We start from the raw sequence: 128,864 nt of genomic DNA on the forward strand, positions 1-128,864 counted from the left end.
GGGGAGGAGGAAGGGGGGGCCATGAGGAGCCTCTTTCTGCCCCCCTCCAAGCCCATGGCTGAGATTCCCATCCCCTGTCAACGCCCCTCGCTGTCCTGCATTTGCAGATGTTCATGGGGCTGCAAAACCTGCCCGGAGCAGCACCCAGAGCTCACCCAGCACCAGATGTGCCCCACTGACAGGGCTAGCAGGGGTCCAGGTCCCAGTTACACACCCCTGCCCCACTCCAGTTACCTGCACAGCACCTGCATCCCCCTCCCCGCAGACACCAGGACTCAGTCACGCTAATAAAGCCGGCGTTGCCTTCCCTGGGTGCTGCTTGATGGGTGCACGGCTGCTCCCAGAGCTGGTTCTCAGCTGAAGGCATTTCCTCGGACGCCTGGACTGCTCTGCAATGCTGGGAGGAGGGCTGGCTCTGGGGATGCCACAGTGGTGATGGGACACAGTATGGCACCAGCTCAGGCCACTGGGCATGTTTGATCCCAGGCTGGGACCTGTGTCCTCTCCCAGCATCCATCACCCCCACCAGGCTCATGATGCTCTGAGACCTTCTCCTGGGCTGATTCCAGTGTCCTCTCCCAGCATCCATCACCCCCACCCAGCTCATGATGCTCCCAGACCTTCTCCTGGGCTGATTCCAGTGTCCTCTCCCAGCATCCATCACCCCCACCCGGCTCATGATGCTCCCAGACCTTCTTCTGGGCTCCCACTGGTTCCAGGAGCCCCGTGGCACTGCGGGTCAAGGTCTCACCTCTCCAGCCACTCTGATCACCACAGTGATGCCAGAATCAGCCTTCCAGCATGTCAGAGCCATCTGGTTTCCACGCACGGTGCCGGCACATGGGCACACCTCTGCTGAACCACGGCCCCTCCTCGCCTCAGGGGGAGACTAAGCAGAACTTTAATTTTAATGTTCATTGAGCATGTAAAGGGGGAAAAAAAAAATCAATTTAATAACCTCTCTTCACAAACAGTGCCTGGAGGCTGCTCGGCAAATGTGGCTTTCAGAACTTCAGAAAGTCTTTTGTGCTGTTATTTATCGCGGGGGATTAAATGGAGACGTAAGCGGGAGCAGCAGCAGCACCGCGGTCACCGTGGCTGAGCTGGGTGTCCTCCAACCCTGTGCCACCAGCGCGGGGCACTGGAGCCAAAGCCGAGCCAGGGGCACGGAGAGGGGTGAGGGCAAACATGTACAGCCAAGAGAAAGTCCTGGCATGGCTTTCCCCACGAGGATACTGCTCCTCCACCACCCGCTCCTTGAGAGCATCTTCATAGAATGAAACGTGGAATGGTTCGGGTGGAAGGGACCTCACAGCCCATCCAGTCCCACCCCTGCCATGGGCAGGGACACCTCCTGCTGGATCAGGGGCTCCAAGCCCCATCCAACCTGCCCTTGAACCCCTCCAGGGATGGGGCAGCCACCCCTGCTCTGGGCAACCTGCACCAGAGCCTCCTCACCCTCACAGCAAAACATTTCTGCATAAGATCTCATCTCAATTTCCTCTCTTGCAGCTCAAAACCATTCCCCCCCATCCTATCCCTGCCCTCCCTGATCCAGAGCCCCTCCCCAGCTTTCCTGGAGCCCCTTTCAGCACTGGAAGCTGCTCTGAGGTCTCCCTGCAGCCTTCTCTTCTCCAGGCTGAACAACCCCAACTCTCTCAGCCCAGCCTCATACAGGAGATGCTCCAGCCCTCGGATCATCCCCGTGGGGCGTGGTGGGGCCCTATCCCAGGTGGTGTCCATAGGGATGGCGACTCTTCACCGTGTGGCTCTGCTGAGCAGGATAAGTGTGGCCAGGGCAGCCGGCGGGCGACCGACATGGCATCGAGCCCCCCTCCCCAGACCTGCCGAGCGCTAGAGCAACCAATTCCTCTGGATGTGATTTGGGATGATAATGATTTTGCATTTAAATAATTCCCCTCTCTCAGCGCTGGCTCTGCTGAGTCGGGTGAAAACGTTGCATCTTATTCCTGACTGGGGTTGCTGCCTCCCCTCTCTGCTCGTTAACGCTGTTCTCGGCGTGCCCGTCACCAGCATCCTCCTCGCCGCACACCTGCCCCCGGCGCGCGGCAACAACTGTTTGCCATCAGCTTTTGATTACATTCCTTTTTATCTTTACATTTCAATATCGTTACAAATCCGAGCGTTATTCAAGTGACATCAATTATTCAATCTCTGCCGCTGGGAGGGCGAAGGGGAGGCGATGCGCTGCTGAGCAGCACCCACCCAGCCCCCTCGGAGGGATCCGCAATTCCCATGGGATCCATTTGAGCCCCGTTAACCTCTGCTTTTGGCTCCCGGGAAAGTAATGAGTTGTTCCAGACCTGCTTTCCAGCTCGTTTCTGGAGACAATTTGCACTGGGAATGATTTGAATAAACTTTCTGTTTATTTGACACCAATTTTTCCAGCCCAATGCCTGGCAACCCTCTCATTTTTCTGCTCCGGCTGTGGGACCGAGCAATTCCCAGAGCCCTGTCCCCTCCTGGGACAGGATCTGGCCTCTGCATGGGGTGATGCTGGGTGAGCTTCCACCTCAAGAGCTTCCTGATGACTTCCAGGGAGAAACCCCAGCTCCCACCTCCATCATCCCAAGACCCTCGACCCCGCAGTATCACCAGCAAAGGGGCTGCCAGGGCTGCCGCCCCCAGCCCTCCCTCCCACCCCGCTGGTTCAGCGTGGGTGACACGCAGATGGATGGTCCCTGTCATCGCCCCGTCCTGCCCCGAGGAGGTGTCACCGTGATTTATGGCACTATCTGTGGCGGGCGCCGTGCACGCCGGGGATGGCAGCCGCGCTGAGCCAGCGAGCGTCGGGGGATGTCGCCAGCCCGGGGATCCCACCGGGCACCGCTTGTCCCCAGGGTCAGCATGGGGATGCTGCAGGGACTGGGGATGCTGCAAGGACCAGGGATGCTGCAGGGACCAGGGATGCTGCAGGGACCAGGGATGCTGCAAGGACCAGGGATGCTGCAGGGACCAGGGATGCTGCGGGGACCGGGGATGCTGCAGGGCCCGCAGGTGCTGCCAGCTCTCCTGATGGGGTGGTGGGTGCTGGGGCCAAGATCCTGCTGGGGGTGGTAAATAAATCACCTTTCTAGGGGAGCTAAGCAAGGGGGATTAGCCTTCCTCACTGTTATGCCTCAGAGACCAGGCAGTGGGTTCTCCAGTGGCTGCTGTAGGGCTGAGCTCTTCTCTCTGGACCTGAGCGAATGGCAGGAAGATGCACCAGAGGAGGGTTAGGCTGGACATTAGGAGCAGGTTCTTCCCTTAGAGGTTGGTGGAGCACTGGAACGGCTCCCAAGGAAGCAGTCACAGCCCCAAGCCTGACAGTATTGCACAAGCATTTGGCCAATGCCCTCAGCCCCACGGTGTGGACACTGGGGTTGTGCTGTTCAGGGACAGGAGTTGGACTCGATGATCCTTGGAGTCCCTTCCAACTCAGCACATTCTATGATTCTACACTGCTCCACACTCCTCCCACTTTATTCTCTTTTCCTGGCTGCAGCCAGGGGCACTTTTTGCCCGAGATTTCCAATATTGGTTCTTTCCCACTGGGAGAACATCTTGTATAAGATTCAAGAGCAGCGGCTGCAGCCGGCATCCCCAGCGCAGACCCAGGGCTACCGAGAAATCGCCTCGCTTAAATGAAATTGAAACAAAATCAGAGATGTGTTTGACACACAAAAGATGAGCAGCAGCACAGGGGTCCCTGCCAGCCCTTTCCTCACGGCTCTGTCCCCATCCTGCTGCAATAACAGGGTTTGGGGTCCCCAACCCTGCTCCCCGCACCTCTCAGCAGCCACCGCCTCCGCCTCAAAGTGGGGGCCCTGGATTTCTTTGCTTTCAGAGATTTTTGCCAGGCACGAGTATGATTAACACATCAAAAGGCTGTTTTGCTTTGCTTAACAATATTATATGCTTAACCGCTTCATTAATTGAATCATGGCAGTGTTTGTTTGTTCAGGTTGGGTTCATTGTAACGAGTCTATTTTATTTTGACTACTTCGGTGCTTTATTAGTATTTTTTTAATCCTGGATCTGCCTTGCAGCCTGTCAGCGGCGCTGGGCAGGGAAAGCAGTCGCTGATGGACATGAAGAAGGCTCAGCTTTTTAGCTGGGAAATCCCTGGGATGGTTGAGCACCCATGGGTGGGACTGGCCCACGCCTGCATCGGGCTCTGCATGCGGAGCCATCCCTTCTGTCCTACTGTCACCACGTGAGTGCTCCAGCCCCAGGAGCCCCGGGTATCCCTGAGCATCCCACTGACCTCAGTGTTCCCAAGCATCCCATTGCCCTGGACATCCCTGAGCATCCCGCTGACCTGGATTTTCCCAAGCATCCCGTTGCTCTGGGTATCCCTGAGCATCCCACTGATCTTGATTTTCCCAAGCATCCTGTTGCTCTGGGTATCCCTGAGCCTCCCTCTGACCTCAACATCCCCGAGCATCCCATTTCTCCGGGTACCCCCAGTCCCACTCCCCAGGGAGCTGGTGGCACCCTGGGGCAGGGAGATCCAGGGACTCATTTCAGCCCCTGTACTGGGTGACTACGTTCTCCCATTCACAAGTGACAGATCCCTCTCCAGGGCTGGGAGCAGGGCCAGGTGTGTGGTCACCCCGCGGGGGTACACAAGTCGGGGTCCCTCAGCAGGACTCAGATGGGCTTTGGGGGCTTCAGGGATGGCTCAGGGAGTACAGGCACCTAGAAAGCCCATTCGCTTCCCAGAGTCCCAGTCCTCTTGCAGCTCCTCCACCCAGGATGGAAACCAGGGAACTCAACCAGATTGGGAAAATGGCTCTGAGGGTCCTTCTTAAAGCACCCATCGATGTTTTCCCACGACAGGCACTTCAGCGGGGACTCTGAGATCCCCTGAACACCTCTGATTCGCTCACTCCCTCTTCTCCCAAGGATCCCCTCGGCAGGGCGGTGTTCCCACCCTAAGCCGCATGAAATCAGATTAAAGGCAGGAGACAAAGCTCCGAGCAGGAATAAACACAGTGGGAGTGGGTCAAGGCTGCTGGGAAGTGGGAAGAACGCTGGGAGTGGGGTGGTCACAGTGGGACCGACGGTGGCTCAGCCCCACGTGCCACCACAGGGTCCCCATCCTGTGCTGGGCAGCACGAGGGCACAAGAATAAATGCGTGGAAGATGAAGGAAGATGAAGACAGCATCTCTGTGAGTGGCTAAGCCGCTTCTGGGCTCTCCTGCCAGTGGGAGAAGATGAAGCGATGGATACGGCGACACAGCCCTTCGTGCGAGCATGGCCTGGCTGAGCCCCGGGGAGGGCAGATGGGGACAGTGTGAGGACAGTGACCCCAGGACAGGACACAGTGAGAGGGATCACGTCCTCACGGACCATAGGAAAGCGCTGTGGACTCGGCTGAAATGCTCCCAACTGGATGCTTTATTGTTCTCTTTGCAACTGGTGCCATTATGCCCCTGCTCTGATTCTCCACCTGCCACTGGTGTTTCAGCCAGGCTGTGGCTGGGGACAGACTGGGGCCAGGTGCCTGGCCATGCTGGGAAGCAGAGGGAGGAGACTGGGTTGCTGGAGAGCCCAGACAGCAAATAATCTGGCTATGAAAAGAGTTGCTGATGCCTCATTAGCAACTTTGAAAGGCATCTGGTATAAAAATCCCTGTGCCCTTGTATTTGGTGTTTTCTGCTCTTTCCTCCACTTGTCCTTGATTAATAAGGACATTTGCATGTAAATTGGCTCCTCCAGAGCAGTGGCTCTGGTCTGTCCGCACCTGAAGCTCCCCTGGGTCTGCACCCACTGCCCTGAAAGGCTTGGGTTCCACCTGGCACGGCACATGGAGCTGGGACCTGCATCTCCCCTCTGCAGTGACCACCTTGAGCCACCAATGCCCGCAGGGCTCGGACACGGGACGGGAACGTGGGACAGGGATATAGAATCACGGTATAGTCATTAAGGTTGGAATAGACTTCTAAGCTCATCCAGTTCAACCCCACCGTCACAATTAAACATTTTCCAAAGCGCCCCATTGACATGGTTTTTGAACCCCACCAGGGACAGTGACCCCACCAGTGCCCTGGGCAGCCCCTGCCAGGGCTTCACCACTCTGTCAGGAAAGAAATTTTCCGTAACATCCAATCTAAACCTCCCCTGGCACAACTTGAAGCCATTCCCTCTCATCCTATCGCTCGTTACTTGGAGACCGGCACCCACCTTGCTCCAACCTCCTTTCAGGGAGCTGCGGAGCGCAATGAGGTCTCCCCTCAGCCTCCTCTTCTCCAGGATGAACAACCCCAGGTCCCTCCTGGGGCAGAGACATGGGCCAAGGGCACAGGGTGGGACACGGGGCAGCTGGGGCGCAGGGTTGGGGCGCAGGACAAGGGCGCAGAGCTGGGACATGGGGCAGGACCACAGGGACACAGAGCTGGGACACACTGAGGAAGCCAGGGAAGCCACCAGCCCCATGGCACCCGGAATCCTGCTGCTGCGTGCTGCCCGTCAGCTCTGCGAGGCTCCCCTGTCAGCGTGAGGGGCTCTGGGACGCCGGCTCCGCTGTTTATCGTACAAAGGCATTTACAATTGTTTGAACAAGTTCCCCGCTCCGCGCCTGCGCTCCCCGGGGACTTCATTTTCAAAAACAAATGCATTTGCTGAATGCATATGGAAAAGTGCCTCTCAGTCGGGCAATCCGTCTGGCTGTTTGATGTCTCGTTCCCACATCGTGTCATTTTAAAAGGTAACATTTTGTTAATGGAAAACACTTCGGGGCTCTTCCAGCTTCTCTTTCCCAGCCCCAACGGACGCGGGACGGGACGGGGGACCCACGATGTGCCACCAGGGCTGCCCGTGTGCCCCCACCGCTGCTGTCGTCGCAAGTGCTGGGGGCTCTCACGGTGCCACCGGGCTGTCCCAGGTGCTTGTGCCAGGCGGTGAGGGGGTATTTGGGGCAGCACTGCTGTCCCCGGGACCCCTGCTCCATGCCACGTGCAGAACGCTGGCTCTCCTCTTACCCTACCTGGCAGCAAATCAATGGGAGCCATAAGCGGTGTTTTTTTTTAACGTGTAACGCAGTGAACAGGAGCATAAATTTCCAACGAGGAGGAGGAGGAGGGGGAAGCAGAGCCCTGACCATGGGCGCTGCAGGGAGCCGTGCCCGTCCCCCAGCCACAGCGGGGAAGGGGGGCAGTGGGGGCTCCTGGGGGACAGGATTGTCACCTGCACCCATCCAGCGTGTAAGTGCAAGACCCTGGGGTACAACCAGGGCACCCCGGGGCGGGAGGATGCTCCCCAGGGTCCCGCAGAGCGGGGGGTCCTGCACAGGTTGTCCCCTCCTGGGCACAGATAGGACAGAACAGGATGAGGGGGACGGTTTTCAGCTGAAATAGAGGAGGTTGAGATGAGATCTTAGGGAGAAATGTTTTGCTGTGAGGGCGGGGAGGTCCTGGCCCAGGTCACCCAGAGCAGGGGTGGCTGCCCCATCCCTGGAGGGGTTCAAGGCCAGGTTGGATGGGGCTTGGAGCCCCTGATCCAGTGGGATGTGCCGCTTGGACCAGGGCTGCGGCAGCACCTGGCACTGGCATCATGTCCTCCAAAACCCAGCAGCGTGGAGGGGCCTTTTGTCTCACCCATGCCAAGTCACTATCTCCCCTTCTCCTCCTCTCTATTTTATTCCCTGCATTCCTCATTAAAGAAGACTACAGATTTCCCAGCCTGTCTCCTGGTTTTATATTGAAAAGGCTAAATGATATGCTGACACCTTAATTATACCCCATTGTCACAATGTAGCATGGAAGTGGTGTGAGTGATATGAGAAGAAAGGGCTGCAGCGTGCGTGGCAGCTCCTTTGATTCGCGGTGGCAGGTTGGGAACGACACAAACGGGGGCTCGCGCCAGCATCACCAGCGTCAGCAACACCCGCAGCCCGACTGTCCCGCACCACCGGCTCCCTGGCACCCCACGTGCCCGAGGACAGGTCGGTTTGGGAGGCAGGTGGTGACACCAGCGTGGGGACCCTTCCAAAGCTAAGTGATGTGACCAAATCCAGGTGGCATCGGGGGCTCCAGCCGCCCTGCTTGTCCCCCTCTGCCAGCTGTGGGCGCAGGAGGTTTCATAGAATCATAGAATCACCAGGTTGGAAGAGACCCACCGGCTCGTCGAGTCCAAACATTCCTATCAAACACTAAACCGTGTCCCTCAGCGCCTCGTCCACCTCGTTTTGAGCCACCACCGCCCGGAGTGGTGAGGCTCCCTCTCTGGCAGAGATGCCAGCCAGGCAGGAATGTGCCAATTAAGCAATCGTTCCTGATTAGCAGGGCCTGGTGGAATTCCTAGTGCCAAGAGAGCATTGCCTTTTGCTACACGCTGTGTTTTTAAAGCCAACATCAGCAGCACCGGCACCAGCCGCCCTTGCAGCCAGCAGCCCCGCGCCTGGTGCTGCTCCCACGCTCACCGAGGGGCTGGCACGCGATCGCAGCAGTGGCACCCTAAAAATAACCCAGCTTCACCCCCTCCTCCTGCAAGCCTGGAGATGTTCTAACACTTCCAGTGCCTATTGGCACCACTGCCACGGGGCCAGTGGTTCTCCTGCTCCTCATGGGCTTGGCTTTGTCTTCTCGGCAGCTGGGTAGATTGCCTGGGGAATATTGGGGTCCTTGAGGCCGGGTTGGGGTGCAGGGTCAGGGACACCTCCCACTGGATCAGGGGCTCCAAGCCCCATCCAACCTGGCCTTGAACCCCTCCAGGGATGGGGCAGCCACCCCTGCTCTGGGCGACCTCACAGGGTAAGGTTGTTGTGCTGAGAGCAGGGTTCCCGGTTCCCTCACTCCACCCCGCAGGCACGGAGCCGCGCCGGGGCACCGCTGCAGCTCAGAGGGCAGCGAGCAGTTCAATGCCATCAATAATCCCTTGATGGCTACAGAAAACACTTTCCAGAGGAATAATTTTTTTACTGCATCAAAAAGAAGCTACAAATCAACGTGTGAGTCTCCCGCTCCTAACGATGGGAACTCACCTCGCTACAGCTGGGCATGAGGGGGGACACGGGGCCGTGCTCCTGCAGCCGTGAGCATCATTCCCCGTAAGCCAGGGACTAAAATTAACGATAGAATCATAGAGTCATCAGGGTTGGAAGGGACCTCTAAGATCATCCAGTCGAATGATGAGGTGAAACAAGAGTGGGATGAGTTTCCCTGGCCAGCGCGGTGGCCACGCTCACCCCTGCTGCTGTGCCAGCCCTCGGAACCACGTGCCGGAGGACACGGCTGCAAACGCATCATCTTGCTGCTACCGGAGTGGAGACGGTTGGGGCATTTTTATTTTACTTTTCCTTTTCTAATGATTCCTCTCAACTTTTCTAAAGAGCGCATCCCAGCCCAGGTGGCTGGGACCCTCCAGCAGGACCGCGATGCTGTGACGGTGGCTCCCACGCAGCCTCCCACCTCCGACCCCCCCTTTGTCTGCGCCGCCTCTGGCTTCCAGGACAGTTTGGGTGAGATGGATGTGCGGCCCCACCGAGGCAGACGTGTTCCAGGCGAGATCCCAGGAAGAGGTTTCCTTAGCAACAATAATGAAGTGCAAGCGAGAGAAAAGCTCTCCTGGCTCCGCTCCCTCCTCCGGGACTCCTGAGCGGGTTTGAGTACCTCCGATAGCAAAGTGCATCGACAAGGGCCTGAGCGGAGCTGCCACCACGGGATGGGGCAGCGGGATTTGTCCTGGTGGGATCTGAGCTTTGCTCCCCGGTGCCGCACGGGCTGCCCAGCCAAACCACATGCATCCCTTTGGCCATGGAGCAGCTTTCACCTCCCAGAACCACAGAATCATGGAATGGTTTGGGTTGGAACCTCACAGTCCATCCAGTTCCATTCCCCTGCCATGGGCAGGGACACCTCCCACTGGATCAGGGGCTCCAAGCCCCATCCAACCTGGCCTTGAGCCCCTCCAGGTATGGGGCAGCTGCCACTGCTCTGGGCAACCTGGGACAAGGGCCTCCCCACCCTCAGATCTCATCTCAATCTCCCTTTTTCCAAATTCAAACCATTCCCCTCATCCTCTCCCTGCACTCCCTGATCCAGAGTCCCTCCCCAGCTTTCCTGGAGCACCTTTCAGTGCTGGAAGCTGCTCTAAGGTCTCCCCGCAGCCTTTTCTTCTCCAGGTTCAACAACTCCAACTCTCCCAGCCTGTCCTCGTACAGGAGGTTCTCCAGCCCTCAGATCATCTCCATGGCCTCCTCTGACCTCGCTCCAACAGCTCCATCTCCTTCCTTTCTGAGGATTCCAGAGCTGTCTCTGATGGAGATGTGCTGTGCACGGGGCCAGGGAGGAGCTGCATGCCACGAGAGCAGCTCCTGCAGCCCGGCTCCAGCGTTAAACCCCAAGATGTGGGGGTGACCCTGTCCCCAGGCAATGCACGGTGGCATCGCCTGCCTGGCAGCTCCTGGTGGGATGCTCATGGCAGAGGCGTGTGTGGGACCATCCCTCTGGCCTCGGAGGCTCCGAGCAGTCCCTGCTGAGGCTGCGATAGTGGGTGCCAAGGTGGTTCCCAGCCAGGATCGCAGCGGGCACGATGCAGGTAGGGGTGGTGGGATGGGCGCTCCCCTCCGCAGCCCCAGCGGCGCCTCCTGTAATTGCTAATCCGCGTTTTTAATTATCTCGTTTGAATTGTAGTTCTCCCCTTTCACCTCTTCCTTAATGAAATCACAGGTGAGCTGCTCTCCTGTGGGATGCATCCTCAGCGGTGGGGGGCTGGGGGGCTGCAGCTCCATGCAACTCCCCCCATCAGCCTGGGGGGGTTCAATGGGGCTCAGCCAGCAGCGCCTGCACCCCAATCTTTAGTTCACCACCCCTCCTTGCAGCATCTCCCCCAGCTTTTGGAGGAAAACCCAACCCATTTGGCCTCTGGTGCCTCTGGTTGAGTTTGGCATCACAATATAATCACTGTGGTCTGGGAACCCTCTGCTGGAGCGAGGGACAGGGGCTGGCTCTGCAGGGACAGCCGTGCAGACACCCTCAGACACCCCCAGATCCCACTGGGAGCCTTCCAGGCAGTTTTCCAGGCTCTCTGTGGAGCGGTGGCGATGCCCCTTCCTCCCGTGCCCCACCGCCTCGCCGGGCGATGGCACGGTGCCTCGAATCACAATTACAGTAAATAAATCCTATTAGAAGGACTTTTACTACCGCATGCGCCTCATTACAACGTGCCCAAACCCCCGGCTCCTGGGATCACCATTGTAATGAGGCCAGGATGGATGGATGCTGGAAAATTAATGCTTATACAAGTTAATTTGTTTTTATTAGCACGCGTCGCCTGGCAGAGGGGATGGCGGGGAGGAGGGGTGCGGGTGCTGCCTCCCCCTGAAGCAGGGGAGGGATGGGGATCTCGCTGTGGCCACCCCTGTGAGCGCAGCCCCGGGGCAGCGAGCCGGACCGCTGCGTGGCATCATCCCCTTCTGCCACCACCCAAAAACCCTTGGCCTTGGGGACACGCTTGTCCCACACCGGGGGAAGGAGCAGCATCTTCCTAGCAGATGGTGGCGAGGAACCGGCACGCCGGACGAGGTCACATCTCATTAATAAAGGCTAATTAAGAGGAAATCATCAAAAAAAAAGAGGAGATGGAGTCGTGCTAAATAAGCCACGCCGGTGATTAACTCATTAGGGCTGCTCCAACGCGAGGGGTCACCGGGAGCATCCCTGTCCCCTGCCCAGTGAGCATCCCCTCGCCCAGCCCCGAGGCACCCGCCGGGACAGCTGAGCCTTCCTCCGCTTGGAAAATATAGATCGCACCGTTAATAATACATACATTTATTAAAATGAAACCACCAGCAGATATTACATCCAGCGGCACTAAATTATGGATAGACCTCATCCCCAACCTTTGTTTTTAATTAAAAAGCCCCTTTCAGTAATTCCATTAAAGCAGCAGCTTATGTTTTCTTTCTCTTCCCCCCCTTTCAAGCGCGCGATCCGGCAGCATTCGGGTTGCGCTGATGAAACGTCTTTGAAGTTTCATGAATTGCTGATGTAATTGAATAAAAATAATATTAAGGAGAGAGAGAGAAAGACGGAGACTTTTCTCTAAACCCAAATCCTAATGAAATCACCTTACTGCGCCGAGCAGAGTGACAGCGAGACGCTGGATTTGTGCATATTCCCATAATCCTAAACCCATTAGCCAGGAGGCTCCGTGAGAACCACATGTTGCAGATTACGGCTGGGAAAAATAAAAAAAGGCTCTGATAAAACCCTGAACCTCCCTTAATTCCTGCGGGGAGGTGCAAAGATGCAGTGACACCCCAAGGGCTGGACGGGCACCGAGCACCCCAGGGCTCAGCCCCTCCGCTTCCCACCTCAGCCTCTCCCCAGCTCTTGGTTTGCACTTTCCTCAGGGACCAGGTGGCCCCCAATTAAGCTGGAGGGCTTTCCAATTATGTTGCCGCGCGTCGTTATTAATGGAAATATTAATTTTGCATAAGTGCAGCTTTCTACTCCTTAAAAAAATAAGATGATTTTAAAAGAGAACGAGCATTACGAGAGGTGGAGGAGGGAGCTGGGGCTGTTTAGTCCCGAGAAAAGGAGGCTGAGGGGAGACCTCATCGCTGTTCACAGCTCCCTGAAAGGAGGCTGGAGTGAGGCAGGTGCTGGTCTCTTCTCCCAAGGAACAAGTGATGGGATGAGAGGGAATGGCCTCAGGTTGTGCCAGGGGAGGTTCAGATTGGCTATTAGGAAAAATGTCTTGACTGAAAGGGTTCTCAGGGTCTGGCAGAGGCTGCCAGGGAAGAGGTTGAGTCGCCATCCCTAGAGAGATTTAAGAGCTGTGCAGCTGAGGCGCCCAGGGATCTGGTTTAGTTGTGGACAGGTACGGCTGGACTCGATCTCAAAGGTCTTTTCCAATCAAGCGACTCTCTGATTCTATGAAAAGCAGCTGGCAGGCAGCAGCGGGAAGCTGCACGGGGAGCACGATGGTGCTCCCAGTTACACCAGTACCAGCTCCCCTCCTGCCCCAGCATCCCTTGGCAGTGCCAGGATGACTTCCCTCACCTGCTGATTAAAAGCCAATGGCTCCTGGGGCTGGCCATGCCCTGAGGGTGCTGGTGCTTAGTGGGAATGTCTCAGGAGGGGTTGGCTCAGTTCCCCCATCAGGTGTAACTGCAGCTTCCACCTCATGAGTCGACAGCCCAGCGCCTTCCCAGCCTCCTGCTCTTTAATTGTAATCACCCTTAATGTATCGTACCAGCCACCATTAAACGACCGATAATTGCAACATCGATCTTGCAAGAAATCACTGCAGGAAACCCAAGTGGCTGCATCTCAGTGTGGAAGCGAAGGGCAGCTTAGCCCCATGCTGGTAAAGCCGTGATGCTGGCAGAGCTGTGATGCCACCAGGACCCCAGCGATGCCCCAGGGTGGGCTGTGCCCCCCCAGCTACCCGGAGCAGGGATGCTCAGGTGGAGGTGATGCTCTGGTGGGAGCAGAACACAGAGCCTGGGTACCACGGCTCATCGGGTACCACAACACATCAGGTACCACAGCACATCCCCTGTGTCTCCACACCAGGAAGGGGACCACGTTCGCCAGGACTGGGAGGACAAACTCATCTTCCCTTTCTTCTCTCTCTCCTAATTTCTTTCTTCCCAATTTAAACTCCTCTCCAGGATAATGCAATAAAGACATGAAGCACCTAATTTTCATTGGGGGACAACAGACGCAATGGTATATTTACCCAGTCATACCATTATGAAATCCTACAATTAAGGCTTCAATCAGATAAATGCAATTACATAATACGATCTTATACGATATAATTAAAAACATCTGCAATCAAACTGAAGCCGATGGTACAGTAATCCTTAATCAGAAATTACCCACCAGCAGCTCCAGTGGAGAGGCTCCATCCTGGAATCCGGCAGGACACAACGTCAGCATCGCGGTCCCCTTTGCGCAGGAGGATGAAGGTGGCTGTGGGTGTCCACAGGGAGCTTACAGGAGCCTTTGGGTCAGGCTATCCCATCCCCACCTCACCATGCCCCAAAAGCCATGCCCAGCTCCCATTTAATCCCATGAGTCCAGAGCCGTAAAGGCTTGATATTCTGCACAGTAGGTGATGGGGTTCACCAGCAGGTCCCCCCCAGCCCCGCCAGAGTCTCAGGCTGGCAGCCCCACACCTGAAAGCATCCGGGGGTGCTCCTTGGGATGCGCCCATGGGAATGGGCTGGGTTTGGATTGCTCCAGCCACACCAGCAGCCCAGTGTCAGCACTGGGATGGGCTGAGCCCTGCTGGGAGCACTGTGGGGTAGGTGGGCTGCGTGCCCGGCCCTGGCTGCATCCCTGTGTGCCGCTGGCTGGCACCAAATGAAGATAAATGGGCTGGGTGACACATTAGCATCCATTAATGGCAGCGCTGCGCGGGGTAGCGCTGGAGACATGTGCCGGCTCTGGCAGGAGCAGCAGCAGCTCCTGGGTGAGCGTGCAGAGCACCACAGCCCTGCGCCTCGCAGCCCCTCGGCAGCACCAAGGGTGCTGGGGAGCCCCACGGGGCCGGCACAGACCTGGGGTTCGTGGCACCACCTCAGCATAAGCATCCTGTGAAGTTTTGCTTTTGGAGGCTGAAGTGAGTGCCAGCTCCTGATCATCGGTTTGGGGCACAGCACACCTTCCCCTGACCAGGGAGCTGTGGGACTCCAACATCAGCTGCTCCTCAAAAGGCCTGTTCTCCAGCCCCCTCCCCAGCTTCTTTGCTCTTCTCTGGACTCGCTCCAGAGCCTCAACATCCTTCTTGTGGGGAGGGGCCCAGAACTGACCCCAGGATTCGAGGAGCGGCCTCACCAGTGCCGAGTTCAGAGGGAGAACAACCTCCCTGGCCCTGCTGGCCACGCCGTGTCTGATCCAAGCCAAGATGCCATTGGCCTTCTTGGCCACCTGGGCCACTGCTGGCTCATGTTCAGCCGCTGTCAACCGACACCGACAGCCAGGGTCTGTATGGCCCCACAACCTCAGCAGCACAGCCTTGCCATGGGTTCCCCCCTTCACTGCGAGCTCCTTGGCCTCTGCACCTGTTAGTCCTGCTAATGAAGAAGAGAAACGGAGAGAAGGCGTTCCAGCTGCTCCTGCCTAACTGCAGCATCGGGGACAGAGCACTTTCCACCTCCTCCCAGCACTCGCCAAGCTCCCACCTCCAGCTGCAGCCCAACCTCTGTTTTCTCAGGGCGCAGACGTGACACCGCTCTGTGCACGCCAAGCCCTTTCTCCAGGGGCTCAGGGATCCTGCAGACAGCACATGGAGCTTCACCGTGTGCCGATGTGGTGCCTGAGCCGCAGCTGCCCAGAGCGTTCGGGGGGAGCTGTGGGGTGAAGGAGCTCCGACCCTGCCAACCTTTTCCACCCCCTGACCTTTCGCGAGCCCCTCTCGGAAATGCCATGGAGCTCCTCGCCCGGCCGGATTAAATGTCAGGGAAGGTGCACTGAATATTTGCTGCTGCGGCAGGTGCTCAGGGCTGCGTTTCCCCAGCTTGGGGCATCTCCAGTGGGCGACCCAGCTTCTCACACCCCTGTCCCCATCCTCATCTCCACGCCACCCACCACAGGACTGCACCGGCTGTCCCGATCCGCGCTCGGCTGGCTGGGAGCGTTTAAACAGAATTGAGTGTGTGTTCAGGCACTTTCAAACACAAGTAATCTTCATCTGGGAGACGGAAAGTGAAATATGTTATTGCCGGCCGCAGTAAATTACCCGTGCCAGCCCTCGCTTATAAAACATCGCAGACGCTGGCCAGCGCACTCACTCACCCGCGCTGTGCTGTCTGCCGCCCCCCCATAAATTACAAAATAAATGGTTGGTGGTCAGCCCTGATGTGGCGATGGGGCTTGCACGGCCACCGAGGCACCAGCACCCACCCCAGGACCCGCTGGGGCAGGCTGGGGGACAGGACGAGAGGGAATGGCCTCAAGCTCCACCAGGGGAGGTTCAGGCTGGACATTAGGAGAAAATTTTTCACAGAAAGAGTCATTGGTCCCTGGCAGAGGCTGCCCAGGGAGGGGGTTGAGTCACCTTCCCTGGAGGGGTTTAAGGGACAGGTGGACCAAGTGCTGAGGGACATGGGTTAGTGTTTGATAGGAATGGTTGGACTCAATGATCCGATGGGTCTTTTCCAACCTGGTGATTCTATGATTCTATGAAACCCGCAGTGCCAGCACCGAGCAGCAGCACCGCGCGCCAACTGTTCATCCCCTGCTCCCCCCGAGCAGCCCCCCAGCAGCTCCCCGCGCCGGGGTGCCCTCGGCATCGCCACGAAGGTGCACGTGTGCCTTCTCCGTCCAGGCTAACGAGCTGCGGTGGCAGAGGCAGTGGAAGCGCCTGAGGAAGGCGGGAGGTGAGCACACAGCTCCTGCTGATTTTTTTTCCCCAGGGAGCGCCTTTGGAAAGCCAAACCAAACCCATAAAATAAATAAAATAAAATAAATTCATGCAACTTTAACAATCATTGTGTTGGATTTGGGAGATGTTATTCCTCGTGACAGACAAGGGCAATTATCTGCTATCCGCTAGCAGTTTTAGCCTAATTTCATTACTGCTGTGCAATTCTTCCCGAGCCGCTAGTCTATCACTGTCTCACAGAAAGGATTAGCCGGCACTTTCTTCATCTTCAAATGAATTTTAGCTGTCATGTCCTTGATGAATAGAAGAGGGAGGACTGCTCACCCACGCGAGCGAGCGTGGCAGCCCGTCTGCGCCACGAGGAGCATCAGCCGTGCCGGGCACACCGGAGCCACGGGACGAGGCAGACGGGGCTGCTGCCCATGGCCAGCACGACTTTCTCCCCACTCGGAGGCCTCGGTCACGGGCTGTTCTCCAGAGACCACACCTGGGAAGCGATCAGGGCTCGAAGCCGCTGCCTGGGTGCAGCCTCGAGCCCGGCATCCAGGAGGGATCAAGTCGACAGCTTCTGTAATAAAAGGAAATAACGAACGCGCCATCTTTTCTCCCTCTCCAGAAGATGCTTATCTGTCAGCGCAGGCCACCGAGGAATACAGAAAAGCAATTTCAACTTCAGAGCTGAAACCGCAGAGGATGCTGCAGGGACATGTGTCCAGGTGACCGTGTCCCGCACGGATCCACTGCAGCCCCGGAGCCGAGGGGTGAATTGATGCTTGGCTCTCTTGGCCAAGCTGGTAAGAGGCTCCATGTCCTCACCAGCCCAGCGGGAGGCCACCCGCACTGGGGACACCCCAGGAGCTCTCATCCCCACCGCAAAAAACAACGGAGCAAACCCCAGACGTGCCCAGGATGCGCAGGGCAGGACGGCAGCACAGGGTTCCCAAGGCCATTGCTGTCACTTCGTGTCCACGAGACGCTCCAGAGCCAATCGCTGGTGCCAAGATTTCTGTAAATGATAATTCCCAACCGGCGCGCATCGTCCTAGCGGAATATTTTAGCACCTTTAATGCAATTTCCTACTCTCTCTGAAACACCGTTTGGGTAGAACCCAACCGCCCCGCGTACCTGGCTCCCTAATAAACCTCTGCGACTTTAATGAACTAAATAGCAAATTACTTTTTTATTCAAGAATGAAATTTCATCATATTCATAATTCATATTTTATTTCAGACATCTGCTGCTGATTACATTACATTTAACTAAAATTAGATGATGCTCAGAATGTAATTAAGCCCCTGCCAAATTCTCTGGCCCACCAATACCAGCCTCGCTCAGCGGGGGCCGCTTGGAACCTAATATGTAATTAGGAGCTATTTTCTAGCTGTTTTTAAAGTCTGAAAATTAGCTGCCTTTATTAATCACACAGACAAATATAAAGCGGAGCCAACGCTTGCTGAAATTTCTAAAAAGGATTTTTTTTTAATTATACACCACATAGCGCCGCGACTCATTTTGAATGTTGATTTGTTGTGCACTGACATTTTGACAACTAGTTCTCAATTTGTCTGTCGTAGTTAGGCAACAACAAAGCAGACGGTAATACTTAACTTTCAAAACCTTCAGCGTGCCGGGAGGGGAGAGGGAAGGGAGAGACGGGGGGAGGATGGGCTCCCCCGCGGGCTCTCGCCGCAGCTGGGCACCCCGTGGGCTCGGGGCTGAACCCCGAAACCCCTGGCACAGGGAGCCCTTTGGAGGCAGACGATACGAGACCAGCAAATCGCTCCCGAATCGTAGAATCGTTTGGTTGGAAAAGACCTTTGAGATCATCAAGTCCAACTGGACCTGTCCGCCACTAAAGCAGATCCCTGAGCACCTCATCTGACGGTGTTTTAAAGCTCTCCAGGGATGGGGACTCCACCACCTCCCCGGGCAGCCTCTGCCAGTGCCTAGGAACCCTCACGGCGAAGAAATTTTTCCTGATGTTTAATCTAAACCTCCCCTGGCACAACTTGAGGCCATTCCTTCTCATCCTGTCACCTGGGAGAACAGCACCCACCTGGCTCCAATCTCCTTTCAGGGAGCTGCAGAGAGCAATGAGGTCCCCCCTCAGCCTCCTCTTCTCCAGGTTAAACAATCCCAGGTCCCTCATAACCCTTGTTCTTGAAATGTCAGCAGGGGGATCTCAGCTTGCCCAGCAGCCCCTGGCCCTCCCTGGGGGCACAGAGGGAGCCCCGAGCCCCACAGACTCTCTGTTCAGAGCCAAGCACACACCACCAAGCACTGAGTCCTGCAGCCGAATCCCCTGGCCCCAATCCCCCCCCTGCCCCCGGGAAGGAGCAACAAGGAGCTCAAGTCGCCCCCCAGCCCCTCCGTAGCTGCGTGCTGACATTTCCTTGCTCTCACTGACCCTTTTTTCCATTCTCTCCGTTACCTCAAATAATGTCACTGCCTCTTCAGCATCTACTCACCGGAGCAGAAAGAAGCCACTGCTGACATGGGTTTAAAAGAAAATAACACCATCTGTGCCTGGCAGGGGCCAGGCAGCACCCACCGGGCCCCCAGGCAGCGAGCGGCGCGGTCCCAGGGCAGGGGGAGACCTGTGGGGAGGGGGACAGGACCCCTCGGGGCGGTGGGAGACACCCCAGGGGCGGCAGCGATGCTGCCCTGGGCGATGGCAAGAAAGGAAAAGAAAGAGGGTGAAAGGGTTCTTTATACAAAGTGTTTTCCTTTTTTTGCTGGCAAGAAATGCACGTCACCAGGTCCCACAGCAGAGGAAAGCCCCCCACTCACCCATTCCAGGGCCACCGCACGCTCCCCAGTGCCTCGATGCTTCACTTGAACACAGCTTCCCTTCCCCAGCCCCGTGCTGGCTGTTAGAGGATCGTTAGTCTTTCTGCAAAGCTCATCATGTGAAAAATGAAGCTCAAGAAAAATTAGCCAAATTACCAGGCTAATCCTTCAGCAGCAATCGCTGCTCCGCTGCACATCCGTAAAATGAGACTGGAGAGAGCAGACGGAAAAGAACTCGTGTGTTTGTGGTGTGGCTGGGGGAGAGAAGGGGATGAGTCCATGGGGAGAAGATGCTTGCTGGGCTTAATTTGTGCTTCAGGTTTGCTCCCAAAGAAGGAAACTACAGGGAGAGGCCAGGCTGTGTCTCCTACACCCCTCGTGCCCCCAGAGGGCCTGGGAGGAGCAGGGATGGGGTCCCAGCTTCCACACAGCAAATCATGCATGTGAACCTCAGGGAATTCGAGTTGATGCAATCAAAGAGGCAATTCCTGAGCAAAAGTTGGGATTGGGTACGTGCCAACCACCCCTGGTTATCAGGGTGCTTGCAGGGAGGCCGCTGCAAAGGCTTGGATTGAGCCAGGGAGGGAGGAACACAGAAAGGAGGAAACGGGAACACAGATGGAGGTGAAATCTGTGCTTCCTTCTAACAACCTGGGACTGGCTCCAGTTGCTGACTTGGGCAGTTCTGGTCCCCAGTGCCAGGGTAGCAGCATCCCCACATCACCCTGTGCCAGGGACGCGACTGCAGGGTCACCCTCCTGCCTACCAATGCCAGGACGCCGCCACCAACCCTTGCTCAGCACAAGAACTTCACCCAGGCTGGAGGAAACCTCAAGAGTTGGCTGAACCCTCCTTGAAAGGGGATCCTGCACCCACCAAGCGTTCTGCACTGCCCCACACTCCAGATCACCCACATATCGCAGCTGTTGCGTTCAATCGCCACCTTTTCCCGTGCCAGGTGGTCTGTTTCAATCATCAATTTTAATTATGATTTAAACCAGCAAATCAACATTTTCATTCTGTTCTTTCCCTCCGCACTCGGCATCGTGACAGCAAGGAAAGCAGCTAATGAGGATCAGTCCCCGACACATCATTTTGAAGCGAAGTTTCTCTGCGCCGGGTTTGGCATTTCTTTGTGCTAACCAGGAGAAACTACAGACACATTTAAGCGGTGATAGAGTCAACACGCTTCCAGATCCTCACATTGATTACACTGTATTAGAAAATGGTAAATTATTTATCAGGCTTTCTGACTTGCGATTAGTGTAAAGCCGCTCTTGGATGCAAATTGGAATTGTAATTAGACATGTAGAAACCCAGCGTCTGAAACCTGTTTTTATTGAAGCAGTGTAAGGTACTTTTTCCCTTTTGTATCCAGCATAATTATCAAAGAACGCTTTGCACATAAAAACCCATCAATTTATTAAAACCAGAGACAGTTTTACGTCTGATCAGTGAACTAAAGCTGGTCATCACGACGCCAGGATTTTCAAACTAGTACATCTCAGCTTCTCATGCTTGATTCTTTATTCCTGCACTGGGAGCAGGCAAGCTCCCCCACCTCTGCCAGTTCATTATTCAGCTTTCAATGAAGCACTTCTTGAACAGAGCTACACAAAAAGACACCCCCAAAACTCCCAGACAACAAAATCAGGATAAAACCTCTTTGGCAGGTACAGAGAGACCACAGCCACCACAAGTCAGCACGTTACTTCGAGATACTCCAACCCTTACCAGCCAATTCCCTGCAGTCCTGCGGTACAACTCATGAAAACTGCAGAAGCCAAAACCCCATTTACGTTTGCGTAAAAAGTTTAAATGCATTTACGGTTTATCGTTTGCCAATCGCAAGTTAGGGGCAGCTTCTGAGGAAGTGGATGTTGGGCTTTTTTTTTGTACTTAAAAGCAACTACTTCAAGCTAAACCAAACGTGTGTGCTCTGTTGCTGTCCCCCTCCAGCCCCATCTCCCCTGCCCTGGAGGGATGTTTTATGCACCCCACACGACAGGCAGCGCCAAGGACATGCTCCTTTAAGACTGAAGCATGAGAAACCCCAGAGCAGCCACTGGAAGGAGAAATCTTAAGACTTTCCTTGCCTTCAGCCACCCTCCTTGCAGGTGACAGTTCCTGTTTGAACCAGACTTTGAGCACATGAACAGAAAACAGAGCCCGGTTATGGGACTCTGTTTAGCAGCCCTGGCAGAGATTACAGTAAAGAGTGAAAACAGTGATAGCTTCATTAGAAATGGGCTGTTTCTTTAATTTTAATTATCCAACTTTGAATTAGTAGCAGGTAAGAGGTGGATTTGAAGGTTTCCTCTCCACCATGAACTGCAGTCCAGGAGAAATACAGACCTGAGTGTCAAGCCCTGAGCTGCCAAGATGCTTCTCACCCAAAAATGTCAAAGCGCTCCGCATATCCACCTCACCAGCCTCGCTGCCTGCCTCACAGGACACCAGGGGAGAAGGGAAGAGACACCACATGCATCTGAAGCAGCAGAACCAAGCGAAGTGTCATTATCCGCACTGGAATCCAGCCAAGACCCTCTCCTCTTTGCCCCTTGGGATTAGCACAGCAGTTGAGTAAGTAAATTCAAAACAGGATTTTGAGATCCTGGGTCAAACTCCCACTGAGCCCAAGTGCAAGCAGTTGCTCCTGGGTCCTTGTCACAGCCCCAACTCCCAGTGCCACCAGGCCCCAAACTGGCTCCGCACCCACATCCAGAGGCCCTCGGCCACACAGAGTCAGAGAGAAGTTTCCAGGCTTCAGGGCACGCACAGCTATCGCTCTGAAGATGTGGTGCCAAGAGCTTGGTCTTGCCAGAGGCAGAAGCTTAACTCTCGGAGAGCGCGTGCAGCACTTCAGCATTTAAAGATGAGGAGTGGTGCAGGGTCACTCCGGGGGCCCCGATATTGGTCTCCCAGCATTCAAATCCACAGGCACATAAGTCTCGCTTGGCTGCTTCCACGGCCAGCGGGGAGGTATCTGCCAAGAGGAAGGCAAAAGCAGCCAGTTAGTCAGCTAGGTCACTGCAGGGAGATCAAAATGGGCCATCACACGTTTAAACATGTATCCCCTGGAGCCGGGCCAATGCCCAGGAGACCTGACACAGAAACGCACGCACTGAATCGCCCCTGCACGAAACACTGCAAACCACACTGCCAGGCAGCTCTGTCAGACACCATCCCACGCTCATGGCACAGCTTCACATCCCACCACAGCTATACGAGGGCTAGCATCGTACCCCTCCACCTGCAAACCTGTCTAAGCTGGCTGGGCTGCGTGGAATTGGGGAAGGATGCCCAGGGTGAGCAGAGGGTTACTGACCTGGTCTCAGCAGGGTGATGCCACAGCCGCCCCCGCCAGCCCCAGTCAGCTTGCTATGCAGGCCGTGGGATGCCGTCACCCGGCACAGCCTGTCCAGGGAGGGATGGCCAACTCCGATCACGTTTAAGTGGTGTTGGTTTATATCAAAGAGTTCCTAAAAGCAACCGCACATACGTAAGATAAGCATGCATGGTGACAAAGACTCTTCACAGCCGCGGCTCCCTTCCCGATGAGGTGTGGGAAAGCTGCTCTGCTTTCCCAGCCGTCTCATTCCTGCAGGGAGGGCAGATCCCAGCACCTCTCGGGACCCAGAAGCACCTGGCAGCAAGTTGAGGGCAGGGTCTGAGCTATGAGCTGCCCACGTCCCCGTGTCCCCCTCACGACCCGTGCTGGTGCTGCCCAATGACAGCGGTGTGACAGCTTCTGGCCCTCATTGCTCAGGGAGGACACAGAAAATCTCGGATACCACAAGCTGCCAGCAGGCATTTCAGGTGCTAAATCAGACCTCCCCAATGCTTCACCTCTCCCCTGTCACCAAATGTTGAGCAGGAGGCTGTGCAAGCCCCCTCGCTGGCCATGGCAAGGGCACTAAGCCAGCATCTCTCATTCCTAGCTGTCACCCTGCCCTGCTCTGCAATCCACCCAGCGTAACGAAATCCAGGGGACTTCTGACACAACCGAGTCCAAAACGGCATTGCTGGAGAGGCGACATGGAGTTACCTCCCCTCGTTTGCACCGTGCAGCACTTCTCCCTCCTCGCAGGCAGGGCCTGGGCCGCGAGCCAAGGGGCCTCTCACCAGCACCATGCTGGGAATGTGGCAACCGGCTCAAGTGGGGTCGAGAGGGTCACCCCTTCAGGGGAGAGCAGCGCAAGCCGCTCTCCAAGCAAGGCTGCTCTCCAAGCAGAGCTTCAAGCGCATCTCTGCTACGCTCCCCCAGCCAGCCACAAACCCTGCTGCTCCTGCAGAAAGCTGCCACAGCAGAGGCCAAATGGCCCAAGCGACAGACAACCTAGAGAGGTGGGAGTTACAGCTCTTCTCCTCCCAGTACTAGAGGTGAGGAATTAAGGAACAGAGGAAAGGGCTTAGCCTGCACTCAGAGCAAGCCTGGAGCAGGGCCAGGAACTGACACCAGGCCCCCAAGCACTGTGGTGCCCCCCCAGCACTGTCAGTGGAAGCAGCTCATCCTCAGCAATGCTGGTCCAACACCGTAACTCGATCATCTCCCTGGTGTGTGGCAGCTGTTCCCCTCATTGTCCCAGAGAGGAGCCAGCTGAGACTGAACCAGTCATAGAGCAGCTTCCTAACAGGATCCCTGTGCTCCCCTCTCCAAACGGTGCCACCAAGCAGCTCCCTGCCCGCAGCTCTCGGTGGGCTGGGACAGGTGCCTGCACTGGGAGCAGCAGGAGCCACGCTGCAGCGTGGCAGGTGTCAGTCACACCACCCTCCCTCAGCTCTGCACGGGTCTCCTGCCAACAGACACAGGAGGGGACGATGCAGAAATAATCCCTCTGCCCCTCCTCCAGACGATTTCTGTATCACACTTAAACAAATGCAGGGAGATGAATTAGCCAGGCGCATGCAGAGTGCATACATCACGAGTTCTGTGCTGGGGTGGACAGGCGTCCATCTAGGGGCCTCTTTATATGCCTGAGTGAGGGCAGAGCACTGTCTATGATGATCCAAGACACCTGTCATCTCCTGATCCAAAATCTGCCAGGAATCGGATGACAGCTTATGACACAGTAGACTAGTTCAGTGGTTCAACTACAATGCTGCCCAGAACTGCACATTTCAGAAACGGCCAAATATATATATAAATGCTGCATACAATCAATTGTGCCTCTGTGGGCTCTGCGAGCACAAGACAAACCAAGAGATTCAAGACAGAAGCCTGCTCAGTGCAGTGCTGCTTCCCAGGCACTGTGTACAGGGCTGCCTTGGCATCTTGCATGCAGGGATCTCAAAGCACGCTTCCAATTAGCCCTCCTCTTCCCTGACCCCTAACACTTCCGACAGCCTGAGCCGTGTGGCAGTGAGGTGGAAAGGGGGTGTCCGAAGCCACGTTGCAAACAGACTCTAGATCTCCCTCAGCCCTCATTAGGCTCAGCCCACCCCGATGGGTGCAGAAACCCATCACCCTTCTTGGTGGGAAGGGAGCAGAGTCCCGCGGGAGACCTCGCTGCATCCCTGCAGCAGCTCACCCACACGCAGCTGCTTCAGGCGACGGTGAGGTTGCTTCAGGCAACAAAGCCCCAAGCAAAGAGGAGAAGGCTGTTAACAGAGTGACCTGACAGTGCTGCCGCAGAGCTGGGACAGCAGCCCTGTCCCACCCAACAACCTGCTCCTGCGGCTCAAGAGGGAATACACACGGCTGTGGAGGGGACAACGGAGCAGCAAGAGCAAGGACAAGCACAGGCCCTCACAGAGAGCCAAAGGGAGGGATCCAGATGCCAACAAGGAACTGCACTGCAGGTACTAAATGGTTCTCAACCATCCAAGTCACTTGGCACCCAGGGCCAGGACAGGTTTGTCTCAGCTGGGACACTGCACATCCTTACCCCACAGCTGCACGGGTCGGTATTAACGGTACTCAGCACCACAAAAAACTTCTTCCACTTGGAAGCATGTTTCCCCCCATCACAGCAGCCTCTCCTACTTCGAACAAAGCCAAGACAAACATAGATCTTTGTATGCACCTCATGCATCAATGTCAGGTCAGCTCTGGGCACAGCTCTGTCTGATATTCTCCAGAGCCAGGATGAGCGCAGAGCAATGGGAGCTGGCTCGTAACCAGTCCATCACGAACCAGTGGCTGCTGGGCTCTCCACTCCTCGCTCCAGCCTTGGCAATGACAAAGCAGTTGCTCCACAGGCAGCCGCTGCCAGAATGAGCGTGGCTGGCCCGCGGTGCAGGGAGGCAGCGCCTCAGCCTGAACTCACTCCACGTTTCTTAGCAAAGGGAAACGAACCCTCCAGAGCTACAGGTCCAGAAAACACCAGGCCCACTCCTTCCTTCCCTCCCTCCCTCCACACAACTGTAGAGACACCAGCGTCATTTTCTGCCTCTTGGCTCCAGGAAGGGCATTAAAAGCAGCGCACACAGACCATTGTTTCACTCGGAACTGAACATTTCCTGCTATCAAATTTTTTCTTAGACCTAATGTTCTTTAAATGACATTTTGATGTTCAACAGTAACAGCATCTAAAAATACTGGCGAACGAGCCCCTTACCTCCAGCACAGGGTAATACTCCGGTGATGGATTTGCAGGCATCGCTTCCAGAACACTTTGGCACTCCTGAGAAATTGCATTGATGGAGTCCAGCACTGGGTTCATTATAGCAGGGAACTGCGAGGGGGGAGGGCAAGATGTGAGAAGGCTGCTTTCAAGTCTTCTAACACCACTGTGATAAAACCAGCACCAATCTCTTGGAGCTGGACAATACCTCACCCCACCCAGGGGGACTCATTCATGGACATCCCACTCTGCAGAGCAGGGCAATGGTAAGTAGCTCCCACCTGCAGAAACTGGAGAAGAGAGGGGAAACTGGCCAGAGGATGGGACTGGTGATTTTTGTGGCAAGCCCTGCTAGTCCTGGAGAATCACAGAATCGCTTTCTTGGAAAATGCCTTTGAGATAAGAGTCCAATCAAGCCTGTCCACTACTAAACCAGATCCCTGAGCACCTTGTCTACATGTTTTTAAAAGACCTCCAGGGATGTGGACCCCACCACCTCCCTGGGCAGCCTCTGCCAGTGCCCAGGAACCCTTTCTGGAAAGAAATTTTTCCCAAAAATCCAATCTAAACCTCCCCCGGTGCAACCTGAGGCCATTTCCTCTCATTCTATCCCTTGTTACATCACCTCGCTCCAACCTCCTTTCAGGGAATTGTAGACAGTGATAAGGCCTCCCCTCAGCCTTCTTCTCTCCAGGCTAAAGAACCCCAGGTCCCTCAGCCACCTCTAATAACATCTGTTCTTCAGCTCCCTCACCAGCTTTGTTGCTCTCCTCTGGACGCGCTCCAGGCCCTCAATGCCCTTGTAGTGAGGTTTATGTCCCTACTCCACCCCAGCACACATCTCCATCCCCACAACCACACAGCTTCCGCACCTTCAGGATCTTCTCTTTGACACCAGCCACCAGGACCTTGGTGCTTCGAGGGACTTTTGTGTTGGTCAGCAAGATCCGCAGTGCCGGCACCCTGGAAACAGCAAGAGACATCACCTCACCTCTTTCCTTCATGTTCCCCAGCAGCTCCCAAGGCCCAAGCAGCTACAGTTCCTTCAGCCTCCAAAGGACTATTTGAGCAAGACACCCAAGATGAAGAGTCCCACTAGCTTTAAAAAGTTAAGCAGATGCTTAACTGCTGGCTGGGTTGAGGCTCATTCCTCCTACATACAAAGAAAAACTGTACTAGCACTATAAACAGGCCTGTAATGTATTTACTGAAATCCATGCTTTTCAAGCAAATCCTTTACTTCGAAATACTGCGAGACTATCCAGCAGTAGCCATTAACTGCTAATAGAGCAATTTCATGCACTATGAAAGATTTTAATGGAGGCAGATTATACTTCCTTGGCAGAGGCAGAGGGAACACGCAGGACCTGGATTTCTCTCTGTAGCTTGGTTTTCAAACAGTCCTACCACCAGGTAAGCAAAAAAGTTCCTCCTCCCTGCAATTTCATTTGCTACCAGGAGCAGATCTGTTCCTGCTGCCCATAATGCCATGAAATTAATATTGATCCTTTGCATCGTGTTCATCTAATGTCAGATAATGACCAAACATTTCATTGTTCCCATCCACCCCAAACCAAGACAGCACTCAAGGCACCCACACTCATGCAAAACCTGGCTACAAAGCTCCTCCACCACACTGTGAGCCGTCTCTCATCAATCTCCCACCCTATGAGATCCACCCAGTGACATATTCCACCCACCATACGCAAGTGTTATTTTTAAACTCCAATATTACCTCTTTAAGGGTGTGATTTCTCCTGATTGGTATCTCAGGGCTCCACCTAAAGTAAAATACATGCATTGTCTCAGTACACTGTGAGCCGAGATAACAGTGTTGTAAGAGACAGAAGGCCTTTCATCTTCAGAACCTCACCCACTGCATATGACAGTAATTGCAAGGAACACCAGCTAAATGAACCATTTTCTCAGACAGCATGAATCTGCCTCACCCTGCTGACTTAATGAGAGCGTCTGGCTGGACACAGTTAACCCAATGACTTTCCCTTTACCCTCTTCTACTCTGCAATCACGTTAAATACTTTTTAAGGGCAAAGAGTTTGGCCAGCATTAAGTCTTTAGTGAAAAAAAAAAAAAAAAGAATCAAGCAGTGATTCTCTAGGGTAGCGCCAAGCGCGTGGTTTTCAAATTGGACTGAACGTGTGCACTCATGTCAGCAGTCATCCTTCAGCCTGGAATTTCATTGTCCAGAAGGAATGTCTCACTCTGTTCCTACTTTTACAGAGGCATTGCGATTAGGTCTCATTAGAAAGATTATTAAAAGTCTCCAAGGACACTTCCAAAACACTTGGAAGTCTCTGCTAATTGAAACTAAATGACAGCTGTCCAACCGCATTTTCTACCGCATTATCCTTGCGATGGGATTAGGTTCCTTTGTTCACGCCAGAATGTTTAAATATCAGTTATTTGCCACAGGGTCTCTGCCCCACGGCGCTTATCCCTGGTGTTACTGCAGCGAGTCCCCAGCAGCCCCGCTGGCTCTGGTCCCAGCCTAAAGACGGGGCAAAACAAGAAGGGAAAGGATTCCCTCTGCTCAGGTCAAAAGGAGGACCTGAATTTGTGAGTTCCTCATCCCTTTGCTGTACCTCAGTGCAGAAATACAACCTGTAGCTTCCGCTCACTACTTTCCCACCACTGACAGACACGGCAGCAGAGAAGAGAAGCGTGGCTGCTGGCTCTGCCACCCCGTCAGCCCCTCCCAACACCCCCACTCAGTGCCAGGGAGCCACAAACACGGACGTACCCCAAGTTCCAACAGCATTATCCACACCAGAGGGGTTGCCGTGGATCACCCGCTCTCCCTGGAAGGCCCAGCTGTTAATGAGAGTCAGCTCTTCTTCTGTCCACCTGAAAGGCAAGACAATTACTCCAATCACAACCAAAATCTGCACACGCTGATGTCAGAGAGAAGGAGCACAGCAGGCAGTGGGAACGATACAGGGCACCCAGTTGCTGTGGGAAGCCCCAGCACCACAAATTCTCTCTGGGCACTGCTGTTTCCAGCACCCAGCTGGCACTTAGCACTTTTCTGCGTGGTAGCAAGTAGAATACAACCAGCCCCATGAGGGGAACTGGTGCTGCTCCACAGAGACCCCACAAAGGGTGCAACCGCTATCCCGTGCTCCTGCTGCAGGCCAGCAGCAAGGGAGGAAGCCAATTCAGGGAGAAGATCGTAGCCCTGGCTGAGCAAAGATCAAATTTAACTGACTGCAAGTCCAGACCAATCCCCACCTCCCTGACGCTGCGTGTTACTGCACATCTTGGCCTGAGATCCTGCTCACCAACAGGCAGGACAGTGCTGTTTGCAGACACAGGAGGCACAACGTGAGAAGAGAATAGTAAAAGTTGCATTTCACACGTGCAACTGCCAGCTGCTCAGCTTCAGAAGCCTCACAAACTGGGTCAAAAGGTGTAGATGGAACTGATTTACTGCCTCCAGCAAAGACTTTGATTTTTAAGGATTGGCTCCTAACACTTCAAGCCACGCTGGGTGCTGGCACTTGAAGCACAGAAGGGAACCAAATGCAGATCCAGAAGGTGTTATGCTAAAAACACAGAAGCGGGTCTTCCTGTTATCTTAAAAGCAGTCGCATAAGTTGGCAAGAGCTTTGAGAGTTCAAATGCTGGCACGAAGGGTTTGGTGCTGGGTCACACTCAGCAAGGATCAAGGCTCCTGCTGAAAATATTAATTGACATGCTGTAGCGACACAAAAACCAAACACACGGCTACCAGCTACAAAGCAACTGCTGCCTGCAACTTCACCACAAATCCACCACGGTGATTACTCCCCAGCACCTCTCAAAACCTCACTGCCCTGGGCCTGCATCCACACAATCACCCTCAGAACTCACCAGCCTGTTTCAAACCCGTTCCCTGCCCCCATACTGAAGGGCTCTCTCAAACCCTGGCACCCCAAGGGAAGTTTAACACCCACTGGGAGTCCACTAGCCATCCTGCACCCCACTGTAACCTACTTGGACTCAAAAGAGCCTGCAAATACACATCTCTAACCCTCTCCTAGAACACAGTCTGCAATCTTGAGACACAGCACACATCCCAAGCCACCACTCAAATGGCCTAAGAGACAATGATATCAGATATGCCAGCATCAGTGATGTTCTGCAGAGATCAGAGCTGGTGTTAGGCACAGCAAGAACATTCATTCGACAGGTTTTCAGAACATGGGGCCCCAAATAAGGGGTACGCAGAGGCACAAACAAGGCTTTTCAACAAGCATCACGCAGTCTTACATGAAATAACGAGTCACTGACCACTGCTAAGGCAAAGCAGAAATTCTGAGAGCCACCTGCTATGTGGAAGCTGCTTCCTTTAGCTCCCTGCTTCCCCAGGCCTCAGCTGAATGTCTTTATCCATCTCCACACACCTTTCATTTCACTTGCCAATGTTTAATTTGTGAAGCATTCATGGAAACAGCTCACACCACCGCTACTCAAAATAGAAGCGCAGTTTGCTGTAAACCACTTGTTTTTAATCCTCTTTGAGAGGCTGTGATTCTTCTCTACACAGGAGTCATTATATCATGCTGTTCTTTTCTTGCAACGTTAAGCAAAATCCTTCTGAAGTCTGACACCCCCATCTCTCACTTACCCCTCTGCATGCCAGCTGGAAGAAAAAAAATCACGCTCTATTCAAGCTGCGGCTAAGACGTGCGAGCAGGGAATGAAGACATCCTCGCTGCCTGGTTTGGAACCGGCCTTTCATTTCTCACGCTGCGTGACTCTTTGGAAGATTTGCCTGAGTGCAGCACACAAACCGCTCCACTTTAGCAACGTGTTTCTGGGTCAGGCTGCAAGCTCTGGTTTTGAAGAGGAGCCTAGTCACCCCCTCTCGCTGTCTCACTGTCAGTCCCACACAAAATCCAACCATGAAAGGTTTGCACCTGGCACGGAGCACACAATAGAGGGCTCTGCCGCTCCAGCTGCAACAGGCATCTTGAAACAGAGCCTCCTCAGACACACAGCGGAGCAGACCAGTTTTTCAAGATTGAACAAGGGAAAGCAACCCCAGGGTAGAAAGAAACTCCCTTTCACTAGCTACAGATAAGGAGGAAACTCAGAGGAAACGTACCACAGGCAGAAAATAAATTCATGTGAAAACGCAGAAAAAACAGAAAGGATCCTCAACTCCTTGAGGACTCAAAACAAAACCTGGAAGATGCTCGGGGACAAAGAGGAAATAGAGGTTAAAAAACCCATCGGATTAAAGAGAGCATTTTATTTTCTTGGCAAAATAACGCTTTTTTTTTTTAGCATGTATATCTTACACCAGATAAAGGAAATGTGCAAGTTTTACCAAGTCTCTGCATCCAGTTGCTTTCATGAGGAGCAGCAAATTGCTCCCTGCCCAGGGAGGGGGTTGAGTCACCTTCCCTGGAGGTGTTTAAGGCAGAGGTGTACAAGGCGCTGAGGGACATGGTTTAGTGTTTGATAGAAATGGTTGGACTCGATGATCCAGTGGGTCTCTTCCAACCTGGTGATTCTATGAAACATACAGTTAAAAAGTCAAAGCCCTGCGTTGGGGCACACTTCTACTGCTAGGAACACAGGGTGGCAGGAGAAGAGGAAGGGAAAGGAGCTGGGCTCAGGCTGCTGCAGGCACAGCCCCGGCCCAGGAGTTGGCCTGAGAGACCGAGAGATGCCAGCGCCAGAATCTGTGCAGGTACAAGGAAAGACAGAGGCGGAGAGGAGCAGAGCTGCCCTGGGCTGTGCATCCAAAGCCCCTGCATTACCTGGCTGTGGAGTCTCCCTCCTTCAGCGGGCAGGAGATGGCTCCGCACGCCATCAGCAGGGCTGCTGCCAAGCAGACAGCATAGGCAGCACTTGAACCCAGCCCAGCTCCTGTGGGCAGCTCGGACCACACCACGATGTCCACGCTGGGAACGTCTCTGAAACACAAGCACGCAGGGTCTAAGGCAACGACCTTGAATTCTGTCTCAAGACAACATTTCAAAGGCAAAAGATTCCAATTAGGACTGGTCATGGGAAAAGCTTGTTGAAAACTGGCTACATCAGCACACGCACTCGCATCCGACACGTGGGGGCTTCAGGAGGGCTCAGTTGGTGCAGCTGAGTAGCCTGGCAAAGCCATTGTACCAGAACAAAGCCTCGCTGAATTGGATCTGTGATTAGCACAGCTTGTCAAGCTGCTAGCAGGGGTACTTAGTAACTAAACACTTGAGTAGCACCATCAAGAAATCCTGCAAAGATTGCTGTAGACAATTTTAAACATATTTAAAAATAAAGCATAAATATGCAAGTCCATAACTGCAGTTGCATCCTACTGGAGCAATAAGATGATGAAATACGCACATATCTGTGCCCAGTGCTCCTTTTCTCCGCTGAACACACTCTGTTTGTGTTACAGACCCAAATGTTAAACCCAGAAGCTCTTCCCTGGCTGGTGAGTGACATGAACTCTGAACTGACGGCTTCAAAGAAACCTGATGACAGCCCCAGAACTATTGCCAAGCAACTCAGAGGCTGCAAAGCAAACCACAACCCAGCTACACATCATAATTCTTTAACCTTTGATTCCTTTGCTACGAATATTGAAGTCAGGTTCTGATTTGGTTTAAGTTCAGAAACTGGAACAGCCCCAAGCTGTAGTTACCCCACATTTCTCATATTTTCAGGGAGATTCAGCCCACAAGAGGGATCAGACATAGCTCAGACAATGAATCTGCAGCTCATTTCTGTACCATTTTCCTAACCTAAGCCAGGATGAAACAAAGCCTGACAGAGAGAGGGATGTCTGTCCCTGCTTCTGGGTGGCATGAACTGCTCTGACCTCAGCACCTCAAAGACAGATGCCTAAATGAGAGCAGAGGATTCCCAGCTCCCCCACCCAAAAGCTCAGCTCCAAAGAGTCTCCTGTGGAGCTGAGGGCCTAAATGAAGCAAGAAGCCTTTTCATTTCCTATTTTACCTCAAAGATTTAGTTTCTTCCCGTGACCTTGTATAGAAGCAATTAATGGTGAACACAACTCAAGACAGCGTGTTTATTTTGGGGCAGGAAGATCACCTTACCCATACTTAGCTGAAATAGCCAGGCACATATACAGAAAGGCAAGAGTAGCAAGGCTCTCAGGAGCTGAGGCTCCGGCAGCGATTCCAGCAAACTCTCTCAGTATATCCAGCTGTTCTGCGCTGGGGGACTTAGAACCATCAGAGTCAGCTATGAAAGCAAGCAGGGGAGAATTTAAACACTTCAAAACCAGGGAACTGTTAATCTTGAAAGCAGTATTTACAAGAAAATCTACTGTTATAATAGGCAGAAACAGACTGAGCCAATTTCAGGTTTCACCTACAAACTTCCCATCTGAAGATCCATGATAAAATAAAAGCAAGATCTTCACCAGCCACTCCGAAACCCCAGTGTTTCCACATTCACCTCTGTGCTGCATTACAGCCATCTCCTTGCCTACATTTTCCAGTGTGCTCATCCATCACTATGTAGAGCCTGGCAAGTCACAAACTGTTTATTAAAGAATGTGGATTTTCTGACGTGCTTCACATGAGTCTGAACTCTAAATATCAGTGTTGAAGAACTTTTGGTCAGTGCTGAGAGAAGTTACCAATACTCTGACTCGGCAGACCTTGCTCCACTTTCTGCTAAGCAAACACCGCTCACAAGGGTGACAGGAGTTAACACCAGGTACTCCAGAGGGAAACAGCACGACCACCAGTGGGGCTGCAGCCAGTACTGGGCGCTGCAGGAGTGCCAGTGAGGGCTGGCATGGGGCAGAGAGGCAGGATCACAGGTCCCTGCCTTCCCCCAGGGCTCTCAACTCAGATGAGCTTGAGGGAGACTCTCTTTTGGTTCCCATCAACAACACACCTGGACATGGTCCCTGGCTGGCTTCTGTCTGTACTGCACCACTGGCTGAGCTGCAGCAGCACTAGAACAAGCCCCCTGGCAACCCAAAACAGGAGGACACAGCTATTGCAAGGGCCCCTGGCTGATACCAAACCATCAGGCAGGTCACCAAGAGACACACAGAGGGAGTGGGGGTGCCTGAGTGTGAAGGGACACATTAAACACACTGAGCGTGGTCAGAGGCAACGGGGCCCAGCAACATTCTGTAAGGGGAAGAGATAACCCTGTGGGGTCCCAGCACAGGAGCAAAGGGTGGAATGCACTGGGCAGGACTGAGAGCCCCACAAGACATAGAAGCAGCAGCCTCCTCCTCCCGGTGCTTGCCTGCAAACCCCCTCCGCAGGGCCTGGAGGCTGGGGGTATCCCAGCTCCTCTTGACGCCGACACCAGGCAGGTGGATGCACACTCTGTCATCCTCGCAGGGCCGCAGCTGGAGGAAGGTCCTCAGGTTCAGGGCCACGGCCAAGGCCACCTGCAGGAGGGAAAAAGGGCACAATGTAAGGCGAGAGATGGGGGATGAGGGGTGGGGGGTGAGGGCGAGAAGCGCGGTGAGAGGGCTGGGAGGCAAGAGTGAGGTGAGGAAGAGAAGCGGGATGAGGGAAGAAGGGGGCGAGGGGAGGAGAAGCAGCAGGGTGAGGGGGAGAAGGAATTGAGGGTGAGGAGGAGAGGCAAAGTGTGGGGAAAAAGGGAGTGAGGGGGAGAAGCAGAGTGAGGAAAACGGGAGTGAGGGGGAGAAGCAGAGTGAGGAAAACGGCAGTGAGGGGGAGAAAGGAATGAGGAGGAGGAAGGGGTGAGGGCAAGAAGGAGGCAAGGGGGAATGGGGTGAGAATGAGAATGAGAAGCAGCGTGACAGGAGAAGGGAATGAGGGCAAGAAGAGGAGTGAGGGCAAAAGGGAGCGAGGGCAGCGAGAAGTGGGACGAGGGAAAGGGATGAAAGGGGTAAGGGGGTAAAGGGAGAGGATGAAATAGGTGAAGGGAGGAGGAGAAGCAGCGTGATGGAGGTGGGGAGGGGAGACGGGGGCGAGCAGGTGAGAGGGAAGAAGGAGAAAGGGAGGAAGAAGGAGAAGAAGGGGGCGCAGAAGCGGCGTGGATGGCGGCGTGGGCGAGAGCGACCCGGAGCGTCCCGGAGCCCGCGGGGGCGCCAGGCCCCGTACCTTGCCGTGCACCACGGCGTGCTCCCCGTGCAGGATCACCTTGCCCGGCGCCGACACCACCAGGCCGCGCTCCCGCACCTCCCGCATCCCAGCTCCGAGCGCAGCCACAGGCCACCCCCGGCCCCAGGCCCCGCCCCTTATAGGCCCGGGGCCCATAAGCCACGCCCACTCACCGACCCAACCAATCACAGAGCGTCTCTGAGGGGGCGGGGCTTCTCGCGGACCAATCGGAAGGCGGCGGCTCCGAGTGGCGCGGCGCTAGGGTGACAAGCGCGCGGGGCGGGGCCGGCGGCTACGGTGGCCGAGAGGGGCCGCGGAGCGCGCTGCGGCTACGGCGGCCGGCAGGGACCATGTTGCGGCGGGCGGCGGGCTGGGGCCTGCGGGGGCCGCTGTGGGCGGTGGGGCGGCGGCCGAGCGGGACGGGCAGGTACCTGGGCCTGGGCCAGGTGGGCCTGGGCCTCGGGGGGGGGGCCAGGTGGGCCTGGGCCTCGGGGGGGGCTGGCACCGGGCCGGGTCTGGGACAGGGGGGGACGGGACAGGGCCCCATGTCCTGTCCCCGACCTCCACCCCTCGCTTATTAAGGCCCCTCATCCCCCCCCCTTTCTTATTAAGTCCCTATGTTCTCCCCTCACCTTTCTCACAGCCCCATGTCCCCCCACTTCCTCCTTTCTCAAGGCCCCATGCCCGTTCACCCTCCTTATTAAGGCCCTATGTCCCCTCACCCCCTTCCTCAAGGCCCCGCGCCCCCCCCTCCTTGCTTATTAAGTCCCTGTGTTCTCCCCCCACCTTTCTCACAGCCCCATGTCCCCCCACTCCCTCCTTTCTCAAGGCCTTGTGCCCGTTCCCCCTCCTTATTCAGGCCCTATGTCTGTCTCCCCCTTTCCTCAAGGCCCCGCGTCACCCTCCACCTTGCTTATTAAGTCCCTGTGTTCTCCCCCCACCTTTCTCACAGCCCCATGTTCCCCCCCTCCATCCTTTCTCAAGGCCCTGTGCCTGTTCCCCCTCCTTATTAAGGTCCCGCGTCTCTCTCCCCTCTTCCTCACGGCCCCATGTCCCCCCACCCCCTTCCTCAAGGCCCCATGTCCCCCCACCTCACCTTTCTCACAGCCCCGTGTCCCTCCATCCCCCCCCTCTCTCAAGGCCCCGTGTCCCCCCTCTCATGGCCTGGTGTCCCCACAGCCCTGATAGCGATGGCCCCGATGGCGACGGCTCCGACCGCAGCCCTCGCCGCGTTCCCCGCAGCGGCCGGTTCCCGAGGATCTACACGAGGACTGGAGATAAAGGTATCGCCCAGGGCAGAGCGAGGGGGATGCGGGGCAAGGCCAAACTGACCCCCGTGGGGCTGGGCCCGGCCTCTGAGTGACTCCCCTGCACTTTTCTCAAAGGCTTCTCCAGCACCTACACCGGGGAGCGGAGGCCGAAGGGTGACCAGATCTTTAACGCCCTGGGAACCACCGATGAACTGAGCTCGGCCATTGGGTAACCCCCACCCCAGGACCCTCTCTCGTGACTGTGGGGGCCTGGCTGCTCCTGCCTGGTGGCCGTGCACTCTGGGGAGCCCTGGCGTTGGCTGAACCCAAGCCTTCTGCACCCTCGAGCCTGGAGACACCATTGTAGCCCCCTTCCATGACGGTCTTCTGGGTGTCCTCTTCTATTAGGAACTGCTCTCCCTGTCCTGCTGCCTGGCAGGAGGGAAAGGGATGTGCTGTCAGCCAAAATTCTCTTGAAGCTCGCACTGACAACCAACCAGGAGTGTCTGAATTCTGTGTATTCACTTCATAGAATGATTTGGGTCAGAAGGGACCTCAAAGCACATCCATCCATCCATCACCTCCCACTGGATCAGGGGCTCCAAACCCCATCTAACCTGGCCTTGAACCCCTCCAGGGATGGGGCAGCCACGAGTTCTCTGGGCAACCTGGGCCAGGGCCTCCCCACCCACGCAGGAAGAAATCTGGGAAAAGCCATATATATATCTATGTTTTCCCATATATAAGGAAAAATATTTACACACAATCTTTTCAAAGCTTTTTCATTTCTATCTGACTCTGCTTTTTTGTTTTTCACCTAAGGCTTGCTAGTGAATTTGGCAGTGAAAAGGGCCACACCTATGTCGAGCAACTTCACAAAGTGAGTATTAATGGAAATCCTTGCCCAGTGCAACCACTTCACCTGTGCTGCGTATTCATAAATTCTTTAGACACAGTGCTCTCACTGCCACATGGGGATTTAATACATTTAATATTAAAATAAATAAATATTTAAAACATTTGCCTTTGATTATTCTCTAAGAAATTAATTTCTTTAACCAAGAAGGAAACAGGTTGCTCAAGTAATTTCTTATGGGCAAACATGTCTCTAGATTGATTCAGACCCGTTACTGTACGTGGCCATGGACACAAGTCTTGCTGTGTAGCCTGAGAATTGGAATTGAGGCAAAGTAACCACATGGGCACAGTGGTGGGAGACAGCTCCCACCGTGGCTGCCTGTGGGGTTTGTTAATTAGTGCTGCTGTGCACAAGAACTCAGAAGGAGCTAATCAGAGACTTGAAAAAGCTTTACCAGTCTGCTTCAAGTATCCTGGGCTGTGGAGTGATGCCCCTCTTGGAAGCAGACGTGACATCAAGCCAGCACTGTCTGCAGCTGTTTGTCACTGCCTTTCTTCCAGGGGTTACTGGTTTGGTGTCCCACTGGCACAGGGATTATATGAGCATTCCCCACTCTGCTTTCTGCAAAGTCAGCTAGGGTGGTTTAATGTGCCAGTGAAAACAAGTACATGCACTAATCTGGCTTCTCATAAAGCAATTAGGAAGCACTTATCTGATCCCCCCTGCCAGCAGGTTGGGGATGATGAACAACAAGGGTAGGATCTTCTTTAATCAGCACAACCAGCTGTCGCCTCCCAGAGCTTTGCTGCAGTTGTACCGGTGCATCAAAGGCTGGTTAATGAAAGCAATTCTTATTTTTGTCCTGATTGCCACATCTAGGTCCAGTGTATGCTGCAGGATGTGGGCTCCAACATCGCGACGCCGCTCTCCTCAGCCAGGGAGGCTCACATAAGTAAGCCCCACAGTCCCTTTCCTGGGATAACAGTTCTTGAATCACAGCTGTCCCTCCAGACTGGCTCTGAGGAGGCTGTTTTTGGTGTGTGGTAGTCAGAGCTGCCCCAGGGCTGCGCTGCAGTGCGTGTCTGGTGCTGACTGGAGTCGCTCCTGGTCCCACAGGCTGCTGCTGCCGCCTGTGTGTGACTCAAGTGATGTCAGCTGGCCTGAGGTGCTGCCCCAGCACTGACACAGCCACAGCAGCTGGACAGGGAGCCAACCCTGCTCTAGCAGGAGGACTCTTTGGGGATGCTTTCTTAGGACTTACTGATCCAAGAAGCTTGAAAGTAGAGTTCTGTCTGTAGACTGAATCACGTCTGCATTTCTTTTAGTTGATTCTTTTTCTCCCTCTGTAGAACGAACATCTTTCAGCGAGAAGCCAGTTCTGGAGCTGGAGCAGTGGATTGACAGTTACACAGAGCAGCTTCCTCCGCTCAGATCTTTCATCTTGCCAGTAGGTAACTGCTTATGCCTCTCACTGACTGGAAAAGGCTCACTCTGTTAGGGGAATCCAGTCTGTCCTTTTCTGTGGGAAAACAGGTTGTGATGGCATCATTTGCATGGCCAACTACCAAAAGAAAAACTGAGAGAAGGACCTGGTTGAGTTAAATTTCCACATCCTACTGCATTCAGATATCTCTTCCCAGCGGCCTGGCCATAACACAGGGTTCAGTAGTGTGCGTGCTCAAGATGTGATAAGCTTTGTCGCGGCCGTACAAGGAGGTGGGTGGCTCTATCTGTTAGCAGACATCGATGTGCTGTTTCATTGTTGTTTCAGTCGGGCGGTAAAAGCAGCGCTGTTCTCCATTTGTCCCGAGCTGTCTGCCGCCGAGCTGAGAGGTGGTGAGTGTTGGCTGTAGCAGAACAGAATAAAATGGATAAAAGGCGATCAGAATGCTATAACGATAGCAAATTATTGCAGTTGGAGCAATCAACCATAGCTTTATTGCACTTGGCTAGAGCTTGAGTCAAACTTCATATGTTTGTATTAGTCAAATTCCCGGAGTGCAGTCAGCAGAAAGCAAGTGTCTCTTCCCTCCCCTGGACTGGATCATCCGAGCCGAGATCTTCAGAAAGAACAGAGGGGTTTATGTTGAGATGCATCTGCCTGTTCGGCTCTTATCTGGTTTGCTAAGGGTGTTCTGTAGGCGAGCACAAGCTGGGGCTCTGGCAGGTTTGAGATCCAGGGAAGCTTTTAACGGCTTAAGATGTTACTGCCCACACCTACCTTTCCTTCCTGCCAGGGGAGATGAAAACTCCCCATGTCAAGTCTGTAAGAGGAGACTCCCTCCTGACAGTGTAAATCACTTCCATGCAGTCTCTTGTGTTAGCCTGACCCCTGATGTGCAGGAAGAAGTTTCTATGGATGTGCTCTGCTAGAGGATTGCTCCTCTGACAGGATACACTGGAGCAGCACGATCCTCAGACAGCTAACATCACAGTCGGGGGTGTCTTGTCTAAGGAAAGCTGCAATAATGAGGACTGTACAGCAGTCTGGAGGCCAGAGGTGGCTGTTCCTCAACAAAAGAAGGGTCCCTGTTTACCTGCAGAAAAGGATAATGATCCTGCAGGGTATTAATCACCTGTGAACTGTTCAGTGGTACCCACTGATGAGCGTCCTTTAGAGGCTGGAGCTGCGGTCCTCCACACAGTTACAAATATTCATGACATTCTGTAGCCACTATAGATCCCTCTGGGGCAGTAAGTGCTAAGGGGAGTTAAATTGGGTCTCCAGGGGAGGCTGAGATGGGAAGGCTGATGCTCCAGGAAATCACCCTCATTCTGAGCTAGAAACTTGAATACACTAGCAGTGTCCTTTTCTTGTTCCAGCGTGGTTCCGTTAGTACAAGCAGGGGAAGCTGATCCGAACGTGGCCAAATACTTGAACAGGTAAAAAAAAATGAAATCCCACCCCTTACTCCGTGCTTCTGGAGTGTGCCTTCGTTTTGGGATAAGCCAGTGGGGTTTTAATTCTCAAAAAGCTTCCTTTCAAAGCAAGATCTTTGAAGTTTCAACAAGCAGCTTGTCAAACAGTGCTCTTGCAAGACCTGCATCTTCACAGGTGCTGAGGGAGCCATTGCTTCCTTACTGAAGGCCATTTTGGAAGTCGCTTCTCATGTGGTTTCTCTTTGCCTTCCTTTACCTGCTGTTCCTGTGCTGTAATCCCCTGTGCTTTGCTGTGTAATTGTTTGTTGCTGGATACAAACGCACCTGATGTGAGAAGTGGTTTCACTGCTTTTGTCTTGGTTTTCAGACTGAGCGACTATCTCTTTGTTTTGGCACGTTACGCTGCGATGAAGGAAGGGAAGGAAGAGAAAATATATATAAGGCCTGACCCTTAACAAGGAGCTGGAATGCTTGTTTCCTTGATCGTGGGAAGCAGACTGCTTTCCCCCTGTCAAGGAAGGGAAAGAGAACAAGCCTGGGTTGGAAATGTGAGTTGCCAAGAGCTTAAATAACTAGGACCTTGTTCCTAAATACTGTGAGGAACACAGCTGTTCTGTTCACTGGGCCTTGTCCAAGTGTCCCTTGTGTAACACGGCGCTGGTGCCATCAGAGTTGCTGTTTTCTGGGGTTGGAGCTGAGGGAGGAGGGTTTCAAGAGCTAATTTCTAGAGACTTCCCTGAGCAGCAGCAGGTGCTGTGGAAAGGCTTTGGCCTCTGAGGAATGAAGAAGAGAAAACAAATCGGCTTCTCTTTGTAAGTTGTAACACTCATACAGAACAGCAACTGTGTAGAGATCCAGGAACTCTGTCCGCAAGCTTCGAAATAATAAATGTGATTTACTTGTACCACAGGGCCCTTAAATGTCATACTTTAATACTGAGCCCAGCGTGCTTTGCTTTTTTGAGTTGCTTTCAATCCATCAGCGCTGGCTGAGGCTGAGCTGTGTACATTTACAGGAATGCACTAAGAATTCTTTGGCTCTGGCTGCCAAGAATGGCTCTGCGCTGACAATCCAGCGCATCCTCTGCCAGGAACAGGGCTCACGCAGGACAGGGGGATTAAAAGAGAGATGGTTCTGTGATTCTAATCTCTGTTGAGGCAGCTGGGGTTCGCTCCATGGGAGCTGCTTGGAGTTAGCTCACAGCATCCCCCTCTGGCTGCAAGTACAGCTGAAGGAATAAAGCCCATGTTTTAGTTTCAGAATCCTCTGGGGACCACTCGAGTAGTGAAGTTTGCAGATAAAGGTGTTGTGATGAGTAGCCCAGGGTTGGTGCCTCCTCAGTTGTAGCTGGAAGAGAGACTTATACCCTGAGAATCCATCTCACACATGTTAACGTCCCCATTGACCGGGAGTGTCACTGTCATGGAGCTCTCAGGAGAGTTGAGCTTGGAGAATGTGGCCGCAGACATCCCAACAGCAGAATGAGGCACTCAACGGGGCAAACCTTCTCTGTTTCAGCTTCCTGGTGGACTCAAAACTGCCAAAACCCACACTTGGGTCTGTGAACAAGAGCATCAGAGCCAACGAGGAGTTAACACCTTGCTACCTGTGTTGTGCAGAGAACACAATCAGTTTTTTAAGTCCAAGCCATTACAGCTTGGAAGTATAATTGGGAAGAGGAACAGCTGAGGGACCTGGGGCTGTTTAGCCTGGAGGAGGCTGAGGGGAGACCTCATCGTTCTCTGCTGCTCACTGAAAGGAGGTTGGAGCAAAGTGGGTGCTGGTCTCTTCTCCCAGAAGTGACAGAACAGGAGGAAGTGGCCTCAAGTTGCACCAGGGGATGTTTAGATTGGATAATAGGAAGCATTTCTTTAGCAAAAGAGTGGTGAAGCATTGAAAGAGGCTGGAGTCTCCATCCCTAGAGGGGTTCAAAAACCGTGCACATGTGGCACTTCAGGACATGGTTTAGTAGGCACGGTGGGGCTGGGGTGACGGCTGCACTGGATGAGCTTAGAGGTCTTTTCCAACCTTAATAATTCCATGATCCTATGAGTTAAGCACTCATGTTGAACGTGGCAGTTATAGTCTTCCCTTCCTGCTGGAGGAGCTTCACGGAAACCTATGAGCCGTGAGGTGGTTATGCACATCAGGAGCACTTGTCCTGCACTAAGGGTGCCACTTCTGGTGGTTGGAGCTTTCCAGTCGCTTGTGCGGATTCCTCAGTATAATTAATTATGTAGAAACAACCTTAAACTTGCTTCCCGAGAGCACCCGTGGCTTCTGTGTGAACTTTTTAATCGGAGTGGGGTCAGAGTGAAGAATGCCCGGTGCTAATAGACACTGCTGTCTCATTATTCACCCTTTTTTTTTTTCCAAACAGATATTTCATGGCTATTGTTAATGCACATTTTTCACAGAGTAATTTTCCAAGCCTTAGCCTGTAACGCATCCCAATGACAAATGCTCTGGGTTTGGGCTGTACCGTCAGCTGCAATGTCACATCAGACATTTCCTCAGTGCCTGTTCCAGACAGGCCATCCAGTTTTATGATAGCTCTGTCTCAGTGATCGCTACTGAACCTTAAGAATCTAGAGGCTTTTCAAGTTTAATTGAATAAAATTCTTTGCAATATAAATTCTTCATGAATGCTTTATAAATCAGCGCCGCGATGGATTTATAGTAGTGTCTTTTTTTTTTCCAGCTGGGGGGAAGAAATCTCTGGTTTGGGATCAAAGCTAGTATTGTTTGGATTGCAAGGAGAAATAAATTTAGCGACTACGCTTTAATGTGATGTAGAAATTAAATTTATTAGGGTGTGCACAGCTTCCAGCTCCCCCCTCTCCCTTTCTACCCAAAGATGTCTGCGATTGGTTCTGTGGGGTGGAAGCAGAGAATTGAATCACAGAATGGTTTGGGTGCGAGGGACCTCAAAGCCCATCCAGCTCCACCCCTGCCATGGGCAGGGACACCTCCCACTGGGTCAGGGGCTCCAGCCCCATCCAACCTGGCCTTGAACCCCTCCAGGGATGGGGCAGCCACCCCTGCTCTGGGCAACCTGGGCCTCGCCACCCTCACAGCAAAACATTTCTTCTTAAGATCTCATCTCAATCTCCCTCTTTCAGCTCAAAACTGTTCCCCCTCATTCTCCCCCTGCCCTCCCTGATCCAGAGCCCCTCCCCAGCTTTCCTGGAGGCCCTTTCAGCACTGGAAGCTGCTCGAAGGTCTCCCCAGAACCTTCTCCAGGCTGAACAACCCCAACTCTCCCATCCTGTCCTCACACAGGAGATGCTGCAGCCCTCGGATCATCTCTGTGCCCTCCTCGGGGAGGGAGGCTGGGGTGCCCCCGGTGTTTCATTCAAGCAGGCACAGGGGGCCAGGGATCGAAGTTCGGAGCAAGAGGAGAAGAGGCTGAGCACAGTCCCGACTCTCCCAGCCTTTCCTCATACGGGAGGAACAGGTAATGCTTGCCTGGCGAGAGCGGGCAGGAGTGAAGCGTCACTAAAATGAAATACAGGCTTTAAAACAAATAAAGCTCTGTTGCTCTGGGTTAGCATTTGTTTTTCTAAGTCCTTTGTTCCCACCCAGCAGACCCAGCCGTACAGCACAGAGATTCCAGTGCCTGCACCTCATTAATATAACGGGAGGAAGGCAGATGCTTTGTCCGTCCTGGCCGTATGCAGAGCCCAGCTACATTCCTGCCTAGCAGGGTTCCTTATTTATGATTACGTTGAAGCTGCCAGCACAGACATATGTTGCTAAGGGTCGTTTATTCTTGTTTGTAAAATGTATGGCTGCTCCTAGCTTCCACACTGTCAAAACTGGAAGAACTGGCCCCAAAATCTCTTGCTGCATGATTGGATCAGGCTCCCGTACATCTGTTAACGCTGTAGGAGCTGTAAAATGAAATAAGTTTCACTATAACTCAAGTACCTCTATTACCGCCGCAATGTGTAAGCGGCAGAGCAGGCTGCTGCTCTTGCAGAAATGACACAAACATACATTTTGCCAAGTCCTACATAAATTCATACGAGGCAGCGTTTCTGCTGCTACCACACGGAAGGAAGGGTGGCTGCGTGTGTCCCCCCGGCCTTGGCAGGAGCCGCTGGTCCCACCAGCCTGAGGAGCTGCAGGGGAAGGTCGAGTTTTAGGGTGGACGGCCCCCAAACCAGGAGCCAGCAAGCCCTGCACCCCTCCTGTCAAGCTGGAGGAGCAGAAGGGACCACGTCTGCCATCAGATTGAGTCCTCTGCAGTTGCAGGCCCCTAAAAATGAGGGTCTTTGGAAGAAATGTTTCGTTGAGAGGTTGGGGAGGCCCTGGCCCAGGTTGCCCAGAGCAGTGGTGGCTGCCCCATCCCTGGAGGGGTTCAAGGCCAGGCTGGATGGGGCTTTGAGTCCTTACCCAGTGGGAGGTGTCCCTGCCCATGGCAGGGGGGTTGGAATTGGATGGCCTTTGAGGTCCCTTCCAACCCAAACCATCCTGTGATTCGATGAAACACCCATTTTGCCTGGAAGGGGTCAAATAAAAACCCACTCCATGCAAACAGTTCATGCTACAGCGATGTAAGACTCAGTTAGGAAAGAGCAGGAAAGTACAGTTGTGGCACCCTGGGCTAAGAGCCCCTGTCTCTGCATCAAACAGAAGCAGATCAAGCCCATTTGCATAGGGGAAAAGGCTTTCTTGGTCCCTCAGCTCTGCCTCTGCAGAAATTACCCTCTTGTGTGCCCCATCCCCACTGCAGCTGCTCTGTGGGTCGCGCACGGAGAGGCAGTGAGACAACTGGTGCTCCAGCCAGCCCAGGGTGAAGGTGAAGCTGCACAGGGTCAGCATCAGAGACCTTGAAAACAACCCCTACAGCCCATTTCCAAACAGCCAGTGCAAGCACCGCTCACCCAGGAGCTGGAGGTGCCAAGCCAGTGCCACACAGGTCTGAGCACTTCATCACCTGGCAGGCCACTGATGCAGAGCTCAATAAGCTGCGGGAATACCTGACCTTGTCCTACTGTGGGATGTGGAGACCAGAGCTCGACCCAGCCTCCTCGCTCTCCACCCGAACCCACAACTTGCCCTGGCACAGCGCGCGGCCCAAGAGGTTGTGCCAGACAGCGGTGTCCAACGGAGGGATGGCCGGTCTGTGTGGGCAGTGGCGGGCGTGGGAGCACCTGTAGGAGTAGACGAGAGGCGTCAAGAAGAGCTGGCAGCTTCCCAACCCCCCCTGTGCCTGCACCGCAGCGCTGGTGGCATGGTCAGAGTTGGGACGCCCCAGCGCTGCTCCCTGCCAGCTCCGGCAGCACCAGCCTGCGCCGATCGCCCCCAGCTCCACGTCCAGCGTGGTGCGCGTGGTCCAAGCGCCTCGGCCAGGGTCAACCTGCAGCTTCGCTCAGCCCCGAGGCGCAGGGGCGCACGCAGAGCCAGCCCCGTGCACGGAGCCGCGCTGGCCTGCCACGCAGCGACGGCAAAGAAGGCATTTTGCCGGGCTGGCTGCCTGCTGCCAGCTCTCTGCCTTGGCAGCATCTGCTGTGAGGTTTCTTTTTGCTGTTTCTGACGGCGCCATATGCCTCCGTGTCAAAACAATGGCACTTGCACACTGACTGGGAGCCCTCTCCCTCGCTCCCACCGCGCTCCCTCTCCCCAGCGGAGCCCGGGCGCCCACGGGGCTGGCCCCGAGCGCCGCTCTCTCCCGGGGGAGCGCGGTTGGCACGGTGATGCCGGGCAGGGAGGGCAGCGGCACAGCGCCAGAGCCAGGGGGGCCGGCTGGAGGAGGGCTACGCTGCCCCGTGCCAACCCTGAAGCAGCAGCAGGCACAGCTCCTTACTCCAAGGATGCTCCCAGAACCGTGTGAGAGGAGAAACACAATGCCTCTGTTATTATAATAATATCATTATTAACAAACCCCACATTGGCTCCAGTGGCTGGATCTGAGGGCAGCTTCTAAAATACAAAGTGAAGTTTTGGAGTCCCCAGCACGAGAAGGATGCGGATCTGTTGAAGCGAGGCCAGAGGAGGCCACAGAGATGATGTGAGAGCTGGAGAACCTCCTGTACGAGGACAGGATGAGAGAGTTGGGTTTGTTCAGCCTGGAGAAGGCTTTGGGGAGACTTTAGAGCGGCTTCCAGTGCTGAAAGGGGCTCCAGGAAAGCTGGGGAGGGGCTCTGGATCAGGGAGGGCAGGGGTAGAATGAGGGGGAACAGTTTTGAGCTGAAAGAGGGTAGATTGAGATGAGATCTTAAGAAGAAATGTTTTGCTGAGAGGGTGGGAGGCCCTGGCCCAGGCTGCCCAGAGCAGGGGTGGCTGCCCCATCCCTGGAGGGGTTCAAGGCCAGGTTGGATGGGGCTTGGAGCCCCTGATCCAGTGGGAGGTGTCCCTGCCCATGGCAGGGGTGGGACTGGATGGGCTCTGAGGTCCCTTCCAACCCAAACCATTCCATGATTGTGTGATCGCCCCTGAGCCATCGTGGGGCCCAGCGTGACGGCACAGGGCACTGAGGCACAGCCACGGCCACCAAAGACTGATGTCAGGACCAAGCAGCGCTTCTCCAAGCCACAAGAACAAATCCTCTATTTCAACCACCACCGCCAGGTCCCCGTGGGCACAGAGGCGCTCACATCACCATCACTAGTGCCCTAAAGCTCCCAGCCCTCAGGGGCACCTGAGCACATGCACCACAAACCAGCCTAACAGAGGGATTTCCAAGCGACCAGCAGCCTCCATCCTCTACCTCGTGGCCTCCTGGCAGAGATGCCAGCACCCCAAAGCTCTGCTCTCCCCTCTGCTGAGTGCTCAGAGAAGGAGCATCACACCCAATGGCTTCCCTGCCCACAGGGAAAGGAAGACAAGACATCCAGTCATCTTACTCGCACCAGGTTTATTTTTCTCTTCCCTGCATTTCTGATACAAGGGAGGTAACCAAGGTCTCCGCAGCAGCGAGTCTTCTATAGAAAAAATAGTCATTAATCTCCTGTGGCAAAACCATCCCTGCCCTCCAAAGAACACCCGCGCACAACACAGCAGGGCAGGCAGGGACCAACGCACATTCGCAGCCTCCTGCTCTGGTAAAAATGCATTAAAGCCTCCCAGTCACACAGAAATCAGCTCCTCAAGAGAAATGTTGTTGTCACACGCACAGCCACCAGGGCGTTCACCAGACAATCACGTTTCATACGCTAGCTACAAAATCAGGTGTAGTGTCTCATAGTGCAATATTTCCAAGCTAAGTCGGCATTAAGAGCTTTTCTAGGAATTGTACTCCTGAGGAATGGAGTTAAAAAAGGGGAGCAAACATTTTATCATTTTATTTCACCATGTTCAGCAATTCACTCCACCGAACAATCGTCGTGCTCTACTCAGACACACTGCATGTCGCTAAACTAAGATCTTGTGGGCTATTTCAAGCTATGATTGGTACAAGTCAGTGCCTAAACCTCCCAGCTACACAGGCAGCAACGGGTTAATGCTGAAATGTTCTCTATTAAAAAAAAAAAAAAAAAGAGAAATGTATGATCATCTTTAATTTCTCTGGGCTCAGAGTCCAATAGCTCGAGTTCCGAATGGAGACAATCCTGTCCTCGCTAACACTTCCAATCACTCCTGCTTAATATGACTGAGCTGACAAAGAAAAAGGATCCCAATGTTGCTTTCCAGATGCATTTCCAGGCACTGGTTCTAAAAAAAAAGGGTGACTTCTCTGAAAACCAGCTGAAGCGAGACAGAAGAAATAGATGAAGCCAAGGCCATCTCCACGCTCCTGGCTGAACAGCGCCAAGTACTTTCTGGTCTGTTTGAAACATGCAACACATCGCGGTTAAAAGGGCCTTTAAAAGAGCCCAGGGAGCCTTCTCCATGCAGACCCAACTATGCTGAGCACACCCAGGGATGCGAATCCAAGTGAGATGGAGCAAAGCCGGCCAGAGGATGAGGTAGGGTACAGCGGCCTCGTGCCCCAGCGGCTGCTGCGAGCTGAGCTGTGAGCAGAGAGCAGGGCCAGGGCCACCAGTGCCCCAGGAAGGCCAGGAGGGGAAAGGAAGACCAGGGGAGATCCTAGCAGCCTCAGTGGGAGCTTGTTTTATTAGTGAGCAGCAACAGGGGAAGGGGAGAAGGTGACTGGGTTTTAATCCTGTCCTGAACAGCAGAGTGTACATGGTTTTCCTTCACGCCAGAAACGCAGTTAGGGCAGAGCAGCCCAGGAGACACAGCAGGCTCTCCGCGCAGCCGGCCCGGCTGAGGCAGGACTTGCAGCAGCACAAGGGATCAGGGCTGGGAAGCTGCTTTACAAACCAGGCTCTGGACTTCATTAGGAATGGCAGGAAGGGTCCACCCCCCGCTTTCAGAGCAACCTGAAAAAGCTGCCTGCTACAGGCAAACATCAACTGGTAAAAATAAGGCCAAAAAGAGACAAAGCGACCCAAATAAATAGTTTGGCAACAAAGCAAATGTGGCTGTTACACGGAAGCCAAGTCCCGGTTCGAAACAGCACTTCTCCCTAACAAAAGAGCCTGCAAAGTAAAACTTCTTTCCAAGTCAGAGGAATTTTGCCAGCGGAGGCTTCCAGAGGGCTCTCGGCAGCTCAATACGTTCCCCTTCCAGAAAGCACAGGGGACACCTGCCCCACTCAAGCGCGGGGGACTGAGAGCTGCCCGAGCTCCGTGCCACCTCCTGTCCTCTGGCAACTAAATACAATGAAACTTTTTCTGCTCCTGAGCAAATTCAGACAACAACCCTGTCCATCCAAATCACAGATCTGGCAAGAGCTTGGCAGAGACACAGCTGGCTTAGCATGCTGACCCCCACGCCTGCTGCTTGAGCTCTTAACCTGCAGCATTGCAAAGCCTTCCTGAAAATGGCAGGGGCCATCTGCTTGTGTTTAACCTGCTGCTTCTCGAATCTGGGCAAGTGGTTCATTCTCCGAGACAAACGCAAGAGCCTTGCACAGAGCGAGGGTGTCAGGAAGCCCCCGTGGAGTACCTGTCCTGAGTAAACAGTGCCCATTTGTGGCACATTCAACAGTGCAGCCTCGTGATGGTCTCCTTGAGGGCTCCGTCACGTTTTCTGGCTTTGTACAGCTTCCCACAGACTTGCTTCCACCCAGTAAGAAACTGGATCATCTCCTGGGAAAGGAAAAAGAAGCGCTCCCGCAGCAGCAGCTGCCCAGACTGCACAGCCCGCTGGGGGGTATTACGGTCACTAATCTGACTGGCACTTGTAATGTTCCTTTTATGCTCCCCCGGGGTTTGCTTTTAAAGACGATTTACGTGGGTGTCAAGTGAAGTGTATTGGGTCAGGCCCATCACCTCCTTCATCCTGGAGAAGTGCCCAGGAAGAGCCAGCCCTGTCTAGCCCCACAGCTCTTCTCTGCAAACCTTTATTATCAGCTGCTTCTCTCCAGCCCTCGAGCGAGCAGTCAGCTCCCACAGAGCTGATCCTCCCTCTGTGCACGAAGGCCTCCACCTCCAGCAGCAGTCAGCAGCTCTGAGAGCCCCCGTTGCGGAGTCCAGGGCCACAGCAACTAGGACAGCTCGAAACCGGTGTTCATGCTGATTGCGTAGCGCAACTTCTCCCGCAGGATGCTCTTCTTGCTGTAGTTAGGAAGCTTGAGGAGGTTGAAACACGTAGAGGAGGTCGGGAGACGCCCACCAGGCTCTTTCTTGCGGATTGTGAAGAAGCCCCGCAGCACGCTGCCCAGCGTGTCACCGGTGTCCTGGAACAGGGCAGAAAGGAGTCACCCTTGTGCTTTTCTGCCATGCTCCTTTGGAGATCGGTGCCTCCATCCAGTGCTAACACAAAACTCTTCAGCCAGGAATGGGCAGAGCCAAACCTCAAAGCCTCATCTCCCACTAAAGCCAGGAAGGAGCCTCTCTCATCATTACAACTTCCATTACATATGCAGGGCCCTCTCTGCAGGTGTGCTGGGAAACAGGCTCAGAGACACGGGGCACAGGGAGGATCCGAGGTAAAAACGCAGCCCTGGAGACAGGCACATGCTGATGTGTGTGTAGATACAGCCATAAGCACCCCATACGCACCCCACAAGTTTTGTCTTTATGTCTTAAGAGTTTCCCAGTGAGACAGAGACAAGGGAGCTGGGCAGGAGAGGAGGCTGCCAGAAGGGAATTCCTGGCAGCGAACGCGTGAGACACGAGCAAGCAGGGTGCCTACCTGATCATCAGAGACTTCCACGCAGCGGATGGAAAAAGGAGGCTTGAGGTAGGCAAAGCCCAGAAGTGGAGGCCTGGAGCAGCTGGTAACAAACTGAAAAAGTGAGGGACAGTGAAAGAAAGCAGCAGTGAGGGCAGCCTGGCTGTAACAGAGACACAGTTAACACGGTTAACTGGGTGTGTGAGCACCCCCAGTACAATAGTGCTGAGCTTTAGTGTGCAGCTCTGCCAGCCTTTGAGAACAGGACTGTTCATGGTGACACCAGAGCATTGACAGGAGCTCTGCTTCCACGGCTGACCCTCTGCAGGGGAGCAGGGTGTTGATCTTAAGGTATAAAGCACCCTGACTCTCCTATTAGCATGGAAAGCACCCAGCTAACAGAACAGCGCTGGTCCAACCCCCGCAAACGACCGGTTGGGCTGAAACGACTGCATTTACCTTGAGAAACATGGCTCTCTCATCGGGGCTGAAGTCATTGCCGAGAATGTCCCACAGCCAGATAATGACTCGGTGGCTCCCATGGAAGCCCCCGTAGTACACCGTGTGTTTTCTGGGGAGAGAAAGATTGCGATAGGCTTGTGTCCCACTGCAGCAGGAGGGTCACAGCTGGCCAGTTCTGGAAGGATCAATATCTGCCACTGGTCAGGGTTTGCTCTACCAGTACTGAAACCCCATCAAATGCTTACTCGATTAGAGAAAAGGGAAGGGCAGACAGAAATTCCACTCAGGAGTCAGCAAAGAAAGGACCCTTCCCATTCATTAGTACTTTGCCCAATTTAGCTTTAAGGAACACATTCTTCGTCTCCATTCATTTCTGTCTGCTCCTCAAATTTCAATTAGGAGAAGCAGAAAGCTGTGAAAGAGCCAGTCCCCTGTGAACATCCCAATAACAACATAATAAAATGCCTTGGTTTGCTGAGAGAGAAGACCAGCAGACCAAGTTGCTCACTTACTTTAAGTCCTCGAGGTCAATCTCAGCATTGTCACCAGAGATCAGCCGCTGCAGCTCCGGTGCAGAAAACATACGAATCCATTCAGGCTTAATGATCGACCTGAATCCACTGATGAGCGCGGCTGTCTGACTCTTGATTTGCGTGTGCATCCGGAAGTGAGCCATGAGATGGATGTAGCTGATCCTGTGGGGGACAGGGAAGGTGGCCGTGAGGGAGCCGCAGCAGCAAGAGATAAACACCTTGCCAGTGCAGGAACAAGGTTGCTGACCTGTCTCTCCAGCCCAAAAGGGCCTAGCGCTGCCTGGAGATGCATCAGACTTTCTCCTCCAGGGTTTTGCTCTTTATTTAAGCAGGAAGAGCTGTTCTTTGCTCCTCATCCCCTGCCTGTGGGACGGCCTGCTCATTTCTTAGAGCTTCTTCCCAACTCCAGCTCTAATAATCACTTGATCGACCACAGCCAGAAAGCAGCTCAGAGGGGAGCATGCGTCCAACTCCGCTTTGAAGGATCAGACCCCCAGGCACAGGCACTGCTCTCAGTCTGAAAAACAACTGTCTGGGCTCTGACACCACCAGCACCGAAACCCATGGCTGGAGAATCAACACTAAAAACCACTTAGGAGATTTCCATCTTCGTCCCAGGAGTATGGAAGAGGTGCACTGTCTTATAGCAGCCTTCCAGCACCAGAAGGGGGCTACGGGAAAGCTGGGGGGGACCTCTTATAAAGGTATGGAGTGATAGAATGAGGGGAAATGGCTTTAAATTGGAAAAGGGCAGATTTAGATTAGACATTAGGAAGAAATTCTTCACAATAAGGGTGGGGAGGCTCTGGCCCAGGTTGCCCTGAGCAGTGGTGGCTGCCCCATCCCTGGAGGGGTTCAAGGCCAGGTTGGATGGGGCTTGGAGCCCCTGATCCAGTGGGAGGTGTCCCTGCCCATGGCAGGAGGTGGAACTGGATGGGCTTTAAGGTCCCTCCCAACCCAAACCTTTCTACAATTCTGTGGTTAGTCTGCTTCCTCTTCTCACCAGTCAAAACAACCCAGCTTGCCAATTCTTCTTCTTTAGCTCTTAGGCAGACACCGCCACAACCACACTGACTGAATTTTCAGCCAGGTAACCTCACTCACCATTAATATATAGAACTGTTTCTGGATTGCTTCCACTTACAATGCATCTCCTGCTCCCTCCCGGCTCCCAATTTGTGTGCACATCCACACAAAAGCTTCAAAGATACTACTGTGAGTAGAGAGCAACACACAGGACTTTCAACTTTCTTCCTGAGCTGACTTCTGACAAGCCTGAGAAAGATCCTTTCAAATGCAAACTCCCCGGTCAGAGCTCAAGATGGGAAAAGACTGGGAACATCAGATTGCAGAGCACAACTAACAAAGACAAATCCTCAGGTAGGATCCAGCTTTCACTTGCCATTAAAGAGAAACTCCCAGATTACGAGTTCAAACACACATCTGCTTAATAGATATTTTATCCTGCTTTTATGATCACTGAAGGGTATAGAGAAGAGAAAAAAAATGAAGGGAACAAAAAGGTGGGCTTGGTTTCCAGGCTCTGGAGTTGACATTTACGATAACTATCTAAAAGCCGGTTATCTGTGAAAATAGCTACAGGGCTCGGTGTCTCCTCTGATTTCCTGTGTCTAAAGTACGACTGTCGACTACATTTGAATTCACCACTGTCTCCTCTGAAGAGCAGTGCTTTATCCAACTGCCACATGTTATCATTCTGAGAAGATCTGTCTGCTCCAAGGTGTCTTTGAGCATCTGTGCCCTCTATGTTCACGACTGTGTGCCTGAATTGCTTTGAATCCATCTGTCTGCAGCTATCACCATCATTAAATCCTGCAGAATCTCACAGACTCTGTGCCTTTGACCTCAGAAGCGCTGTTTCAAGCAGTAAATTGTCAATTTTTATTTTGCAAATCAAATTTAATACAATTTCTGCCGATGAACTGTAACCAGTAAATTCTATTAAGATATTTATGTGCTCCTTCTACTCCAATCTATCTCAATTCATTCGAGATGCAAGCCCAAGGAAGTAGAATAAAGTATTTTGAAGCGGTGACCTTAAAAATCTAATTGCTGTACTTACTTATTTTCATTGGTAACAGGAATGGTCTTCCCTCCAGGAACAAGTTCATGGCAAACAAGCTGAGGGAAGAAATGATTGTATTGCTAATTACTGCCTGCAACCACAATGGAAAGATACGCCACGCTAAGCTGTTACCTCCCCATAAAACATTCATTTTTACAAGCAAACAGTAGGATTTAAAATTTAAGTAATAATCCTGCTTCTGCCTTGAACCAGTTTCACGTCACTATTAAATAGCGATTGAACAGTAGGGAACTCCAACTCTCCCACCAGTGGAGCTGGCCCTTCCTCGAGGAAGCCTCCTCTCGGGTCTGATCCATCACTGCTGAACCACACACAAATCAATTCAAAGAGCCCCTGGGGACTGTCACAAACCCAGAATCCAGAGGCTGAACAAGCTCAGAGCCTTTGCACAGCTCAGTCTAACAGCACATCCCGAAGCTGCCTGCTCCGCAGATCTCACCTGGGGCCACCTGAGTGACAGAGCTCCCTGGAGGTCACTGTCCCCCCAGCTGGGCACTGCAGGTAGGAAGGAGGGAGCGCTCCAGGTGAGACAGCAGGGAAGCACCTCCTCTCCCTGCCCTGCCTGGTGCTCAGCTGACAACACCCCGCAGAGCCAGAGCCAGGGACCTTCGAGGTGTTTGCTGCGGCAGTATCGCGACTCATCTTTGTACTAACACTAAGAGGCAGAAAGTCATTATTCACATGTTACAGTGGGCTTTTTTGTGCTCCAGTTCCAGGGGACTCCCAAGGTCAGAACACAGCCCCACACACGGAATGAGCTGAGCTCCCCTGTGCCAAACAGAGCAGTACCTAGCAGGGATGCACGAGTTCATTCAGCAACCACAGGGTTACCCTGCCTGGCTGCTTCAGCACGGCCAAAGCACAGGGCTAACAGGAGTCCCACGGCTCATTTTGAACTTTTGAGCGCTGCAGCCTTCGCATCTTGCTGCTAGGCTCTCCTATGCTGTTTCCAACCTTTATTTTCAAGGTGCAAACCCCCTCAAAGCAGAAACCTCAGCAATCCTGAGGCAGCAGCAAGGTGTTCAGCCCACTGTGCAGTGGGCACAACCTCTCACCTGTGCAGAGCAAGGCTTTATCAGTACTGAGCTGCCTTCCCATTCACCCTCACAGCTTTGCAGGTGCTTTTAAACTGCTATCAGATGTATTCTATGTCCAAACTAGCCAGCATAGAATAAGAAACAGCAGCATGAAAAGTTCTCAAGGACAAGCTGCCCCAGATAAACACTCCATGACTTAGTGGTCTCTGAGCTTCTTGCCACTGGATCTACGCTAACAGCACTCAGGCTTAGCGCTAGCTGAGAGGTCTCCCCACAGAATTGGCAGCATACACAGACAGGCAGGGCTTTTTTTATCTTATCTCTCCATATTTTCCAGCTATGCAAACACAGCATCACAGAACTCAGGGCTCAAGTGCAACTAAGTGCCTTCCAGCCTCCATAAGGGACTGACAAACAGGCTTTTCTTCTCAAAGCCAAGAGACCTCCTGACACACTTCAAGTTTCTCTATGTTTGAAGAAAAGGAATTCCTCCCCACTCGCACAGATTATTCTTTTGAAAACAGGGGAAAACCAGTTATGCAGGGAAAGCACAAAACAATGTTTTTCAGCTAGAAAGAATAAAACCCCTGGCACTAAAAAAAATTAAGGGTCAGAGTGCAACCTTTTTGTGGAAAAAGCTGTTCTCTGCCCACAGCTGAATATCGAACAAAGATGCAGAATCCGATGGCTGAGTTCAGAGAACCCCTGAAGCTGAGCCAGCCTTTCAGAATAAGCATTTTTTGTGAAAGGAGAGCAGAGCTAAGCCCTAACTACAATCAAACATCAGGTCATTTACCCGTCAGTCCCCTCAGGATTCGCATTCAGATGGGCCACACAGAGCATCCACCTGACTTATCCCGAAACTCAAGTTCCAGAGTAAAAAGCACTGTATAGCATGAGTTTTGACAGATTGCCTGGCTTTTAGATGCTCAAAACCAGCTCTCAGAAAACTCAGCAGAGAACAATAGCTGCCTTCTGCCAGCAAGTCAGACTGCAGGTGTATTTCTCTGCTCTAAGGTCAGTAACAGGAGCCAGGACACCTCTCCCTGCTCAAGAATCAAACTTAGTTCTGCTGTCAACCGTTTAAATTCACAATCTGCCACTTCTAGTACCACAAGCTCTCTGACAGCAGTGGGCAATGATCCTTACAATCCTTCTTAGTGCTGCAAAGGCTCTTCCTGGCAGCATCAGCCAGACAAGCGAGGGAGATGCTCACACACAGAGCAGCCAGGATGTAACCAGGACAAACAGGGATTGCCCAAGCTGTGGTTGTGGACTCTATCAGTGCTCAGAACTCCGCTTGTCACCACCAAGCATGAGGAGGGGATTTGGAATAAAGAGATACGGTCCAACAATGTCATTGAATAAAAGCCTACCTGACCCATCACATCTTCATCGTAGGACAGCGTTAAGCCCAAGTCACTAATATCACCATCGTAACGCTAGAGGAACGGAGAAATGGAAAGAAGGTCGGTGTTCAGCAGAAGGCACAGCAGCATTTCTGTTGCTCTTCCACTAAGTGATCCTCAGCAGGCATGATGCATCAAAGCATAACAAATACATGAGATGCTCTAAGTTACAGGGAGACTGCACAAGAGCTGAGGCCAAAACTTGGATTTACAGTTGCAGGTTTACACCTTCAGACTCCTTTCTCATCCCTGTTTGCCCCAGTAAAAACACAGGACAGCAATCTACTATCTTTTTAAAGATGATCATACCCCAAAGGCATTTGCAATCCTAGCGTTTCTAGCAGTGGCCAGTGATGAGGGAGTTGAACAACCAGAAGAGTAATGCTCAAACCTTAATTGAAGTGAGATTTTTATAGAACTCGGAGTCCAAGGAGGGAAGTTCATCTACGGAGCTGTAGAAGATGCTGTGGTGGTGCCCAAGGAGCTGACTCAAGAAGAAGGAAGCAAATGGTACATCCACAACTATTCCCTACAGACAACAACAATGCATACGTAAGGTCCTGCTGCATACTTGTTATATGCAACACCTTTAATTACCTCCAATGCCTGCAGGCAGATGAAGTTTTCTGGAGCAAGTGCAAAAAAGCAAAACACTGAAATCAGCTAAAGAAATCACATCCTTTTAAAATCCGGTAATTAATGGAGCAGGTGCAAAAAGGCACAAGAACTCCATGTTAACTTTAAAAGAACTGCCTTATCCCATCCTCCTTTTAACCACACATCCCTTTAAGTAAGGTATGTAAGGTAAATGGATGTGTGTAAGGCATAACACCAAACAGACTATTCTATCTACTGTCCCCAGCACTGAGAAGAATATTCAAATTATGTCCCAGGTTTTACCTCCAAAATTATTTTTAGCTCATGCCTGAAGATGTGCCACACAGCTCCACCACTGGTACCTTTATCCAAGTAATTTCTTCAAACTCACATCTTCAGTACCACCCGCCAGGCATGTGACAGATGCTCTTGAAGGCAAGGAGCATCAGCACAGAACAAGTGCTATACTAACACCGACAATATTCTGATGTGGTACTTCTGGCTCACCTCGTATACAGCCTTCCCAAGCATCTTCCCCACAAACTCAAAGAGCTGTAGGTAGTTCTCATGAATGTAGGATGTTGGGGATGGATACAGCCTCTCGTCACCACTGGTTGTCTGTACACAAAAAGAGAACAGGACACTAAGCCAGGTTGTTTCTCTCTACAAGGGGTCAGCACAGTCAGCACTCGCAGCCCTGCGCCACACCTTGAACAAGTTGAGTGCAGGGTCAAACACCTTCTTGATTATCTCTTCCAGAAACTCTTTGAAGACACCGTCTTGATCAATACCAGCCTCATCGACACCCAGATCATTCACAAACTTCACTCTGATCACTCCCTTCATGGCATTCTGGGAAAGCTGCCGTAGCTGTTCGTATCCATCCTACGCAGACCAGAAAAGCCAGAGGACAATCATGCAGGGAAACACATGAAACACCCATGCATAGACAGAAACACCACAGAAATCTGCATTCATCATTGAATTGTGCATCCAAAAAGACCAGCATTTCTCCTAGTCAGCACCCCAGGATTGCAGCAGTCTGAACTGAACGAAGGTTCATTTTCCCATAACATCACTTCATACAAAAGCAGGCAGAACTGGGTCCCTCAGCATCCACAGAGCAGAAAAATATTCACACCCTGCTCCTGTCAGGCCAAGTTACTGGCTTGTTGGTTAGCTTCTGCAAGCCAAGGCACTCACCTCCAGCATACGTGAGCGGCGGATAGTGATGTGTGTGACATGAGGTGATGCAGAGCTGGTTTCAACCAGCCCAAGCTTCTCCTTTTCCTTTGTGACCATATTTCGGAAAAGCAGCACCCTCTTAAAAAGAAAACAAGTATAAGTTTTCAACCACAAGGATCCCTATCCTCCAGATGCTCCTATCACAAACCCAGACCTAGCGCTTGGCTGCTTTGCTCCCAGCTCGGCCCAATGATGCTGCTGTCACCTAAACACCAGGAATACTGGGATCCCCCTCGCTGTTCCCCAGCAGGACAGAGAAATCCTTGAAGCTCTGCTTTGGGAGGGACGTGGTACTATCAATACTGAAAACAAAAGCACCTTTCCTATCACCACATCCATCATCTTTGCAGATTTGCCACCTGCAAAAAGACACACAGCTTTCTGCATAAGGACTTTCCCCAAAGCCATGTCACACACTGCTGGATGACTCTGTGCAGCTGCCTACACAGATAAGCCCTCTTCTCTCAATGAGAGAAATCCAGACAGTTCAGAAATTTCTTGGGGAGGAGAAGACTTCAGTTAAACTGCATTTCAATCAAGTTCTGCATCATAAAGTGCTCAAGATGCAAGTCCTGTCCATCCCAGGCCAACCAGGTCCCTAGTTTTAGAGCCTCTATCCTCTGCCCCTGTCCCACTCACATTCTTGTGGGGAATGACGTGCGGGATGTATTGCAGGAGCAGCTGGGCTCGTTTCTTGTCCTTGTCCAGCTCCTGGAAGAGCACGCTGGGTTTGAGGTCCCTTACAAAGAAAGGCATAGATTCAGAGACCCCTGAGAAATGACCAGGTGTGGTAAATAGCTGGGGGTAGGAGAAAGAGGGAACCAGTAATGATTTCAAAGATGATTTAAGTGCTCAGGTGCACACATCTAAGAAGGCCAGAGACACTCAAGCTGCTAGATGTCAAGTCAGTTTTCAGTGTTACCCTCCATGAGCAGCTAATAATCCTTACGCCACAGAAGAGAAGCACAAGAGGGGCACCCTTAGACACAAACACAGGGAGCAGTTGTGGCCCTGATCTCACAGGTACAATGAGAAGCACTCAGTTCAAAGTAAAAGACCCAAATCAGCCAGCCCAGGGGAGCTGGTGCACTGGGACACACAGAGCTGCACGTGATCCTTGCCTTGAGGTGGACACTTACTTGCGTAACCAGTGATCCTCAGGAGCAAAGCGCCTGCGGCAGTCCCTTTCGTACAAGACCATGAGCCAGCCATGGACAGAATGGAACAGCTCCAAGGTCTCCCCTCTGGCGTTCTCTGAACCAAGGGAAGAAAGCAGCAATGTCCAGGAGCATTCAAGAGCAACATTTTGATCACTTGCCTTACGCTAATAGGACTGGAGTATTTGTAACCTCCAGTGCCTTCAGATGGAAGGGAGAGATTTTGTGATCAAAGTGAAAACAATCTTAGCCACATTAAATCCACTTCAACCAGCTCCAAAGGAGCCACCATGACAGAACTTTCTCATCTGATTGCCAAAACTGGGCTGTATTCACATTATACCAGCATACAAACCAACACCATGGAGACCCCAGGGAGCCTGCTCTGCTTCGTCAAAGCCCTTTTTCAGACTCTTGTCCAATACATGGCCCAGCCACTGGCAAAAATCAATGACCTATCACATCCGTTACACAAATTGTTATTGGAAAAGTGAACTGTATTTGATGCCAAGCACAACAGTGGCATCTGGACACCAAAAGACTGTGACGTATTCTCATTCCACACAATGTAATATGGGTTTTTCGTGCAATGATCAGCAGAAGCTTCAAATTCCTTTTGTTGTTCCAACAGTAATCAACTCAAGCTACTAAAAGCACTTACCTACAATTCCATCCCAGATCATCTTAAATACAAAGGAATTCAGAAAAGATGAGATGGTAACAAGCTCTTCTAGTTTGAATGAGATCTGCTCCTCGTAGACTTCAATGTCATCAAGGATCCTATCAGAGAAAACAAACACAAATGCACAAGTGCAAATTTAATTCCCTTTTGAAATTTTCATAAAGGCATGCAGCAGCTCTTATTTCTATGACAACTGACACCCAGGAGGATCTATAGTCATAAACAACTAAACCTTAGGAATTGATTTTGATTGATATCTGATACTAACAGGAGACAGGCAAGAAAGGCCCAAGATATGAACAAAGCCAGCATTTCATAGTTAATTGGACCTAGGCACTCATCCCCAAGGAAGCATTTTTTTATCATTCAAGCTAAGAAAGCTGTCTCTACTGGCCAGCAAAGGCAATTTTCCACCCCTCCCTCCATCCTCTGTTGTGTGAGTCTATGAGTGAGACAACAAAGAAGTTGTAAGGAGAAGCACATATTTCTTGCAGCAGTATTATAACATTGTTCCTCACCTTATCTGGACTCATGGAAGTGTTTGCTTTGGACTGATGTAACTGTTGCCCACAACACTAGAATATGTGTTTCTTCACCTTCCCTGGCCAGTGCTGTAATATTTTGCTACCAGCTCAGCCAGCCATACATTCCTGAAGCAGCACATGGCTGCAGCAGAAAGTCCTTTTGAAGTCCTTTATTTCCTAGGACTCTCTCTGAAAAGCATGCTGCTTTACTCTGCCCAGTTACCTTTATGCAAAGGCACCAGTACCTTATCTATTCCTCATGAAACTCAAGCAACACAACAACTTCACATTACAAATCCAAAGAGCACCCTCTGCTTGCTACCTACGTGATCAGGTGGCGGGAGCAGTCACAGAAGAGCATCAACATGGCCAGCAGCCTCTTGGATTCCTCTGTATCGTTATTCAGGCACTCCAAAAACAGTTTTAACCCGCCCTGCGGTCCCAGCTCACAGATAAAAGCCCATAATTTGGGCAAGAGATCATCCAGGTAAGTGAGGCCTAGCAATTGAGAACAGAAAGCACACTCAGTAAAGCTTGTTCTGTCTGCTTGGTTGTGCAGGCTCAGTGAGACAAACGTGACTTGGAGCAGAGAAGCCGAGAGATCTGTTTGCGAAGCAACACTGCAAGGCAACGTAACATCATGTTTGGCTCTCAGGCCTGCCTGTGTTAACAGGAGATGTACAATTACTAGGAAAGCAGAAATAAAGCTTTCAACAAGACATTAATTGTTTGCACATCTTAAACCTTCTCCTGCTAATTATTTCCCAGCTTTAGGAAACAATTAATTCCTGTGATCCAATCACCACTACAGCCATCTTAGAGATGAGAACACAAAGAACGCGGTTGTACCTGTGGTCACCACTACAGCCACAAACAAAGCATCCAAGGCTGTGGACTCATTCCTCTGCTCTGTCCGTTAGACCCAAACGGTTCTTATCTCCTCCTCCATCCATTCCCGAGACAGGCAATTTGTTCTTAAGATGTATGAAAGCGTTCAGTGTTTGCACCACGTAAAGATTAATATTGCTAGGCGTCTCAAAAACACTGACTCAGTCTTAAGTTTGCTATGGAGGGAGCAAGGTTTCATTATAGGAAAACTTGCTTCAATTTGTATTCCGGAGACTTAATACTTGATAAAGAAGTGATGAATGCTATTGATCAGCTGTGTGGTTCAGTACAGAACAAGCCTTCCACCCAGCCAGTCAATAAACCATTGTCAGTAATAAAACTACCAACAAGTCAACAGAATTTAATAAGAAAAATCTACTTTTCCTCCACATTTTAAATGATTTGAAAAGCACAGATGTGCCCTGACCTGTGAGTATCTGGAGACGGATCTGCGTTAGCGTTGTAAGCGTGGTTTGGTACAGGACACAGATACTGCACACCTTCTGCACCTCCGCCGAGTCCACTCGCTTACCCCCAACAGGCTTGAGGATGTTGCGGACAGACGCAGACTTCTGGAAAGCTCTCTTGAAAAGATCTGGTGACAGAGAAGAACATGAGATGCTGGATCAGGAGACAGAAGTGCTATTGCAAACCATTTCTTGTTCTCAGCCACTCTCAGCCATGCGATAAAGATGATTTTAAGCAGATTAAGTCACTCCACAGTAGGTTTTGGTGGGCTTTTCTGGCAGAACACTGCACGGCTGCCAGCGACACATAAGAATATTTCAGTGGGGGCATTACTCTAGAGCTTAAAACTGCAGTAACTAATGACTACAGGATTCTGTGCTGGGCTGCATCAAAAGAAGTGTGGCTAGCAGGTTGCGGGAGGTGGTTCCTCCCCTCTAGTCTGCTCTTGTGAGACCCAACTTTGACTCCTGTGTCCAGTTATGGAATCCTCAATGTGAGAAGGCTATGGAAGTGTTGGAGTGAGTCCAGAGGAGGCCACAGAGATGATCCGAGGGCTGGAGCACCTCTGCTATGAGGACAGGCTGAGAGAGGTGGGGTTGTTCAGCCTGGAAACGTCTCCAGGGAGACCTTATAATGGCCTTCCAGTACCTGAAGGGGACTACGGGAAAGCTGGGGAGGGGCCTCTCACAAAGGTACGGAGCAATAGGATGAGGGGGAATGGCTTTAAATTGAAAGGGGCAGATTTAGATTAGACAGTAGGAAGAAATTCTTCACAATAAGGGTGGGTAGGCTCTGGCCCAGGTTGCCCAGAGCAGTGGTGGCTGCCCCATCCCTGGAGGGGTTCAAGGCCAGGTTGGATGGGGCTTGGAGCAACCTGATCCAGTGGAAGGTGTCCCTGCCCTTGGCAGGGAGTTAGAACTGGACGGGATTTAATATCCATTCTGACCCAAACAATTTATGATTCTGTTATCTACGGCTATGGGCAGCAGCTAGAAAACAGCTGGATTACAGCTACTTCCAAATACTCTTCTGTAGAATCACCACACATCACAGGGTAATGAGCTAGCTTCACCTTGCCTTTCACCTGGGAAGCCGCCTCCCATCTTGCCTCAGGAAGTACCAAGTTATGCAGTAAGCACTTCAGCTACTTGAGAAACAATTAAAAAAACTGCTAAAATAAGCAAGTATTTTCACAGCGCCAAAAGAAGAGACTTGCCCCAGGTCACAGAGGAGTTCTGAGCAGAAATTACAAACAGGAGACACCATCTCCCCGACTAAGCAGCAGCAGCAGCTCCAAGTAATTACTCAAAGCTTTTAGCAAAAGTGGTAAAGTCAAAGCCCTGCGAGACTGCGGGAGAGAAAGACACATGTACACACACACACACAAAAAGCAACGCTCCAGGACTGACTTTTCATAGGAAGGCTATTCTGAGGGGAAACCGGCTGTGCTGGCAGCTGAGCTATTTCCTGGTTCTCCAGCAATTTCTTGCTGAGCACATCACTGAAGAGGATGCGGATCATGTGGACTCCCCAGAGATGCTGCAGCTGCTTTGTCAGCAGAGGCATGGACTCATTCAATCTGAAAAACAAGGTAGAGAGACATGTTAGAAGGCAGGCTGGAAGAAAACACCAGACAGGGATACTTGGGATACATGTAGGTCACAGTCAAAATGGAGCACACAACCACCCTGAAGGCGGTCCTCACAGGAAAGGCTGGTACACAGATCCTGGATCGAGTGCACCACATGGCCACTGTTTAACAGCCTAACTGCATTTAATTAATTTCCTCATGTAATAATTCTCTATGAATGTAGCAGTTTATAATGTGCACACATAATATCTGAGAAGTTATTCTGAATAGGGGCACACACTTGATCTCAAAACATAAAACACTTGGCAGCATAAAAAAAGGGGGGAAAAAAAAAAAAAGAGGCTTAATCATCAATCACCATAAAGTTTTCCTCACTTACCCATAATCCACAGTCTGTGAAAACCAGCCCAGAACAGGATGCCAGTGGGTGAGGTTGGATTTCTTCTGTGAAACGTACTTCTGGCAGTAGGAGAGCATATGGATGAGCACACCCACAAAATGAGCCGTCTCCTCCTCGAGGATCTTATCGTTCATGGAGCCCAGGTACACAAGATTACCTGGTAGAACAATTGGCACAGTGAGGCTTAAAATAGGAACAGATACTGTGGGACAGTGGTCGCAGACAGACAAAATGAACTCACACCCTTTTTTGAGCCCAGGAGAGGACTCCTGCAAAGGATGACAATGAGAGGCTACCCTGCAGCAAGCCATTTCTCTGACCTTTCCTCTATCTGCAAGTGCCTTTAACAGTTTTTGCAACATTCCAAAATATATCTCAGATATTATTTAGAAGCTATCTAAATAAGGATAAAAAAACTCTGATGAGACTGAGGCAGTTCTGACCCAAGGAGTAAGATAATCTGACTCAAGATTCTTCCAAGTACAGTGAAAAATGAAGTGTTCCAGGTACTTACCTAACAAACAAAGAGTGTGACTTCCTTCTAGGCACACACAGACATCTCGGCATTGTGCTTCACAACTTAAAAACAGGATGAACTTACGGAAAAGATCATGAGATTCTATCACTGCCAGACGCTGAAAGACATAATTTAACTGTCAGTGAGGCTGAGAACATGCAGAACAATCACAACAAACCACCATGCAGAACAATCACACCCCATCTACCATTAGCAATTCGGACTGTCTTTTCTTTCTAAATAAAGCAGCAATGCCCATTTTTGGCACAAAACTTGCCTGTCTGCACCAGACTACACAGAGGAGCAATAAAACTGATTTATATTAGTGGACAGCCTCCTAGTTACTAGTACAGATCCTTTACCATGCAACAGACTGATTTTTGCTTTAGTTCTGCTATGGTTGAGACTGGCAAAGAGAGAAATGCCAATGCCCCGTTTCAAGAGCAGACAAAATGGAATAACAAGTGGCCTTATATGATATTCAGTGGATTTTAAGCAGTATGACATCACTTACTTACCTCAGGTGTCAGAGTAGCAAGATGAGTCATTATAGCAGGCACAGACATGACATGGATCAGAAAAGACCTCAGCAGGTTGTCTGAAAACTGCGCAGCAACCACAGGGCTACAGAGAGAAAAATGCATCAGTAAACTGACCTAGCAAAGTAAGACGTGGTCTTTAATTGAGCTGTTCAGAACTGGCTGCTGATCCCACCCTCAAGCAGCATCATTGGAAAAAGAACATTCACTTATTCTTCTTTTCTCATGGCAAGTTAACAAAAACACTCATGACTCAAAGGTATATAAGCCAAACAGTTTGTGGCATACTGTATTTTTTTTACACAGCACATCTATACCACTCAGAGCGCTATGAGTGTTATATGATTTGTCTCCCAGCTTCTCCCCATTGCCATCAAATCATAATTGAATAGTTGTTTTCCTTAGGAAGAAGCTAGGCAACATATTGAAGGACATCCACTTAAGAGAACAGACTGAACCACTACAAAGACCCGCACCCTATGTTTGTTTTAGGGACAGATCTGCCCCTGTGAACTGAGTACCAGGTACATCTGCATCAGCAGTTGGCACAACCATCCTATCCTAGAGAACTTCAACGCCTTCCGATGGTTCAGCAGAAAGACTGTACAGATCCTGTACGCTGAACTGAACTGCACTCCGAAGTCTAGGCTCCTACAAACCCTAATTACTGACTAAAGTAATTCTGATCTGAAAAGGGCTGACAGGAAAGTGAGCTATCTTGCCTAAAGCAGCTTCTTCCATCAGGGCAACACTGTCAAAGGGATTGGCAGAATGAGATGTCTCCAAAAAACACAATAAAGACAACTTTGGCTGCATATTATCCCAAGCAGCCCTGGCTGCCTTACCGCAACGCAAGAGAGAAGATGGCTGTTAAAGAGCCTTTGGACAAGGAAGGTCTGGATCTTGCCAAGCCATTCGTTAGCAAAATCTGGAATAAAAAAAATACAATATACTCTCAAACCCTTGCAGTATTCAGAAAAAAATATGATTACTCCTGAAAGACATTATGTCTATTTTGAGAGCAGAGAAAAAGAACAGTGCCAAAACAACCTAAAAACCAGTTACTACAAATGACTGGGCAGAACTAGAAGGGCTTTGGGTTGATAATGGCATAACAGAGAAACTAAAATCAAACCGGACACTCTACAGCACTTATTTCTCTAGGACCTGTTCTCAGACAGTTCCCAGGCCTTTTAAAATTAACAGGCAAGGCTCACAGTTGCCTGGTAAGATCATCTTCATGTAAAAGATTAGGAAAAACTACTTCAATTCCTTTTCTGTACAGAACAATAAAAATCCATACAAAATGGCAGCAGCAAAGTTGGAAAAAATATTCAAGAGTCTTTTCTGCCCATCTCGTTAGGAGATGATTCAGTAGGATTTAGATTCAACAATAGGAATACAAAGGAGACAGTGTCTTTGGTCTCAAGTGGGGAGACTCTGCTTTACTGCTTTGAAGAATACTACGACCGTGCCTCCATCAACAGGGCTCCACAACCAGCTCCTCCTTGACACCCCACCACAGAGACCACAAAAGCTTCCTCTGAACCAGGACTACAGCACAGAACTGGGGCTTGTTTTGAATAAAGAGAAAAAGTAACTGTATCAGCCCGAGACTGACCTGCAGCACAGAATAAAATCCCTTCTGGTTTAGGTGTCCCATGATGTTTGCACAGATGTGGTTCATGGCAGGTCTCAGGGTTTCACCTTCCAAGATAAAACACTGACATTACTAAAACAGCATCTCGGCTTCACTCTTTACTCCCTTATACACTAAAACATTCTGTCAATTCATAAGCCCTCCTTGCATAAAGTGCTTGCCCTTATGTGCAAACCCACCATTTAGCAGCATTTCATTTCAAGTCTTAAGGTGTGAGTTATATTCCTTCCTCATACTTGTCTTTTCTACACGTAATTCCTACAAAACCCCATAGCTAACACCACATTCCGCTACCCTCCGAACATTTCCTGTGCAGGGGATCTTGGAGCACTATAAAAACGTTGTAGTGGTTGTTGTCTTGAAGGAAATAGCCTGTCTAACCTGCAGAGAATCCTTGCTGCCCAGTCCATGCTCTGTGCAAGCACACAAGCATGATGAAACTTTGTTTGTGGCAAGGATGGTGAGAAGACAGGGCGTAGAAACAGCATTCAGTAGATTTCCATAACAAATCCCACATGCACCAACCTTTTCCACGAAGGATTTTCCACGTAGAAGTGTCAGTGAAGGTAACAAGCATTGTGAGGTGCAAATTGACCAGTCTGGAGTCCTGCAAGATGTCAGGCTGCAATAAGAAACACCAGTGTTAACAAATGAAATTAGCTGTGTGCCACACTACAGAACCGTGAAATGTGAGGAGACAAAACACAAAGAAAATGTTTCTTACCTTAAGCTGCTTGAGAAATTCACAGCAAAACCACAAGATGTCTTTGATCTGTTTGATCCACAAGAGCGTGAGATCCTTGGAGAGTGCCAGTGACACGTACCACACCTGAGAAAGGCAGGATGCAAATGGGAGCAGGGATTACTATTTGTGCTACTGACTGACATTATCAAGAAGCTTCCATGACCTCCTCAGTGCCCTGCTCAACCCAGCAGCAGAACCAAGTTATTTCTCTCCCCAGAATCCACAGGTCAAAGCACAACACTCATCACAGAAAGAAATTGCCCTCCAACTCCTATACCATATATAGTAAAATCAGAGTAACACTAACATACTTGTCCAAACATTCACCAGGGAATCACAGCAGCGTTCAGGGGTTCTTGAAAGGTAAAAATTCAAACATCACCAATGTAAATCCCCACACATATTAAAAAAACCAAACAACTCTTCCACCCAAACTGAAAAAACATCTCACTGACCTTGGGCTCATTCTCAACATCCATGCTATTAAGAATGCACCGGCAGAGCTTTTCAAATCTCTGGGGAGAAGAAAAAGGTGGTATTAGTTCTAACTACAGGAAGGATTATTCTGTAAAGCACCAGGAACAGCTCAGCAGAGGGTGCAAGGTACCACTGTAACCAAATGTTCCAAACATATTCCCCACAGACATTGCCAAAGGCTCCTTCGCCAAGAGCAACTTCTCAGCCTTCCCTGCTAAAATGCCTCCCTCAACCAGGAAAAGCATCTTCCTCTTGGGGTTCACCTAGGAGAGCTTAACAGTAATGAATGCAGTAGCACGTTCTAAACTCCCACCCATTATGGCTCCCAGCAGAACCTGGGATCACATCCACAACTCCCTGACTAATATTTCAGTCCAGTGGTATTTGTCACATGTTTGCAAGTTATAAAGCTGTCCTCAGTTGCAGGACTGGATGCTGTGGTTATCCTGAGAGAGGTGTCCACAGAAAGAATGGAAACAGGCACAGCCTAGTCCTCAGCCCATCAAGGGACTGACTTGCTGCCAGAAAGGGAAGCAGAACAGACATATTTCAGCAATGCACGCAATTACTGTAATGCAGAACTTCAAATTGATGCCAGGCACTTAAAAAAAATTGTATGTAATGTAGTGATATGATGAGAGGGAACGGTTTTAAGGTGCAAGAGGCAAGATTTAAATGAGATCTTAGGAAGAAATGTTATGCTGTGAGGGTGGGGAGGCCCTGGTTCAAGGCCAGGTTGGATGACGCTTGGAGCCCCTGATCCAGTGGGAGATATCCCTGCCCATGGCAGGGGGTGGGACTGGATGGGTTTTAAGGTCCCTTCTGATCCAAACTATTCTATGTTTCTATGTAATGCACACATTATTTTATGCTGTAAACAGAGAAAACTGCATTTGCAGTACTCACACCATCATCAACAGGAGTTTGATACAACAGAGATGAAAAAAACAAGTCGCTTCTGCTGCAATTTAAACACAGCCTGTCATTTTCCAATTGTTTTCCTTACAATTAGCCCTCACAGTTTCCTGGGGCAAATATAATTGCATAGACAATACAGAAAAAGGGCTTTGCTCTGAAACCGCAAATTCAGGGCACGGTGAGAACAGCGGCTGTGATACAAACAGCCTGCACATTACGCTCTGCCAGGACAGCTCTGCGTGAGCTCACCGCAAGGTACCTGCCTGGGGAACTGATGCAGGTGACAAAATCGTAATGCACTGCTCAATTACCCAAGTTGGCACAGTCACCAGGAAAAACATCCATTAAACTATGCCCTGAATAAGGAACTGCTACTAAAAAATTCAAGGGTTCTTCTATTTCATTCCTCCAGGCAGATCTCTCCAAGAGGGAGCAGAAAACAGAGATCACATTTCTGAAGCAAAAATATATTGCAGGAACACTGGATCACTACATAACTAACTACAGATATTTTACTTAAGATATGTACTCAAAAGAAGGAAAGCACATCAGGCTACCTTACCTCTTTGTCCTCTTTATGATTAAATACAAACAGCAGTTTCCTAGCAATTCTAAAGATGGAAAGAGCACTTCTTTTACTTGAGCCAGATTCATTTGCCCCAAAGAAATCCTCCACTTCCCTCCTAGGAAAGTTGGAAAAATCAGCATCAGTGGTTAAAAATCAAGCATGTCTCTAGATGAGAGCAAAGCGTGGAAGGCAGGATTCCACACACACCTTATCTCCCTCTGCAGGCGGCATCGACAGAGAAACCTCCGGATCAAAGCCTGGATCTGGACAGCAGCTCGTTCCCTCTCCTTCAGCTCCCTCCGCTCCTCCCGAGCCTGGCGTGCTTTGTCGAGGAACTGGGCTCTGGAAGACTGACTCGCACTGAACATTTTTATAACCTACAGAAAAATGAAACAAAGAATAGTTACAGGAAACAGCTGGGGAACTGAGAGCAGAGTGGACAAAACACACAAGCAAGGGCATTTCTTTACATGACTTCTGAAGTGACTGACTACATCCAACATTTGAACAGGGGAAGGAGGGTGATCAACAGCAGAGAAAGAAATGCATGCAAAACACAAGGTTACTTGTCAATGAGGTTGTAACAAGAACACACAAACACTGATATAAGAATCACTCCAGCACAATCTGCAACCTAATGCAGGCAAGAGGTTTTTAAGAGAAAAAATCAGTGTGCTTTGTCTTCCACTCGCTGTACTCCAACTCTCCTGATCAGCCTCAATCATTCTCATTTTCTTGTTTCCAGATAACACATAAGACAAATTCTACAGGCAAGGATATGAAAGGACACAGAGGACGCTCAGCAGCTAATTTATTCCCACTCAACAAGACAAAATGCACAGATTCAACAACAGCTTTACAAATACTTGACAATGAACTCACCTGAGGGCTTACTTCTTCAAAAAGAAGTGTATGATAATCATTTCTACGCAAACATGATCTTCACCCAGTGGCTCCAGGCAGCTCCTGCACAGATAAGCACATTACCTGCAGGTGATTTGGGGATTTACTCTTTACCTCTGCAGTTTTAAGTGCCTTTGACCAGACTTACCTTGTGAAGCACCCTCAGGAAGATGTGAAGTCAGAAAAGCATCAGGAAAGGACAAGCAGCACCACCGCTTAAGTTGTGTTTGCTAGCACACACAGCTCCTAACACTACAGAGTGGGGACAAAAACCAGTCTGATGTGTGACAAAGGCAAAAGTCCCCCTCAACTGTGCCAGGGACATGGGCACCAGCGAGACCTGAGCAGCAGCTTTTCCACAGCGAGTATCATAGAATCCTTTGCTTGGAAAAGACCTTTGAGATCAAGTCCAACCATACCTGTCCACTACTAAATGAGATCGCTGAGCACTTCATCTGCCTGCCTTTTAAACCCCTCCAGGGATGGTGACTCAACCACTTCCCTGGCAGCTTTTTCCAGTGCCAGAGAACCCTTTCAGTCAATCAATTTTGCCCTAATACTCAGTCTAAACCTCTCCTGGCACAACTTGAGTCCATTTCCTCTCATCCCATCAGTTGTTACTTGAGAGAAGAGATCAGCACCCCCCTTGCTCCAACCTCCTTCCATGGAGGTGCAGAGAGCAATGAGTTCTTCCCTAACTCTCTTCTCCAGGCTAAACAACCCCAGCTCCCTCAGCTTCTCCTCATAACCCTTGTTCTCCAGCCCCTTCCCTGCTCTGTTCCATTCTCTGGACACACTCCAACCCCTCAACATCCTTTTCGTAGGGAGGGGCCCAACACTGAACACAGAGTATCTCCCATTCCACCACAGCTAGGGCAGGACCTGCTACCTTGGCACTTGCCCAAGCCACTGTCAGCAGCCAGCAGAGAACTCCTCACCCCACCATAGAATCACAGAATAACCAGGTTGGAAGAGACCCACTGGATCATTGAGTGCAACCATTCCTATCAAATACTAAACCATTCCCCTTAGCACCTCATCCACCCGTGCCTTAAACACCTCCAGGGAAGGGGACTCAACCCCCTCCCTGGGCAGCCTCTGCCAGGGACCAATCACCCTTTCTGTGAAGAATTTTTTCCTAATGTCCAGCCTGAACCTCCCCTGGAGGAGCTTGAGGCCATTCCCTCTTGTCCTGTCCCCTGACACTTGGGAGAAGAGCCCAGCACCCTCCTCTTTACAACCTCCTTTCAGGTAGTTGTAGAGAGCAATGAGGTCTCCCCTCAGCCTTCTCTTCTCCAGGCTAAACAACCCCAGCTCTCTCTCAACCCCATGAGACCTCCCAGCCCCACATGCTCATCCCAGAGCCCTCACAGCCCCTTCAGTCCCAAAAAGGGCCTGTAGCCCCCCTCGCCTGCCCCACACCCTTGCTTCATTGCCACCTCCCATGGCCCCTACCCAACAGCAGCCCCTGCCCTATTGTTTCCCCTGCAAGTCCCTGCCCCCTCGCTGCTGTCGCACAGCTCTTGCCCCACCGCTGCACCCCCATCACCCCGCACCCCCTGCCCCGCAGCCCCTGTCCCACTGCCGCCCCCCAACCTCTCCTGCCCCGCTCCCCTTCCCCATCACCGCTCCCCTACCCCCCAGCCGCTGCTCCCCCGCCTCCCCTCGCCCCGCAGCTGCCGCCCTCACCCTCTCCCCGCCGGCGTCTCCAGGCCCGGCCGGGCCCGCGGGCCCCGGGGCAGCTCGGAGCCCCTCGGCGCCGCCCCGCGCTCGGGCCCGGCGCGCAACCCGTGCCGCCGCTACCGTTCCGCCCTCTCCAAGCCCGCTCCGCCAGGCTCAGCGCAGAGCGGGCGGGCTGGCCGGCGCGGGGCCCCGCTGCCACCGCAAAAGCGGATCCGGGCTGAACCGAATCGAACCGCGCCGGAGCGCAGCAGCCCCGCGCGGGCGCCGGGAGGGTTTGGCAGCGCCGGAAGGAGTTTTGTGTGGCGCACTGGGCCGCGCCGGAAGTGACGCTAGGGGGCCGGAAGTGCCCCCGCCCCGGCGCTCCCCCTCGCTCGGTCCGTGGGGCTGCGCGGCGCCGTTCATGGTGAGGGGGGAGCGGGAATGGGGGGCCGGGACCAGCGGGGTGAGGGCGTGAGGCAGGAATTGGGGTGAGGGGGATTGAGGGGGGAGGCAGGTATCGATGTGAGGTGGGATTTGGGGGGGGGGATTGGGGTGAGGAGAGATTGGGGTGGGAGGGGTTGGGGGGTGAGGCAGGATTTGGGATGAGGGGGATTGGGGTGGATTGGGGTGAGGGGGGATATGGTGGGGAAGTGGGGAGAGGCAGGAATTGATGTGAGGTGGGATCTGGGGTGAGGAGGGATCTAGGATGAGGTGGGTGTGGGGTGAGGGGGTGTATGGGGGGGATTGGGGTGAGGCTGGAATTGATGTGAGGTGGGATCTGGGATGAGGTGGGATCTTGGGTGAGGTGGGATATGGGGTGAGAGGGTGTATGGGGGGATTGGGGTGGGGCTGGAATTGGTGAGAGGTGGGTTCTGGGGTGAGGAGGGGTATGGGGGGATTGGGGTGAGGTGGGATCTAGGGTAAGGTGGGATATGGGGTGAGGGGGTGTATGGAGGGGATTGGATGAGGCTGGAATTGATGTGAGGTGGGATCTGGGGTGAGGTGGGATCTAGGGTGGGGTGGGTATGGGATGAGGGGGTGTATGGGGGGGATTGGGATGAGGCTGGAATTGATGAGAGGTGGGATCTGGGATGAGGTGGGATCTGGGGTAAGGGGGTGTATGGGGGGATTGGGGTGAGGCTGGAATTGATGAGAGGTGGGATCTGGGGTGAGGGGGACTAGAAATGAGCCATCCTGCTTCTAGATCGTCATCACAGTCTGGATGCGTAACTGCATTTCTGAGCTACCGTTCAGATCTGCCGTCTGATAGTTCTGCTTTTCACGACAACAGGGCAAAAATCCCTCGCAGCGGGAGGCAGCCAGCGTGCCGCTGGAAGCTGTGGGGCCTGTGTCTGCCTGGGTTGGCAGGGTGTTAATCGCCCCATCCTGTCACGTTGTGAGGCAAAACACTTAACGCAGAGATACAACTTGATTAGGGATTTACTGTTAGCAGCTCTCGGAGCATTTGCGGTGCTAAGCTAAGTTGTTGCTGTTGGAGCCTGTGACCTCGTTAGCTGATTGGAGTCCACTTTGTCTGGGGGCTGCGGGCAGGGGGAGTAGAGGGTGTTAGACATGGGGTTCTGGTGTGCCGAGAAACCTAGGAAACCGGGGATGAGAGTGGGAGGCTGTTGTGTGCTCTCTGTAGAGCCTCACGTGCTTTAAGGAACAAAAGGCTCAAGCAAATTTGTGGATAGTCTGTGTTTTAAGATCCAGGGATCATCTGCTTAGGCTCTTTACTGGGAATTGCCCAGTTACATATAAGTTTATCCATGATGTAAGAGCTTAAGCTTTAGAAGTTGTGAAAGTAATGAACACATTTTTTGTGGGAAAGTACTGGCTTTTGCAGTGTAAAATGCTGCTGAACTTTCGCAGTGTTCCTCACTGGCTGAGTTGTTTTGCATTCTTTGGCTGGTTTATGTCCCTGTCAGGAGGAACATGAAATTAAATGTCTAAAACATTTGAGAACTTTGGAAAGAAGTAGAAAGGAGCAGAGGCTGATGGTGCCCAGCAGATCCATGACTACTTCTGTATAAAATAACCAGCAGTAACATAGAGCTGCATGTCTTGCAAACAGCGAGTCTAACGGGTAACTCCTTGCTTGCAGGAAGAGATGTCGGGAGAAAGTGTGGTGAGCTCAGCGGTGCCGGCGGCTGCGACTCGCACCACCTCCTTCAAAGGGACGAGTCCAAGCTCCAAGTATGTCAAGCTGAACATTGGTGGAGCCCTCTACTACACCACCATGCAGACCCTGACCAAGCAGGACACCATGCTCAAGGCCATGTTCAGTGGCCGAATGGAAGTGCTCACGGACAGCGAAGGTAAGGGCTGGTCTGCGTGCCTCACACTGGCTCCCTTCCTCAGTCAAAACAGGTCAGAAGGGCTGGAGAAAAATTTTAGAGAGTAGAAAGGAACTTGGAATCGTACTCGATGATTTCAAAGGTCTTTTCCAACTGAACAGTGCTATGATAGGACCAGACACTTCTATGTTTTATTAGTGTTAAAACTTATACAGCTGAGAGAAGATGCGGAACAAAAATCACAGATGACTTGAATAGTTGTCTGAACAACAAAAAGGCAGTAAGAAGTCCTGGGGCTCCTGTTTCAGATGGCACAGCTGTCAGGTAGGAACCAGCACCCCAGAAAGGGTGGAGGGAGGTTCTGGAGGAAGGGTCATGAACTAGCTTGTTGAAGACCTCTCCCCTTGCTGCTAAACTTCAGGCAACTCCAGAAGTTTCCTCCCGTTCCTCCCTAAAGCTGCTTTATGTTTCACAAGATTTGATAATTCGAGACTTCTCAAGTCCTTCAATTTGGAGATAGATCAGAAATGCCAAATTAATTTTGGAAACCCACTCTGGAGTGGCCTCAGCGCTTCCTCCAGGCGTCCTGTGCAGGTTCTGCAGGAGTGCAGATACATCGTGTTCTCAAGGCTTGGAGTCCATCTATGTGCAGATGCATATTGCTGGAGAGCAGCTGCCAATCTTGCTGCTAAAATGAGTGGAACTGGGGTTTAATCTGCTAAAATATCATGCTTGAGACATAAAATGGCCAGTCTGCTTTGCTGTGGCTCCCACAGCGTCCGTGTGGGATCATTCCATTTAGCCAGTTTGTGCTTTAGTAGGAATTTGATACTTCCTGTATGTTGTAACTGAGACACTCCCATTGCCGCGGTTGCCGCGGTTCTTGCTTTATCTCCCCTCGCCTGGCGTGATGCTGGAAGCTGGGACAATGGCATTGGAGCTGTTAAAGGAAACTCTCTTTATCTGAAATTCTTCAAAATGCTGCTGATTGGTCACACCCAAAACCTAACACAAACCAAAGTGTTTCTTAGGACAAGAAGCCAGACTTGCTGAGAAACAGGAAGGATTGAAGTTTTTAGTCTGTGGAATGCGTCACGTGGGGTCTTCCTCTTTGCTCAGGTGCATTCTTCTGACCCCAGTGCCATCTCCCCGGCTCCTTCACAAAGCTCAACAATTACAACATGCTGCTTGCTGGGTGGCAGGAGGAAGGACCAGAGTTCTCTGGCAATGGGTGCCAGATGATTATCTTCAGCTTAGGAATTGTTCATGAGCTGTAGCAAATCGGCATATTTTGAAAATGGTATTTTTATGGTAATGAGCAGATGGAAGGATGTGAGTTTTCCAGGTGCATCCATCTGTTTACAATTTCCTTTTCAGCACTCTGTTTTTTCTCTCCCTGTTCTCCCCTGCTGTTAACCAGTCGATTGAGGTGTGTTTCATTCTACTGCTAGGATGACTGTTGACATCAGGCAGTCTCCAGTGCCAGGCTACTATTTCATCTGTCAAGGCTCGGCCAGAGATGCAGTCTGATTTGGTTTGAGCCTTTGGATGCCATCCCTGAGACTTCTTGTAAAACAAAAGATTCATTTCCTAAAAGTCTACTGCGTGTACATGCAGTTCATGGTTTATCTATTCATAGAATCATAGAATATCGTTTGGTTGGAAAAGATCTTTGAGATCATCAAGTCCAACGTAGCTGTCCGCTACTAAACGATCCTATCTCAGTAAGCAGATAACAGGGTGTTTTTGTAACATTGCAGTTGAAAAATGGCTTTAAATTACTCTAGCTGAAACCCACTTCTCAGGCTCTGCGCAGCCGTGACTGAGTGGCAGCAGGGTCGTTTTCCTGTGAGTCATCTCGTTTTGGCTGCGCACTTGGCTGTTTGGTTGAAACAGAAGGGGTTATGAAAGCTGTTTTAGCAGTCACTTGTATTTTGCAATGCTGCTTGAAATATTTTCTCATCTCCCCTCCACGTGAAAGTGAGCAATTTCTGCTTTGGTTTCACCATCTGTAAACATAAAGCTGCAGCAGATCTTTACAGCCATTCCCTAATCACAGCAGAGATGATAACAAAGAATTTGGAGCATCATGATTCTGCTCTCGGCCTGCCCTTCACCTCCCTGTGTGTTGGTGTGCTCTGGGAAACACTGTCACAGCTGCCTCTGTGGAATTTGGATGTCCTTGTTTATTGCCATTGTACTCCCTCTTATTTTTAAAATGGGAGCTCTCTCTGCACTGACAAATAGGCTTTTTTCTGCTCTGCTCGGGTAGGTATCCTGTGCTCATTAGCCTGGATCAGTCTTTTGTACTTTGATTTTTCTGTCTGCAGTTCTCTTGCCTCCAGCTTTCTCGATTGTTATTACAGTCTGTACAATTACAATTGCGAGTACACGTTGTGTTTTATGTAGACAGCAGGGTAACGAGGGAGATGGAAAGCCTGTAGTAAACGGTTGGAGAGTGTCTCACTTTGCCACAGAACAGCATGAAAGGATTGTGCTCACTTTCCAAATTGAACCAAATGTTCAGACTTTACTAGTAATTCCATTCATGCAGAACATACAGGGTCTGCTTTAACCTACTTTCCTTATTTGTCCAAAATATGACTCCTTCCCCACAAGCGTTTCCTCACTGCATTCCTGAGCTGCAGCCTCTAAGAGTGGCCATCTGTTCGTTTATGGAAACTCAAGCCTCGACATTGCCTAATAATTCTCTAGGTCCGGCCTGATTCAGGCAACAGAGCAGCAACGAGAGGTGAAGTGCAGATCCCTTGAAAGCATTTCAGCTGTAGCTTCCTTTGCTTTGTGCCGTGGTCGGTACGCAGCAGCGCTGGTGAGCTCCAGAGTAGGGGCTGTATGTTACACGCCGTCGCACCACGTCTTTCTGCAATTTAAGGCATTGTGCTCATAACCGCTTTGTTCTTCTTTGGGAACATAAAGACTGAAACAGTGTTTGCCACGACACTGCTAATGTCTGTGCTGCCTTTCTTTTGCTGACCTTTTTGCGCATCTGCTGGAGATGGTGGATCACAACGGGTCCCTTTATTGTGCTCAGGTGCAACAGCCTTTTGCTGGTTGGCCCTAGTGAGCTGTCTGTAAGAAATGGCCACACGTATCTGTAACAGGGCCCTAAGGTAGAAGACAAGAAAATAACAACAGTGTGTGAGGGTTCATGAGTAAAAGAACAAAGCTGGTTAGTTTGGGAAGTATTCAATTCCTCTGTTTCAGTTAATCGTTTGTCAGTAACTGGGGAACTGTTAGAAACAAGTGAGCTTCCTGCCCTGCTCCCACATACTCTGCACTTAAAACGCAGGAGGAGACAATAAATTCCCTGTGCTTTCTGCTCGTCTGCTTGCCAGCTCAAGCAAGGAACTGGAGTTGGTCTCTCCAAGCAGGAACCTGCTTGTTGCAGCAGTCCCAGGCCAGCGTCGACACCTTTCATCACATTTGCCTCTGCTTCTGCTGTACCCTGGTCGTCTTCTGTCCCTAGGCTGGATCCTGATCGACCGCTGCGGAAAACATTTTGGGACAATACTGAACTACCTGCGCGATGGGGCTGTGCCGCTCCCCGAGAGCCGCAGGGAGATAGAAGAGTTGCTGGCTGAAGCAAAGTACTACCTGGTCCAGGGGCTGGTGGATGAGTGCCAGGCAGCCTTGCAGGTAGGTTGCAGAGCTAAGGAGGAGCTGAGTTGCTCTGGTTGCAGTGTGGGGTCAAGAAGAGGAGGCTGTACTGAGTGGGAAGCAGCATGTGGGCAGAGCAAGATTCTCTGCTGCTCTCCACTTGGTGCCTTTTTGAGGCTGGGATGAATTTGAAATACTTTGTGCCGTTGATATGCTGTGTTTTGAAGCCAGATGCCAGATGCTGCCATTTAAATAAGTACATAACATTCAGTGCCTGTGTTTGCAAAGCGGGAGAGAGTAGAAATGAACATCTCGGGTGGTCCCAAAGGAATGCTGCCTGGTAGCTGGAGTGCCAGCCTGGTTCAGAGCACAGACTGGACACAGCCACGCAGGGATGACAGATTGCACGCTGAGCTTGTATCAGAGCAGAATATGCAGGACCTTCCCAGTTAATATGAGTGTGTCCTAAGGCCTATTTACATTCAGCTGCTGTTTGATTCTTGTTTCAGCAGAACAAAGATGCATATGAACCCTTCTGCAAGGTACCAGTCATCACGTCTTCCAAAGAGGAGCAGAAACTCATAGCTACTTCTAACAAGGTGAGAGAGGCCGGGCTGTGCAGTGGCATGAGAGGATGCTGCCCTGTCCCTGGCTTGTGTGGGCTTGTGGCAGGTAGAGGGGAGGATGCTGGTGATAAGGATGAGCTTTGGCACAAAGGCAGAGTGGGTGAGTACGGATCACAATCAAGTCACAGAAGGGTCAGAAGGGGTTGCAGCCCTGTTGCCAACCTGTGCATGACAGTTTTGCAGCAGCAACAGTAACAACAACTTGGGCCTGATGGTGTTGCAGCTTCTCTGCTGTGGGGGTCTCTTACTGCACTTCCCGTAATTGATCCATGGTTTGTTTTTTTACAGCCAGCAGTGAAGTTGCTATATAACAGGAGCAACAACAAATATTCCTACACCAGGTAAATGACTTCAGCTTGGACTTCTTTGAAGTTTTTCATAGACTAAAATCCACGATTAGCATTTGCTTTTTGTTCACTCGGAACCAGTGACAGATCGGTGTTGGCACGCGCTCAGCTTTTTCCAAATGAATTTCAGGCTTTAGTCAGAAGGGAGCCTGCTGTCATCAGTGGAAGGGTAAGCGCGTGCTGTTCCGCTGCCAGAGGAGTTCCTCTAACACTGAGGTGCAGCTGGCCGAGGCTCCTGGCCAGCTGCTGGCCTGCATTCCCAATGGGAATGCACATTAGTTGAATACTGGAAGCCTTCCATGGTGCAGTGTTCTCAATAAGTTTTGAAATCATCCAGTCTGGAACCTTGTTCCCTTCCCTTATGTCTGGGTGTGTTTCATGGCACAATGCTGTTTCCATCAGCTGGTGCTGAGCTTCATCTTAGGAATAGTTTCATTTGAGTAGATAGAATTCTATACACAAATGAGATGGCATTGGTCACTATTAATCACAGTGCTGTTGATGTCGTATTACTGCTTCTTCAGTAGCAGTTTTTCCTGCTTTTACTAGTCAAATGAGTTACCCACTGCAGTCCTGGATGCCAGCTGTAAACCTGCCTTGGCAGAGCACAGTAAGTCGAAGGAATCTGGGTGTACGGGCCTGCAGATGCTCACTGCCTGAACCCTCTTCTCTTCCGTGCATTGTCTGAGTTCCTTGTGTGACTGCTGCCTCCCTGCGTCTCTCACAGCAACTCTGACGACAACATGCTGAAGAACATCGAGCTGTTCGATAAGCTGTCCTTGAGGTTCAATGGGAGAGTGCTCTTTATAAAAGATGTGATTGGAGATGAGATCTGCTGCTGGTCTTTTTACGGGCAGGGGCGGAAGATTGCCGAAGTCTGTTGCACTTCCATTGTTTACGCTACTGAGAAAAAACAGACAAAGGTAGGAGTAAACCCCTAAAGGCCTCCTGCAACAGGCCCTGCGCCTGTCAGAGTGGCATCCTGACATCTGTTCCATTTTGAACATTTCTTTCATTGTTTAGCATCTCTATAGAATAATCAATGCCGTTCAAAGTGAGAGCAGCTCATCTTGTTGGTTCGTTAGGGCGGGGATGGCTTGGCTGTGGCACTTGACACAAGGCAGTTGGGGTGTTCCATAATGCAAGTTCAGCCCAGTTGTTTATTTTTAAACAAACTTGCTCACTTAACCAAGTTTGTTTGACATCCCTGTGTAAAGACAGATCCTGGTGAACGATGCCTTCCCCCTGTCTTCTTACCTTTCCCAAGAGAAGTCTGAGTCTGTCATCCAGGCAATCAGCTCTGGGAAAAAAGCCTGATTGCTGGGTCTTAAAAGCTGGAAGTAAATAATAGACCAGAAACAGTTGTGCAGGCGAGAATTTTCATGGCTAGAATGTGATTAAGAAATTTTAAAGCCAGAATGGTATCAGGAATTCCAGTGAGGTAACCAGTGGCTGACAGTGGTCGAGAGTGACCCTGTTTCTGTTGTGTGGGCAGGTGGAGTTCCCAGAAGCCCGTATTTATGAGGAGACACTGAACATTCTGCTGTATGAGTCCCAGGATGGGAGAGGACCTGACAACGCGCTCTTGGAAGCCACAGGAGGGGCAGCTGGCCGCTCCCATCACTTAGAAGAAGATGAGGAGCGAGAGCGCATTGAACGCGTGCGAAGAATCCATATTAAACGTCCGGATGACAGGGCCCATCTGCATCAGTGAGCTGAGCGAGAGCTGCAGGCTGCGCGGCTCTGTCGAGAGGGTGCTGCCCTTCGCCTGATCGATGACCTGCAGCAGGGGACCAGGCGGTTTCACTTCTGTTCGGCAAAGTCTGTACATTACGTTTTGTAACAAACTAGATTACTTGGGGTATTTAAATGTAGTAGTTCTAGGACAAGAATAAATAAGGTTACTGGGCATGCGACAGGCACTGTAAGGACCTATTGAGCAGCTGGAGAAATGCCCTGAATTTTTGGCACTCGTCTTTGCTGTTTTGTGGCTAGAGAGGAGGAGGGCTGGCTTCCTTTGGCTTTAGTAATTATCCTGCACTTTAAAAAACAAACAAACAAACACAAGGTCTGTCGGCCCTGTACCTTCCCTCCAGGCACTCAGTGTCCCTGTCTCCTCCTAGGCAGAAATGCAGTGATCCAAACTTACCAGAGCTCTCACCAAGATCCTTTGCTCCCAAGCTTGTAGGTGATAGGCTTGGTAGCTCAGGAGTGTCTTGGCGTGACTCTAGGCAAGTGACTCGTGCTGACCAGATTCCTGTAGTGCTGGGGGTCAGAGGGAGCCCTCTTGGAGTGGTGGGAGGGAGCAGGGAGAGCTGCTTGGGCTCAGCTCGCTGGGTGGCTGCTTGTGGCTCCCTACAGCTCTCGAGACCTGCTCCTTGAAGGGTTTGGTTGGAGCTTCTACAGCACTGAACTGTAGAGACCCACTCCTGCTTTATCCATGCAATTCAAGGATGGGAGATGTTAGAATTCCTCTAAAATGAAGATCGGGAGCAAATTGTACGTGATGATTGCTTTTGCTTAGGGTGGTGTCGCTACCAGTTAGCGCTTAGAACTTCTGCCTGACGCTGGATCTTGGCTAGGAAGTTTATTTCCCTCCAGTCGCAGGTCAGTAAGTCGTGCTTTCTTTCCTACGGGTAAAGTAGTAGCTGTCCTAGATTGAAATGCTCCATGCCAGCCTAGTGCTGGTAGGAGGCCAGCAACTGTAGTTCAGTCCTGTAACTGATACAGGAGCATTGTCTTGCTTTGAGTGAGGGCAACGCAAGCACCATGGGGAAGAGGAGTAGCGGGTGGCTCAGAGGCAGTTATTCCTTGTTTGACTTTATCCTGAGCATATTCCAAGTCTTTTCAGAAGCAGCAGCTGTGTGTGAAAGGGCAGAGCTGAAATGTTGCGTAGGGAAGGCCTATGCAGTCTAGGTTTCTAGGAGTACTTTTCTATTATAAATGAATGTTACCTACCTCCTCGTCTCTTGTTGCCTGTTGTGGAGTCAAGTAACAGAGTGGAAGATTGTCTGTTATTCAATAGGACCAAACGCTCAAGGATAATGAGTGGAAACACAGCTGTAATGGTTAATGTAACAAATCTTGAGAGGGAGAGAAACCCAATGTAGGAAGTCTTAAACTTGCAGTCAGGCTGGCAGCTTGGCAGACACGAGTGTACTTTGGCCCATTCTGGAGTCGTTTTGACCCTTCATGAAGACTATCTAGCGCTGGCCAGAGTAGCTGAACACTTCAGACAGAGCAGCAGCTCCACGTTCCAGTTACTCAGTAGTGAGGTGGTTCTTTGTTTTTGCCCGGCTCCCTGCTGCAAGGATTCCTGCTCAGGGCTGCTAAGGGCACGTTAACATTTTGAAAACCAAAGGTGGTGTCAGGATCACCAGCTACATTATTCCCATGCTTCTGTCTCAAACAGCAGTTCCATCCCAAACCAGCTCTAGCTTATCTGTAGAGGCTAAAATAAAGCATTAGGTCTTTGCTCAGTGTTGGATCATCAAGCTATAAAGGTTTCAAAGTTAGGCTGAGGTCATCTTTCCAGTAACCAAAGACTTTTCTGTCTATAACTTGTACCTCTCTCCTCTCTTTCTTCTTCAGCTACTGATTTATAAGCAAAGCTCAGCAGTAAACAGCTCTATCAGTTATACTGTAGTTCGGCAGCCACAGCTACATCCTGCTAGTTCTGGGCTTCTATTTTAAGCTGTACTTACATGGATTTGTAACACTTTGGCTTTGTGGAAGTCCATAGTGCAAATTGCTGTTGTGAAGGACCCAGTGCCTCTCCCTTCTTACCTTCCTGATGTGATAAGCTGGGGAGCATGGAAGGAAAGTCCTCCAAATAGTTCTGTTTCTCCAGTTCTCTGTACTTGGACAGCTACAGGCACCTTACTGCACTGTTTATGGGTTTCTGAGTGTCTGTGCCAGACCTGCTGCCCTCAAAGGGGTCTGGACTCTGCGCTGTTAAAGCTGCTCTGTCTGACCCCCGTGTCCGCTCCTGCCGGCCCCCAGCGCGTGGAAACACCAGCACAATTACTGGAGAACAGGCTGATAGTCCCAGAGCAAACCCTGTTTGCTTAGTGAGCTCGCTCTCTCCTGTGAGAGAGGAAGGCCAAGCCACCTTCATCCTCACCTGCACTGAACCAGCTGCTTTCCCCACACGGTGCAGGGGAGACTCCAGCCGCCCTGCACCCCCTGCTCAGCCACAACCCAGCTCCGTCCTGCGGGGGGAGAGCAGGTTCAGCTCCAGGAGGGGCAGGTGTCGACTCCAGTGCTAAACACCCGACAGGTCACATCTCTGTGATTAACTTCGCTGTAAATAAATTAACTGGCTTCAGCATTTCCTTTTTTCAGGTTTTGCCAATTAAGTTCTTATAAACCAGGGGATGATTATTTTTAATCTTTGTACAGCGGTTTACACAGGCGTTGGCCTACAAGTCACTCCAGGAGAGTTTCAGTTTTGTTCATGCATTGCTGGGCAGACTCTGCCTTAACACACTCCTGACTTAACCCTCTGCGTGCTGTGGTTGTGCGGTAGAGATGTGCTGCTGTCCTGGGTTAGACCGTCCTTTACCTACTGGCCCCTTGTCCTTGGCCTGCGGCGAGACGCTTAGTTAATGCCATTGCACAAATGCTCTCAGCTCTTGAGCCTTTTCACTGTAAATGGTTTTGCCTCTACAGCTTTCGTGTGCTGATGGGGGGACAGGGCAGCTGTCCTGGGCACAAGCAGCTCTTTAGATTATCTGGTGTTAATGGGGAGTGCAGACCTGTCTGCTTTAATTCTCCAGCACCCTGAAGCAGGCAGTGAGAGTGACAGAATAGCAGAGTAGAGCTGAGTAAAATCTTACCTGTTCGAGTGATTTGGTCCATCAGCGAGATGCAGAAAAGCCAGATTACAATCTGCAGCTTGGAATACAGTGCGGGCTGCACAGCAGAGCGACCACCAGGCCCTGGCTTAGAGCTCCATGACAGGGTGTTCAGTGGCACTGAGACAGCTGCTCCTGTTTCCACAAGGCAGGTTTTGGATCCCACCCTGCAGGACATCACCTGGTTAGGGCTCTTAGAGGAGGCTCCAAGCTCCACTCTTACCTTTGAGCAAAGGGTAGGTGGAACCTTCCAGTCTTAATAGAGTTGTTCCGTTTCATGGACAATACGAGCAAACTCATCTGTCCTGTACAATCATTCCCTCCCACTTCGTACTTGTGTACACAAAAAAAATGCTTAAGCTGGATTTCAGTGTATGGTTGATGTTTGCAATATGTACTTTTTTTTTAAAAATATAACACAATAAATTAGAAGATATTTCATATTTACATGGGAGTTGCTTTATTACTTGTTTGAAGCGTGCTGTCCTTGTCTGTGTAGCTGGAAGGAGCTTTCAGGAAGGAATTCCAGCCCTCATCCTCCCCCCAGTTATTGGTTTTACCTTCTAGTGCTGCTCACAGCAGAGGCACCAGTGACCTGGCTCTCAGGATTTAAGGGCAGCAAGGCGAGGATCTCCAGGCTCTGGTTTCAGCCCAGCCAAAGCAAGCAGGAGCTACTCACATTTGCCTCAACATGAGGCAGCAGAGGAAGCGCTGTGAACACAGAGCGTGGCAGTACAGCTACAGCTTCCAGCCAGGAAAGACTAGAGGGACTTTCTATTTTCCACCCCCTCCCCTTGTAGCTGCCCCCATATCCCTCAAGGGACCAGCAATGCCTACCACACCGAGCAGTCTCAGACTCAAAAGTACTCAAAGTACAGCTTGAGAGGCCTTTTTGCTTCTCTCTTAATCCTTCCTGACTGGTCAAAGCTCTCAGCTCTTACTGAGTTCACAGACACAGGCATTTTACACGTGGAACTGCAAGTTGTGGTTTAAACATTTCCCTGTGACTATACATCTGTGCTCACTGGAATGTTACAGCAACATAATGGAATTTATTTAGCTATAGTTGAAGAGCTTTAAGCTTTAAAAAAAGAGCCTAAAAGATGCAAGCAAATTCTCAAATCACAGCAGCCCTATGGCATCAAAGATTCCAGGGGAGGTGCAAGTGCTGGTCTCATCCTGCAGGCTCCGTCCTGTTCCGTGCCAAGACAGTGACCAGGAACAGGAACTGCTTCTCATCAAGATTTTCCCTGGGCTGCCACCTGGGACAAGAAAAGGAAAGAGTCATTAAATTGGGTACACAGGTTGTCCTTGAGGTGTCTGCCTGTGGGAAGAGAGGCGATGGTGTTTCTGTTTAACAACTGGCACATGGAGATAACTCCCTTCGTCCCTGGGGACTGCAAAGACAGCCCCCCAGTGCCCCAGGCTATTGCACCTCAGCACTAATTCTTCCTTGAAGCTGTTGGCTAACAGTACCAAACACACAAATGCTTTTTGAGTGACAAGAAATGCTTTCCCTCCATCCCCCAACCCACTTCAGAAATAACTTGGCTGAAGGAGGCAGCAAGAGGACTCAGGTGATGTTTTCTCCCTCATTTTGCAGGTGCACATTGAATTTGGGCTCAGGTTGAACTCTCTAAAGGACCAAGTCAGGAGATGACCTTGCTCCTGCCCCTGTGATTGAGAGCACAAACCACAATTCGTGTGCAAGGTGCGCAGCCGCAACTTCCAACATAGCGATGACCTGTTAGGTGTTTTCCTTTGTAGAGAGATACATTGTGCACCTCTCTGCGCTGTAGGAGGAATCGAGCCATCCTGAACTCACACAAAGGGCCCTTCCTAGAGTTTAGCTGTGCTCTCTACGTCAAAAATGAAAGCACAAGTCATATTCCCAGGGCTTAGATGAGACCTTACCACCGTTAGCTGTCCATTTTTGGCTTTGAAGACCTGAGGCTCCTGCCCAACGGTAAACACCATCGTCCCTTCCTTCCCAGAGCCGATGCGAAACTGAAGGCTGCAAAAGCAGACAGAATTACCCATTAGATGCTTTCCTCGCAATAGGCTTTACTCTAAACCCCCTTTATTTCTGTTCCCTCGGCAAATCTCATTAGATTAGAAGATCAGAGCCCTCCAGCTTAGGTAAATTTCCTAAACAATTGCATTATCCTACACAGCCCAGAAGGGTTTGATGAATGGAGTGTGCCTGCCTGATCCAGGCATTTGAATTTTCCTGGTGCAATTAGGCACTAGAAGATGAGCAGATCTGACCTGGAGAAAACCACTGAACGTGCAGAATCTAATTACGGCTGAAATGCAAAAGGCCAGAGAGAAAAGCCGGAGCAGAAGTACAGGTTTCATGTGTCAGATTCAATTCACACTGAGATTTGAGAGACAGACTGCATCCACCTGCCATTAGCACAGTGGCATGACCAAAGGTTCCTGTGCTCAGCAAACACATTTCAGGGCCTCCTCAGTCTCTTAGGAAGAGGAAGGCTTATCCTGAAGTGACCCCAGGCTCAGGCCAGCAGGCTTTCCACAGAGCCGGCGCTAATGAGATCCCTCGTGAAGCCACTAAACCTCATGCCCAGGCCACATCAACAAAAGCCTGAAAACAGTTCAGTCACCTCTAAACACATTTGGGTTTTAGGCAGACGGGTCATGAGCAGCTCAGAGCAGAGCAGCACCTCTAGCGAGGTGCCACCACCAGCCATCAGGGAAGGGAACTTCATTTACGTGAGTTATAATAGTGGTTGTAATGATTTTTACTATATTTTCTTGTTCCAGTACCACCCATCTTGTTTCCCTGTGCCTTTGCAAGGGAGCCACAAACCCAGCTATGTTACTGCAACAGACCCGGTCAGCTTAGGGCACTGAGGGGGTGGTGATGTCAATAATTCTGACCTAAGTAGTCCAGGCCTAAAAGATTTCAAAGCACGTTCCTCTATAAAATCCAGCCTGCACGATACCACCCACGCAACGGCCTTCCTTACCTTCCCTGAACAACCTTAACGAGGTTTTGCTTGTTGGCCAGCATGCAGAGTTTAGTGACCGTCTCAAAGATATGTTCACACTGAAGTATCGCATCACCCTGGAGAGAAAAAGCAGAGGCATAAAGTCACGTGGCATCGCCCCAGCACGAAAGCCTCATGGTCACTGTGCATTCAGAAACAGTGGCTGCTGTGCAGAAGCGACTGGTAACAACATAGGGATTGCAACGGTCACATACAGGTTTGGTTTATTAAACTCCCTTTCCAGGGACGAGGTAGGATTTATAGCAACTTTGGCTCTAAAAGAAGGAAAGGGAAAGCTTTCATGGAGAGACAGCAAGAATGTCAACGTCTGGCTGGTTACAGAATAAGGAAAAATGGGTAATTGTGTAATCCTAGGATTTCATTAAAATATATTGGAGGTGTCATTACAAGACCTTGCTTCTAGCCACAAGCTCCCAGCAGCTACGTTGCAATCTCTTACCTTCTGTTTGTTGTCCTCAGGGACATGAATGACCAAAATCCCATCGCTCAGGTTACTGGTGGAAACACCTGCAAAGGAAATCCCAGAATTAGAGGAAAAGCTGCCAAAGACAGCTCCACATCACCATCACCACCACCCTCCTAGCATCACCACCACCCTCCTGTAGCGACTCCAGCCCTGCCTTGTTCACAGAGGAAGTCACATTCCCCAAAAGGGGCTCTGTACTTACTAGGGGTGAAGAAAGAACATCCCTCTGGTGAGAGCAAAGTGCAACAAAGCTGCTGCTTTGAAGAATTAATCTCAGTTTCCAAAACTCCTTCTGGAGATCTCTTTAGCTGTCAGCTACTTGTCCATAATGCATTTCCAACACTGGGTACTGAAACACATTAGCTGTTTGATCCATTCCTCCCTGTGCTACCTTTGTTTTGGTAAGAGAGGAGGTAGAAAGCATATATGCTCCCCCTGGGCTGTAGTTCAGACAGTAGCAGATTAAAAACACCTACTATATGGCATAGGAAAATTGTTTTGCTGGTTTTCATCCCCTCTATTTCAGCAGAAAGTGATGTCCTCTTGCATTAAAATGCTGTGTCCTCTTACTCATCGTTTATATTTCAAGGACCTGCATGCTGACGTGCAGACCCTTTATCCACCCCCCAGGAAAGCGTGTTCTCAGGTTGATCATTGCTTCGAACATCTTTGAAAGTCCACGTTTCAGAAGTTCGTCTTCCCCAGGGTCACTGGCAGAAAGGGATGTCCCACACCAACTTCCACCCTTACCTTTCAGAGTGGCGTAGTCTATTTTCTGCTTGATCTTGGCCATTTCCACCACGTACGCCGAGGACTGGGTCAGAACGAGTAGCCGGTCTCGTGCTTTGAACCCATTCCTGTCATATTTTATCACGGGAGTCACATACTGAAAACAACGAGTTGGTATCAGCGTTTTTGGCTCCTGCAGGGCCCTGCACTGGAAGCAGCTCAGCGAGGAGCAGCGCTGCACTGTGGAGCTGCAGATCCCAGCTCCCACCGGCTCCTGCCAGCTTCTGCTTGGAACCATCTGGGTTCTTGGGAATTCAGGTGGCAGAACTGTGCTTTCACAAAGATGGTTTACCTGTGCCCTCTATGCCATAACCATGGGAAGTGCAGTGCACACACCTGCTCTGCTCCTGCCCGTTACAGCCCAAACAGGGTTCGTGATGCTTTTTAAGCTTTTCATTAAAAATAATCTAATATAACTTTTCGTCTAGGTGCATTTTGAGACCTGCCTCCAATTTAAAAGCAAGAGAATACTCGCTATCTGCTGTTCAGTCTCTTCTGCCAAATGGGCACGGCTGCAAGACAGCCTCAGGCTTCACGATTGCCCATTCTGTGTGATCAACCAGCTCCTGGACTCCAGGGAAGCTGATTCAAGGGCTGCTGAGCTCCAGCTGTCCTCCCCTTACCTTGATCTTCTCACCGTGGATGAGCTGCAGTACTTTAGGGTTTATATCAGTCTCTTCTGAGGAGCAAACCAGAAAGACAAACTGAGCGTAGGTGACAGATGGCCACCACTCCCACCAGCAAAACACCAGAGAGCTGCGTTAATTGTCTCCATCCCATTAGTCCTTGTCCCCTTAGCAGGCTGCCTCCTAAACGTAGGGCATTTGCTTACTCCTAAACCCATTGCAGTGGTTCTTCCTGCCTGTCAAGTAACTCACGCCGAGAGCTACTGATCTTGGTTCAGGCTCTCGCGCTGAGAACCACCCAGAGCATTTTTCCTTCTGCACGGGGCTCCAGCTGAAGCTCTCTAGGAGCTTCCAGTAAGGACTCAGCATCTCTCCCACACACCACCGCTACCGCACCCTACCCAGTTTCCCACATCCCTTCCCTGCCAATGCACTGCTAGGGCTTTCCTCTCATGCCTTTTTTTTGTGCTTCACGCTATGTAGATTCTCAAGATTCACATCTCTTCTTCCAGCAGCCCCAGTCTCTTGGACTGGATCCCCACAGCTGGTGATGCTGCACTGCACCGTCCCAGCTCAGCCTGATCAGGATAGGTCCTGATCCATCCCCACCCACAGGGGAATGTGCTTGGGTTGATAGTTTTCTATCCCACAAGGGATTGCAGGTACCCCCAGTTTGAAAGCAAAGTCTGGCAAGGTTGGTCACCCTGTCAGTGTCACTTCACACAACAGGGCACAGGAAATCAAGCGATTGGGCCCAAAAGCAGGTGAATCTGCCTTTGACAATGGGATTTGCTCTTAGAAACTGAATCCATTTTGCCAAACAGAATTTTCCCGAGCAAGGAGCACGTGACCGAGTCCTTCAGGGGTTTGTTGTGTACTCACTCAGTCGGGTGTCTAGGAAAGGCTGGTTTATGCTCTGCACGTAGCCCTCCTTCTTTCCTCTGAAAACGGCGCTTGCTACCACTTTTTGCTGTAACTGTTGTGAGAAGGAACAGCCTTTAGTCCGTTTCTCCATCAGGAACATCAGCAGTTTGAGGGTAGGCACCCTCACTGCACACCATCACCCTTTCACTCCCACAACTCCACCCGACTCCCACTGCATCCCTCCCAGCATCCTTAGGTTATTCCTCTATCCCACCAAGCAAAGGAGCAGCAGGGACTGAACAGTCCTGCAGATATTTTCTTATCCATGAATCTATTCTGATTATATGAGGTGTGGTTTTAATGCCATAAGATTAAGACACACAGCAGGAAAACCGCACTGTACGTCGCAAACGCCACTGAAAACAAATGCTTGACTCCAGGCTGAGGAACGTGTGCTCAGCGAGAAGAGCAGTGGTGTGTCAGAAGGCACAGTCTGCGTTTCAGACAGTGCTCAGAGAGCAGGTATCACACATGCACAGTGGGTTTTCACTTGCACATTCGCATTCTATGTATTTGTTACCTGCACTTTCCTCTCAGCAGTGAGGCCTTGGCAGTATTTCCTCACCAGGTTCCTCATGCAGATTTTCTGTAGCATCTCAGATGTCTTGATTAAATTAAAAAAAAAAAATAGTGAAGCTGTGCAAACAGCTCCCGCTGCAGCCCTAACAAATACTTGCCTGGTGCAAGCTGGTTTTAACATCTAGTCACAACTTATTTGAGCTCCCCCAGCCCAGCACCCCACCTACACGAGAGCTTTGCTACCAGAAGAGGGTTAATGCCCAGCAGCAGCTGAAGGATGAAGAACACAAAGCGGCTGAGTCATTACTAGAGTCACTAAAAGCAGCAGCACCTGCCTTTAATATGGCTCATGAGTTCGCTTTGCTGTCACAGTGCATCTTCCTTTCTACCACTTAAAACAACAGCATCAAGCTCTCTCCCTTCCCTTGGAAACTTAAGTAGTAGCACCATTCCTCCCACTTCCATCCTCCTACAGATCCAGAGGATCTCAATATCTTCCAGAGTCTCTGTCATCATGCCTGAACAGAGGACAAGCCAACAGGAGAGCAGTGGGTTTTTTCCTACAGAAGCAAGCACGCAGGTGGCCACAGAACATCTTCACCACTCCCCAAGCCAGCAGCCACCCTCACCTCTTCGAGGATGGAAGGAGGCTGAAGCCAGGTCTTGTCCAAGACGTTTTTCGGAATGTGGTCTCTGAGCTTCATCAAGTATTTGTACTGCGCAAGCCGCACAAATTCAATGTTCTCTGGGCAAAGGGCTTTCTTTCGATTGATGAAGCCATTGATGAATCTACAGGAAATATCCAAACCAGACTTTATGTTACCTTCAGAAACCAATGGAAATGAAAGGCAGGTCACAGAAGGCACAAAATAGGCTGGCAGGTCACTAAGGCTAACTCGCTGTCACCTGGTTTACAGCAGTGGAGATCCTAAGCCATGTAATATTCTAAATATTAACTTTTTTTCCAAGTTCTGTTGACCAAACCCAGTGCTTTGGAAGTAGAAAGGAAGATCAACTCTATTTCTGATGCAGCCTTCAGAAGCTGCATTTAAAGGGAGTGGGGAGGGAGGACCATATATAAGGGAACGACAGGCACACAAAGGATTGGTTTGGAGATCCTCGGTGCCAATATAGACTGGCAGAGCAACAGAAATTTGTGCAAGCCAGAATTCATGAAGAGATGACAGGCATTTCTGATCAACCCTGTCTGGCAACTGTCCTCCTAACTACAATAATAGCTTAGAACTGGGTGGGAAGGGGGTGGTTTTGACTCGCTGTACTGTCAATACTATGCACTCATTGTCCAGAGACCATCACCAGGCTGTGAGTTGCCTCCCAAAGCCTTCCCCAACAACCACCCCACAGTGATAGTTACTTCCTTATTATCTGAACCGCCCATGTCCTCTTCTTGGCCGCCTTCCGTGCCAGCACTCCCCGCCAACATGCCTCCAGCTTGATAGCTGCAAGAATGAATCAGGTCCTCGCATTAGAACCAGAGGTCCTGTGCCATGCTATCCTTTAAACTCATACAGCACAAGTTATAAGTGGCTCTTTAGCAGCTCTTCCCATCAGCCAATCTTTACTGTAAGAAGCTGAGAACGTTTTCCTCTCCGTGGCAAGTGGTTGATTTGGCACTGCCTGCCCTGCAGAACTCCACACCAAGGCAGTGATGCACTGTACACAGCTAACAACTCATCTTAGGAAGCCTTTGAGCCTGCAGCATTATTTATCAGCCTGTTCGCTATGACAAGAGAGTTTGTTCACCCAGCAGCAGTTCCCTCATGCCCCAGGACACCCCCCAACATGCACAGCACAGGATGCTGCCCCTGGAGTCCTGCAGGGAAGCTTTGAGTGCCACCTGCAGCAGCATGGATTTGCCACCTCTCAAAGCTACAGCTCCTACTAGAAAGCACAGCCCCAAGAAGAGAGTCCTTAATTCCAGAGCCCACACCTGCTTCTCTCTTCTTCTTGTACTCTCTTTTTCCAAGGCGTCCTTTATATTTGGCTTGTAGTTTTGAAACTGGAAAAAAGAAAAAAAAAAATAATGCAGAGACATTGCTCTCATCTACAGGATCAGAGCACGCAGGAGCTCCCAGCACACAATCACCAAGGAATGAAGGCCCAGAAGTGGCCTGCGGAGGTGAGCGTGCCTTTAGGCAGCCCCAAGCATTTCTGCTTTTCAAGCAGGTACAAACAGGTAGCGCTAGGATGGTGTCCCAGTCCAAAGGGAAAGGGACTCGGAGCACCTAGGTATGGACCAACAGTTACCAGCAGGATTGAGGAGCTCTAGAGGAGATACGTATTCAGAACTCCAGCAATATCACTGGTGATTTCTCCCCTCCTGGAAAAAGATTACTAAGTTTTCCTCAGACTCTCCAGAGCCACGCAGACCGGGGGGGTCGGGTCCCACCAAGGGCATCTGCTGCATGAACCAGGAGCCCACAAGCACAGTTCACCCAGGCTCTGCTGTTTAGTCTCTACGTAGATAAGGGAGATAACCGTACCTAACAGGTGCTTTCTGAATTCAAATGCATCTTCAGTAGCAAACAGAGTCTTTGGGAACCGAATGAATATTTTGGTTCTGAAAGAGAGACCACAAAGAGCTTATTTACAGAGCGCCACCGTTTCAGCTGCCCTAACCAAGCTCAAGTCCTCCAGCTAGCTGTAATACTGCCAAGTCACATCTCCTTCCAAGATCTCTCTTCATTCGTCTGGCTGGCACATCCTGAAAGGGTGCAAAGGGCTCGGCAAAAGGCAGCAGGGAGAGGGAAAGAAGCAAGATGCCAGTTACTGCACAAGGTCCCAGATGCCCTGGAAGGCACAGTGTGGAGACCTCTGCTCTTACACAACTTGTAATTCTCAACACTGGGATCCCTGCAAGTTTTCCAGGAGCCGTGAAGCTCAAGAAAAGCCCTGCCTGGCCCCATGTCTTGCATGCAGCAGGGAGGGTGAGGTTATGATTCAGGAGTGGTTGCAAAAGGCAGTTAAAAAAAGAACCCAAGCCTAAGCCAGGCAAGGTACCTCTGACTGCCCAAACACACAGGAGACCTGGAGCTGAAGCAAGGCAGCCAATCCCCCCTAACCTACAGGTGGAAGAAACTCAGCTGGATTCTAGCTTCCAGGTGAAAAGAAAGAGGAAATTCATGCATCTGGATTTTTTATCTGCCTCCTTGCTCCTGTGTGTTGTATACCTTTGGGGTTAGGTTACTTTGGCCTGTTTTAAAGAAGTCACTAATCAGAAGCCATCAGGTTTGCAGACCCAGGCAGGTCCTCCCTGTTCACAAGGACAAGCAAGAGCCAAGCTGAAGGTATCTGCTCACACCTTTACATCTTGCAGCTCTCCAAGAAGGGCCACGTGGTTGCTTGTAGTCAGACAGGACAGAGGATCAAATATGCAAGCACCACACAGCTGAGCAGCCGGAATCACAGCCAGAGAAAGAAACTTACCGTCCTAATTTGTATTCCTCAGGCTTGTAACCAATATGCTTGATGAGCCTCTCCACACCCTCAGCTGCTGGCCCATGCCAATGTGGCCAGGTAGCTGGACAGAGGGATTTGTACCTGAAACGCCAGCAAGACATCAACACAAATGACTTGATGTTTGAGGAACCCCTTCCTGAAACACTTCCCTTCCCCAGATTCCTACTGCAGAAGATACCAAAGCAAATCAAAAGGCTACAGACAAAAGACACATACAAAGGTTATCTTTGATATAGAAGAGTCTGCTGACACCTTCCCACCTGCCATCACGGGGACTTGGCATTTAAACGAACCTTGTTCTGAAACCCTCGTGAGGGCAGGTCTGCTTGGCTAGAGGGCAAACCAGTTCCACTCACCTTTGCAGGAAGAGTTCATATTTCCTCCGATAGGCGAAGCCAGCTCGTCTCACCCGCAAGTGCTCCATCAGACCCAGGTATTTCACCTGGTGCCGGATCAGAGAATCGTCAAACTTCCCTGTAGTGAGGACACACATTCACTGGGAAATACTAGATGCGGAAGCCCACTTGCTTTCCATGTATTGGGATAAATTAGCATGGAGTCAAATCCACAGTTATCCAAGTTGATGACTTTGCTGCTACCTTAACTAAGATTGTTTATATATATAAACACACACACACACATATATATACACAGCATATATCTATGTTGTACCTATCTACAGGCTAAATCCTCCCTTACCTCACTCCTTTAGCCCAACCGTGTCTCCAGCCCAGTGCCTTACCCGGCTCCTTGTTGTCATTCGGTTTAATGCATCGGACATAAGAAGGCTCCTTGGACATCAGGATTTCTATAAGACTTGTCAGACTGTTTTTGAACTGGGTTGCAACCTAAGATGACACAGAAGGAACTTTCTTAGCTCTGGAATTCATCACCGCAGCAACTAAAATAAACTCATTCCTTGCACTCATCTTAAAACTTGAAGTGAAAGGCTGATGTATGCATTAGTACCAGAAGCTTTTCAAGCATAGTCAGCCATCAGTTAGCTGGACAGAGTGCTTAGCTGGAATATTTGAACCCCTGCCACACAGCTGGACATGCAAGGCAGCCCTTCAGAAGCCAACTACCGCGGGATGCTGGGCACAGGGCTTGTTTTAGAAGGACGTATTAATAATAACATTAAATATGTCACTTTGCTGCCTGCTGTCTCAGCAACACGACTGCTCAGCTACCAGGAAGCTAGCAGGGGTGTAACACCAGCAAGAACATCCACTGAGTTCAGGACTAAGAGCAGGATCAGAGGTTACATCAAGACTTGGGAAGCCAAGTTTATATTCAAAGTAAAGACTGAAGATGAAACTCACAGTCTCTGGTCTCCTCCTGTTGTCTAGTTCTGATAGCAAAAAGCAGTCTCTAATGATACCGTTTTTACCATTGCATAGCACCTGAAAGAGGAGAAATGAAAAGACAGTTCATTTAGCAGCTGTGACCCTTGTAAGCCTGAGCAGCACAGCCATATGGACATGAATGTGGGTGCCTAGAGAACAGTGCTAAGGGAGGAAATGCGTGCTCATTTTCCACAGAGATCAAATAAATCTTCTGCAAAAATATTTCTGCTTCAAGCAAGGTAACTTAAGAGAACAGCATCCCTTTTTTGTCCTTACCTCTTTCAGGTTTCTGTACAGTAGATCATTATTCTTCTCCAGAAATCCTGTAGAGGGAAAAAAAAAAGGTTTAATTCTTTTGCAAACTACACCCTCTAGCACAAAATCTGGGCATTTATATCCTCAAAAATCTCACTGCATTTATGTTTAAGACTTCCAAGTAGTGGTACCTTCAGAGGGCAGATATTTTGTAATTCATCTTCCTATCAGGTTATCATCTGCCACATTGGCTTAAAAGCTCAGGTAAGTTCTAGTCTGGCATTTTGCTCACACTCACCAACAGCACTATAAGTGACTTCCCCTGCGTAGTGAAGGAGGCGGAAATCCACCCAGTCAATGGATTTGCGGGTTTTCTGGTCTGCAAGCTTGCGACTGCAGGAAAAAAAAATCACCACCAAGAGAGAAAGCAGCAAACAGAGTTCCTCAGCTTGGAGAAAGTCACCTCCACCAAGAGGAGCTGTAAGACAGCTGGGAATCTGATATTTCATGGAATAGTTTGGGCTGGAACGGACCTTAAAGCTCATCCAGTTCCAAATCCCTGCCCTGGGCAGGGATGCCTTCCACTGGGTCAGGCTGCGATTTGTTCCCACTGACATGGCTCTGACCATAAAGTTATGACTCATAATCAAACTAGCATCTATTTGTCCATTCTGAACAGCCAGCAGCAGAGAATGGGAGCCAGTGACCATAAACTCCTCAAGATCCCTGCAATCCATCCATTGCCCTTGGGCAATGATCACCCTTTCCAGAAGTATTCAGATTTCTTTTGATAACTCCCATTTAAATATGTTATCATTGCCTACATGAGGAAAACAATCACCAGCTCCCTCAATTTCAAAGTGAGACAGGAGGGAGGAAGGATTGAGGTATCTTTTGCCCTAGAGCAAGAACCCAATATAAAGGCGGAATCAACATTTTCCTCTTCATACTCAAAGCTCACAGATATAAAGATGGAATTAATTATTTGTGTACTCCTCACGGCCTAGGACATTAGGCTCTTCTTCACAATATCCTCAGCTTTTCCTGGGGTCAATGGAGGACAAAGCATCTATGGCCAAAGCCACCTAATCTTTAGCCCCTAATTTTAGTGTGGGATGAAACCAGACTCAAAGACCAGCATCACGCTAGAAAAAGAGACCGGAATCCCCACCACCAACTCCCAAACAGCCCAGGTCACAGTCTACCAGCGTAGCCCATGAAAATGTTAGACAGTGGATGAGCTGCTTGATTTTCCTTAGAACAAAGCAAAAATTGTTCCCTCCCCAATATTCTGTTCTGGGTAAAAGATGGGAAAAGCTTCCTCTGTGATAGGATACAGAGCGTAAATGCATACGTCACGAAGTGGGCATGATCTCCTACTTTCTCTTCCAGCTTTTCCAAGAAGCTCAAATCAGTCGCTTCACCAGGTCGTAAGCATTCTTCATCCTGGAACAGCAGACACCAGCTCAACCGCTGCTCTGAGCGCATTAATCCCTCCTCAGTAACTTACCATACACACTCTTTATACAAAACCAAGGAGCTTGGTTACAATTAGAGATGTGTTCTACTTCCTGCAAGCAATTTCCTAGTTAAATTTAGAGCTTTGTTTATCTGTTTTCAGATAGTAAGTCACATAAGCAAATAGATGGGATAAATTGTCCTCTTAAATCTTTACAAGAGCTTGGATGTCTCGTTCAGGTGACTAAGGAGAAGTGCTCTGGTGGTCTGCAGCCTCACTGATGGCACTCAGAAGCAGCCTGGGTCCCATTCCCATTGCTGGCTATAGCCAGGTCACTGCAGGTTGCTTCTTTCTCTGCCTGTGTCTCCAGGCAAAAAGTGGAAAAAGTGGCCTCAGTCTGCCTTCTCAAGCACTCAGAGTTGCTGTGGAAGCAGAATACCTCCTTTAAAAGCCATAGCTCTCTAGCAAGCAGATCCTCTACCTTAGTCCTCTGCGCCTTTATTTACAAGGTCTATTTGACTACATTACAAATAATGCAGATCCATCACACAATTAGAGGGGAAAACGTGATTATGAACCATCACAGCAGGGCACAGGCAGGCATTTTAATTTAAGCAGCACAAAACCTGTTTTTACCAGAATGGAAATTATTCCTTTATGCTTCTGCTCAACCAGGTCACAGATGATCTTGTTGTTAAAATATGGAATTGGTTCCCACTGGAAGAGAAAAAGAAGGGAGAACAGTTTTAGAGGAAGGTCTTTTTGGACTTTTTAAGTTCTTTGGAGCTCCTATCCACCAAAGGTCAGCATGGTGAATTAGGACCAACTGAGCTGCTGGGGAAAAAGTGACAGCACAGCAATCCATCACCCCACTCCATGGTCTTCCTGCTTTCAGCAGCCTAGACTATCATCTTTTTCTCCACCTTCCTGCGTCCTACACCTTTTCAGTTCCTCATTTCCACAGGGAAATTGTCACTGCTGGCTGCTCGGGTTTTGGGGAAGGTCCTACTCCTTCATTAAATTACATAAACTAAGTCTGGGCTAAATTACTCTGCAAAAGGGTTCCAGAATGAAACCCGTGGCTATCTTGTACTTCCCACATGAACAATATAAACTGAAAAAACATAAAAAGCAGGATGCCCTCTTCATTTTTGTTAAAAATATTCAGTGTAACGGCAGTTCAGAGGAAAAAAGGAGGGGGGTAGTAACGTTACCTCTATTCCTTCCAGTTCATATTCCTCCTGCTCAGCTTTCAAGGTCATCTCAATCAACAGCTGCTGAAGCTTCTCATTGCAGTAGTTAATGCAGAACTGTTCAAAGCTTCAGAGAGGCAGCATTAGTTTATTTATTTCATGGACAGCTTTACTTCCACTTCTCCTACTGTTCTCCAGCCACACAGCTCGCTTCCACACACATCAAACCCAAACTTTCCTCCCACACCATGGTGCCAACGGCTCCAACCCAAGCAATCAGACCAAATTAACGTTGTCACCAGGGGTTCAGCTAACCCAGCACACTCAGATTTTGCAGTCACCTCTACCTTGCCTTCCTAGGTAGGACTTCAGCACGTGTCCCCCTCAGCACAAAGACAGGTTGTCCCAAGCCTCACAAATCACTGTTACCTGTTTGTGTCCAGCACTTCGAAACCATAGATATCCAGCAGGCCAATAACTGTTTTCCGAGTTGAATCCTGTTAAAGACACAATTCAAGCTTCAAGCTAGTGATTCTTCCCGGTATGTTCCATGTTGCTTCCTTCAGTTAAATTTTCAGCTTTTTCTTTGAGAGCTTTGTATCCCATGCCAGTGGAGAAGCCACTTAAAAGCAGGTAATGAACAGCTAAAACTATTTAGCGTGCCACCTTCCACACCCAACATCACAGTTTTCCAGTTCAGTGCCATGGGATGCCCCTACGTTAATTATCAAGCATCCAGGATACTTGGGGATGAGCACTGTAGGGCCTCACCAAAGAGACACCACTCAGTGTTAGGAGCACTCAGTGTCTAGGAGGACACTAGACAAGAAACCAACCTTGTTGGCTAGGGAGCCATTAATTTTGTTGACTAGCCAAGTGAAAGTTCGCCCGTAAATTGCCTTTGCTACTGCATCGCGAGCATAGAATGCCAGATCCACGTTCAATGGGCTCAGGACCTAAAAAAAATACATAAAGATATGCCAGAGATGAATAATACAGAATTCAGAGCAAGCTTTGGCAAAGCCAGTTTTATTTACCATCAGCATTACTTCAGGCTGGTGTTTGGTCACATGCCTGCAGGATTGTGAGACTACATTTCAAAAGTACCAATTTAGACAAGTGGGAAGAAGTATTCTAACTTCCTTGTAGTTTTAGTTTATTAAACTTGGTACAAAATGCTCCAAGAATAGTTTTTACCCGTGCTTTTCTCCGTTTATGCAGTGCTGTTCCCTAGGAAGCTCTCTAGGGACTGAACAAAAGGGAATTGTTTGGCTCAAATACAGCACTACCCGAGTCCCTTTTTAGCAGCTACTACCTTGTCAGCAGTAAAACTCTAATACTGGGAATATATTTTAGTCTAACATCTCAGGCTAGAGGAGGATGGTGATACAGAGGAGGAGCCAGCCAGCGAGGGTGATCTGGTTTTGCTGTAACGCTGCTAAAAGCGGAGCTCCTCATCTGTCACCACCACCAGGCTGGGTGGCACCCAGCTGCCTAGGGTGACAAAGGACTGCTCGATACCTCTTCAGATCTGGCTTCGATCTTCCGATGGGTGAGAGCTTCCTGCAGGATGGACAAGTGCACACCCAGCAGCTGCAGAAAAAGGAACACTTGCACTCAGAGTCCAGCTAGCAGACTGTTTAAATAGGTAGCATTGTGTGGTCAGTAGGGCATAGTCCCCCAGTCCATTCCCATTCACACCAGGGTATGCAAGCCTGGGTAGATCTCACCTATACTTATCTCTGAGGAACAATAAGTAAGGAAGTTTCAGAGATGTGCCACAGAGAAAAGGGGTCCTACAATTTAAGACAGCTTATAACAAAGAGCTGGGTATTTATATATAAATCCTGCTTTTAGAAACAGATGTTTTTGTCCTTAAGAAGAAAACACAGCAACGTTAAGGCTTTCTTCACACCATCTATAGCATTTATGCTGTCTCAGAAGAGATACCTTTGAAATCCATTTGATCTGTGTGCCATCACGAATGATGGCATGCCCATTGCTATCTTCTTCAAACTGAATGTTCCCGAGGTGCAGGACACTGGCAACAATTCCAAAGAGATGCTAATAATGAGAGAGACACCATCAGAAAACGGGTTCCCACAGCTCCAGGAGACAGCACTAATCTTTCCTGTGCACGCTGATAAATGTAATGCTGGCTAGGCTGAAGGAGGCAAGCCAGCCAACCTGCTCCAGAGAGATGCTACCACCAGTTGCCATTGTGCTGTACCAAGCGATAGAGCTCTTCACCCACCTCTCCCTCAATCACCCCAGAATGATGTGCTACCCCATCCTTAACACCTCACCCGAGCGAGACTGCTTCCATCACTGTGAAGGGAAGACAACAGTGCTCTCCTTACTTAACTTCCCTGCGGTAGGCTCAGTCCCGTTTAATATGCATACCTCTAAATCTTTTTCAGTAAAGTCAATAATAGAGAAAGCTTTGCGGACTATTTTCCAGTCATTCTTGTCATTAATAGAGAAGACTTTGGCACATCGACCCTATACAGTAAAAGAAAGATGAGTTAGTACAATTCATCAGCAAAGCTTATTATCAGCAACAAACAGAGCTTGTTAGTGGGCACATCACTTTCATTCCCAGGTTCCTCCTCCAGAGGCAGCCTGCACCTGGCTAGCCATTCTGCACACATACAACCAGGGGCGATTCACCAGGATTCTTGCTAATCGTTTTTTTAAACTCTTATGGCTTTGCTGTCACTGGGTCACCTTGCCCAAGAGTTTTTTTCTGCCCTCACAACCATTATCAGCTGATCCAATAAGAGATATTATCCCTTATAAGCCACTCATCACGTGCACCCTTAGCTGTTTGCAGCTGGAACAGTTCCTGCTACAAAAGCACCAGGGGCAGAACAGCGTTTGATGGCCTCATGGCAAACATTTGCGAACAAACTGCCTGTGAGTTTTGCTATAACAGGACACACAGCAGGTTTCTCTTAGCAGCTCAGCAGCATACCGAGTGCGTGAGGAAAAAAGCTGCATTTGCCATGCCTGCAATTCCTGATGCAAGACACAGAGAGGTACAAGCTCACTGACCTGGATGAGATATGCGTATTTTTGGGGGTTGCGCTCCAGCCCGAGCCAGCAAAGAAGATCCTTGTCTCCACCCTCTAATAGCTGGTAGAAAATATGGAAATTCCTCTCTCCGTGGTTTTGGTGGACAACTCGGGATTTCTCAATTAGGTAACTGAGGATGTGCCCTCCTACTGGAGCTCCCTGGCAGAAGAAAGCAGACCAACACCAACAGATAGAACCGACATCATCGTGACAGCTGCTCTCCCACACCTCGGGACAATCACAGAATGGTTTGGCTTGGAAGGGACCTCAAAGCCCATCCAGTCCCATCCCCCTGCCACGGGCAGGGACACCTCCCACTGGATAAGGGACTCCAATTCCCATCCAACCTGGCTTTGAACCCCTCCAGGGATGGGGCAGCCACCCCTGCTCTGGGCAAGGAACAGTGGTGGGAGAAGCCAGTTTCTGCTGTTACTTATCTGCCATCTTGTGTTTAAGAGCTGGTAGCCAACAACAATTCAAGCTGTATCGAAAGAGTTTGCTGTCCTTCCAGAGCAACTTGTGCTTTACAACAATTTATATTAGCTTTCTACTGAGCACTGGCAGTATTACCAGTAATATAGGAAGCTTTCAAGATGTAGAACCAGTCACTTTACTCATGAAATGCAGCGCCTGTAAAAATAGGGTCAGAAATCTGCAGTGTAAGTCTTAATAAATGCTGTGCTGCCTGGTAAGCATCCAAGAGGTTTGCTGATACAGCTTGTTTTAATAGCGGTCCATTACGTTTGTTCTCACCTTAAAATCAAATTGGATATCCATATATTTCCCAAATCTACTCGAGTTGTCATTACGCAGAGTTTTTGCATTTCCAAAAGCCTGTGGATAAATCGATAGTAGGATTAGAAGTGACTTAATCCGAGAGCCTGACGCCCGTGGCAGGGCAAAGCTGCAGAAATAGAGCTACTGCAGCAGCTGAGTTCTGCTGCTGAATTTAGAGCGATTACAGAAGTACAAACTTGGTGGACTTGCCAGTGCTGGGTTTATGGCTGGACTCGATGATCTTAAGGGTCTTTTACAATTTTAATTATTCTATGATTCTAAACTAATGTATTTTCCTAACTTTAGTGTGAAGCTTAACAATTTATCACTTTTTCTGCAGCCACAGGGAACTGTTGGATGCTGCACACTTTTTGTACTCCCAGGTTTCAGCTATCCTGCACTACAAAATATAAGTTTAAATTCCTAAATATGGAGTGATATTAAATTCTAAGAATGCTTTCAGAGTTGTGCTGCCATGAGGCCAAACATGTTATTTATGTGACATATTCAAGCACAAAACCATGTAAAGCAGGAAGCCATTCCTGGGTGCAAGTGTGTAGACTTGCATTTAAGCCTTATGACATGAATCCATCAACACCAACTCTTCTGCATTTTGTACCTTTATTTAGTTCCTACCTCCAGAACAGGATTAGAAAGTAGCAGACGATCACGGACGATCTGCAGCTGGTCTGTAGTTGGACAGGTTACTGCATAATACTGCAAGATCTTCTTGGATGCTTCTGTCTTCCCAGCTCCGCTCTCCCCAGAGATGAGGATGAAGTGGTTGTTGTACTCGTTGCACATCACCCGGTAGGCATTGTCAGCTATGGCATATCTGAACAAGGATCACAGGAAGCATTCAGAGGAGAAGCACCCTTTAGGGATGACAGCGGGAGGCAGAGATTTCAGAAATTCAGGTTTCTCCCCCTGGGAATTCCAAGTGGAGGCTGTGTGTGAGCACTGTGCTAGCCCTGGGGTTGCCTGTACCATCACGGAGCCTCAGAGGGTAAGACAAGGTGATCAGAGGACTTGGGACAACTTAAGAGATGTTGAATTGCAGATGGACACAGCCAGTCAGTGGTCCAACTAGACGATGTGTAATGAGGACATTGAGCACTAGTCTGGACAGTTCTCTCCAAAGATAACCCTTCCCCTACAGTTTCCAGCACTGTTTCTACAATTCCTCCCTCTCTCCACCATCCTTTTTATTCTCACAGAGGCAAAACACCTACACAAAGGTAAGAATATCAGCCTTCATCAGACCTAGTGACTGTGGATACAGAACCTTGTTGTTCGTACAGAGAAAACCCAATTTTTCTTAATATAAATTGAAATCCTAAGGGTTCTACTTACAGATGTGGTGGCAGTTCAAAAAAGTTAACTCCTCGATAAAGCTGCATCTGCGTCACTGTGTAGATATCCAGCTCTTTGTAAGGGTTGACAGACACAAGAAGGGTACCGATATACGTCTGCAGGGAGAAAGAATGCATGCAGGTGGGGAACCTGTTCCATCATGAAGAATGATGGCTCCCAAAAGAGGAGTCAAGTACACCAGGACAGTATGCAAGAACAACTGGAAAAGATCATAGAACAACTGGAAAAGATCATAGAACAACTGGAAAAGATCATAGAACAACTGGAAAAGATCATAGAACAACTGGAAAAGATCACCAAACTTCTTCCTAAAGCAACCTGCTTCAGAGCAGCATTGAACAATGAAAGCAAAACCTTGGAGCCTTGCATCTTATGCAAAAGGTTTTGATATCTCATGATGCTTATGAGATTTTTTTCCCTACTTAAAGTTAACGTCAGAATATATTTACTGTCCCAGCTCCGTTTCACAAAAACCTTTGGAAATGATCATTTTCTGCTGTGAACAAAAGCCAAATAGGATGTTCATTCCAGAGACAGCAGTTGGACTGAGATGGTGCTTTCTTGACTACAAATGCTGTACAAATAACGTATTCCAGGGCACGTTATATTTTGGCTTATTTATATACATTTTTAGCCCATCAAAATGATGCATTTAGCTTCTGCACTCTCTTTCAAATCTTTTCTTTAATGCTATAACAACACCAGTCCTCATTTGACACAACACACGCTTAGACTATCTAAACCTGCCACTGCTAGAAGCCAACGTATGACGTAGGGGCAGCTGAAAAGCCAGACGTGGCTATGAAGCCTTCTCAGCTTGCACTGTGAAGTACTCAGCACTTCTCAGACAAGGCAGATACCATGTTCAGCGCTGCCTCGTCTTCAAAGATAGAGTTTCACTTTCTCTTTCCCATACTATTTATTGCATATTGTTTGAAACTTTGTAAGGCAATTCTGAGCACGCCAAGACAATTATTTTCATTAGCGAAAGTAGACAGACTACTGGGGGATCGTACTGCTGGGTGCTGCTAGCATCTAAGGAGGTTTATTGCTAGGTACACACATAGCTCTTATTCCTAGATCTGACTGGTAAATGCACACTTTTCATTTCATCTGCCGCAGGCTACATGAATTCACATGATCAGCACTTACATAGATGAGGTTCTCTTGGTATCGCTTGCGAAGGTTGCTCAGGAAAGCATTCTCGCTGGTGTGGGAGTCTAGAAGCACAAAGTCCTGCACCCCGACTCTGTCCCGAGCTATCAGAGCCCCTTCCATGATTTCATCAGTGTTGTCTTCCACTTCTTCTTTCTACAAGACAAAGTTTTATTCAAACAGATTTATGAGAGCAGGTAGGGACTCTGAGGGTCAGCTAAGTCCCTCCCCAGACCCCCAGGGACAAATCAATCTTGCACAGGTGATGCCAGGAGATTATTTTCCTTTTCTAAAGATGGCAATTTCACACCAGTTGAGTTTGCACTCCAGCTTCTTTACAGTCAAGAGACTCACTAGTGTGATGTGAGAGGAGGACCAACATCTCCAGGCAGCCCTCACTAACATAAGAGTTATTTGAGGCACAACTAACTCCAAAGACACAGTTACGATCTAAGACACTTCATTAACTCAGTCTAGAGAAAGCAGTTGCAAGCACCAAGCTGGAAGATAATGGTGGAAGATACCAGACAAATTGTTCATTTCTAACACCATTTGCTACTACTTTAGAGAGACATCACTATGAAAATGGAGAATCTCCAGAAAAGGCTGCACTGGACTTGACCTTTAGGAAAAACAGGTTAATCCTACAACACTACTCCACACAAGACTGCTTCAGTATTCCATGAGCAGCCTGAAGTCAGCTCTCCCAGTTGGGCAGCAGATGTCTCCACACGCCAGCGAGAGACATGGGCAGAGAGTAGCAAGGCCCCCAGGCTGATAAAACTCATGAGACAACTATTTGGAGGAGTGGTTAAACCTTTACTAGGGCATCCTCCACCTCTTGCTAAAAAGGCTGAAAGATGCAAAAAGGATGTCACTGACAAAACGTGATTCTCTTGCACCCTCCCCTTTCTGTTCTGTACCACAGCAGCTGATTTGATATTGGAAATACTGCCAATGCTCCAAGCTCTTGTTTCCCAGGCTATAAGCATAAACTGTATGTTTCCTATTTAACTACAACAAGCTGATAGTTCCATGCTAGCAAATAGGCAAACAGGATATTCTTTATCCCACAGTCCTGAAACCCACCTTCCTCTACAGGTACCCTGGAGCAGGCCAAACAGAATTTAAACTGAACACTTAAAACTAAAGTGGTACAGAGCTCAAACCATACCACAATCTGAACTATTTCCCCCTATTTTCACCCCAAACAGTTTTTAGGCATTTTTTCCCCTCCAGCTGGGTTGTAGCAGAGTGGTTGCCTGACAAGAGTAGAGTTTGTCCTTTTACTGGAAAGACAAACTGTACACAGCTTAAGGTGGCTCTGTCCTTCTGAGACAGCACTCAGGACAAGAGACTTTCACCTTCTCTCCAAGCCAGGAAGCATGAAAGGATAAGCTCGACACCCCAGTGGCCATCTACCTGATCAGGTTTCCTTAACCCAATTCTCTCACTCGTATGTTAATGGGTTAAGTGACACTGTTCCCCATTAGACAAAAATCCCAAACTCTTTCCTGGACCACTTTGTGCTCAGATTTGCTCAGTGTTCCGCTGCTGCTGGGGTCAGGCAGCAATATTATCACAGCATCATTTACTACCCTGTCCCCCACCCCATTTCTAGAAGTTTACTGGCAGTTTCATGCTTACCTGGTATCACCATCACTAAGAGACACCTCCCCAGTGCACATTACTGCAGCAAGACACTGCCCTTTCTAAAGGATTATTTTCCTTTCCTCATCACTTAGGAGCCAGGAGATTTCTTTCTTGCCTGCTTAGACGCAAGCTCTATCAGAAAATCTCTCCCTCTCTACAATGAGGGCTGTTTCTTTTCCCACAGGGATTTGTCTGTCAACATTGAAAACTAAAAGGAACTGCAATGGGTCACAACACAAATACATGAGATGCGCAGCTCTTGAAAAAAGGCTAAATAAGGTCAGAAGCAACTGACCAGTTTGTTTGACGAAGTTTGTATTGGTTTGTAACATACAAACAAGACCTGGCAAGGAACAGTTAGAAAACAACTTCTTTTTTTGCAAAGTTATTATTTATCTTTGCCAGAGGCTCAGAACTTTTCAACAGGCTCCAAAGTTAATTGTTGCCTTTTCGTTTGTTTAACACCATAGAACAGGAGAGATTAATGTATGGGGAGGAGATGGAACAGTGGTGATGCCACTGCTGTTTCAGGAGCACTAGAAAAACCCAACCCATGCTATCCATGCAAATACAGAGGAGAGAGGAGAGCCTCAGGTGGCCACCACCTCACTCAGCGTATCTTTCAAGTCACCTCTTACCCACCTGGTCAGGCAAGAACCCTAATCTACAGCAAAATGCCATGCAAGCCACCAGACTTCAGGTTTATTAGGACCACCCACAAGGCCACCAATTCCCACCACAGAATCCAAAAAGCCTTCTCAGGCATCTGCCACGCTCCCCTCCAAAACATCCCAACCTGCCAGAGATGCTGGATTTCCATACCACCTCTCTCTAAATCCAGAAGTGTTTGTATTTCACACGTGCCTCCTCCTTTACCTGCTTCCCTCCCGCTGCAGCGTGCCATCTCCCGTCAGCTCCTCCAACCCGAGCTTCTTCTAGAAAGAGTTAACAGGGCTGAAGTTAGGGCCCGCTGACACCAAGTATCATGTGTCCGGCTGTTTGCTCTCCTCTCTCCTTCGGCAGGGATGCTCACATCCTCCTTGTTTAATGAATTATCTAACACCCTGTCAGCACTCAGGCTGTGATGGGGTTTATGCCAGCAGCACGGCTTGATGAGATTTCGAGATGCCACCAAAAGAGCAGAGTCTGACTTTGAAGATGAAGCAACGGACTCTAACCTTTCTGATGGGTTATTTAAGCAAATCCAGGCACAAAATATACCCACCCCCCGAAACAGGCTTCTCATCCCTTTCCCGTGGCTTTGCTTCCCACTAGAGGTCACTGCAAAACTCATTTTAATTTGCAGATTTACATATCCACGGATTATCCCTTTTTTTCCTTCCCATACACAACAAGAGTTTCTTCCCCAAAAAGCAACTTCTCGGGTTGGACTCCGACTGCTGCCAACTCCCAAACGATGTCAGCTCTTTCCCCTCCTCTGCCCAGCTGTCAAAGACAACAACAACAAATATTTTCCCATGATTGCTGCTCTGCATAAACAATTGTCAAGAGATTAAGTCCCCTCCGTTTGGGCAGCCGGTGATCCATGAGCAGCAGCAAGTGACCTCTCGGTTCTGTTCGACCATCCTCCAGATCATTCTTTCAATCCTGTATAGAGCTCTGGATTTAAGAAGCTTCACAGCCAAGTCCAGGTGTTCTCCTAGAGGGACTTGTAGGGAGATCAGAGTCTACAGAAGTGGAAGAACCCTTCCTGCATCTCAAAATATCTTCGTCTGGTCTTACAGCAAAGTTAAGAAGTTAAGGTATCTTACCTCGAGGCTGAGAGTCATAGAGAAAAACTGTACAATCTGGGAAGCTGAGTTGGGGCATTTCTGGCTTATCCTCAGCTCATAAACACTGATTATGAACAAGGACATTCAAGAATTAAAATAGAAAACCTCGGTAATTTATATTTCGATAGAGAAGTGGGAAGAAATGCCAAGGTAACAGATTATTTAGAACCATGTTTCCTACCAGAATCAATTTCTGGTAACAGAAAGTTAATTCTTACCAACTACCTACGACTTCTTCCCACCTCCTCCCCAAACTCAGAGCTTTATCAAACGCTGGACACTGTGATCCTAAAGCCCAGTCGAGTCTATTTGTTCAGCTCGCTCTCCAGCTGGCATCCTTGGAAATCTGCTGTGATACCAAACATTTATGACCCTTTTCCTCTCCTTTTTTTGTTGTTACAACCCCAAGATGTAAGCAAGTAAAACTCGTGCGTGGTAAACAGACATTTCTGAGCCATCTTTAAAACAGAAATGAGACTTATCATGGACAGGAGAGTGCCAGGCTTGCTCAGGACAGATGGGCTTAGGGCAACACTGCTAACACAGATTCCTTTAGAAACGTCAGAGCTCTGTTTTGGCAATACTCATTTACTGCAAGAGGCAGTGCTCCTTGACCCAGTCCTGCACCCCTTGTGCGCAACAGGAATTTGCTCATTAAGAGCCCTGAAAACTGGACGGCAGCACTGCGAGGATTATAACAAGGAAAGCCCTTGGGCTCTGCCCCGCCTTGCATCTGAGGCTCTCAAGAGAAGTGGGCCACAAGCGCAGTGACAGAGCTCGACCATAAAAAGCGGTAAAGAAAGATGTTCTGCAAGAGCCTGCCTGGCAAGGTCAGCAGGGGAGCAAGGACAGGTCTCAGCAAGGCTGTCTCTTCCTTCAACTCTGGCAGTGACCTCAAGGTCAAGATTACAGCAGGGTGGCTGGAAGGGCTACAAGCAGCTGCCTGCACAGAATCTGCTCCAGGAGGAGCCAGGATCCCATCCCTGTTTTCCTAAAGACAACTCAGGTTCATTGACCACCAGAGAACTGGTCCTGCTGTCTGCTTGGCAATAGGACTGGGAGCAAAATGCCCCTGTCCAAGAGCCATGGCAAACCCTGAGCAACAGGGAAATACTTTCCTCCTGCTGTGGGAACTTTGGCGCGGCTCGTAAGAATTAATCTGTTCAGGGTAATTTCCAGTTAAACTAGAGCCACGCATAAAATGGATTAAAGCATGCCAGATCTCCATCAAGGGACCGAGTTGGCAGCAAAGCCAACAAAAAGATGAGATGATTTTTAGACATTTCAGTAAGACTGGCCCCTAAATCTCTGGAAACCTCTTCACATCTATAATGAACCAAGATGCTAGGAATTGACCGTGCTTGGAAAGGCGGCAGCGCTGCGGAAAAGCGATGCCTTGGGTCTGGACCGAGGAACTCGGGCTGCCTGGCACTACTGTACGAGCTCTGCAAGGCAACGGAATTCATAATTACAATTATAGTGTGGAAAAATTTACACATTGTAACCTAATTTCTTTTCAAAAGAATACAGAATAAGAGGGTTTTAAGGTTAATCAACAGCCTAGGGAAACGCCAACAGTTCTTAAGGCCTCTTGTCTGTCTCCAGGGCATAGTCTGCTATAGACTTGTTAAAGGGTGACTGTCTGTCTTTCTCAATAGAGGAGAGGTCGAGGTGAACCACTTCACTTTCATAAATCAAAAGAAAGAAAAAAAGTGGGAAAATCTCCAGAGTTCAAACATTTCTTTAAAACCCAAACTTTAAATACTAAATGGGCTTCATGGCTGCCATTTTGAAAAACATTAGTTTGCCAAAGGGCCCTTTTGATTTCTATTTGAAATGCGAGCGCTCACAGATAATCCATTGAGAATCAAACCCCTACAAAAGGCTGCCTGAAACAATCGCGGCGCTGGTGAAGGACAACATTTTTGTGCCCAAAATACAACATTTTAATGCGCTACAATCCATTACACATATATTCCTACATTTCCTTTCAGTAATTATTCATTAGAAAACATTTAACGTCACTGCAGATTTCACACTGGGCAGTCTGCACACAAAGGAGAAGAGTTGGCCCATTTATAAGGGGCTGAGGCCGCCTTTTCTCATCCGAGAAACTCCAAGGCGGTGGGGGCTGCCGGACACAACGGGCAGGCTAAATTGTGCGGTTAACGGTCAAAGCCCCCCTGCCTACTTTGACACTCATTTAAAGATGACGGGGAACAATAGAGATTTGTTCTTAGCAACTCTTTCTTGTTACGCGGGGTCTACATCGGCTGTGCCGGGCGGTTCAAGGCAAGAAACCGGTGCTGATGTTCGGTTCCACCTGCCATCGCTGGCCCTGCTCGCTCCTCTTCCCCCACTTTCCCTTTCCCCACTTTAACACAATGAGACAGGTAAAGAATATCATTAAAAAGAGTCCCATTCAGCGCGTCAACTTTAATAAAACAATTGCCTGTCAGGTTAATATGAGCAGCTCAAATTTTGGGTTAGTGCCAGCAGTCTTGCTCTTCTGATCCAGGTTAGTGAAACCAGCCCTTCTTGCCTCAAAATTCCTAGTACGCCTCCAGGATTCCCAGTTTGCCCCAGTGCTCCCAGGTTACAGTGCTGTCAGCAGGCACCAATGCATTTAGGCACCCAACCTAAAGTATACAACAATTCTTTATAACCCTAGAATTGAAAAACCACAACAACTACTAGGAAAGATCCTTTGGCTTTATCAGCTTGCTTTGCCCTCAGCAGAGAAGCTGCCCAAAACTCTGCTTTTGCAGAGTTTTGCACCTCCAACTCGCTAGTTTGATGAGCGAGGAAAGCAACAGCAATCGCACCTCACTGGGGAAATTTAAGACTATAAAAATCAAGCAACAAATCCTGTCAAAAGAGACCAGAGACACTGACTGCCTGCTCTTGCTCTCAGTCATTCCTTGAGATACAAATGCCAGAGTTCTCTTCAGCACCAACACACTTAGATCGACTGCTGCTGGATCAGATGCAACTCCTTAATGAACGCTGGATATTTATCAATTGCAGAACAGGACATCTTATTGGGAAGCAGAAATAACTGATAAGATCCATAACACGTATTCCCTAGCCAACAGGATGCTGAATGTTAGTTTTCCAGCTGGAAATCCCAAGTTAAAGTTTCTGGAAATGAGAGTAGATTTATTCAACTTCTAGCAAAGAGAAGGACAGCCTTTGATTGTCTGAGAGTCCACGCATTACAGGGTGAGCAGCATAAAATGGTAAGTTCATGTATTCAAAAGTCTTGCAGATGAACAGAAAGAGACACCTTGCTAAGATGCCTTCTGTCTAGGTCAGAGCACAGCTCCTGGACACAGCAAGAAGGCCACAGATAAAACAAATGTTGGTACCACGTCTCCATAGAAGCGTTCCCACACAAACCCAGAGGATGAAATCCTTCAGACAGCAGAAAGCCAAGAGAAACTGGCCTGTGTAATCGCTGCTCTTGAGGAAGCGACAAGTCAGTGTCGGAACCAAAAGCAGATAAGACAAATGATGCCTGGGACAACAAATTGCTGTCCAAAGCAAGATTACAACTCAGGCTCCCATATCAAAAGCCAATCTTTATCTCTGCACCAGAGCTCCCAGAAATCAAGGACTGCTTAGATTGCAACTACAAAACAGTAACTTGCAGCGGCTGCAACACAAGGTCTAATTCACATGAATTACAGCAAAGGTCACCCAACCACTCATGTTAATTTAGAACGTGTGCTTGCTCTGGGCCTGGTTTGTCAGGCTTGAAGTAGCATCAGATGCCAAGGCTGCAGTTTTGTACGCAGGTAGGAGGAACTCAGAGGGCACATCTGAAGGGGCTGTGAGCACAGACTTGTCACCTTGGTGCAAATTTACTGGCAAGTGTAATATTTCAACAGAGCCTGGAGAAGCAGCCACAACAGAGCAGGGAACGTTCTCGGGAATGAATAGCAAACCTTCAAACTGATGCAGAAAACATCTTTATCACACCTTCCATATTAGTTTGGCACTCCTGGACCCCCTCGCACACAAAGCACTTCACTAACAAGCATTTGAATTCAGAGATCGAGCATGAAGACATCAACAATAGGTCACTCACTTGCTTCATTCTGGAAACCACTACCTGAAGCTACAGCAGAGCCTTTTGTGCCCCACCAACCAACCAGCCTGACCGAGGGGTTAACAGACCAGCAGTGCTTTGCAGGGAACAGTTCTTATGAGAATGAGACTTAATGCAGAAGGAATTTATGTGAAAATAAGATGTTGTCGCCAGAGGACATCCCTTTACTACTCTCGCAATACTTTACAGTGCACAAGGTGGTTATTAAGGATCTGGTCACAGTACCCAGGAGGAGCTTCCATCGCTGCCTGCAGCTCTGAAAGCGAGAGAAAAGGTGAGCACTCCAACTTGTTACAGAGGTGGGGACAGGGAAAAAGGATAAGGAAGAAGCACAGTGATCCCCTCAAGCACTCAAGTTATTTTTACTCCATAGCAAGTGCAAATGCAGTGGTGGTGACCTGCAGCATTCTGCCTGCGGCAGGACCCACCCATCAGGGTTACCAAACAGCTGTTATCCTGGTTTGGATTTTCAGCTAAACTTCAAGGCTCCTCAAGCAGTTGTGTACAAGTTACCAGGGGTTCTGGTGTACATATTGCAAGCCCCCTACTCCACTGATGGTAAAAAAAACATCCCTCTCTGCTCCAAGCGTGTAAAAGTCAGCTCCTTCCCTCCTCCTGCTCACATCATTCTCTCCAGAACACCCCAGAAACAGTTCTACCTCTTTTCCTTTGAAAAAGAAGAAAATCGTTGCCATCCACAACCTGAAAGTCAGGCACCAGTTTGCCAAGAGAGTCACTCCTCCTCATTTAGCCAGAAATGCTTGTTTTAAAAAGTACGTTGGCATAAAAACCTTACAAAGAGCTCTGGACTTACCCCCACTGCTCCCATACTGCTACAAAAAAGTAGCCTACAGCAAACCAAGCAGGAAAGAAAAAGAAACAACATACCCCCTTACACCTTCTGAAGCACAAACCTGCTCGCTCTGAGCATGGTACGTATATAGAACTGATTTCTTGCCAGAGCAGAGCAGGCTGGAGGCAGAGGCAACTCAGCTGTTTGCTCTTAACAGCTAAAAGGCTGACACAGGGAAACGTAATTATCTGAAATAAGGAAAACCTGTTAAAAACAGGTGAAATAGGTAAGTGAAGAGGCATGTTTTAAAGGAAGGGCAAAGTATTTATCACCTTTCCTTTGAAGAGTTTCATACAACGGCACAAGTAACTTTATACGTTATCTTGTTTTTTTATACCTAGAGCTGGATTTTATTTGAGGAAGTAGCAATAACTACAATGATTTAAGAGTCAATGCTTTACATGTAACAAAGAAGGAGCCTGAGAAAAAGAATGTTTTGCCTTTACAAACTGTGTTTGCTGTAAGAACTCCTCCCAGAGGACTATTTATAGTGAATCAGAATTATTCCAGCACTTGGACTGGGTATTCCCTTTCTGGTAGGTGATAACCAAAGAGAGGATGTGGAGGAAAATCAGCATTAGTAGGGAGAAAGCCATCCGTCTGTTCACATTTAGAGCTCTGTGCAGTGCTCGGCTGTCCTGGCCTCAGAGGGAACGATGACAATTAGGGCAGTAATGAACGTGCTCAGCCCATTTGCTGTAATTCTGTCTGGTGTCATTAATACAGTAAACAACTTGATAGGGAGTCCTGTCCAAGGGTGAAAATAAAGGCCGTGCCAAACCCAAACCATATGTAAGCTGCTGTTTGCTTCTCAGCAGCTCGCGCTGTAGATAATGTTTTCTTTGTTTTGCCTTTCATTATGTTTGTAAAATCTCCATTTCCATGGCAGGTGGCCACGTCCCCCCCTGCTCCCCAAAGAGCCCTCGTTGCCCGAGCCCAGCGCTCGCTGCTGCCAGACAGGGAGGAAAGAAAACTTAGTTTTGAGCAGAAGAAATTCTTCCACACCTTGCAGCTCTTTTGCAAATCCAGAATTCAATGCTTAGCTAATAGGAGGATGTTGCTCCCGTCCCTGGCATATTAATAAACTGTGCCAGGAGCAAGGAGCCGGTGGCATGCTAAGAGGGCTCGAGGACATCCCAGCACCATCCCAGCACTGGGGCTCCAGCGCTGGTGAAACACAAGCGAGGATACACAAAGTAATCTGAGGAATTACTGGATCCTATAATATGGATCCTATTAGCATTACTGTGCTGATTTTATGGTCTTTAAAGCTGACCTTCCAAAGGACAAATTGAGAAGAAGCAGAGTAATGCTGCTTTAGGTTTTGGGAAATGGAAAATGCAGGTCCCAGTTAGTTTTCTCTAAGAGGGTGAATAAAGAAGGAGCAGGTTTAACATCAGCAGGGCCAAAGAAGCTGCACAGAATTATCTGACAGGAGCAAATACATTTTCCTTTGAGCATTTGGGTTTGGTTTTTTTTCTAACAGCTGTAAATTATGACAAATATCTGTCTCATAGTATAACAGTGGCAAGGAAAACTTCCACAGCAAATTTGCAAAAGCCCCCAGCTACCAAAAGCTGTTAATAAGCCTGGATCTCTCAAACAAATACACATTAAAGGAAAACGTAAGGCTTTTTTTAATTGGATAAAATTAAATATGGGTTTTTCTCCTGAGGAAGAATCCTTTCTGAGCCGTCTTCAGCTATTATTCCCTCATTCCTACATCAGTTTAAAGACTCAAGAGCAAGGTACCTATTGCATCCCATCAGCTATTCTTATATTTATGGTTAAGTTTGGAGCAGGTGCTGCACTGTCTCTGATTCAGCTAGACCATGCACTATCGAGTAGCAACATTGAAAACTGCATGCAAAGTAAAAGCCCTTCAGTGTTGCAATAAGCAAAACTTCAACAGGATCGTTACGCAGCCAGACACCCACATCATCCCTGAGCTCAGCAGCCAGCACTTCAGCTCACTAACATACATCCCTTTGTCTCCCTCTTCGGTACTATAACACATCAGAGCACAACCACTATAGCTTCCTTTCACTCTGTCTTCTCACCAGACATAAGATGTGGAAGGAATTAATTATGGCTAATTAAAAATTAAATCCTCCATCTTGCCTTTGGTCGCTGTATTTCTCTCTGACTCTGAACAGGCAGCTCAAATGCTCTATTACGTTCTGCCTTTGTCACCTTTTATTCAGAATAATTTGCTTACTTCTCTTTGGCTTCGGCATCAAGCTCTCTCATCTGGTCCTTGCGGAGCCAGCTGCAGAGCTCCAATCCTGCTCCCACCTCTGCTCCGAGCTGCTGCTGCTGCTGCTCCCAGCTGAGCACCTTTGCTTCAACACCTCTCCCCAGCGACTCCGTGTCACTCCTTACTTCAACCCCCTCAGCCAGCAAGGGCCTCCCTCTCCTTATGTGCCAAGCTGGCTCTCTCCAGCCCAATCACTCCAAGGAGAAGCTTTCCAACCGCGGTTCCTCTTCAGACACGATCCCTGCTGCACAACTGACCTTCATGAAATGCATCCAGAACCCTGTAGTCTCTCCCAAACACAGACAACAATTTTCTGTGGGGAAGAGGAGCAGAGGAGGTGCAAAGGAACCACTTTTGCTCTGAGCAGATTTCAACACATTGATGCTCAATAAATAAAAGGAGGATTAACAAAGTGGAATGTTTGCCAAATAGATCACAGAATTTCTTCATGACATTCATTCGCCTACGTGTCAGCTCTGGATCAAGAACGTCAAAATTACCTGGATGCCTGGCCTACAGAAAACGCCGCCAGGTTTTGTGAGGATTTTTTATGGAGATTGGCAGAGGCAGAGTGCCACACCAAGCTTGGACCACTGTCCAAGCAGGCCAGCTTCAGAACTTGCTAAGATTTCAGAAGGATTAAACCGGACCATTTAAGACAACGGTCTGTTAGTGGCACGGTGCTGCTACAGAGCTCTTGCAGAAGACAGGCGCTTACAAAACTTCCCTGGAAGTTTTGCTATAGTCTATGGCAAGAGAAAGTCATCATCCGATACCACGAGATGTGCACCTTAATTGCAAGAGCTGTTATAACCCTTGAAATCTTAATATCTTGTTGGAAAACGTAGCTGGTTCGATCCTGGAGTTCCATCTGTCATCTCCTCTGTCAAGGCTTCATTAGCATGCAAGTGAGATGTCACCCAGTCACAGCTTCCAAGAAATGTCTTTGTTGGAAGCCCACTAAATTAAATTAGCCAGCAGATATGAGAAGTGAACATTTAGGAATGCACAGGTATCAAGGATAAAAGTAATTCTTACTGTTGAAGACGACTTGTCCAAGCGAAAAGCACTGCACGCTTTTGCACCACGAAGGTTTTGGAAAGAGTCTAGGTATTTGTGGCAGAATTAGCTCAGTTGTGTGCTTTATAAAGATATTATTTCGAAACCATTATACCATCATCCAGCCCACAGAAATGCACTACTCAAATATCTACTAATGCAGTTATTAGAAATGTCATATGGACCCACGTCTCTAGCCAGGCTAATCCATCCATCACCAGAGCCACTCAGAATTAAAGTTACCTGGGTATCCATCTTGAATGCTGTTAAAGTCAGCTGCTAACAATTATCCCAGCTAAACCATTCAAAAGGTGCTTTGAACTTGTTTAAGGTCCTTCGTAACAGTGCAGCTAGCTCGGAGACAACGTCCTCATCCGAATAGAGCCCCATCAATAATTCACTGTGTGAGCCAGGGACTTTGTCCTATGGTACCTGCATACACTTAGTGGCCTCTTTTCCAAGATAAGAACTAGAAACCGTATCTTCCTTGCGATTACATTGCAGACACCAGTGATCTTTGATGAGTGGGTATAAGCATTATATGTTAATTATGAGCTACAGAAATGAGTGCATCCATCTACTGTTTTAAAACAGCCCAGTCCAGGACCGAGCCAGTGTTGCAGACGGGGTGGTAGGTGCTCACCTCCTTGTTCAGCAAGTGGAATGTTAGAGGCTGTAGGAGCTGACTCGAGCTGGAAGCTTTAAGGTTAATAATGCATATTCTCTTGGTTATAGTATCTCCCTTCCCAGGCTGAGGCTAAGACATGCTTAAAAATTAAAAGTGCAGATATCCTACAAAGGAGGAACAGATGCTAGGACTACACATGAATCTTTAATGTGATTCCAACTCACACACTGAATTTTGCTAACTTCCCTGCATTGCTGCACCCTCTGCAATCTCTTCACCCTGCTGTGCAAAGTGCCATTCGCTGCAGAGGTGTACAGGGGTGGATACAGGCTTACCCTAAAGAAAACAGACTCAAAACAGTGTTAGAACTCTCACATTCGCATATTGCACTGTCCCTTTTTCTTCTACAGGGTCCTGACGTGGTGTAACCAGATCTAAGGAGAGACAGCCCTACCTCTGCTGGCATCCTCACTGCACCATCCTCACACTCCCGCACACATTAGCTGATGAAAAATTAGACCTCAAGCTACAAGAGATTCCTACAGCTGCTTAAATAAAGAGAAAGAGAGAGAACATTTATTAAATTCTTTCTGGTGTATCTAGCAATTCATTCCCCATTCCATATCATGTGGTGCATCTAAAGTGCACGTGCATTTTTATGCAGGTGTCTATGAACCACTCAAAGCAGCAGAGCGTGTGGTTATACAGAACAAAGTGTGACGAGTACTTGCACCACAAACCCAAGCAGCTAACAATCCCACAGACTGACTTCTGCAGCTTCTGTGTACACTTGCACCATAGGAAACGCTGACAGACACTGCAAAACCACTCATTTTAGATCTTTAGGCACCTTCCAGGAAAAGGAAAATAAAAAAAATCAAGATAATCTAACACGGTATAGTATATAGATGAAAAGCAAGGCAGAAATTCTGAGGGAAAATTCATTATTGTATGTAGGGTTAGACATGACAGCGGAGCTGAGCGTATCATCGAATGCTATGTGAGATGGAAAATGAGCATGCTTATGCCCAGTCAAACCCTTGGAAGTAAGCACGATATCAATCCCCCACAGTCACTTATTTTGCTGCCAGAAGCTTTTGTGCCCATCGTGACCCCAAAGTCGCTGTTTTTTTACACAGCCGAGTGTGTTTGCAGTAAACTGGACTGCACTGTCTGCTGGGCTGCGCTGCCCTGACCTTGACCACCAACAAAAGCACCGTTACTCTTTCTGATCGTTACAACTTGGAAGATGTCACCACAGAAAACACTGAACAGATCTTTTCCTGCCACCCATTCTCAGTAGGGAATGCTGAGGAATTGTTTCACACAGAGCAGGGAAAACCAGACATGGAGTGAAAAGACAGAAGGAAATAACATTCTGTGGTGACAAATGCAAAACGACAATTAATTTTGCACTTGGATTCAAGGTGTTGTGATGGGTAGATATGAACGGGACTGTTCAAACAGTCTCTGCAACTCAGGCTTGAGAATTGAACCCCGAATCCTGCTTTACGTCAGCATCCATGCTGGTAAAAATAGAGATGAGAACACTGCATTCCTGTCTGCACAACAGGCAGCAGGTTCATTTCTACAGACAGTCCACGGAGATGTCTCACCCAGGAAATCATTTTATTGTGTCCTGCTCTTCCCTGGACGTACTGCAAGCACAGCACTTGGGTTCCTGCCCTAATTACAGAAGGAATATTTTAGCAGCTGGAAGTGGCTTCATGCTACAGTACCTTTGTGTAGAGAGATCGCCTTTAGCGATTATTTATTTCAGGAGTTCAGATTCCTGCCTTCCTGTGACATGATGAATGACTTTTAAGTAACATAATATCTGGTTTCCTCCTCTTTCACACACCCATTTCATTGCCAGTTGTCTTCAGTGACCAGATCTGAAAGGATTGTTTGCAGTCAAAAGGGAAAGAGAAATTCTTTACCACATGCCCAGCCTCCTCTTGTTCATATTTAATTGAATTCTTGCTTGTGTTAAAATGGTTATCAATTATTCACCCCTGAACTTAGCCATTCCAAACATACCAAGTAATAAATAGCACTACACTGCTCTACTGCTGTTAAAAACTCTAATATACTTTAGTTCTTGTTTTTAACCTGTTCTCCACAGAACTGCAAGCTTGTCAGGCCTTTCCTATGTCTATTATTTAAAAAAAGAAAGCAGGCGAGGCACAAGAGCGGCGCTGTGTCAGAACGTAGCACAGGGCAGATTCATCAGCTTAGGACCCGAGTCTCTCCCATCCCTGCTGGGGCCAGCGAGGGCTAACCCAGCACTGAGCAGAGAGTCCTCTCCTTTCAACCCAGCTCAGACCTCTCTTTCAGCCTCTGTTTTAACATTTGAAAAGAGTATTTTTTGACTAGCTAAATTAAATCCTTGACATCTTTTGTTTATATCCCACATTCTTTCTCAAGACAGTTGAGAGGAAACAAATAAAGTAGACAAAAAAAAAAACTAAAACAAACCAAAACCCAGAGGGAACAGGAGATAATTTGACCCTGGCGAAATACAGCAAACCTGCATCCTGCTCTCTGTGAGGCTCTGCAACCCACGCTGTGCTTCAGCAGGAGTACAGTCACACAAGACCCAATATTTCAAGAGGTAAAGACTCTGCCTTTAACAGAGTGACTCCTTCTGTCGCTTTAAGATTAGAAAACTTGTCTGTACCTTTTACATTGTGACATGCAATGCAATAAAACCTTGCTTTTCTTACTTACTCCTTTGAAAATGAAAATATCCTCCCCGCTTGCACTGACACTGGGAGGAATTTCTTCAAACAAGGATTTAAAGTTTCATTCTAAACTGGAAATTTAGCAAGCAAGCAATGTTGTGTCTTGACTGGAGTACTGGAACATATGGGAGTTAATTAGTACAACAAAAACGTAATTAATATTTTTGTTAAGTTTGTTCTGCTAACTGTGGAGGGGGGGCACGTGAAGCATTTTGGCTCTGTAGCTGAAAGAGGTCATTATGCTCCCAGAGAAAGTGTCTGTTGCCCTGGATGATTTCCATCAGCTCCGCGCATGTCAGCCGGGGAGCCAGCGGCTCCCGTGCGCACGGGCTCTCCTGCCCAGCGTCCACAGAAGGGCTCAGCACGCAAGACATAGTTTTGTGATGACAGGAACAAACCCAAGTGGCTTCAACAGACCAGCAGGATTTGTTTTTCAAATACGTTCCAATAATAACTGGGAGCGATAAATCCATTTATTAAGATTTAATAAATGAGTCTGTAATTTACCCATCCAGGGGGAGCTTACGGCTCAGGATTTGTGACACCTGGACGCAGCCTGGCCACAAGCCTCTGGTGTGAATTTACCCCCAAAATGCTTACTGCACACAGGATGATGCTGTACAAAGCAAGCATGCGTATAAAAATCCTAGAAACCAGCCTGCTTTCCAGGATCCAAGCCATCTATGTCTACCTCATCTCAATCTTCCCGTAGCACTGTATTCTCTCACATAAACACACCAGCAGGGCTTCAGCTCCACATCTGGACTAACAACTCTGCCTCTCCCTTGCACAGCTGCTGGGAATACTCAGACACGAATCGTTCTGCAGCACCCAAATACTAATGTACAAGAAAGCTATTAAAAATCCTACACATAGATACATGGTTTCGAGGGTCATGGAAAGCTGTAATAAACCTATTTCAATCCCACTTCTCAGGCAGGTCACTAAATCTGTGCCTATAATATTAGGAGTGTGCTGGCTAACTGGCCACAAGCTATACAAAAGCCTTTTCTCTCCAAGTTAAATCAAAAGGACAACAGCATATGACAGACCCCTTGTATCTTTTGGTATTTTAGCCTGTCACATCAGGGACCTCCTGCAGCGCTAGGAAAAGAGGGTTTTTCTGCTGGCCAAGCTAAAGCTAACAAAAATACCTAATGAGTAGAAGAGCTGAGGAGCTCATGCATTTAGCTATGTCTGAAGTAGCACGTGTATGTGGAATGGGGGCATGAAAAATTAATTCCAAAGTTGCTCTCAGAGGTACCTTCATGTGACTGGTTGGACTTCAAAAAAATCCCTATTTTTTATAACTATTTTTACTTCATTTAAAAATATTTAGGTGGAAATGATACCATTCCTCCGCATCCCCATTTTCTCCGTAGAACAAGGGAAAGGAAATCCTACCCGACAGCATGAACACTGTCACTGACCGGTGTCCTGCAAGCTTTTGGTCTGACTCATCCCCTCCTATCTCTAACACTGGTTCCTCTCCCTGCTAACCTCCACCCCTCCCACGGATTCCAACCCATTTGAACTACTCTCCCTCCAGCTTCCCATCACTGTCCCCACTTGAATTCATCGGTGCTTTGAGGAGCTCTGTGCAGTGTGGCTACACCTCTGGAAAAGGACACAGTGAGTTAGAGAAAGCCCTGCCCTGTTCTGGGAGAGGAGGAACTGAATGTGCTGGAAACACACACAAGGTTAGTGGACATTGGGACACCCCACATGCTGGGGTTTGGGATGGGGTTGTGGCACTGGAGTGGAGGAGCATTCCCTGCAGAGCTCCCAATGGGAGAAGTACGCGATAGTCTGTCACGTGAGTGTTGCCTGAGTCCCCTACTAGACTTTCAGCATGGAAAATATTCCCTGCTGTTGCTCTAAAATATAAAGTGTGTCCCTGCAAATAAAAAAAATTGAAAACCAGTTAAAACGCCTGGTGTTTTTTGGCAGCTGAAGGCAAGAGTCACTCCCATAGGGAGAATATAAGGAGAGCAAACCTTTCACCTGTGATGGCACCTTTGGTCAAAAAAAAACCCTAGAGGAGGGAGAAAACCTAGTGATTTAGTTCAGTATAACTGACAACAAAGTACTCATCCTGCTGTTACTCTGTGCTGCAGGTGTCACTTGCTTCAGAAGAACTTTTAGAGGCAGTGAGGAGAAGGCAGGCATAACAAAGTTTTGGTCTGGAAAGGATGCGTGTACACAGGCCAAGGAAAGCAGTTAGAAAGGTACAGTGACTGCATGAACATTGGTTAATCCTTGCTCTTTTTCTCCAGGACAATCCTAGCCTATAGGCTTGATGACATAATTTCCATGATTAAGTATCCGTTAATTAAACACACGGTATATAATTACTACATGCAAGCTGTCTGAGCTCTTAGGAAGGCTGGGGGTCCTGCAGTTCTAAACAGCAACCCAGTACTTGTCTTGGACTCCCAAATACACATTTTGTGAAAAAATGTCTAGTTGGATTATGTGTGTCAAATCTCATTAGAGATTTGATGGAATTTATTTGTCTGAACTCCAAGCAAAGCTGAAGAGGGAGCTACAGTAAATGCAAATATATTGAAGGAAACATCCTTTAAAAGAAGTATCTGTTAACTTTACCTGTGTAAAGGGAAACTTGCATCTGAAAATCCAATTTAATCAAAGCCTTCTGTAATTAGGAAACTTGGTTTCATGTTCTTTAATCCAAAGAGGAGCATTGTTGATGGATTACCTGCTTCAATAACTCTGGCAAAGCTAAAGATTCAATAAAAATTGACTTTGTCTTGCAGCCCACTGCTGACTCACTTCATGCTGCAAAGAAAGAGCACAGAGAATGACCTTACAAACTCCTGAAGACCACTAAAATAAGGACAGTGACACCAGCTCCTTTGTCAGCATGGGCTGGTATGTTGCTTCCCTGTGAAAACTCAGTATATGATCATTTATAATATTTAGAGCAACAGGCACCTGTGTAACAGGAAGGTTCAATTCCTTCTTAACTTGGAGGGGTCTGTACAGAAAAGCACCACCCAAAAGCAACAAAAATATTCACTTCATGACAGAGAAAGGCCAGATTCTTGCTACAAAACAGTAAAAATGCCCTCGTTGAGCTATACAGAGGGATCTTTATTTTTAAACTCTGAATAAAACTTCCATTGAGGAGTTTTGGGAACACTTTAAGGAGTTTCTTATATTTGCATGACTAGTGACTGCAAATCTGTTTAAAACTATCTTAAGCATCGCCTGTGAACCTATCGCAGGCAATCTGAGCTTGTTAGAAAGTAAGGAGTTGTTCATCACCGCCTCATGCCTACATTGTGATAGTCAGTATAAAGTGTGTGCAGTGAAAAGGTTCCACAGGTGCACGATCGGGGCCGATTCTCATTAACATACGTGTCATCCATCACACAATAGGCAAGTTTGAAATAATGCAGCGCTCAAAGCAGTAAAACTATGGAAAAGCAAAGCCCAGTAACAAAAATTGTTGTTTCATTAAACTTAAAATACAATTTGACTCTGTCATACCAATGTATATGAGCTATCTGCATTAAATTGTGTTTAATTTAACTCTAGAACTATAGGGCCCAATTAAAAATAATGAGGCCTGTCTCCAACTGTCAGGCTCAATTAGAGATAATGGGAACTGATAGCTCCTGGAATAGATTCATTTTTGTCTGATAGACGAACTGGGGCAGGGGTCTTGGCAGGGGTCATTGGAATAGACCCGGCAACAAAACATGGGTCATTCAAGCTTAAGGAGTCTTAAGGAACCTAGTTATTAAATAAGGAAGTAGGAAGTAAATCAAATCCAAAAGCACATGAATAACCCCAACAGATTCCTTTTTTCTATTACATATCCTCATACTGCAATTCATCTAACCCTTAAACTGCCTGTTCTAAACTAACAGAATAAAAAAGGTGAAATGTATTGGACAAGACAAAAGAAAACCAAGAAAAATAACTGCCCAACTTCATGTTCCACTGCCAATTGTCAGGATCAATATTTTTTTCTCAGGTTATGCTCCAAAGATCGCAGCAAAATTACTGAGCTTTTATTTTACATGGGCATTATAAAAAATTAATCCGGGGAAGAGAATCTGAAAGTATTAAGAAACCTGTCTTGATGGACTAGTATTACATACGATGAACAGATTAGTTCCTATTCAGCCTCAGCAACAAAAAATAGGAAAACTTTGTCAGCTTTCACTACTTCCAAAGATGTGATTGAACAGGCAGACAACTTCAGAAACGCGCCCGAGAGGAATGAAACCATTTGTCCTTGAAGAAACATGAATGGGCAACGCGGCGCCTGACAACTTTTAGGCGCTAGACAGTAGCTGTCATTTTAGATGAGTAATTAATCTTGAACTGAGAGGGAGATGTGGAGCCCTGTTGACTGTTTATTCGGCTAGAATGACAGCCAGTGTCTGTTAGCACCCCTTGGACCCTGCCTGGAACTGGTAACCTCTCCCAGGCAAAGCTTGCCCGTGCATCTATTGTCAACAGCAATGACTCTGAAGTTCACGTTGGGCAATCCTGACGCGCGGTGCCTTGGCTCGCCTTTTGTTTCTCTCTGAAGACACTTTTTTAATCTAATGATATCTTTCTCAATGTCTAACGATGCTCGTGCAACGTGCTGCCAATGGCATTTTATCCTCCGCTCCCCTCCCCCCCTTGCACGTACAGGCCTGCAAAGTCAGGCTTTGCATTTTAAATCTGTTCCTAAGGAAAGAAAGAAAGAATAATCGAGCATTCGAGCTTCTCCCCAGTGGGACTCATTCTGAAGGAATGTGCGCATTTATAACTCGACCCATTATTTTTCTTCATACTTGTACACTAAGAACCTCACGAGGGGACTCTGTGGTCACATCAGGACAACACAAACATGTCATTGCTAAAATACAACGTAAGGTTACTGGGAGTACAAGGGACTGATGTTATTCCCTTCCTCCGGTGCCTTCTCTTAGTTGGAAGCACCAAGAGGCAGTCACCCTAGGCTCAGTGGCAACCTGCTTGGCTTGACCTGTTCACTGTTCACTACTCCATGGCTACGCTCAGATGGGAATCACCAGGGACAGGGAGATCTTTGGAGTCTGAGCCATGACTATCTCAGCATCTCTGTAACACTCTGAAGAATAGGGCACAGACTGAAATTACAACCCTTAGAAATGACACGGTTTTTAAAAAACAGTGTAAAAATTTATGTATTTCCTCTTGTCTGAAGTACCTCCAGCCCGTGTTCTCCAGACAGGGTTAGCATATTCAAGTATGAGGATTTAAAACATCATTGAATTAAATTCACAACACTGAAAGTTCAAGGCACTCCTAACAAAATGATGCTGCATTTCCCAGACAACTGATCTGAAAGAGGTTGCTTACAGTTCCATTTTTGCAGCTTTTCAAAGTCAGAGCCTGTTTATCTGAACTGGGATCATCAGGATTTGTGGAACTGGGCTGAGTTGAATTCATATAATTACAACTTTCTCTGTGAGGAAATTTAAACATATTTTCTTCATTGCAGCAACAAATGCCGATGATATTTTTGTATTTCTACAGCTTCTTCCATCAAAGTATCTGGAAGTTCTATCAAAACTAATGAATGAGGCCCTAGCGTAGTAATAGAAAGGGCAGTATCTGTTGTACAGAAGAATTAAGCAAGGCACAGAGAAGCCTGTTGCAGCACTATCTGGTTAGCAGGACTCACCTCATTAGTCATTCCAGTCATCAATTCCAAATAACACATTTTCGAGGAACTGAAGGTTACATTTGTTGCTTTTAATCATTCTTGGTGCTGTTGTTTTGGTTTGATTTTACCCAACAGATGTAGGAGCTACAGCGTGTGTACATCTGCAGCTGCAGACCGTGTGCCTCATGCATATTTCATAAGCAACCAGCACTAAAATTAAGAAAAATTGCTTTTTCTGAGACAGTCTCCGGCCAAGTACTTGTTTAATTTTACTATACTTCTCCCTCACAAAAAAATAAGTGCTCTCAAGGAAACTAAACAAGGATTTGAGATTCTAAGTGAAGTATTTAGATCACAAAATTATACTACACATCACAAAGGCACTGTCTCTTTTCTAATAAAGTGAATGGACAGATGGGATTTGAACATATGAAATTGTTGTGCCACCTTATACTGTATTCCTTTTTAAATATAACACATTTTCATTATAGATCCAGTTACCAGTCTTCTTCTTCTCATGGCCTTACTCCTTTCATTACTCCTGAAATACAGGAGTAATCTATGTTGTCATCTGGAGGTTAAGAAGGTGATGAAGCAACCTCTGGACATCAATCAGAATATTTCTAAAATACCTGAGTCACCATCCCTGGAGGGATTTAAAAACATGTAGATGGGGCACTTAGGGACATGGCTTAGTGGTAGAGTTGGCAATGTCAGGTTTATGGTTGGACTCAATGATCTTAAGGGTCTTCTCCAACCTAAATGATTTTACGATTCTGTGATGAGTAAAACCTTACCCAAAGATACAGATGTGCATTCATAGAATCATAGAATCACTAGTTTGGAAAAGATCTCTGAAATCATTGAGTCCAACGACACCTATCTGCCACTAAATTATATCTTGAAGTACCTCATCTACCCATCTTTTAAACACCTCTAGGGACAGTCCTAAAGACAGTTACAATCATGAAGCAACAACCCTGACAACACATGTGAAAGTGCCAATGGGTGTGACAAAATAGCAAAAGCCAGAAAAACCCCCATATTTAAGGTAGGAACTCCATGTTCACATGATACTGAACTATTTTCATTTCACCTGAGGGCACAGTGATGTAATCTAGAATTGCTGGGTATGTTAAAGGAGACACTTAGCTTCACAGGAGGATCCATGGCATTCAAAGTCACGCACAGGGAAGCGCTGAAATAATCCACACAACTAGCAACCTGTAAAAATGAGAATGAATACATCAGGCTTCCATTTGTTAAGCTGGCCAGGCATAACATTCTGACACTGAGGAAAAGGGAAAAAAAAATCACTTCTCCATGCAGCTTGCAAGATGGTGTCACAATCCTATGCTTATGTAGCACTGACTTAAAAGCAAAGCCAAATGCCAGCTCTAGATTCCATTTTCCACATATCAAATCCTACCTAGAAGATAATTGTATTTATGGCTAGGTCTAGCCTCCCTTATGAAACCAGAGATTCTTTTTTACTTCAGTGGCCAGGAAGCCCTTGGTTTCTTTTCAGTTCCACAATAAAATCAGCTCACTGTGGCTCCCAGTGTGATCTTTCTTAGAGGGCTCTGAATGGCTACACCTGACTTCCTTCATCAGGTGCAGACCCTAAATTGATTCCTAGTGCTCCAGAGAATGCCCTTAATTTGGAATTAAAAGTGAGATGTTGCTATCACTTAATTCTAAAGACTGTCGCCAATGGAATAATCAGACGTTTATCTTTCACTGCCATTTGAAGAGAATCTGAAATACAAAGAAACTCAGCAGGCAGTCAATGAATTCCCCCCCGGCCTCATCTGAAAAAAACCCAAAAAGAACCTTGCGGAAGGAAGAGAAAGAGACACATAATTCATCTTGAAGACACCGGAGATTTTCTTTTTTCCCTGGAACAGGCTGTGGTGGAGTCCATCCGAGCGCTGGGACAATTCCCATCGTTTTATCGGTCACCTGGGTGCTGTAGCAGAAACAGCCAAACAATCAGTTTATTCTCTTGTGATAGTAATGCAGAAACCAAATCTATGATGACACTGTTACATGCATTCATGAACTTAGTGGCCTTGTAGGTCACTGGACAAATCTCTCTAAACTGAACTGTTGACAGTTCTTTGCAGGGTTCCCCACAGGAAACTCAAGGTTAATTGACCATTCTTTCAACCCATGAAATGCTTTTGAAAATGTTAGTTTTAAGTCTCTGGTGAAACAGCGTATCTGTACCGTGGTGTCTTCTAATTACTGAAATTAAGATTTTTTTGGTTGGGAAAGGTGCAGAAATGGTTTAATTAGATTCCTGCATCATGGAAACATGAAACATCACTCATCTAAATTGTGCTGTTATTGAAAACAGAGTTGCTGAGGTAGGACACCTTCCAGAGAAGCTGTCCCTAATAGAACTGACTACTTTGTGATTATTTTAATTTGAGGATGGCCTTATTAAGAAAAGGGATCTTAAAAGTCTTAGATCCTTAGAAAAATATGTATACTTTTATCTTCGCTTATGTGGACAGTCTCACTGATTTCAAAGGAATAATCACAATCCTGGTTTCTGCAGGATGCTTCCACCTGTAAAGATCAACCTGATCCAGTGGGAGGTGTCCCTGCCCCTTGCAGGAGGGTTGGAACTAGATGAGCTTTAAGGTCCCTTCCAACCCAAACTATTCTATGATTCTACGATTTGCTGAAAACAATCAGGAATGTTTCTTCAGGAAAAACTCGATTCTATGGGAAGAATAGGTGAGACCCACACATGATTCTCTGCAGTGTTTGTCAGCTGTAAATAAACCGAAAGAGCAATAGAGATCAAAATCAACAATTGTCTGCAGCACTCTCTGTTGCTGGAGTAGCTTCTTTCACTGACAAACTAGATTGTAAATTATATCCATCAGCCAGCAGCATTTTGATTTCTTTCTCGGAGATCACTTTCTCATTAGTGAAATTTTGAGGGTTAAAACCTACTAACAGCCTGCGATAAGAGCAATTAGTTTGGGCATTTGCAGTGGTGGAAAACATGCCAGCCAGCCAGACTTCTCTTGTCACAACACTTGCTTCATAACATCGTATATAACAGCTATTGCACTGCACAGTTAGACTACCTATAAACTATGTTTTGCCCCAAAATAGACTCGTACCAAAGCAAAATATTCTTGTACTCCACTCACAAAAATAATATTGTGCTATGCTTATGTTTAAGTGGCAAAATTATAAACAGGTTGTCAGGCTTTATGTGTTCTAACAGGTCTGGGGTTGTAGTTCTGCCAGCTCTTAAAGAGCATCTAATAATGGCTCTGTATTATTTCTTTTCCAGGGGCACTGAGAAGCCCCAGACTCATTTTTCCAAGCACTCTGCAAATGTCCAGTAGGGAGATGGTTTCAGCTTCAGAAGAAATTATGTACCAAAAGCATAATTTTCTGTAGCATTTTAGAAACCCCATAAGATTCACATATAATAAGAAAATAAGCACTGGCCCAGGCTGCCCAGAGCAGTGGTGGCTGCCCCATCCCTGGAGGTGTCCAAGACCAGGTTGGATGGGACTTGGAGCCCCTGATCCAGTGGGAGGTGTCCCACCCCATGGCAGGGGTGGAACTGGCTTTGAGGTCCCTTCCAACTCGAAAAGAAGAATTAAGTTGGGACATGAGAAAAGGAGCTTCTCCTTCTGCTCATCTTGCCGTAGTGAACCTGGGCACACTATGATGGATTACACAGTGGGATGGATTTTGTTTCAAAGCATCAACAATATCACATTAAAATCAGGCAGCAGTTTTAACTTTGTGACTATACAGGACAGCAATATCACCTTTGTGGGGATGAAAATTAATTTCTTACAGGTCAGACTACCAGCAAGATAACTTTCTCCCTGCAGAATAGAGAAAAGCAGGCATTAGTTTTAGTAACGAGGACAGAGATGGTGAGAAGCTGGCAAACTCCTTCTAAAGGAATCGCCACTTGTTTGTTGCCTAAAGATGCAATAAAACAAAACAACAGCAATAAAAGAATAAGAAAAGTAGCAATCGCCTTAGAAAGCAAAAATGGGATCCTAAAGGGAGTAAAAAGAAGGTTTCCCTTTGGTTGTGTTACATATTATGAGGTTTCTCAGCAGTAAAGGCATTTTAAAATGTAGCTTTTCCTACCAAGCCAGGCACTAGGACCTCCACTGTGTTTTCCTTACCTTAGCCTTTTTGTCCGTTACATCCATGCATGTAATCAGTGATTGTGCCTTTTGTCAAACCCAGATTCACCATCTGTATGCTCCCAAGTGGCTGGACGAGTGCTAAAACCCCATCCCTGTGGGATTAATCTGCAATTTCACACTAAATGATTTTTAAGTATCATTTGTTACGATACAGTATTTGAAAATAAAAAAACGGTCAGTGCTTTCACATTGTAATGGAAGGAGGAAGCTTGTAAAGTTTCCTGTATTTAAAACGGGTCGTAGGGAATCCACTTGCACATTAGGTTCATTCAGATACGAATGTGAATGTCTCAGGAAAAGAACCTTTGGGTAATTGAAATAGCTGGGGGTTATTTCTGAGGGAAAGAATACAAACACAGACTTAGAACCTAGGTGCTGGTAGGGGGATGAAGTATAACACACTTACCATCTTGTTCAGGGATTGAGAATTTGCAGTTTAAAATGTAAATAGAATATTTCACTTTTGTACTGAAGGGAACGGAGGGATGAATTGTAAAGGCACTGGGTACATAAAGGAGGAGCTAAAGAATCTACTCTTTCATGTAAAACAAAGCTGGCTTGAAGTGTGCAAGGAAATGATTGCTTTTTAAGAAGCACAAACTGCTTTTAGCAGCACCCCGTTTCACTAAATAGAGGGCACTGATCATAATTCACATCTTTATTTTCTCCACACATTTTAGACGCTCAGCTGAAGAAGGAGG

The 128,864-nt window shown here is 49.1% G+C and overlaps 5 protein-coding genes across 9 annotated transcripts; 2 read left to right on the forward strand and 3 right to left on the reverse strand.

The window, feature by feature from the left end:
- Positions 1-20,461: 20,461 nt before the first annotated feature.
- MVK (mevalonate kinase) lies at positions 20,462-34,874 on the reverse strand. The gene is made up of 10 exons (XM_069870786.1): positions 34,770-34,874; positions 33,940-34,087; positions 32,766-32,913; positions 31,470-31,625; positions 28,463-28,566; positions 27,437-27,482; positions 26,574-26,664; positions 25,696-25,812; positions 22,464-22,617; positions 20,462-22,121 (listed from the first exon to the last, which is right to left on the reverse strand). Exons 1-10 carry the CDS (start codon positions 34,854-34,856, stop codon positions 21,970-21,972), a joined length of 1,203 nt encoding a protein of 400 aa, XP_069726887.1. The 5' UTR covers positions 34,857-34,874; the 3' UTR covers positions 20,462-21,969.
- Positions 34,875-35,115: 241 nt separating this feature from the next.
- MMAB (metabolism of cobalamin associated B) lies at positions 35,116-41,041 on the forward strand. Its single transcript, XM_069870859.1, has 9 exons — positions 35,116-35,196; positions 35,949-36,052; positions 36,155-36,248; positions 36,842-36,899; positions 37,758-37,830; positions 38,228-38,325; positions 38,650-38,714; positions 39,702-39,761; positions 40,126-41,041. Exons 1-9 carry the CDS (start codon positions 35,120-35,122, stop codon positions 40,211-40,213), a joined length of 717 nt encoding a protein of 238 aa, XP_069726960.1. The 5' UTR covers positions 35,116-35,119; the 3' UTR covers positions 40,214-41,041.
- Positions 41,042-46,600: 5,559 nt separating this feature from the next.
- Positions 46,601-71,060, reverse strand: UBE3B (ubiquitin protein ligase E3B). 2 transcript variants are annotated; one of them, XM_069871313.1, is made up of 29 exons: positions 71,003-71,057; positions 69,462-69,565; positions 69,293-69,376; positions 68,618-68,787; positions 68,405-68,525; positions 66,903-66,962; positions 66,427-66,531; positions 66,228-66,324; positions 65,664-65,749; positions 64,888-64,970; positions 64,022-64,127; positions 63,501-63,621; positions 62,966-63,143; positions 62,405-62,574; positions 60,955-61,122; positions 59,966-60,137; positions 59,095-59,213; positions 58,416-58,530; positions 57,916-58,015; positions 57,235-57,354; positions 56,740-56,916; positions 56,539-56,649; positions 55,826-55,963; positions 55,402-55,467; positions 52,965-53,023; positions 50,861-51,043; positions 50,346-50,457; positions 49,908-50,000; positions 46,601-49,449 (listed from the first exon to the last, which is right to left on the reverse strand). In XM_069871313.1, exons 4-29 carry the CDS (start codon positions 68,776-68,778, stop codon positions 49,258-49,260), a joined length of 3,213 nt encoding a protein of 1,070 aa, XP_069727414.1. In that variant the 5' UTR covers positions 68,779-68,787; positions 69,293-69,376; positions 69,462-69,565; positions 71,003-71,057; the 3' UTR covers positions 46,601-49,257. The 2 variants fall into 2 exon arrangements, with proteins under 2 accessions (XP_069727414.1, XP_069727415.1); XM_069871314.1 differs by lacking the exons at positions 46,601-49,449; positions 49,908-50,000; positions 50,346-50,457; positions 52,965-53,023 and having other exon boundaries at positions 71,003-71,060.
- Positions 71,061-71,249: 189 nt separating this feature from the next.
- KCTD10 (potassium channel tetramerization domain containing 10) lies at positions 71,250-79,927 on the forward strand. 2 transcript variants are annotated; one of them, XM_069870711.1, is made up of 7 exons: positions 71,250-71,399; positions 73,080-73,293; positions 76,760-76,929; positions 77,403-77,489; positions 77,805-77,857; positions 78,591-78,786; positions 79,359-79,927. In XM_069870711.1, exons 1-7 carry the CDS (start codon positions 71,397-71,399, stop codon positions 79,575-79,577), a joined length of 942 nt encoding a protein of 313 aa, XP_069726812.1. In that variant the 5' UTR covers positions 71,250-71,396; the 3' UTR covers positions 79,578-79,927. The 2 variants fall into 2 exon arrangements, with proteins under 2 accessions (XP_069726812.1, XP_069726810.1); XM_069870709.1 differs by having other exon boundaries at positions 71,290-71,399; positions 77,400-77,489.
- Positions 79,928-83,636: 3,709 nt separating this feature from the next.
- On the reverse strand, positions 83,637-113,964 carry MYO1H (myosin IH). Of its 3 annotated transcripts, none has more exons than XM_069870981.1 (32): positions 113,818-113,964; positions 103,187-103,345; positions 102,014-102,129; positions 101,297-101,495; positions 100,637-100,717; positions 99,863-100,042; positions 99,212-99,310; positions 98,759-98,872; positions 98,330-98,401; positions 97,645-97,764; positions 97,238-97,305; positions 96,830-96,935; positions 96,252-96,332; positions 95,511-95,602; positions 94,455-94,549; positions 94,178-94,224; positions 93,878-93,958; positions 93,298-93,403; positions 92,912-93,029; positions 92,523-92,636; positions 91,580-91,656; positions 91,027-91,095; positions 90,451-90,535; positions 89,705-89,864; positions 89,077-89,160; positions 88,515-88,608; positions 87,630-87,685; positions 86,968-87,103; positions 86,191-86,258; positions 85,710-85,807; positions 84,634-84,733; positions 83,637-83,981 (listed from the first exon to the last, which is right to left on the reverse strand). In XM_069870981.1, the coding sequence occupies exons 2-32, from the start codon at positions 103,310-103,312 to the stop codon at positions 83,958-83,960; spliced, it is 3,066 nt and encodes a 1,021-aa protein (XP_069727082.1). In that variant the 5' UTR covers positions 103,313-103,345; positions 113,818-113,964; the 3' UTR covers positions 83,637-83,957. The 3 variants fall into 3 exon arrangements, with proteins under 3 accessions (XP_069727082.1, XP_069727083.1, XP_069727084.1); XM_069870982.1 differs by lacking the exon at positions 113,818-113,964 and adding an exon at positions 105,719-105,993; XM_069870983.1 differs by lacking the exon at positions 113,818-113,964 and adding an exon at positions 104,837-104,951.
- Positions 113,965-128,864: the final 14,900 nt, after the last annotated feature.

This window comes from Phaenicophaeus curvirostris, chromosome 17 (genome assembly GCF_032191515.1).
Source record: "Phaenicophaeus curvirostris isolate KB17595 chromosome 17, BPBGC_Pcur_1.0, whole genome shotgun sequence".
NCBI classification, from domain to species: Eukaryota; Metazoa; Chordata; class Aves; order Cuculiformes; family Cuculidae; genus Phaenicophaeus; species Phaenicophaeus curvirostris.

Bases quoted from the DNA above. Each gene is read 5' to 3' on its own strand.
- MVK (XM_069870786.1), bottom strand. From the start codon at position 34,856: ATGCGGGAGGTGCGGGAGCGCGGCCTGGTGGTGTCGGCGCCGGGCAAG. The intron at 34,088-34,769 runs GTACGGGGCCTG...TCCCTCCTGCAG, and splicing joins ACGCCGTGGTGCACGGCAAG to GTGGCCTTGGCCGTGGCCCT. The intron at 28,567-31,469 runs GTAATGCAGGGG...CTTGCCTTTCAG, and splicing joins GAGGGAGACTCCACAGCCAG to GTGGACAGAAGAAGAGCTGA.
- MMAB (XM_069870859.1), top strand. From the start codon at position 35,120: ATGTTGCGGCGGGCGGCGGGCTGGGGCCTGCGGGGGCCGCTGTGGGCG. The intron at 36,053-36,154 runs GTATCGCCCAGG...CTTTTCTCAAAG, and splicing joins CACGAGGACTGGAGATAAAG to GCTTCTCCAGCACCTACACC. The intron at 36,900-37,757 runs GTGAGTATTAAT...TGCCACATCTAG, and splicing joins ATGTCGAGCAACTTCACAAA to GTCCAGTGTATGCTGCAGGA.
- UBE3B (XM_069871313.1), bottom strand. From the start codon at position 68,778: ATGTTCAGTGCGAGTCAGTCTTCCAGAGCCCAGTTCCTCGACAAAGCA. The intron at 55,468-55,825 runs GTTTGAGCATTA...CCGTTCCTCTAG, and splicing joins AAAATCTCACTTCAATTAAG to CGTTACGATGGTGATATTAG. The intron at 50,001-50,345 runs GTAAATGCAGTC...TCACTTTTTCAG, and splicing joins AGAGAGCCATGTTTCTCAAG to TTTGTTACCAGCTGCTCCAG.
- KCTD10 (XM_069870709.1), top strand. The intron at 77,858-78,590 runs GTAAATGACTTC...CGTCTCTCACAG, and splicing joins AACAAATATTCCTACACCAG to CAACTCTGACGACAACATGC. The intron at 78,787-79,358 runs GTAGGAGTAAAC...TTGTGTGGGCAG, and splicing joins CTGAGAAAAAACAGACAAAG to GTGGAGTTCCCAGAAGCCCG.
- MYO1H (XM_069870981.1), bottom strand. From the start codon at position 103,312: ATGGAAGGGGCTCTGATAGCTCGGGACAGAGTCGGGGTGCAGGACTTT. The intron at 102,130-103,186 runs GTAAGTGCTGAT...TTCTCCCTGCAG, and splicing joins ACCAAGAGAACCTCATCTAT to ACGTATATCGGTACCCTTCT. The intron at 85,808-86,190 runs GTAAGAGATTGC...TTTTCTCTCCAG, and splicing joins CTGAGGACAACAAACAGAAG to GGTGATGCGATACTTCAGTG.